The sequence below is a fragment of the Camellia sinensis genome, chromosome 1 (assembly GCF_055761805.1).
Source record: "Camellia sinensis isolate YWXY chromosome 1, ASM5576180v1, whole genome shotgun sequence".
Lineage (NCBI taxonomy): Eukaryota > Viridiplantae > Streptophyta > Magnoliopsida > Ericales > Theaceae > Camellia > Camellia sinensis.
In genome coordinates this window covers 187,991,873-188,136,051 of record NC_138961.1, presented here as the reverse complement: position 1 = coordinate 188,136,051, position 144,179 = coordinate 187,991,873, and the positions used below count along the sequence as shown (strand labels likewise).

Genomic DNA, 144,179 nt, shown 5'->3' with positions numbered 1-144,179 from the left:
ATTTTGGGAGAGAATGAGATTGTTGAATCTGGGGCTGAACAAAGTTTTGCTGGGGGAGCCTATGATCCAAGCGAGTACATCCTATCAACGAGCCGGATTGGGCTAGGTATAGAATTGCCAGAGACAGGAGAGCTGTGCATGATCCGGGGGGATGGATCTGGGCTAGGGGCAGATGATCTGACAGCCGTAGAGGAGGACTTCGCCAACCTGCAATTTTTCGATGACCAGGAACTGGGGGATTCGGCAATCAACTGGTTCGACTATGAGGAATCGGCGGAGGCCACTGGATGGCTCGAGGATCAACCAGATGATGTGGGGGAATCCCAACCGGAACAGAGCCCGATAGGGGCAGGAGTATCAGTTGTGGCCGGAATGGCCGGAAGTCAAGTTGTATCGCCGGAGAGCGCCGGTGCTAAGAATTCTGCTCGAGATTTGGGCATTATGGATACAGGAATTGTTAAACAACCAGCTGTACTGACGCAGCTGGAACGAGAAAAGTTTGAGGATGCTGAGAGAATTAGGAAAGCTAAAGGCCTTGAGGGGACTGAGAGTGCTGTGTGCACGAAGATAGAGAATGCTGCGAGCATGTGGACGGAGAGCACTGCGAGTGCAACTGAACCGGAGCCAGACAGGTGTTTGTTGGCCGCCGACGGAATGTGGTGGGAAGACGATGACTTATGTCTTGCCCACACGGATGAAGATTGGGAAAATAATCAACCGGATGACACTTGGTACCTCGATGAGGTTGACCATATGACGAGAAGTGGGCGGTACTTTAAACCCCCACACCTAGACCAACCCGAGGCATCCGGGAAGGATAGAGAAGCAGAAGGAGAAGCAGATTGAGGAGGAAGCTGTGCTGAGACAGTTAAAGAAGATACAAGCAGACATCTCCATCTGGGGACTGCTAATGGTGTCGCGGGTGCATAGAGAAGCTGTCCTGTCTGCTATGGACAAATCCAAACTCTCCATAGATACCACCCCTGAACAGCTGGTCGGGCTGGTTTTTCCGGGAGGAGGTTCCCCGGCATTAACCTTTTCGGACAAGGAGCTACCGCCTGATGGCACAAATCATAACAAACCTCTCTATATTTCCGTGGAATGTAGAGATAAGTGGATACCGGTGGTACTTGTTGATACCGGGTCTGCTATTAATGTCTGCCGGACCAGAACGGCGTATGCAATCGGGTTGAAGCCCGCGGACTTCGTCCCGACCACTCAAGTAATCAGAGCATACGACAATACCAGCAGAGAAGTGATGGGGACTGTTAAAGTTCAAACCAAGGTTGGTCCAGGACAACACAGCATTGAATTTCATATCCTGGACGTTCCCGCAACCTTTAACCTACTTTTGGGGCGACCGTGGTTGCACCAGGTCAAAGCAGTCTCTTCCACTCTACATCAGATGTTGAAATACCCTCACGGGAAGGGGGTAGCAATTGTTTTTGGGAATTCATCAATCCATCCGCCGCCGGAAGTGTCCACACCTGTCTTGGAGATCGAGCACGGCACGGAGGATGTGTTTTTATCGGGGTTCACTTTGGCCGAGGCTCAAGTAGTACAGAATGTCATGGCTGTGAATGAAGGTATGTACGTCAGTGCTCAATCTATCTACCTCATGAACAAGCTAAAACATACCCCCGGGATGGGATTAGGGAGAAGCGGCCGGAAGGGCGTCTCAACGTTGGCCGAAGTGCCACATAATCCTCACACCTTTGGACTGGGTTATCTGCCCACCAAAGAGGACTGGGTGAGGAAAGGAAAAGAAATGGCCGGAAGAGCCAGGGCAAAGAAGGCTGGGAAGCCATTTGAGTTAATGCATAGGCCCATCTGGGGTACCCTAAACGGACGCTTCGTCCGGGAGGGGGAAGATTTTCCATTTTGCGGCTTCCCGGAACCATGGCTGAATGCGGAAAGGAAACGCGTGCCTGGTTTTGAAATCTTCTTCGACATACAATTACCTGGGGATGACGTTGCCGAAGCGCAGACAGACCCACCAACTGAGGTTGAGCAATGTAAAGTAGTGGATTCTGATAGCATCGAGCTTGAAATGGGGGTAGCACTGGCATGTCTACTTTCAGATCCTCTGATCGACCAGGAGTGCTTGGGGGATAACTCTTCGGTTTCTATGGTTGGAGATGAAATAGCTGTGGGCTTTCCAGCGCCGATTTTGGATGCATCTATCGCACCTTCTCTCATCTGGCAATATGAAGAAGGCTTTTATCTAGCAGCACCGGGTAAGGTAGTGAGCCGGAATCTGATTCCACCGAATCTTCTGCGTCGAAATCAGATTCCAGCTCGACTGAGTCTGAGTCCGGTATTCCTGGGGGTGATAACCCGGATGCCACAGTCCTGTCTAGGTCGTCATTTTCATTTTCTTTTGAGTTTGTTGTAATAGAGGAATCTGATGGCTTGGAAGTATTTAATGAGGATGATGTGGATGTGGTTTTTGAGTATTTTTCTGTGCCTTTGATTTATTGCTTAAATCAGGATTTTCAAAATTTTGATGAAAACGACGAGGAAGAAATTCCTCCGGTTTTGCAACGATTAATTGATCAAGAGCAGGAAAGATTTGTTAAACCTTTAATGGATGAAATCACTACTGTGAATGTTGGTACTGAGAAGGACCCGCGGCTGGTCCAGATCGGGTCCACATTGTCTTCTGAGGAACGCGAGCGCTTAGTCGCTTTATTAAAAGATTTCAAAGATGTTTTCGCGTGGTCCTATGAAGACATGCCTGGAATCAATCCTGAGATTGTACAGCACCGGATCCCTCTTGACCCCGAGGCCCGACCTGTCAAACAGAAGCTCAGAAGGATCCGCCCGGACTGGGCCCTCAAGATCAAGGAAGAGGTCACCAAGCAAATTGACGCAGGCTTCCTGCTAGTATCAGAATACCCAACCTGGTTGGCCAACATTGTTCCGGTGCCAAAGAAGGATGGCAGAATTCGGGTCTGTATAGACTTCAGAGATTTGAACAGGGCCAGTCCGAAGGATGACTTTCCCTTGCCGCACATTGATGAATTGGTAGATTTCACGGCAGGACACGCCTTGCTTTCATTTATGGATGGCTTTTCAGGCTATAATCAGATAGTAATGGCCCCCGAAGACCGGGAGAAGACTGCATTCACTACCCCGTGGGGTACATATTGTTATAGAGTGATGCCATTCGGGTTGAAAAATGCCGGAGCTACTTATCAGCGGGCAGCAACTACAATATTGCATGATATGATCCATAAAGAGGTCGAGGTGTATGTGGACGACATGATTGTCAAGTCCAAAGAAAGAGAGGGCCACTACACCGCCTTACAAAAATTCTTTCAAAGGATCAGAGAGTTTCGGCTGCGGTTGAATCCCCAGAAGTGCACGTTTGGTGTTACAGCAGGGAAGATGCTAGGGTTTCTGATTACGCAAAGGGGCATCGAGGTCGACCCTTCGAAAATCAAGGCCATCTTAGAAATGCCACCACCAAGGACTGAAAAGGAGGTGCGAGGCTTTCTGGGTAAAGTGCAATTCATAAGACGGTTTATTTCTAAATTAACCTTGACTTGTGAACCACTTTTTGGTCTCCTGAAGAAAGGAAAGAAATTCCAATGGGATGGCCGATGTCAAGCAGCTTTTGAACAGATCAAAGAGTATCTACAGAACCCACCCGTGTTGTCACCACCAGAGCCGGGGAGGCCGTTGATATTGTACCTCTCGGTAACTGAGACTACCATGGGCTGCATGCTCGCGCAGGAGTCGGAAGACAAAGTGGAAAGGGCCATATACTATCTGAGCAAAAAGATGCTGGATTACGAGACCCGCTATACACCGCTGGAGAAGGCTTGTTTGGCCTTGGTATGGGCTACCAGGAAGCTGCGGCACTACCTGTTAGCTCACTCTGTAATGTTGGTTTCACGTTTGGATCCCATCAAATATCTTTTCGAGAAACCAGCACTTACGGGTAGGCTAGCTCATTGGCTGCTGTTGCTCTCCGAATTTGATTTGAAGTATGTAACGCGCAAGTCAATGAAAGGAAGAGCGGTAGCAGAGTTCCTTGCCGACCACCCGGTTGAGGGGGATGAAGCGGTTGAGTACCTATTCCCAGATGAAGCCATTCTGCACGTTGAAGATGAAACTTGGACGATGTACTTTGACGGAGCGTCAAACCAGTATGGGTATGGGATAGGGGTGCTGCTGATAGCGCCCGACGATTCCCGTATCCCTTTAGCATTCAAGCTCCGGTTCAAAGTCTCGAATAATGAAGCAGAGTATGAGGCATGTATTGCTGGCCTAGAAGCAGCCCTAGAACTAGGGGCAAGACGGTTGGACGTCATTGGGGACTCAAACCTTGTTGTATCTCAAGCAAAAGGAGACTGGAAAGTCAAGGAGGAAAGGATGATAATTTACCACCAAACCTTGGATTTGTTAATTCCTCGGTTTGAGAAGCTAAATTTCACCCACCTCATAAGAGAGAACAACAGGTTCGCAGATTCACTAGCAACTCTATCTTCCATGATAGACATCCCATCCGGAGTCCGGATGCGTCCAGTCATTATTGATCAGAAGTTCGCGCCAGCACACGAGTCAATTTCTGCCATAGATGAGGCTCAAGACGACAACCCCTGGTATTACGACATCTGGAACTTCTTGGAAAAGGAGACATATCCACTAGGGGCAAATGCCAAGGATAAGAGGGCCATCAGAAGAATGGCTGCTCAGTTTATCATCTGCGGGGGTAAGCTGTACAAAAGGGGTCATCTGGGAATGCATAAGTTCGGTGTAGAAGCTGAAGAGTCAAAGCGCCTGATGGAGGCCATCCATGGGGGGGAGTGCGGTGCACACATGAATGGGGTAATGCTGGCTAGAAAGATCCTCAGACAGGGCTACTACTGGTCAACCATGGAGGAGGATTGTATTAGTTTTGTTCGGCGATGCCACAAGTGTCAAATTCAAGCAAACCGCATGAACATTCCGCCGTCAAAGCTGTACAACATGACTTCGCCATGGCCTTTTTCAGTTTGGGGAATTGATGTGATCGGAGCTGTTACCCCGAAGGGGTCAAACGGGCATGAGTTTATCCTGGTAGCGATAGATTATTTCACAAAGTGGGTCGAGGCCCAATCTTACGCGGTGTTGAAGGCGTCGCACGTCGCAAAATTCATCAGAAACAACATCATCTGTCGCTACGGGGTGCCAAACGAGATAATTTCAGATAATGGTTCCCACTTCAAGAAGGAAGTGATAGACTTGTTGGAAAAATACAATGTGGCTTTCCATAAGTCATCTACATACCGGCCGCAAACCAACGGAGCGGTCGAGGCCGCCAACAAGAATATCAAACATATACTGCAGAAGATGGTGGGAACCTATCGGGATTGGCCAGACAAGCTGCCATTTGCTCTGTGGGGCTACAGGACTTCAATCACGACTTCTACTGGAGCAACTCCGTATTCATTGGTCTATGGAATGGAGGCTGTTCTACCCATCGAGATTGAGGTTCCGTCGTTACGAGTATTGGCTGAGTGCCAAATAGCCGAAGCAGACTGGCAGCAGAGCAGATTTGAGGAACTCATGCTCTTTGATGAAAGAAGACTGAAAGCACTGTACCACATTCAAGGCTATCAACGCAGAATTGCCCGGGCTTTCAACAAGAAGGTTAAGTCCAGGAATCTGAAAGAAGGAGATTTGGTGCTCAAAGACAACCGAGCTCCCATCCACGACCCAAGGGGCAAGTTCAAACCCAATTGGACTGGTCCTTACATCATCAAAGCTATCTGGTCAGGTGGAGCTGTGGTTCTGATGGATCTAGATGGCTTGGAGTTCTCACAACCGATCAACATGGACAAGTTGAAGAAATATTATCCTTGAGAGGCTCGCTAGGCCGAAAACCTGAAAGGGCGACCTAGGCAAAAGTTAGAGCACAAAAAATTGGAAATATAAAAACTGAGCTCGCAAGGTTGAAAACCCGCAAAGGGCGGCCTTGGCAAAAGTTAGAGCGCAAAAGGAGAGTGAAAATACTCGAGTGAACCTTAGCCTGAACTACGTAAGGCTTGATTCCCATCTTTGGGATACGTAGGCAACTTCACCTTGAAGTTCAGCCATAAACTCTTCCCCGATCAACTTTGTCCATTTTGATCATCTCAGTCATCTTTATCCATCAGCATTTACCGCGATCTCCGGTACAGTGCTGTTCAGACTAGGGGCAACTTTCCGTTGCCGCGACGGTGCAAAGTTACTCAGACTAGGGGCAACTTTCCGTTGCCATGCAGTGCCGCATTGTTCTTCAGACTAGGGGAAACTTTCCAGTTACAGGGATCCGGGGTTGTGCACCTCAGTGACAGATCTCAGGCGTGTCCAGTTCTGACCCACATCGAAAATGGTTTTGAAAAGTTTTAATAAAAGTTGACTTTGTTCAAATTAATCTTTTTACAACTAAGACCATTTTTGGACCGAAACGGAAAATTTTCAGTACCACAACTTTCAATTTCATTGATTTCAAAACAGAGTTCTCCTGCTCTTGCATACAATTGAGGTTGCTTTTTAGTACATTCATAAAGAAAACTTGAAAATGCTAAATAAGCAATAAATTTGGGGCATAGTTGAGTCAAGTATCTCCGCGCCCCCTCCCAGAGCTGGTCGAAGCATCTGATGCCAAGCTAGGCCCAACCTGTGCCTCCTCGTTGAGCCAATCCAAGCACTCATCAGACAAAGTGCAACTGAAAGTGGGAGCAGGGGCCAGGAGCTCTCTAGTCCTCCACGCTGTGGCATATCGTGCAAGCTGTGCACCCCGAACCGGGAAAGCGGCTGGGTACTCAATCCCCTCCGGTGGGCAAGTCTGATCATGACCAAACTGACGCAGGAACCGGAACGGAAAATAGAATACGCAGTGGGTTAGACCAATCAACTGTATCCCAGTCAGCCGGGACATACTATAGCTCATTGCCGGGAGGTTGAGCCAAGGACAACGCCAAGCAATGTGATCCGCGGACAAATTGCACATCCAATCAAACCACCACCTTTCGTCAAGAGCATTGACTAGGCGCTGCCGAAAGAAGTAGCCTCGAGCTGAATAGGCCGGGCAAGAGTCCACAACCTGCAACTTGTCCATTAACCATACCTAGGGGAGGGATAGAAAATGAGAGATTAAAGAATAGAGAGATGAACGATGAGAGAAAAGTAAGACAAGGGTTTTGTGAGAAAAATCGAGCCCGAGAGCCGAGTGACGTGAGCAAATATATATGTAAGGATGGGTGGGAAACATTACCTGCAGTAGCAGTGGACTCCCAGCGAACCTAGTCGTCTCCCGGCGATAGACAGAATCTAAGCCCATCAACGTCTCAGCCAAGGTCATGGCGACACAGCTCTTTCCTTCTCTCAAGCCTTGGGCAACTTCAATCAGACGGATGCTAGATCCGCCGAAGCCCGAGGAAAGCAGAAAGTGAGACAACAAACACAAGCAGAGAGCGTGTTGCCGGAAACCTTGCCAATAATGGTTGTTGCGGTCACCGGCGTCGGAAAAACGATGGATCAAGCCGAGGATGTCCAGTTCCCCACTGCAGATCAGAGATCGAGCATCATGCGCCGTGAGCCCACACATCCGCCCTAAGGCCTGGGCGTGGCCGAAGCGGAGCTGGGGCAAGATCACTTCAGAGCATTCAGACTCCATCAAAACCTGAAAATCTTCGAAAGTGGGACATACCTCTTGGCCGCCGAAGCTAAAAACGTGCGTCACTGGGTTCCAGAACCTTGCCGCGGCATGGAGGAAAGGGAGATGCAGCGGAGAACGGCTCAACGTGAATAGTGCATTCAAGCCAAAACCCTGGAAGTTCAGCTTTTCCGAGCCATCTAGAGAAGAGATCCAAGATGTGAGATTTTCTACAAGAAATGCCTCCATTTTTGTGCAAAACTAAAATGAAATGAATGTTCCCAAAGTTGAGGCTTTTATAGAGGGAAAAACACTATTCATGGGGACACATGTCAAAAAATTGCCGGCCATTCTCTTTTTCAAAAACTGGCCGGCCGGCTCCCACTCTCCATAAAATTGGCCGGCCGGCTCCCAAAGTGGCCGGCAATGCTTCAGTGTATTTCCTTGGCCCTGTTTTACCCTTCGAGGGAAAGTTTCAAGCATTTCCATGCAACGGGAGAGTCAAAGGCCTCCATTTCCCTCTGTTTCGGATGCGTTCCGGTGCCCAGATCGTCCGAAGTACACTCTGTTGTTGTTGTTTTGATTATCGAGTTGTTGTTTTATTTATCGAGTTGTTGTTTTGCTTATCGAATTGTTTGTCGAGCGGACGTGTTTTACGTTTTTGAGTCATTGCGCTCTGTTTAAGCAATCTTTGTTTAAGTCTTGTTTATTTGCGTTGTCAACGTTGTTGCATTTTGTTTATCGAGTTGTAAACTTGCTAAAAGTTCTATTATATCTTAGTAAGTTGAGTTGCTTAGTTTGTTGCGTCGGTTCACTACCTGACCTGGTGATTACACAAGGCACATTCCCATTCAATTTCATTTTTTGTGCAAAATAAAATGATGCGATACGATGCTAAAAGTTTAAAACATAAACACTTGTCAAAAGCTGTTTCATTCCATCATGTTTTGCAACGAACAAAGGTACAAGTTTTACAGAAAATAAAACTGCCTAACAATGTGCAAAGTGCTACAAACTACTAGCAAAAAGAAAAATAAAGCAGGAAACGGCAGCATCAATGCCCTCGGGAGCGGGAATGAGAAGCACTCCTCATCCTCTTCTGCGGGACAGCCTCTGCACCATCATCATCGTCTGGGTCAGAGCTATCATCCTCAGGATCCCCCTCAGCCTCGTCCCCACTCCCCGAACCAAGACCGGAGCCCCCCTCCTCAGCAGATGTCTCTGACTGACGATCTGTGGCCTCCTCCTCCTCCTCCTCATCAGGCTCCACCTCTACAACATGTGTCCTGTGCCTGCGGGAGGACCCTCCTCGAGCTCCTCGAAAAGGCCTAGATGGCCCAGCTCCTCGGAAAGGCCGGGATGGCCCAGCCCCCTGAAAAGGCCCGGATGACCCAACTTCGTGAAATGGCCCAGATGGCTCAGCTCCCCAAGGAGGCGCAGGTGGCCTGGCCTGCGGCTGACCGGACCATGAAGGCATCTGAAAATAAAGAGTTCAATTCAAATACATCAGTCCAAATATATACATCAGATGCAGATACAAGCAAAGACTACGTGAAGTGGGTGCATGTAAATACAGTGTACAAGTGGGGTGTGTGTCAGATGTGCTCTACACAAGTAGTCTATCGATGCAGTAGAAGTCAGCATGTCATCAGAAGTATGATAAATGCCAGAAAACTGAAGGGTACCTGAATGCCCGCGATAGACAACTGTGCCTCCCTCCGCAGGACCATGCCCTCGAGTGTGGCCACCAGTCCAACCACCTCCTCCATGTACCCTCGCGGTGGCTGCAAATATGAGCTCATAATCATCAGTGAATGAAAGAATGTCTAAAACGTCTGAATGATGAATGAAAAAAAATAGTGGAGCATACCAGCGGTGAGTCGGGATCAATGGCATATCGATCACTGGGCATCGGAGGCTCTAGCGGGATCGGAGTCGGAGAGATAGCCCCATACTGCCACGCCATCAACTCAGTTGGCATATCTGGCCATCCAGGATGAGGATAAGTCGGCGAAATCGAAGGAACCGGTCTACCCCCACCTCTAGATGTACCAGCCCCGCTGGTGGAAGGAACGTCTGCAGCCCGAGCCCGAGCCTGACCCGAGGATGACATACCAACAGGCCTCGTCATCGGGGTACGAGCTCCCGTCAATGGAGGCATCAAATATGTATGACGGTAAGTGCCGTAATCCTCCTCCTCGAGATGTAGTAAAGCATCGCTACCCAGCATAGCGCCGACTACCTCCGAGAAAGAGAGCCTGTCAGCAGTCCGCATACTGACTGGGGGTACTGCGGGAGGATCCTGAGAAAGATACCCCCATACCTGACGCAGAAAGTGTTCCCCCAGAAACCATGCCCTGCCAACCGGCCCTTCGAGCAGGACCCTATACTGGGAGGTGCCTGATCCTCCGGGATACTGGAATCGGAGACCATCACCCAGGGGCGCCCAGGGCTGCCATGTGATCTGCGGATGACAAATGCATAAACCAATCAGAAATCGGGAATATACAGAGCAAATCAAAGATGAAAATGAAAGGAACTGAAAGTTCTGAAGTACCTCCGACTGTCGCACAGTGTCAAAATACTGTCGCAAGTAAAGGAGAGACTCTCGGCGTCTCGGCCGGTGCGGGCCCTCGAATACCAATGAATATGGGGTCATGGGAGGGGCTGCCTCCTCCAACTCTGGGCCTAATGTCGGGAAGTATACGTATACCCATAACTGAGAAAAGCAGTGCAGAATATAAATACAAAATGCTGAGGGCAAAATACAGGCTGCAGAGCGCGCCGTGTGTGCAATGGACAAGTAATAAGGAGCAGAAATGTAAATCAAGGGGACAGAAAATACCTCCCAGGCTCTCCAGTAGCCGCCAAGTAAATCTCCCTGCCCGCGGGATGTCGCGCTCATATAGCAATAAAGGGTAGCCAGGCCGGCGCTACCCCAGTCATATCTACTGACCTGTGATAGGTCAACCAGAGCGCTCAGCAGATATAACCCGACTGTGTTCCCTCTATCGGCGAACAGGGTAGTCCCGAAGAGGAACATAAGGAAACCACGGGCGTACTGCTCCGTCTCCTCAGGAGTCTCGGGCACCATCTCCGCCCGCCGAAAGTGGGAAGAGAACCAAGTGTATCGGACTCTCCCAGAAACCCTGTCAACAGGCGGGCGAGCCCCCAATAGATACATCCAAGCGGCCTCCCACTCGTCCATGTCCTCATTGTAAGGGATGGACCAACCTCCTGTATCCAGGCCGGTCAGCACAGCAAAGTCCAGAGGCGTCATGGTCATGTCTCCAGTGGCAGAGAAATGAAAGGAGTTGGTGGTGTCCCACCATCTCTCTACCAAGGCTGCCATCAGTGCCCTCCTGGCAGGACAACGTGATAATCCAGCGCAGAAGGTCCCGAATCCTGCCAAGTCCACTAAATCCCGGACGGCCTCCGGAAGCTCAATGTACCAGTCCCTCGCGGCGGTGGAGCCATACCCCCGTACGCTGCGAGAACCGACCTGCATTCAGAATGAATACATGTGTCAGTATAAAATGAATGAGCTGTGTGCCAATGAAATGATTGAACTGTGTGTTCAAGAGTGAAGTGTATCAACTGTGTGTTCAGTATAAGCTACGTTTAAAATCTGGGCTATGTGTTCAGAAAATTTGAAGTGTGGGCTGCGTGTTCAGGAAATTAAAGTTTGGGCTGCGTGTTCAACTTTCAAAAGTTTGGGCTACGTGTTCAACTTTCAATCAGTGTGGGCTGCGTGTTCAGAAAATTCAAAAGTTTGGGCTGCGTGTTCAACTTTCAATCAGTGTGGGCTGCGTGTTCACTATTCTAATCTGGGCTGCGTGTTCAGAAAATTTAAAGTTTGGGCTGCGTGTTCAACTTTCAATTAGTTTGGGCTGCGTGTTCAACTTTCAATCAGTTTGGGCTGCGTGTTCAACTTTCAATCAGTGTGGGCTGCGTGTTCACTATCAATCTGGGCTGCGTGTTCAGGAAATTAAAGTTTGGGCTGCGTGTTCAACTTTCAATCAGTGTGGGCTGCGTGTTCACTATCAATCTGGGCTGCGTGTTCAGGAAATTAAAGTTTGGGCTGCGTGTTCAACTTTCAATCAGTGTGGGCTGCGTGTTCACTATCAATCTGGGCTGCGTGTTCAGGAAATTAAAGTTTGAGCTGCGTGTTCAACTTCCAATCAGTGTGGGCTGCGTGTTCACTATCAATCTGGGCTGCGTGTTCAGAAAATTCAAAAGTTTGGGCTGCGTGTTCAACTTTCAATCAGTTTGGGCTGCGTGTTCAACTTTCAATCAGTGTGGGCTGCGTGTTCACTATCAATCTGGGCTGCGTGTTCAGGAAATTAAAGTTTGGGCTGTGTGTTCAACTTTCAATCAGTTTGGGCTGCGTGTTCAACTTTCAATAAGTGTGGGCTGCATGTTCACTATTCTAATCTGGGCTGCGTGTTCACTATTCTAATCTGGGCTGTGCGTTCAGAAAATTTAAAGTATGGGCTGTGTGTTCACTTTCGAATTCGAACTGTGTGTTCGACAAATCAGTGTTTGAGCCGTGTGTTCACCTCTTAACTAATGTGTACTGTGCGCTCGCAATTAATTAATGAGCCGAGTGTTCAGAAATTCGAGTGTTTAAACTACAGGTTCAGGATGCAAGCAAAGTACTATGTCATAAGCTAAACTGCGTGTTCAAGCATGGCAAAGGTGCGAAATGTACGAAAAATACAGAAAATGAAGTAAATACCTCTCGGGCCTCATGAGAGAGGTGATGCTCTGGCTCTCGGAGAAGCAGATCCCCAGGTGCTCGCTCGTCAAAACCGGTGAAGTGACGAAAAATGGCACGAGGAAGGACATGTGTCGGCGGAGTGTACCTCCCGGGAATAAAAGGCCGGACCCTCAGGGGTAGAGTCATGGGATCAAAATCGTCTCCGGCACCTAGAGAACCTCCGCCGTGGGGAGAATTACCCGCCATTTTCAGAAGATCTGCAAAAGGAGCAAAAATGAGCGAAAATGAGCCAAAATTGGAAAAAGTCAACAAAAGTCAACTCTCGGGAAATGAAAAATTCAACAAAAGTCAACTCCCGAGAAAATCTTCCAAATGTTGAGACAAACTCACCTCAAGTGGCGAAAATGAGAAAAGAAGCTCTGAAACCAAAATTTAATCAGTTCAAAGTGCTTGAAACTGACTATTTTCGCGAAAACAACTTGCGAGGGGTGTTAGAAAACGCGTATGGAACTCAGATCTGAAGAAGAAAATGGTGTAGGAGGCAAGAAGGGAGCACTTCTCGGCTGCATTTATAGGCTTAAGGTCTTGGGATGAAGGAGCATGAAGAAAGGAAGTGAAAAGGACCAAAATGCCCCGGATTTGGGAAAATGGCCGGCCGGCCACCTTTTCCAGCCGGCCAGCCAATTCCTTTTTGCAAAAGTGACCGGTGGCCTCCCCTTGGGAAGATAAACGGCCGGTGGTGTCCCCCACATGCCCACCTAGCTCTCTGCAAATTTTGAGGAAGATTGGAATTCCCGGGACCTGAAAAAGTTCAAGAAAAGTGCACTTTCTGTCGCGAAATTACTCCGCCGGAACTTGAACTTCAAATTCTGACATGTGTCTCATCATCATTCATCAAAATCAAGATGTATCCTTTTGAATATGTTGTGGCCTTTCCAGGAAATCGAATCAAAGGCCGTCATCGAAGTCGCCTTCGCCGAAACACGTGTTTCCTTGCTCGTTATTTCATGACAAACGGGCACCCTGATTTATGCTCGTTTTGCACTATCATGCACATAACTTGCATTATCATGAGCATACTTGCATTTTTATGTACATTTCTTGACATTGCCATACCTCTATGCTTGAGCATGCATTGTCACGCATGTTCCACTCTTGCATTGCGATGCATTCACTCACCGGCACTGCGTGTGTCAAACTTTCGAAATCGCATTGAATATATGTTGGAAGCATATTGTACTTGTTGAATTTCTCTCTTTTGCAGGCACGATATTGTATGTACGGTTCATTTGAGGCTGGTGCAACCAGACGAATCGCACAGGTATCGTATCTTCTCCGGGTGAGACGTGGCGAGGATTGAATAATTCTCCGCATTCTTAACTGCATGAAATGTAGTTGTTGCTTTGCATTCTTGCTTAAAACTGTTGCATCTATTTGCGAATACTTGCTTCATTACAGCCTGCTGCATTTGCATGATCATTGAGTTACCTCCGGCTCTGTGCATACCATTTGCATTTTGCCCCCTGTGCCTGCGGGCATGCCTGCGGGCACATCTCTGTTTATTTTGTATGTTTGTCTAAGTCTTCGGCCTTGTCAAAAATGGGTCGTCTCTGGGCTTTGACATTCACTCCCGTCACTTATGACTTTCGAGTTCTGTCAAAGAGGGGCAACTGTAGACACCCCATTTTTGACCAACCTTAAGACTTAGACGTCACCAGTTGAGCGCTCGGTGATACTACATATTATGCTCGTTCAGAAGTTTTAGAGTCTTGGCCGTGAGCCCTGCCTCCGGACTTCCGAACCCTCTTCTGTGCCTTGCCTCGGTTTGCGAACCAGACTTGGTTTTCTCTGTTTCTTTTCCTGAGGGGAGGGAGAGGTCCCGTAGACCATCTCTCAATGTCCGTAGGCTACATTTTGTGGCTATAAGCCATTTTTCCCATTTCGAAGTCCGGTTTCCGGTTTTTCGGAATCGTTGGCCGTGTGCCTCGGTTCGGGACCGCCTAACCAACTCCGTTTGCCCCGGTTTTTGGCATGCCTCCTATTTACTCCCTTTTGAGGGACACTGGGATCTAAGAAACCCACTTCGTGGCCGAATGCCACTTTCGGTGCTCAACAGCCCATTTTCGGGACCCCGAACTACGCGTTTTGGCCCCCGAACATTCGTTTTGCGACGGTTTTCGTTCATTTTTGGCAGGTACCTCTGTTTTATCACCGAGAAGGTCACTGAAGGGTGGGAGGCCAGTAATTGTTGCAGCAACTAGTTATATATCCTCTGACGCCCTCCGACGCCCGTTTTTCACACTTCCGGGCTAATGTTGAACACCTTGGGGCCACTTTCTTGAACTTTGAACCACATATCTGTGATGTACACACTTGGGAGGATCCTAAAAGTTGGTGGCCGGCCAGTAATGTTTCCTGACCCTTTTGAACCCCTCCTTCCGGGCTAATGTTGAACAACCTGGACCCTCTTTCTTGAACTTTGAACCACATATCTGTGATGTACACACTTGGGAGGACCTTAAAAAGTGGTGGCCGGCCACTATTTCAATTTGACCGTTTTGACCCCTAGCCGGCCGGCTAGGTGAGGTGGCCGGCCGGCCACATGGAGCTCCAAAAAGGGGCCGGCCATATTCCTCTCAATGTCCACTTTACAGCTGTATAGCTGTTTCCCCCAGAAAATATCCCAATCCGGGGGATATTTTGTGGGGGAAAACTTGCCTAATTTTCCCCCACCTTTGCCCCTCCTTTACTCCCTCTTTTTTGTCCATATAACCAGCAGGTGATATCATGTTTAGGGGTTAGAAAAAATTACTTCAAGCCTTGATACACTTATCTCACTCCATCTCTCTCATTTTCCTTGAAAATTCCTAAGCTACACCTCATTTTCTTCACCACCACCAAGCTCTACCACCACCACTCCATTCCAGCAGCAAGGGGAGGAATTCCATTAGCTAAGAGGCAACAAATTTGGTCCAAGAAGCAACAAAAGAATTGGTCTTCAAGGGTGAGTTGCAATTTTCCCTTTTTGGCCCATTTCTTGTATCTTTTGTAAGCCATCTATGCTTTTTACTTTGAGCTCCGGCCATAACTGAAAGTGGCCTTATTTTGAGCTCATGTTCACTTTTACTTAAGGGCTCAACCCTGTTTGAGCCCTCCATATTGCACTTGCTTCAATACCCTTCTTAAATACCGTTTTCTTGCATGATATTTTTAGCTCGTGTGTAATCTGTTTTAGAGTATGATGTAAACTGTAAATAGGCTTATTTTGAGCCCCTCTTCAACATTTAAGAAGGGCTCAACACTGTTTGGGACCTCCATGTTATACTTGCCTTTATACTCCCTTTTTGGTCCCATTTTTGCATGCCATGGCAGCCTATCTTGGTTTCATTTTTGGCCATTTTACAGCACTGAAAATAGTCTCATTTTGGTCCATTCTTCATGTTTTGTTTAAGGCCTTTCATGGTTTGGGACCTCCATATGCCACTTCATGTTATATCTCTCTTTTGGTCCCCATTCTTGCATGTTTTGTTAGCCTACCATGCTTTTGTTTTTGGCCATTTTACAGTTCTGAAAATAGTCTTATTTTGGCCCATTCTTCATGTTTCATTAAGGGTATTTGGCCGTTTGTGGAATATTTTGCATACCTCATGTTATAGCCTCTTTTGAGCCTTATTTTGCATTGCATTTCTAGCATGTTTGTATACTGTTTTAGGTCTTTTACAGTTCTGTAAATATGCTTAATTTTGGTCCCTCTTCAATGTTGTAGAAGGAAATTTTTTAGTTTGGGCTTTGCATATACCACTTGCCTCTTTGGCCACCTTTTGGTCCATTTTCTTGCATAAGAACTTAGCCTTATCTATGTTTATTTTTGAGGTTTTTACAGTTCTGTGGAAGTGCTTATTTTTGGTCCCTCTTCAATGTTGTTGAAGGGTCCTAACCTGTTTGAGGACAGCAGCTATGAGTTGCTTCTTAATCCCATGTTTAGGGCCATTTTCGCATGCTAATTTTGCCCTATCTTTGCTTGCTGTTTGGCCTTGTTTTGTACTGGTAAAATGCTTTTTTTGGGGCTGCCTTGCTTCTGTCTTTTCATCCCCTGTGCCAATTTTGCATATTTGGTATAGCTATAGGCTATTTCGGGTGCCTAATTTTGCATTTCGGGAGAGATTCCATGCATCGGGTGTGTTTTCGCTTCATTTCGGGGCTGTTTTCCCCTTATTTCAGTTCCTAAACTCCATTAGCATGTTTGCATATCATTTTAGCCATATTGCATTGCGTATGCCATTGTCTCGATTTGCGTGCCCGTGTGCACGCATTTCGAGGCACTTTGTTTTCATCCATCGGCCTCTTATGTGAGTGTGGCTGAGGCTCTCTCATGTTAGTATAAGTCCATGTTGCATTCTATATGCCATTTCCATGTCATTTGCATTGCGTATGCCATTGCCTCGGTTTGCGTGCCCGTGTGCACGCATTTCGAGGCACTTCATTTTTCATCCATCGACCTCTTATGTGAGTGTGGCTGAGGCTCTCTCATGTTAGTATAAGTCCATGTTGCATTCTATATGCCATTCCATGTCATTTGCATTGCGTATGCCAATGCCTCGGTTTGCGTGCCCGTGTGCACGCATTTCGAGGCACTTCATTTTTCATCCATCGGCCTCTTATGTGAGTGTGGCTGAGGCTCTCTCATGTTAGTATAAGTCCATGTTGCATTCTATATGCCATTCCATGTCATTTGCATTGCGTATGCCAATGCCTCGGTTTGCGTGCCCGTGTGCACGCATTTTGGGGCACTTCATTTTTCATCCATCGGCCTCTTATGTGAGTGTGGCTGAGGCTCTCTCATGTTAGTATAAGTCCATGTTGCATTCTATATGCCTTTTTAGCCATATTGCATTGCGTACGCGTTTCCTCGGTTTGCGTGCCCGTGTGCACGCACTTCGAGGCATCTCATTTTCATGGCATTGTACATACTAGGTTGTATCTTAGATCGCATTCATGCATTTCCTCAGTTTGCATGCCCATGTGCACGCATTTCGAGGCATCTCATTTTCATAGCATTGTGCATACTAGGCTGTATCTCAGTTGCATTTCATGCATATCATGCATATTGCATCGTGCTCGGGATAGGAGTTAGCCCGGGCACGGGAAACGAGGTACGTTTCGTACTCCGAGTGACGGAACGTGTCTCAATTCCCCAGTCACCTACACTCCGGATTACCCATGATGGAGTTAGGGTTTGTTGTGTTTATACGTGCATTCATTCTATATTGAGTTGCACATTTTGACCCCTCTGCCATCATGCATCGATATGCGTGATTGGTGGCACGAGGATCGAGGCATGCATATATTTGTGAAATACATTGCTATGCCCCTTTCCTGCTCTCTGTTGCAGCAAAATGAAGAATCAGCAACTTTTTGGAGTTTGGCGCGCATTTCGAGAAAAAGTGTAAACAGAGGCTAATCGGGGCATCCCAGTGGATTTCCGCACAAGGCAGCCCAGATATGCATCATTCATCAGAAGCAAGGCAGTTCCTGGCTTGCACGCCAGGTTTACAGCTTTCTTAGTTAATTTGATTAATTAATTAGGAATTTGTATATTATTTGGACTGTATTATTTGGACTGTAATATTCTTTTATTCGGGACTGTATATTTATTCGGACCCTCCGTGCGAGGGCACAACTGTAATAAGTGTGCGTGTGTGTGTTGTATGTCTTCCAACCCCACGTCTTTCTCCCTTTTATTTATCCGCTTTTGATGGTTAGATTAAGGCATATTTCAATTAGCATACAGTATGATAGCATGTTTGCATTCATTCATCTGTTTTGCATGCACCGGGCTCGGCACATCATACTAACTGCATTGTACTTTCAATTCCAAATTGAATACATGTTAGTTGTAGCATTCCATATGCCATGTTTAGAATAGCCGAGCCTGCTATAGTTGCATTTTGCATGTGTTGCATTAGGCATTTTTGTATACTTAGGATTCATGCATGGATTTCTAATGAATGTCTGTTTTGGCTTGGAGTACTCGGTAAGTTTTATGCTTTAGCATCCTTGCATGCGTGTGAGTGACTGCCATGAATAGCATGCTTACCATGAGGCTAATTGCTTATGTGATATAACTGCCTGAATGCTTGTGGGTGAAGGTTGGGTTATTTGGATTGGAACAAATCATCAAATGTTTGTTTTAAGCCCACTAGATAGTGGCAAAACCATCTTTTCCTAAGACCACCTGCGGGTGGCAAAATCTGCATTTTAAGCCTACTTGCGAGTAGCAAACCATCTTTCAAATAAACGAACATGAAATGTTTTGTTCCAAATCAGGCGATCCAGTCTATACTTGTATGCTGTGCGCATCACATAGTAACCTAGGCTAATAACCGGAATAAGAACACACAATGTTTTCAAAAATAGATATCATGGTTAGTAGAGGCCAATCTTTGATCGGGCGAGCGGGGGTGCTCACGAAGTGACCTTCCCCAATCGTACCCAAGTTCCCGAGCCGAGGCAACTTTGGTGATGACGGACACGTGGCCTTTGGCACCGAGTCAGGGTTTCCTAAATTTTCCATTAAAAAAAACATTTAGGTGGCGACTCTATATCTGGCAAAGCAGTCCATGTTTGGCACTTCTTTCAAAAAAATCTGTTTTTCTCAAAACGATTTGCCGGATTTGGACTCTTTGGTTCAGACTTAGAACCGTGACAAATTTGAGAGTCCTGAGCTGTAGTGACCCCAAAATGAACGGAACGGGAGCTCGTTCCTCCCGGGGCGTTCGGGGACGTCTACACCTTGGTCTTCAAAAAAATAAAAGCTTACTTTTAAAGCGACATGCTGACAATTTCGCAGCATGGTTAAAGGAAAAGGTTACATGTTATTTCAAATTAGTTTGTTTAGAAGAATGTGATAACATAACATATGAATTTATTCCCTTATTTTTTAACAGATTCAGTTTCATACCCCATCAACTAATGAGTTGGACAATAATGAGGTGGACAAACTAAAATGGCTTGCATATGGTCCTAGAAAGCATGCAATGTCCTATAATGGATATATAATTAATGGGCAGCGATTCCACACAAAGGAAGCAGAGAAGTCAACTCGAAATAGTGGTGTTTCTATTGAAGCTAGCACTATGTGCAGAGCAAGTGCAAAGGACACTTCACAAGTTATTGATGTCATTGCATATTATGGTGTGATCAGAGATATAATTTTATTAGATTACCATACATTTCAACTTCCAATATTCAAGTGTGATTGGGCAAACATTGGGCATGTTGTTAGATTTGAAGATCGTTTTACACTTGTAAATCTACCCCAATGTGAGAACCAATATGAGAGGGAGCCTTTTATATTGGCCTCACAAGCAAAACAAGTGTTTTATTCATGGGAAACTGATTCATCTAATTGGTATGTTTTACTAAAGGCACCGCCAAGAGGTTCTTATGAGTTGGAAATGTATGATGAGAATGAGGATATGTCTTCCAGGCCACGACACGTTTCATCACTTGATTTGAACATTGATGATGATAATGACCAAGGCAGTTTTGTGAGAGAAGATTGTGAGGGCATATTGGTGTGATTTGTGTGCTACTCTTGAAAAGATTGTAGTTTTTATCTCAAGTCTTTTTGAGTTTATAATGTTATTTTGAAATTTCTTTTTGAAGCACTAGTTTACATTCTAAATTTGTTTCAGAATTATTTATGGTGGTTTGAAACAAGATAAAACAATTTTAACTTATGATGAATGTATAATATTACACTTTACAAGTTTTTATTTAAAGCTTTTTGGGAAATGATGGTATGTACAGGTTTTTTTTGCTTGGTCAGTTCTATCACTTTTGTGACCTTTATGTATTTATAAGGTATACAACTCAATTCTTGTTTCAAGATACTTTCTTTATTTCAATTCATTTCTCTAACTAAGTTTGGAATTTGATGCTATGTTATTATTTTGTTGAATAGGTTGGCTACCATGGTTGCTAGTTGTAAGAGGAGGTTACGTTCCAGGCAGACATCAAGTGAAGTCTCTCTTGAAGGACCATCAAACCTCTTGCCTCAAGATTCCCTAGAAACAGCTGCAGTTCTTATAGAGGGTTCACAAAGTCTTAAACAAAAAAGGGGCCCAACCAAATTGAAAACAATTGCAGTGGATAGTGGAAGTCGAATTGAAATAGTGTACAATGACTTGGGTCAACCAATTGGTGATGGATCGGTCAAATTATCCTCCTTCTTAGGAGCTCTTGTTCGAGAGATTGTACCTGTAACACTTACTGATTGGAGGAAACTTCCTTCAGGGATAGGAGAAGTCTTATGGAAATCTATTCAGGTATACTGTACCAAACTTAAATATCTTTGCTTTGAACATAAAATAATCATAACATTCATGCTAATACAACTTGCAGGTAAGATTTAAGGTAGATGAAGAGTGGCAAAAAGATCATATATTTATGTCAATGGATGATCTTTGGAGGGCCTCCAAATCAAGATTAGTTACCAAAATAAGGAAAGCATCAAACGAAGAAGAAAGGCTTAAACTACGACCTAATAACATCAAATCAATTCATGAGTGGAAGGATTTCTTGAAGGAAAAGACAAGTGAAGAGTTTAAGGTAAGAAACTTCTGAAGTTGTTAATACTATTTTATAAAGGCAACATATGATAAAGACAATTTCTATTGTTATCAACACTATTTTATAAAGGCAAATTGTATTCGTATCAATACTATTATGGAACTCCTATACTTGTGCATAATCAAAATGTAGACAATTGCATAGATGAAAAAGTAACAAAGTACCACTTTGTTAAATGGAGAAAATTTGAAAAACATATATTATAGTTGTTCTAATTATGCATCAGGCTGTTAGAAAATTCCATTATGGGTTTTGATTTTTCATTTTATTGTTTGGGTGCTTCCTATTTTGGGGATACCCTAGTAAGTAAGGATCTGTGTTTTTGTACATGCAAGGCTAAAGTTATTATTCAATTTCAGCGTATCATCCTTTTGGGTGCTATGTTTCTCCACCTTTTTGTCCAGTTTTGTTGCAAGGGAATCACTAATCATCATTGTTGATTGATCTTTGTTAGGGAGCATGCTGCTATTCCATTAAACATGATTGTCTATTTTACTATAATGTTGTATCAATTTCAATAAAATAGAATGTTTTCGTTGACCCAAAAAAAAAAAAAAAAAAAAAAAACTGAAATTGATTAATTGCTTTAGGCTAAAAGTGAGAAATTCAAAACAATTAGAAGGAAACAACTCCCACATACATGCAATCGCAAGGGATATGCACGGCTGACTGAGGACATGGTAACACCAAATTTTATTATAAATTTTATTTAGTTCTATTTCTATTTTTTTTATAGTATGAATCTTTTTTTTTTTTCCCTCCTAGAAAAACAAGGGTGCAACCTCCTCATCTCTATCTAGAGCTCCTATCTGGATTCAGGCACATACCAAAAAGAGTGGTGAACCCATAAACACAACTGTTGCTGAAACTATTGTAAGAACATTTCTCTATTCAATAATTTTTTTTTTTTTTTTATAATATATCTTGATATTCATATTGGTCATCCTTATCTACTCAGACATAATAATAATAATAATAATTTTTCAGGATAAATTGAAACAAGTTGAACTTGATAATCCAGTAGCATCATCTGTTCTTAAGGTAAAACAAGATGCTCTTTCAAAAATACTTGGTCGTGAGAATCGCGGGCGAATAAGAGGGCTTGGCAAAGGAGTTACTCTGACTAAATTATGTGTACTCTAGCAAAGGGATAGTTTTAAAACTCAGGAAAAAGAAGAAACTATTCAATTGAAAGAAAGAGTGGCACATTTGGAGGGCGTAGTTAGTCATCTAATGAGAAATGAGGCAAGTAGTTTTACGCATTTATTAAATTTACTTATATGGGTTTCAAACTTTTTAACATAATTACATTATTGTGTTTCATTTTTTGGTGTCAGAATCAAGCAAGCGAGGAAGGATCAACAAGACCTATAGTTTCTCCCTCGGTAAAAAATATTATTTACATTCCATTTTACATGAAAGTAGTGTGCGCACATGCACACACACATACATTTCCATTCTATGAGTATATTTATATGTAGAGATCAACTTTAGAATACCACTTAAGTATCCATCTAACACTAATAGTAATGAGTTAAAGGAAAACGCAAATGCAATGACATATACAAGGAATTGTAACTTTGAAAGTAGAAGAGATGCTTTTGAGACGAAGCTAAGTAAAATATATGTGCTACAACAATGCTTTCCTGATTGATTTGCTAGGAAAAAATTTTGAAGAATTCAAGAGGAAAAACATAAGAAAGTTTCAATAGTAATCACCAAATTGGAGGGTTTACATATTAACATAGTGTATATATATAGAGAAAAAGGGGAGCTAACAACCATATATGAGTGACAATTTCTCTTGTTTGTCATTGCCTTGTTACTAAAATGTCAGAACACTAACACCCCCAACAAGAAATGCAAGTTTCTGGATTGGATGGGGTCAGGGGAAGTAGTTGCTGAAGGGTGTTGGTCTTCAAGTGATCCGAAACAACTTGTCCATCACATTCGTATTGGACCTAATGCCATTAGAGTATGGGTAGATCTTGCAAGAGAAGCTGGAGCATATTTATGGAGGCCTACTGCTGACATGACTTACATCGAAGACGCTGTGGGTACTACAGTTGCATGGCCAGCTGACAAAGTTATTATGGGGCAGTGATCACTTCTACAAGTTGGTAATTTTTTAAAAGATTAAAAATATTACTCTTCATGAACAATTTAAATCTTATTATATTCATTTTTATTTATTCCACCTGGAGAAATGTATTTGTAAAGAATGTAGAAATGTTTTTTTTTTTTTTATGAATAGACGGGTCGGATCTAAACCGGAATCCTTATAATGAAATAAAAGTATACTTTATTAAGAGATATGACAATACAAAGAGAAAAGTAAGGAATGCTTGACATTACGAAAGAAATAACACTTTTTTAAGCGATAGGATATTACAAAAAGAAGAGTAAGCTAAAGCCCAAATACCTCAAGAAGTCAATCAACAGTGTGAATTAGTTAGCAAGACTCCACAAAAACTTCTAATGAAACAACATACTACCTATCATGAAAACACTAATATTGCCATTATAAGATCCAATCTAACTTGAATAGTTTTGTAGTTTTTGTGCCTCCTACTCCCACATTTCAAGACTAGCAATCATCAATGCTGAAAAATAATGCCTCTTGTGTTGCCTTCACCAAAAAGTTGCTCAAACTTTTACCATCTCCTTAAGTTCATAACAGTCACATCTATGTCTAATTGAAAATGGGATAATTCCTTGATAACCAAATAATTGACCAAACTGCATAAAATTAAGATTTTCAAATACTTTTTATTACATCATCATATCCATTACAAGCCACGATGTTGCCAACTCTTAAAAATTATTGGACGAATTTGTGACACCCCACCATTTTAGAATATTTAAGAAAATTTCCAACTTCTATCACAGAATAGCAATAACTGAGTACATGTTTGAACCTTTTGCAGAAAACTAAATATAAAAATATATAAACATGCACTCAAACATAAAGCTTGCGTTTACTATTAAATCTGCAGCAGGTGAGAAATTCTATTGGTTTAGGGAGAAGTTGAAGGCATCTGCGTTGGGTTTTGCTCAGGGTTGTAGGAGATGAATGATTTGTACCCAGCATTTGATTTGGTTGCTGCTGCTAGTGGATTAGGTGTTCTTTTTACCTAGCATCTGATTTGGTTGCTGCTAGTGGATTGCGTTGCATCGGATTTGGTTGCTATGGCTGCTTGCTTTTGTTCCTAGTTCCTTTTAATTTGCTGTTTGTTTTGTTGCTACTGGTGCTTCTTGATTTGGTTACTTGTTCAGTTAGTTGGTTTGCTTTTTTTGGGCCAAGTTCCCTTTCTTTCTTTTTTTCTTTTGTTTCTTTGTTTGTTGGTTCCTCACCAACTTTTTGGCTTGAGCTAGCACATGATTAGGTGTTCTTCTTAGTGCCAACCTAGTTGGGATTAAGAAGTAATGCTATGATGCTTTTTGCTCTCGCCTCCCTTTATTGATGTATTGTCATAGTTTCTATATTTTGATTTCATCAATAAAGTTCCTTTTTTTGCTGATCAAAAAATAAATAAATAAAAACATTCATTTTTTTATAAAAAAAAAAAAAAATTCTTAATGGCAATTCTCCTTTGCATTTATTGTGTCACTTTGTATTTCATTACATGCTTTTGAAAAGAAAAGAGAGTAGAGATATAAGCATTAGGTATAAATACTTTGTTTATTGATATAATTTTATTTTTAATTTTCCTTTTTAATGATATACACTATTGTTAAACTGATTATACTTACTGTGACATGTTGATTATTGTTTTACAGTTATTAGGTTTGGAAAGAAGATGGAACCAATAGAAGTTAGCTTGGACGTTTGTGGGTGCAGAAAAAGGAATTTGAATGTGTTATCGTCTTGTACATACCGACATTATGACTTTAAGTTTTTGTTTTTATTTTTCTGAATATAGTGAGAGATTGTGTTTTGGTACTTTATTAAGACAATGTTATGACGATTTTATTATTTCTTGAAATTTGTGGTGATAAGTTATTTTTCAATGATGATATTGTTTTGTATGTGATCGATGAAAATGTGTTTGTTGCATTTACAGGATTTAGGTTTCCAATATTGGTGTTGGAATGGATTTTTATTATATTTATAAATACTATATGATAGCATTTAAAATTGTAATCATAATGAGGTGTTTCTAGCATTTAAAAAATGTTATCATCCTTTATTATAATATTCTTAGTTAGTTATGATATGGTAAATTGTAACATTACTAGATTGTTATAAAAACAATTTCATAGCATTAACAAAATGTTATCCTTTGGTATTTTTAGTAACTTTTAACTATTTCATAGCATTCAAAAATTGTTATAATATATTTACGATAGCGTTCAATGATAACATTCGATAAATGTTATTAAAAATGATACACTTTTAATAACATGGGCAAACATAGCATTCCAACGAATGTTATTGCTTACTTTTGATAGCATTCATCGAATGCTATAAAATGTGTTTTTTGTTGTAGTGTCCCGGGTGGTAGCACATGAGTTTGAGGATGATATATCGTCGGATCAAAGGGTTGAATCTTGGGTGGTAGTAGCACTGGCTCAGGCTCAGCCTCCATCTCTGGAGATAATTGGGGTGAGATCTTTGGGGAAGCTCCGTCATGAGGTATGTCATTCGCCATCTGGAAAGAAGATAAGGAAATGGTTGAAAATGAGAAAAATAGATGGAAAATGCCAAAAGTCAACCCTAGGAGAGAGAAAAGGGAAGAAAAAGTCAAAGCCTGAAAAAAGGCACCAAACCCAAGAAGAACTCAAGGGGAACAAGCATCAAGTGGTGAAACTCCAAGAAAAAACACCGAAATCAAATTTTAATCGGTTCAAAACGGAGTAAACTAAGAGGGTTTAACGAAGAAAATGTGCATAGGGTGTTGGAAAATGCGTATAAAGCTCGGATCTTGAGAGGGAAAGTGTCTAGAGAGAGAGAGGGAGGATTTTCGGATTTGGAGGAGTAAGGAAATGAAGTATGGGTGAGTGTATATAAAGACCAAAACCCGATCTGCCATCGGTGGCCGACAATCTTCAATGGTGGCCGATAGGTGGCCAGCACCATCCTCTAGCGGCCGTCCACTGCCCAGTGCTCCTACATTGAATCTTGGTGTTGTTTTTGTCCCTGTTTCCCATGAGGTGCAAGGAAAGGTCACCGATGAGTTCAAATTCTCTCTGTGGAAGCTCGAAATCATGTTTTCGGTGATCGTCGTTCGTCACTTGTTGAACGAGGTGTATCCTTCTTGCATATCGTAACTTTTCTGAGAGGTAAATCGAAAAGTTGCTACTGAATTTTTTTCAAAGAATACGTTTTCATTCTTGCATAAACTATGCATACCTTCATTACATATGTAGAACGTGTATTTCACATATGCGTATTTTAATCGTGCATAGAATATGCATTTTGTACTTTGCATAGAACATGCTGTTAATCATGCATAGAATATGCATTTCGTACTTTGCATAGAACATGTTGTCAGTCGTGCATAGGACATGCATTTGGTACTTGGTGTTGAATATGCCTTCATGTAGCATTTTGCCTCGATTATTTTCTTTACATAGAACATGCATTCTTACTGTATCGCATTTGCTGAGTTTCATACAGGCACGACATTGTATGTACAGTTCATTCGAGAAAGCAGACGATATTGTATGTATGGTTCACTCAGAGAAGTTTCTGGTAAGATCATTTGTGCCCTTCGAAATGGATTTATTCACTTTCTCCTCTCGCGTGAGACACATTTGGACGTTTTCACTTTCCCTCTCGCGTGAGACGCGTTTGGATGTTTTTACCTTATCCCCTCGCGTGAGACGCACTTGGATTTATTCATTTTCTCCTCCCGCGTGAGACGCGTTTGGACGAATTCACTTTCTCCTCTTGTGTGAGACGCGTTTGGACGTATTCATTTCCTCTTCTCGCATGAGACACATTTGGACGTTTTCAACTTATCCCTTCGCATGAGACGCGTTTGCATGTGTTCACTTTCTCCTCTCGCGTGAGAGGCGTTTGGACGTATTCACTTTCTCTTCTCGCGTGAGACACGTTTGCACGTATTCACTTTCTCCTCTCGCGTGAGACGCGTTTGGACGTATTCACCTTCTCCTCTCATGTGAGACGCGTTTGGACGTTTTCACTTTCTCCTCTCGCGTGAGACGCGTTTGGACATATTCACTTTCTCTTCTCGCGTGAGATGCATTTGGACGTATTCATTTCCTTTTCTCGCATGAGATGCGTTTGGACGTTTTCACCTTTCCCCCGCGTGAGACGCATTTAGACGTTTTCACTTTGTTCTCTTACGTGAGACACGTTTGGACGTATTCGCCTTCTCTTCTCGGGTGAGACGCATTTTCACGTGTTCACTTTCTCCTCTCGCGTAAGACGCGTTTGGACGTATTCACTTTCTCCTCTTACGTGGGACGCGTTTGGACATTTTCAATTTCTTCTCCCGCATGAGACACGTTTGGACGTATTCACCTTTCTCCTCTTGCATAAGACGTATTTGGACGTATTCACTTTCTCCTCTCACGTGAGATGCGTTTGGACGTATTCACTTTCTCCTCTCGCGTGAGACGCGTTTGGACGTTTTCACTTTCTCCTCTCGCGTGAGACGTGTTTGGACGTTTTTACCTTCTCCTCTCGCGTGAGACATATTTGGATGTTTTCACTTTCTCCTCTCGTGTGAGACGTGTTTGGACGTATTCACTTTCTCCTCTCATGTGAGAAGTGTTTGGACGATTTCATTTTCTCTTCTCGCGTGAGATGCATTTGGACGTTTTCAGTTTCTTCTCTCACGTAAGACGCGCTTGGACATATTCACTTTCTCCTCTCGCGTGAGACATGTTTGGACGTTTTCACTTTGTTCTCTCGTGTGAGACGCGCTTGGACGTATTCACTTTCTCCTCTCGTATGAGATGCGTTTGGATGATTTTACCTTCTCCTCTCGCGTGAGACGCGTTTGGACGTATTCACTTTCTTTTCTAGCGTGAGACCTGTTTGGACGTATTCATTTTCTCTTCTCGCGTGAGACGCGTTTGGACGTTTTCACTTTCTCCTCTCGCGTGAGACGCACTTGGACGTATTCATTTTCTCCTCTCGCGTGAGACGCGTTTGGACGTATTCATTTTCTCCTCTCGCGTAAGACGTGTTTGGATGTTATCACCTTATCCTCTCGCATGAGATACGCTTGGACGTATTCACTTTTTCCTCTCGCGTGAGACACGTTTGGACAATTTCACTTTCTCCTCTCGCGTGAGATGCATTTGGACATATTCACTTTCTCCTCTCGCGTGAGACGTGTTTGGACATATCCACTTTCTCCTCTCGCGTGAGACGCGTTTGGACGTATTCACTTTATCCTCTCGCGTGAGATGTGTTTGGATTTGTCTATCTTTCTCCTATTGAACGAGACGTGCTAGGATCATTTGCTTTGGTTAAAAAATATTCAGGCGCACCCGGTGTTTACATAGCTTTCCCCCCTCGCGCGTGCAACGCGTTAGGATCTTTGTTGAAACCTTGGGTAAGCCCAACGATTGTGTTGCATTTCACCTTTCCTGCGCGTCACGTAGTTAAGCTTGCATAATTTTTTTACATCCTTTCTGCATGAAATGGGGTTTGGTTCATAATTCTCACGCGTGGCATGTTCATTTACTTATTTCTTTTCATGTTTGAGATGTTGTACCTTGTTTCGGTTTGTTCGAATGTGGCATTTTCATTGTATTGTATTTGCATTTAAATGTTTCATTACAGCCTTATTGCATGATCATAAGTTATGTTCTTGCATCGTACATATCACTTACATCTTGCCCCAGAATTACGCTGGTTTGATTCTTTGCAAAGGGATTCATAGGCAGCCTACGGGCGTAACCATTTTTTTTCTATCTTTGTTTGTTTGTTCAAGTCTTCAGCCTTGTCAAAAATACGTCGTCTCTGGGCTTTGACATTCACTCCCGTCATTTCATGACTTCCGAGTTCTGTCAAAGAGGGGCAACTGTAGACACCCTATTTTTTACCGACCTCAAGACTTACACGTCATCGCTTGTGCACTCGATCATTATGATTGCATTTGTTCGCTTTGAGTGCTCGAAGTCCTCGGTGGAACACCCTGTCTTTGAGCCTTTAAATCTTGCCCATTTTGTGCTTTGTTTTGGACCAGAACCCTGTTGTTTCAAGCTTGGAACTTGTGGTGACCTGTCGGCCACCACCATAGGTTGTTGGCCATAGCTCATGGTTGTCAGCCATTAGTTTGGCCGGTCGGCCACCAATGTCTTTTTCCAGATATTTGTTGACAGTTATGACAATTGTTTGCACATTGAGCTGCATCTCCCTACACATGTATGGTAGGATGTTCCTAAGCTCAAGGCTTGTTTTTCTATATATAGGGGGGTTCCTCCCCTATTTTTTAGGGTTAGCAATTTTGGAACAAAATTCTCTCTCTCTCTATATATATATATATATTTCTCTCTCTCTCTAGTAATTTTGTGCATAGTTGCTTGGATACACTCCACTTTTGTCTATCAATCCTTAACAAGAGTTGCTAGTCTTTGGGCTGAGGTAGCTTAGGACTTATTTTGAGCTCTAGGAGAAGGTTTTGGCTTGGATTGTTGGCCAAATTGTGTCTTCCCTTCAAGAGGTATAACACTCTCCTTTTATACTTGTTTTGCACACTTGCTTTGCCACCTTTTTCAACTATTTCGGGGCTGGTTTTGAGCTGTCAAAAACTCTATTTTTGTGGCCTAAAGGTGGTGGTTTAAGGTCATTTTCAATTAAAGGGTGGTTCACCCTTCTTACTTCCTAGTTTGTAAAGCTTTTATACCTTTGTTCACCACTTTCAAACCACCTTTTTTGGACCTTTTAACCACTGAATTTCAGAGATTTTTCAGTGGTAAAAAACTCATTTTGAAGTCCAAAATTGGAGGGGTTAGCCTCCCCTCCTTGTGTCTTGTTTGCATGCCTAATTAGCCTCATGTATTAGCTTAATGTTTTAGCTTTTTGTGGCTCAAGTCCAGCATGTTTTGAACTCTGTTTTGAGCTATTTTGCCATTGTTTTGGCTGTTTGGTACTTTTGAGTCTTGTATTGCATTGTTGTAACGTAAGTCCTTTCACTAGCTTGGTGTTTTAAGGCTTTAACCACCATTAGTTTGAGTTGATTGCATGTTTTAGTACTTTTTCTCACCTAATTTCAGCACTTATAATTTCTGCAATCTCCGTCATTTCTTCACTTTTTCATTTTCTTTGAGGGTTGTTTCAACCTGAGGGTTGTTTAAGCTTGAGATTAAGGCTCATGCTTAATGGTTTAATCCTCCTTTGAAGGTTCATTACCAACGGCATGAAGTTTCTCTCATGCCTTAAACTATCCCTTGGTTGACACTTCTTTCATCTTAGGAAACACTCACCAATGGACAAATTGATCCATGAATGGTTTGATAACTAAAATGTGTAAACAAAATTGGCAAGTAAAAGAGGCAAGATAAGCATTCTTTTGTGTTGTATTGTATGTGTTCAAATCGGATGTTAATTTGAACACAAGGAAAATGGGACATTTCATACTCAAAAGTGATGAAATGTGTCATTTTCTTAGGTCTCCATTGCCCTTGATCATGCATGATAGGGTGATGGTCATTGGAGTCTTGTTTTTGCATTTATTAAACTTGCACAATTGGTTTCACAAGCCATCATGCAATGAATTTGCTTGATTGATGGTTTATGAACCAAATTTTGTCCCTCCTTTGATTTCTCCATGAAAATGAGAGGCAAAGTGTGCAAACAACCCTTGAGAAATACACTGTTTTGCTCTGTTTGCTCTCTGATGCAACATGGAAGTCCAGGTTATCAATGGCCGACAGCCACCACCAGTAGCCGACCGGCCACCATTGGTAGCTGACCGGCCCCTTGTCGGCCATCAGTAAAATTTGCACAATGTGTTGGTAAGGTGGAGCAAAGGTATTCTGGAAGTGGGCAGCATTGTCAGTGTTCAAATGTGCAAACAGAGGCTTGCAGCAACAAAACAGTGGCTTTTCAGGTAGAAATTGAGCACGTGCATAAGCCTCCCTTGCATGCCAAGCTTATTTAACGTTTAAATATCTAGCTTAAATATGTGTTGTAATTAGTTAGTTGTAGCTAATTAAGTGTTATAAATAATTAATTAGTTTAACTAGTTGTTCGATTTCGGTTTGTAATAATTAGTTAGCTAGTATAGCTAGTTAATTAGTTTCAAGTTTTGTATTAGTTAGCTTAATTAGCGTAGCTAGTTGGTTAGCTTATTCATTCAGACCCTCATTCGCGAGGCGTAATGTTGTAATAAGTGTACATGCATGTGTGTATGTTTTTCTAACCCCACGTCTTTCTCCCTTTTATTTATCCGCTTTTGATGGTCAGATTATGAGCATCGTGTTTCAAATTAGCATACCTCATGCTTGCATCCATTCATTCGTATTGCATGCACCAAGGCTTGGCGCATCATTCAAACTGCATTGTCATTTCAATACTTCTTTAAATACGTGTTTAACCGCATGTTGTTCAAATTGCTTCATATGCCATATTAGTAGTCGAGCCTATTAATTGCATTCTTTGTATGTGTTGCATTAGACACTTAACATAGTTTGGAATCATGCATATTTTTTCTAACTCATGTTTTCTTAGTTTGGAGTACTAGGTGAGTTTTTACACTTTAGCATATTAGTATAAGTGTGAATGTTGCCATGATTAGCATGCTTGCCATGAGGCTATGTACTTAAATACTAAACTGCTTGAATGCCTATGGATGAAGGCTTGTTGTTTGAATTGGAACGATTCAACAAATGTACGTTTTAAGCCCACTTTGTTGAATGGCAAATCATGTTTTAAGCCCACTATGTTTGGTAGCAAATCCACAAACTTTATACCCATTTGAGGTGGCAAATTTAAACCATTTTTGTAAACAAACATGAGTTGAATTGTTCCAAGTCTTGCAAACTAGTCTATACTTGCTTGTGTGCATCATATAGTAAAGCTAGCCTAATAACTGGAATATGAACACATAATGTTTATAAGAGATCATATCATAATTAGTAGAGGCCGATCTTCAATCAGGCGAGCGTACTTCAATTCCCAAGCTAAGGAAACTTTTGTAATGACGGACACGTGACCTTTGGCATGAGTCATGAGTTTCTTAAATTTTTCCAAAATAAAACATTTAGGTGACGACTCTGTATTTGGAAAAGCAGTCTAATTTTGGCACTTTTGACTTAAAATCAATTTTTTAAAACGATTTGCTGGATTTGGACTCTTTAGTGATTATCGGTTTCACATTGCACTTGTGAGATTAGATTCAGAACCGCAGGAGTCCGAACTGTAGGGCTTTCTTTCAAACCTTTCAAAAGGGGGCGCGAAAAAGCTGAGCTACAATGTGTATGCAAAAGACTGATGTAACTAGGCAAGTGCGCACAAAATTGCAAGAAAAAGAGAGAGAGAGAGAGAGAAAGAGAGAGAGAGAGAGAGAGAGATTTTGAGTCTAAAAAACTCCAACCTCAAAACATAAGAGAGGGGGTCCTTATATATAGAAAACATGAAATATATACAAGGAGATCTAGCCCTCCACGTGTGGACAGATGCAAGCATCTGTGCAAACAGCTGGCACGACTGGTATAAAATATCTGCAGAAAACACTGGTGGCCGGCTAGCCATCAGTAATGGCCGACAGACAAGAAATGATAGCCAGCAACCTCCAAGGATGGCCGGCAGGCCACCAGAGATTGCAGGCTGGAAAGACCAAGGCATGGTCCAAAAAATAAGACAAAATGGATATAGGGTTTGAAAGGCTCAAAGTTGTGACGTTCCGCTGAGGATTTCGAGCGCTCAGCAAGCAAACAGACATGTCACTGGATGTACTTACAAGAACATCCAAGTCTTGAAGGGGCGACAAAAATAGGATGTCTACAATTAGTTACTGTCTTACGTAACCCACTTCTAAACAAAACAAAAAGGGACTTAGCCCTAAATTCATATTTTACAAAAATCTTGGTTAACAAAAGAAAGAAAAGATAAAGACAGACATCACGTGCACTTGGTTTGAACATTTGAAACACTTGGGAACCTCCTCGAGAGGCACAATGGCTGGCTTGGCAAAACAGAACTCCAAGTTGGCAACTTAGACCAGATCCCGTGCCTGATCACCTATGGAAGTGTATATAATGTTCTTAGGGTCAAGATTAGCCTTTTATAGGTTTGGTTTAATGTTGGTTAATTAAACTTGGTTATGACTAATCAATTGATATTATTTTATTCTGATTATTTAATTCTGAATCGAAATCTAATTAAACTTACCAGAAAATCCTAAAAATTCTAATTAACACATGAACGTAGTCGCTTTCGTGTTCAGATGCCGATAAGGCCCTCAATTCGTGTGCCGAAACAAAATTTCAGACAGATAGTCCTACCATATAAACACAAATAACACAATACACATGCAATTAACTCAGAATTTTCTCTTAATTACTCGTTAAGCATTCTTAATTAAGGATGATAGGCGAATCACAAGTCGGGGTTGTTACAGACACACTCAAAATATATAATTTTATTTATTTATTATGTCATAAAAAATTTTAAAAAATTGAGAAGTAATAAAAAATAAAAAAATAACATGAACAAATGTTTTTAATATATATGCACAACTATTCATCAATTTCAGCACTCGATTTCAAGAATTTTTTGTTTCTTCAAATAAAAATAATTTGCTCCATGCATGTTAGGGCCAAAGATGAATATTAAAAAATAGAGGGGTTATCAAATTTTTGTTCTTATCCAATAGCTGACCTCATAAAAAGGGTTCAGAAAATATATAATTAAAGAGAAAAGAGAGAAGAAGAAAAAAAGAGAGAGAAAGAAACGGAGGAGAGAGAGAGACTAAAACACAGAGTCTAAAGGAAAAAAGAAAAGAAAAGAAGAAGACAATGAAGCAGAAGGAGAAGAACGAAGATGATGAGACGAAAGGAGAGCAAGAAGAGAAGAGAGAGAGAGAAACCCACCTGCAAATTCGTGATTGCTTCAATAGGGACCTTCAAAAGCTTCGACAACTTCGTCTAGGGTTTACAGGTGAGCGATATATTCTCTTTTCTCTCTCTCTCTCTCTCTCTCTCTCTCTCTCTCTATCTCTCTTTTCGCAGTGTCCCTCGAGTATCTGTGAGCGTGTCCGCAAAGTGTCCTACTAGAAAAAAAATCAAAAAAAATTATGGACACGTTAGGGAGAGTGTCCAACACGTGTCCGCCGCATGTCCATATCCGATACGTGTCAGACACCCATACATTTCCGCCAAAGAAGTGTCAATACTTCATAGGACATAACTTGTTTATAAAAGGATTTGTCATACTTGAAATTCGACAATCTTTCTCATCAAACCTTTCATTGCCATCATCATTCCCATGTTTGCTTCCTCTGTGACTCTCCATGCAACTTACCCATATGCTCATTGTCCAAATGTCCTCCATACATTTAATTTTTTTTGTTTTGGGGTCAAATACACAACAAAAAAATTAAGGTTTTAAAAATCAAAATTTAGGGACAAAATTATTTTTTAAGGACCAAATATTTTTGCTACAAAAAGTGCCGTTATTATATTTTTAGCAACGAAAATTAGACATTAGTGATGAATTATTATCCTTTTGGAACCAAATTTTTTGTCTCAAAAAATAAACTATTTTGAGACCAAATTATTTTGTCCCTAAAAATTTATTATTATTGACATTTTCAAAATTTTGTCGCTAAACAGCTTGTTTTTGACTTTTCGGGACGAACTTTTAGTGACTATCCTCATGACGATAGAAATTAATTACTAAATGTCTTTTACAATAAAATTTTCACTTTTAGAGATCAAAAATATTTAATTTTTAAAATTCGTATATGTTATAGCGATAGATTAGACGTACAACTAATAAACTATTTAAACAGCAAGTCTACGTGCCTTTGGTAGAAGAAAAAAAAAAAGGGCCAGACTTGTGCAGAAATCCTGATGTAAAAGTCTCCAAAAGTTGCATGGTTTGAGCACTTGACATGGGATTACAAGAAAGCATATTGTGGATAATGGTGTCACAATATCATCAATCAATAATGTTGTGTTTGTATTATATATTTAAATAGGGATTTATTTTTATTTTTTTTAAAATTGAGAAAATTAGATAAAAATTTTAGCTTATATATGTCGTTCACATTTTTATTTTTCTTTTTCTTTTTTCCCCTCAGCATATAAGAGTTTTAAGAATCAATTATTTTTTATTCCTAAAAGTAAAAGTTTTTTTACAAAAAACATTTAAAACTAATTCTTGTTATCCGAAGGCAAGTCGCTAAAATATTGTTTGAACAGTAACAAAATCATATTTTTAGTGACAAAATTTTGAAAATATTCTTAATAAATGCATTTTTAGAGACAAAATAATTTGATTCCCAAAAAAATTCAGTGTGTTTGATTTCAGTGTTCTTAATTCAGTTTTTTAAAAACTGAGTTTTTTTGTTTTTGGTGTTTTTTTATTTTTAGTAAATATTTTTAAAATTTTAAGCATTTTTTTTTTTACTTTTTTAGACGCACCTTACTTAGATATATCTAAAAAAACAAAATATTTGTAAAAAAAAAATTCAAAAAATTAATAAATATACAAAAATAAGAAAAATATACTGAGTTTTTTTTTTTTTTTTTTTGGTATTTAGTGAATTTTTTAAATATTTTTTTAATGAAAATTTCACTTTTTAAATGTATTTATGTTAGGTGTGTCTAAAAATTTAAAAAATTGCTTAAAATATTAAAAAAATTTAGTAAAAACAAAAAAAAAATACGGAAAACATGAAATTAAAATTTTTTGAAAAATGTTTTTAGAAAAACCAAACTAGAGAAACATTTTGCACCCAAAAGATAATAATTCATCACTAATGTCCAATTTTTCGTTCGCTAAAAATATAATAATGTCACTTTAACAATAAAAAATATTGTCCCCAAATTTTTGTCTTTAAAATTGTAATTTGTTGTAGTTTGTTGTAGTGTGCTTTCCAAAACCCCAACCCAAATCCATTATTAAGCACAACCTAAAAAATTGAAACAACTATTAGGTATGCAAAACTTGCCTCCCAGTAATACAATAATATTCTGGTCTCTATATTACAAAGTGAAATTGTTCATTAAATGATAATATCATCACATGGTATCATCGTTACATCTAATATTTATTCGGATTATAAGGGTGGGCTACCCTGTGAGCATATATCCAATGGGTTACCCAAACTTTTTTTTTTATTTAAAAAAGACAATTTTCATTTTACGTATAATCTTGGATTATTTTTCCCTTCATCTTTAAAAATAGAGAGCGACTATTTGGTTTTGAACATAATGCATTTTGTTTTTAGATTTGAACATTATGTATTTTATTTGTTTATTATCATTAATTTGGTCTAAGATAATTTGTGGCATACACGCCTATTTGGGGAATTGATGTGAAAAAAATTATGTCAAAATCAAAATTCTAACCTTAATCATCTCCGTCTTCTGCAATCCTAACATTAATTCCTAATCTCCCTTTAGTCACCTCCTTGCCACCACCCATCACCCCTAATCACAGCTAGATAGGGATAAAGTTATGGGTGGCCATGACCTTTTCTAAACTTTTTAAAATTATCAATTAACCCTATACGTTATAAATAATTTTTAAATTTTTGAAAAATTCTTCTATTAGTTTCTTATATTGCATAAGTATTCTTGTAATGCATAGAGGAAGATTTCACATTAAATTAATAGTGTATAATCTTGGTAATTTCATTATTGACTAATGTTTGATTAGATTTGATTAATTTACTACAAAATTATAAATCATGAAATTAAAAGTAAAGCAATCAAACATAATAACATGTTTGCAGTTTTTACTTAAAAACCACAAATGAAAAAACTACACGATCGTAGTCAAGCCAACCACTCTTACCATAACCAAGACGAAAAATACAAGGGTTTTTTTTTTATATAATATTTATTTATTTGCTATATGCATAAAATAAAATTTGATAATTTACCCTGATAGTCTTTCTTATTTTAGTCACAACACTTTCAATTGGCACAATGTTAATCTTTAATTTTAAATTTTATATCAATTTGATTCAATTGATAATATTGTTAGGACTTTCAACAAAAAAAATATTATTCAATTGGTTGACGTTAACTCATTGAATTTACTAAGTTTTCAATTATGTCCTTAAAACATGACACATCATTCATGTGCACAGTTTTCATTAAAAACAATGATAGCAAATGCAATTAATTAGATTAAATTGAGACAAAGTCATAAATTTAAAACTAGAATCAAGCTAATTAAAATTATAATAACTAATATATAAGGATTATTAGTGTAATTTTACACGAGAAAGTTTTATTGATGCAGCTGAAAGTACACTTGAGAATGCATAGCGTCAAAGCAGAAAGGCACATTTCAACTAAGTTGTTAGATTCACTAACCAAACTAGTCAAAATGCAACTAAAGTACAAAGCTTCTGACTAAACATGTCAGCACAATTATTCCATGGTAGTTGCCAATAACATTTTGCCTCCGTTTGGGAAGTGGATTGACTTTTTGGCTTTTTGACTTTTTTGGCTATTTTAGCCTGGGCTAAAAAGTTTGGTTTGGGAAGGGCTTTTTGACTTTTTGACTTTTTTGACTTTTTTTGTGAGAGAAGAATATAATGATTATGGGTTGGATGTGATATTTTGTTTTTTGTGGCTAAAATAGCCTATTTTGTTTTTTGTGGCTAAAATAGTCAAAAAAGTCCCGTTTAGCTCTTGCCAAAGGCTCCGTTTGGCAAGAACTAAACGGGATTTTTTTGATTATTTTAGCCACAAAAAATAAAATAGGTTATTTTAGTCACAAAAAATAAAATATCACATCTAACCCATAATCATTACATTTTTCTCTCACAAAAAAAATCAAAAAAGTCAAAAAATCCTTCCCAAACTAAACTTTTTAGCCCAAGTTAAAATAACTAAAAAAGTCAAAAAATATTTCAGTTTAGAGTTTAGGCTTTAGATTTATCACCAAACCTCTTAGTTCATGTAAAGACACCAACAAAATTTACAAATCGACAACCTATATATAACCCTGAATTTTGTTCTTGAGCAACACTGATCGACAGGTTGCTATACAACGCGGTGAAATTCACTTGTTGCATCACCTTGCCAGAATTGTCGAACCTTATCCCCACCGGAGTTGTCAGTCGTGTCGGCTACTGATTCGTGATGTCCACGGCCACCCAAAATTCACCGAAAATGTTATTCTTGATTTTGCTTGGATTTCCAGGGAGGGCTAAGAAAATCTCAGCAGTGTTGGCTTTGTCACCTGTGAGCCAATACTTTTGGATTCTCTTGTTGACATACTCGCCGACCAAGACGAATGAACTGTCGACACTGACAGCTGGTCCACCGGCGCCGGAGAGTCCTCTTAGCAGCACCTTGACTTGGTTTGTCTTTGGGTCATATGTTAGCAGCCTTCCTGTTGAGTCTGGTTTAAAATTTGGTTGGGAAATGTTCCTGCACTTATTTTCGTACACTCAATTAGTTTGCTAAAGTAGTAAAAAAATTATTTAAAAAATGAAACCTACATTGTGAGGTGATGGAACCTACATTGTTCGTTCACCTGTGCCCCTCTGTCCGAGATCAAACTCGCCGTCCTCAAAGTTCCCTGGACTTTACTGTCCACTGGTGTCAAGACACTACAACAAAAAAAGTCTATGGTGACAAAAACGCGTGACGAAAAAATAGTTCGTCTCCAAATATACATGTTTTAGTGATAAAAATAAGATTTCGCCTCCAATTGTACTATTTTTAGAGACGAAAACCAAATTTTGTCACCAAATGCTTAAAATCAAATAAAACAATAGGTGACGAAAATTTTATTCGTCTCTAAATTTTATTTTTCGTCACAAAACAATTTCCCGCCCTTGGAAAATTTGGTGGAAGATTTGGCGCCATTTTGGAGATGAAATTTGTCGTCACCATTGTAAAAAAATTTAGAGAGGAAATAATTTCGTCTCCAAATGTATTATTTTTAGAGAGGAAAACCAAATTTCGTCACCAAATGCTTAAAATCAATAAAAAAATACAAGAAATCTAGGCTATTGTGACAAAATTTGGTGACGAATTTTTTTTTATCTTAAAATTTAAGCCAAAGATGACGAAATATTAATTTTTTCGTTTGTTTTAATTTTTCTCAAAAGTATAGGAGACGAAAACAAAATTTCATGTGCAAAAATGAGGCGCCAATTTCATTTGCATTGGCGCGAATTATTTTAGCTCATTGGAGACGAACATTTTTGTCACAAAATATAATTTTTTTTTGTGATGAACGTAATTCGTCGCCAATAAATTCCATACCTATTAAAAGATGTCGTTGCATATTTCCATTTATTAGGCGACAAATATATTTTTGTCTGGGAAGGATAAGTTATGGAAGACGAAAATATTTCGTCACCAATAAACACTCCATCATGCAGACAATATCATTTCATCTTTCTATTAAATAGGCGACAAATATATTTTTGTTTCAGAAGAATAAGTTGTGGGAGACGAAAATATTTCGTCACTAATAAATTCTAATTGATTGCGTGACAAATATATTTTTCATCTCATAAAGTTAAGTTGTGGAAGACAAAAATATTTCATCACCAATAATAAATTCTTTGTTCTGGTATTGAAGGATACACAAATATTTTATCACTAATCATTTCTCTTTATTAAAATGCCATGGTTTTGTGTTTCGAAGCATTGAAACGGTGACCCCAAGAGATACACTCTGGCGCTTATCACTCATTTTCATGTACACGGACCTTGAAGTCGTGACCCAAGAAGACAGTTTCTACAAACCCTCATTTCTCTCTCGCACTTGAGTCTACTCCTCTCTCACAAGTATTGAAGTTGTGACTCAAGAAGACACTCTATAAACCATTTCTTCTATTTCGCGCAAAAGCCCCTCTCTTCTGTCTCACACTTAAGCCCTTCGTGCATGCCAGCATTGAAGCTATTATCTAATAAGGCACCCTATGTACGCAAGCACTTTTTCTCATTGTCTGAACCAACTCTACCCTTTCGGTCTAGAACACCCATTTCAGAAAAATCAAAGGTCAAAACCTCTCTCCACAAAAAAAAAAAAAAAAAAAAGAAAGATAATTAATGTAGCTATTTTTTTTTGTGAGAAAAAATACAGAGAAACAAATAATAAAAAATTTGTAATTTTCAAAATTAATAGAAAACATTATCTTGTTTAGTATGGAGTTTTCAATAATTAATTTTTAAAATTTGGTGATAAAATTTATTTTTGTTTTAGAATGTAACCCAAACATGACCAAATATTACTTTTGTCGTTTCTTTTAATTCTTCTCAAAACTGTAGGAGACGAAAAAATAAATTCATCAGAAAAAAAAAGAGGCTCCAATTTTTTTTCTTGTTGGCGCCAATTATTTTAGCTCATTAGAGACAAACATTTTTGTCACAAATTTTAAAGTTTTTTGCGACAAAAGGAATTCGTCACCATTAAATTCGAAACTTATTAGACGATGTCGTTTCATTTTCTTATTTATTTGGTGACAAATATATTTTTTGGCTGGGAAGGATAAGTTATGGGAGACAAAAATATTTCGTCACCAATAAACTCTTCATGCTCATTTTATCTTTCTGTTAATTAGGCGACAAATATATTTTTGTCTCGGAAGGATATGTTTTGGGAGACGAAAATATTTCGTTGTTAATAAATTCTTCATGTGTCGTGTTGCATTTTGAGTGATTGTGCGACGAATATATTTTCGTCTCATAAGGCTAAGTTGAAGGAGACGAAAATATTTCATCACCAATAAATTCTTCATCCCCACACAACGTTGTTTTTGTATTTTTGTTGATTAGGCAACGAACATATGAGTTTGAGACGAAAATATTTTATCACTAATTATTTCTCTTTATTAAAATGTCGTTAGAAACTAAGAGATCACTCTCACCTTAATCACTTACTTTCACACACACACAAATACTAAAGTTGTGACCCGAAAAGACACCCTCTACAAACCCTCATTTCTATCTCGCACTTGAGTCTCCTCTCTCACAAGTATTGAAGCTGTGACTCAAGAAAACAATCTCTATAAACCATCTATTCTATTTCGCACTGAAGCTCCTCTATTCTCGCCGTTTGTGCATGCAAACATTATTATTCAAGAAGACATTTTGTGCAAAGCTATTATTCTTTCTCATAGTAAACCCCTCACCACAATATGAAAATAATAATAATAATAATAATTAAACAAGGAAACAAAATACAAGAAATCTAGGCTATTGTCACAAAATTTGGTGACGAAATTTTTTTTTGTCTTAAAATTTAACCCAAAGATGATAAAATATTAATTTTGTTGTTTGTTTTATTTTTTCTCAAACATATAGGAGACGAAAAAAAAATTCATCTACAAAATTTAGGCGCCAATTTCATTTGCTTTGGCGCGAATTATTTTAGCTGATTGGAGACGAACATTTTTGTCACAAAATATATATATTTTTTGCGACGAACGTAATTCGTCACCAATAAATTTCCAACCTATTAAATGATGTCGTTGCATATTTCCATTTATTAGGCGACAAATATATTTCTGTCTAGGAATGAGAAGTTATGGAAGACGAATATATTTCGTCACCAATAAACACTCCATCATGCAAACGATGTCGTTTCATCTTTCTATTAAATGGGCAACAAATATATTTTTGTCTTGGAAGAATAAGTTGTGGGAGATGAAAATATTTAGTCACTAATAAATTCTGATTGATTGCACAACGAATATATTTTTCGTCTCATAAGGTTATGTTGTGAAAGACAAAAATATTTCATCACCAATAATAAATTCTCTGTTCTTGTATTTAAGAAGACAAAAACATTTTTTCACTAATTATTTCTCTTTATTAATATGCTATGGTTTTGTGTTTCGGAGCACTAAAACCGTGACCCCAAGAGACACACTCTGACCCTTATCACTCATCTTCATGTGCACGGACACTCAAGTCGTGACCCAAGAAGACACTTCCTACAAACCCTCATTTCTCTCTCGCACTTGAGCCTACTCCTCTCTCACAAGTATTGAAGTCGTGAAGCAAGAAGACACTCTGTAAACCATTTCTTCTATTTTCGCACTAAAGCCCCTCTCATACGTCTCACACTTAAGCCCTTCATGCATACCAGTATTGAAGCTATTATACAAGAAGGCACCCTATGCAAAACCGACTATTCTTGCTCATAGTGAAGGCGCCTCTTGCATAAGCACTTTTTCTTATTGTCTGAACCAACTCTACCCTTTCCGTCTAGAACACCCATTTTAGAAAAATCGCAGGTCAAAACCCCTCTCCACAAAAAAAAAAAAAAAAAAAAAAAAAAAAAGAAGAAGAAGAAGAAGAAGAAGAAGATAATTAATGTAGCTATTTTTTTTGTGAGACAAAAAAAAACAGAGGAAAAATTAATAATAATTTTTTAGTTTTCAAATTAATAGAAAATATTACCTTGTTTAGTATGGAGTTTTCAATAATTAATTTTTAATTTTTAATCTATATTTTTTTAGTGAACATTTTTTAATATTATAATATTTTGTTCTTTTTTTTAACTTTTTAAATCCCTTTAATTTAGATGAGAGCAAATTGCAGCAGTTGTCCCCGTACTTTGGTCTTGTGTCATATAAATGGTATGTGCCATATCTATATCTACCTATCTATCTATCTATCTATCTATCGATCTATATCTATATCTATCTATCGATCTATATCTATATATATATATATATATATATTAAGGAAAAGGGGGTTTCTAACCCCCCAAGCCTTATGGAAGCTCCAATATCCCAATCTAAATTTCCTTTTTTATAAAAAAAAAAAAAAAAAAAAAACCTTAACATCTATTAACTTCTCCCAACCTCAAGCCTTACCCTCGTAATAATACTTTAATGAATTAAGAACAAGTATAAAAAAAAAAAAATCATTGAAAAGTCCAACACATGAATTCCTTAAAAAGTCCCAACACATATGATTATTATCCCTCATAATAACACTTTAATACATTAAGAACAAGCATAAAAAAAAATTCCTTGAAAAATCCAACACATATGATTATTATCAAAATATTAAACTTTAATATATAAAAAAAGAAGACATTTAATTCCTTGAAAAGTCCAGCACATATGATTATTATCAAAATATTAAACTTTAATATAATATAAAAAAGAAAAAAAAAATTTAAAAAAAAAGACATTTAAAAATCACAATTCACATATATAGATAATTGTAAACACAACCCGTGCGAATATTTACATTGGCGATATAAATATTTACATTGACGGTATTAACATTCACATCAATATATTACATTGGCAATTCACATATATAGATAATCACAATTTTTTATTATTATTATTATCATTATTATTATTATTATTATTATTATTATTATTATTATTATTATTATTATTTTTATTTTATTTTTATTATTATTTTTATTTTTATTTTTATCTATATCTATATATTATATAAAGAAAAGGGGGTTTCTAACCCACAAGTTTTGAGGGAGTTTCAATATCCCAATCCTAATTTTCTAATTTTTTGATTTAAAAAAATAAATAACCTTAGCATTTTTTGATAACTATATTTGGGTAACTATATCATTCATAAGACTTATTGAAATATAAGAAAATAATGTGACTAAATGGAACACAAGTAGCTGAAAAGAGATTTATAAAAAAGTGCCCTCACTTCACTTCATATTTAATAATAAATTGTATATTTGTCTTAATTTTTTGATTTAAAAAAAAAAAAAAAAAAAACTCAAAACATAGTAATTTCTTCCAAGTCTTTTTGACTTCTTCCATAGATATCATTTTCAACTTCTCTCATACCTTTTTAATTATTTTAAAAATAATAATTATCCCCCCTTTTCAACTTCTCTCATACCTATTTAATTATTCTGTAAATAATAATTATCCCTTAATAAATGGATTTCAAATAGAAAGATAACAAAAATATTTCATAATCTCTCCATTGTAATTTCTCTCATCGAATTCCAAAAGAAAATTAAAATTTGCTTTCCATTACAATTGTTTTTTTTTCCATTATTATATTCATATTGTATTTTTAGTTATGGAATTAAAACCAAAAGAAATGTAACTTAAATTATTGGATTAATAACAGAAATATCATATCAATTATTGTTAAATATCACTTTACTTCATATTTAATAATAAATTGTATATTTGCCTTAATTATAACTTTTAAATTGGTATATTTTCATGACAAGAAGAGGTATATCATAACTAATGTAACCTCATTTAATTAGGTTTATTTCCTTTTTTATTACAAATTATCAAAATTGCACTAAATAGATTTATATATATATTAAATTTTTTTAAACTAATAATTTAAAAAGTTATAAACATAAAAATTAATTTATAAATTTCATGTATATCACAAGATAAAATATTAAATTAGTTCAATATATTTATAATAATTTTTTTTAATTTATAAAATCTCGTACATAGCACGGGTTACCACTAGTATCTATATATTAAGGAAAATGGGGTTTCTAACCCCCAAGCTTTGTGGGAGCTCCAATATCTCAATCTAAATTTCCTGATTTTTTGATTTAAAACTCAACATTTATTAACTTCTCCCAACCCACTTTTTGACTTCTCCTATATCTACTCCTATGCCCTTTTTAACTTCTCCCATACACTATGGCTAGTGATGAGATTGTTAAATTATTTTTATAAAAAAATCTTAAAAAATTAAAAAAATACCTAAAACAGACATAAATTTTTATTAAATCTATCTATCTATATCTATCTATTTATCTATCTATCTATCTATACCTTCTATATATTAAGGAAAATGGGGTTTCTAACCCCAAGCCTTGTGAGACCTCCAATATTCCAATCTAAATTTCCTGATTATTTATTTAAAAAAAAAAAAGCTCAGCATTTATTGACTTCTCCCAACCCACTTTTTGACTTCTCCTATATCTACTCCTACGCCCTTTTCAACTTCTCTCATACACTATGGCTAATGACGAGATTGTTAAATTATTTTTATAAAAAAATCTTTAAAAAAATAATTTGTATATTAAAAAAATATCTAAAACAAATATAAATTCTTATTAAACAAATATAAAACAAATAATTATCCCCCTTTTCAACTTCTCTCATACCTATTTGTACCAGGAAAATAGAAAAAAAAAGAAAAAAAAATCCCTAATCTCCATTGTCTTTGTCTCGCTCTGTGTCTCAGTCCGCCCTCTCCCTCTCTATGTTGGTGCCCTCAATCAGTGCCCACTCTCTTTAGCTCACCGTAATCTCGTATCGTATGGTAAGGGTTTTGTGGGGAAATTCGATTGTGATGATGGGTTTTGTGAGAAATTTGATTTTTTATGTGGGTTATATATGGAGATGGAAATGATTGGATTACGCTGCTATGGCTGATCAAAGTAACTTTCAAGATGCTGGAACCGCTGGTGAATTGGAGGTTCAGGATAAGACTACACTTCTTGAATGGTTTGCTAATGAGTACAAAAAGTTTGGATGCACCTTGGAGTTTGTCACCAATAAATCGCAGGAGGGATCTCAGTTCTGCAGAGGTTTTGGAGGAATCGGAGGAATCCTCCGTTATCAGCTTGATATTCGATCATTCAATCAGCTTTCTGATGATGGAGAAGTTTATGAAGACTCTGATTAGCAATCAATAAACTATTACTCCGATCCGGTGCAAGAGCATGGGGCAAAATCCTTCACCGTGTGCGTGAGCTCTCGCCCTTCTTTCTGCTCCTCTGCTGTTGCTCGACGAGTTTCAAGTGTGTCTGATTAAGGTTAGTTTCATAATTTTTGAACTTAAAAGTTTGTAATGATATATTTAGGGCATAATTACCCTTGATGGGTTTTGTATGATGACCACCTTTAATTGGTTGTTTCTAATGTTCTTGATCTCTCTATCTTCATTTTTTAACTTAAAAGGAGATTACAGTGTCTTTGAGCTAAAACAAGCTTAATGTGGTGGATAAATCTTCTCATGAAAGAGTGCAACCCCTTCTATTGCTTGTAGGATGCCATTTGAAGATTGCTTTTGCTTTTGCTTTTACTTTTGCATCACCTTGGTGGTTGACTGGATCAAGATGCTGAAGATATAAATATCAATGTTTGGAACTGTGGTGAAAAACCTTTATGTGACCTTGCTCTGAAGAAGTTTATGTCCATTGAGTTTTATAATGTCTGTTTGTAACTGTTAGAAGTTTATATATTTTATGCAGAACTTTTCTATCAAACATGTTATTGTCGATAGTTCATGACATGATTTATGGGCTTGCTATTTAGACTCGCCATGGATATAAATTTATAATGATGGAGTTGAAGCAATATCTTAATACCTGGTTAAGGTAACGTACTATTTAAGCAAGTTTATGTTTGGTTTAGAAATTTTATAAATCGAGTCATTTGGTTAGAGGATTGTCGTCTAAATGGTGTCACAAATATAATTGCACCAAGCAGAACCATAGTTGCATGGATTGTGATTCACAGGCATATATATGTTCTCTGGGCAGTTGATGTTCATTACATGCATGTCTCTGTTGAGTCTTTTCCACCCCAGAAATGGAAGTTTTTGAGTTATTTCTCTTCCTTCTTTTTTAGTTTAGTGACAGTTCATCAAAACAATTGTCAAAAATTGCTAGATCGAGCACATGACGTGCATAATTTTAAGTCCAAGACTGGGTTGTATCTTCTGCAACATTTATACTACTAAACCTCCTCCTTTTAGTGATTTCGTGATTGAAAAGAGTTTTCATATTATGGGAAGTTTCCCTTCCAACATGTGACTACATCTGACTTACATACAGGTAAACATCAACTTATGGACTTTCATATGACAACATCTGATGTGAAGAACAGGTAAACACCGACTTAAAAGACTTCGACTGTGTTTTGTCTTCTCTTTCCTATGTGTTGCACAGATATTAGTTCCTTTTCCAGTAGCTAGGAAATGCCTCCAAGGCTGGTTTAGGAGTGAATGAGCTAAGCTATCTTATTCAGTTTCTGATAATTTTTGTAACATTTTGGCGGATGTTCATGATTTTGCACATCCACTGATCATTCTCATCATCCATGGTTTTACTATTGATATTATCAGTTTGCTAGAAGGGTGTAACGTGAATTTGGATGATATGAAAGTTGACTACAACAGAATCTATATGCCAACTGGAATGTAAATGTTCTTATCATTTGGTTAAAAATGCCAGATCCATGTTTGTTAAAAATATACCATGTTTGTATTTGGATAGAGCTTTGTATATGTTGAAAAGTGAAGAAGAAAAAAAAAAAGAGAAAAAGTTTTCATAGAGCTCTGTATTTGGATACCTAAACAGCATAAGATGTTGGGTTTTAGTTCTTTTTACAAAGTTTTGTTGCACTGTTAAAAGGTTTATTGCACTGTCAGTATCTTCTGTTGTTGTTTGGTTCTCTGTTGTTCTTTGACTAAAACCTCAGTGGTCAGTTTGGCCCTTATATGTTCGTTCTCTCGTATGAGGAGTCATCTCAATTTAGGAATCTCCAAACCAGAAGAGGTTTCAGATGATACAGTGAAAGCTGTGGCTGATACTTTAAAGAATTCTACTTTTCTTAAGGTTTCTGAAGATGGTGAGTTTTGAAAATTTTTATATTTCTGCCCTGTTTGGATGCTGAGAAGATGTGGAAAAGAAAATTAAGAATTGTAGCTTGTGTCTGGTTTTATTTCTTTTGATATTGAGCAGAATTACATATTGGTTGTGCGTTTTAGGTAAGAAGATTGGTAGGGCTACTGAGCTTTTGCCGCCAGATGAGGTCATAGAACAATCAGACAGTAGGACAATTGCCGCATCACCCCTAGAGTATGATGTCAATCTTGAACATGTGGAATCCTTCTTTGGTCAGTTTGCCAAGGTATTGGTTTCACCCCCTTTTCCCTTCCTTTTCTTTTCTTTTTCTCAATAATTTAAATACTTTTGAGCATGCCTATCCTTTTGTAGAATCTCCTAATACTTTTGGTTTTGAAACCAGTCTTGCTTTCAGTTTGTTTCCATTGGTGTATAATGATTGTGACTAAGTACAAGGAATCATCAAAATATATATTCATGTATATATGTGCCAGTGAGGATAACAGACAGTTAAATAGGGAGTATGCATGTATAAAGTCAGATGGTGTTGATTGTGTGAGAGCAAGTTTGGATTACACCAAATTATAGTTTGTCCCTGTGACGTTCTTGCTAGCTCTTTCCCATCCACAGATGATGCCCTGATTTGAGTTTACTCTGCTCGTAACAGGTTAATAATGTGAGGATGCCTCGCCATATTGCAGACAAAAGGTTATTTTGTGGCACTGCTTTGGTTGAGTTCTCGACTGACGAAGATGCGGCTAGCACATTTCTTGCTTGCACCATGCTTCTCTACTTCACCTTGCTTAAGCCCCTTTGAGGCACCATAGGCTTGCCTCACCTCTCGCATAGGTGATCACCTTAGTTTGCTTTACACAACATTGGGAAAGATTATATCTCTGATATAGGCCTAGTTGAACCATCATGCTTGTCTTGTCCAACAAAAGAGAGGCACACACACAAAAAAAAAAAAAAAAAAAAAAAAAAAAAAAAAGAAAGAAAAGGATAAGAAAAAGGAAAAGGAAAAGGAAAAGAAGCAGGAAAAATGTCCTTACACCCCCTCTCTGTGTGCTTTCATGGTCACCAATTTTCAAGCTTGGTTTATTATCTTTTTGGTTTGCATGAGGATCTCTTGCTGCTCTAATTGGCTGCCATATGTTGAGAATGAATTTGTTGGAGTTTGCAGAGTCAAAGATCTAAGCGCCAAAACTGGAAATTAAAGTGAGTGACAATCTATGAACTTATCTCCTAGGTAGCTTTTGTTGTGACTTCTTTCCTCATTTAAATGTTTTCCACTATTTTTTCCCTTTTCTGTCTTTGCTCTTTAATATTGTGCCTACTCATTGTTGTAGCGCTGGTGAGGAGGATGAAATAATTTTGAATGTAGAATGTCATTATACTCAAGCCAAAGTTGACAGCTGCATTTTTAATCTTGGAGATTGTGCACACATAAAGGTGAATGCGCCTTATTTTGGAGTATCTCTAAAACATAGCTCAACCTTTCCCAGATCACTTGTCTTGCTATTGCATTGTCTTGTAACATATTTTTTTGGTTTTGATTTCTCAATAGAGTTAATAAAGTTTGAGATCATGTGGTTTTTTTGCTTGTCCCATTATCTTTAAACAATTTAAGTAGCTTTCAAGAGTTCTGTATGAAATGTTTTTCATTATTATTTCAAGAGTTCTGTAGGTCTTGTTTCTTTTTTATGTAAGCTTTCATATGTCTGGATCTGCATAAAATTAAAGTATTGCCAAACAATACCTATTATCATCACTGAATTTTGGATGCATATACTTTCACTACTTATATAAAGTGGAAAATTGTGTAGCCATTTCCTTGATTATCCAGTGAGCAGGCTGAGATTATGTATTTAGAATCTAGCAGTTATTGTAGTCATTTCCAGAATTGTACATTTTGCTTGCATTCTAAAATTATGATGGCTTTTCTTGATTAGTGTCAACCTCAAAGTCATTGAGATGAACAGGACTGAAATTATCAGCTATTTTATTCATGAATTATGTAGTTTACTGTTTCCTGATTTATTATGTTCCTGAGTCCTGGGGATGGGGCTTCATGGGGTATGTAACTGTTCTGTTACTGTGATATGGCACTGTTGAGGACATATAACTACATCATGTTCTTATGTATGAGAGTTTCAGCAGGAGTAACTCAGATATGAGCACATGTTTTGATATGGATCATAAAGATGCTAAAAAATACTGTAGTTCATATTGATATATAATGGCAATTAGGAAGATAGAGAAGCTGAAGGGTTTCAGCATATGCCTCAGGGGATGGGGTTCTTATATTGGTCCTTTGATTTGGAGAGATGTGAATAATTGGAAGTTTTTATTGTTTGGGGTTGCCCCTGACTCTCCTTGCTTTGTATGGGGCAAAATGAGAATTGCTGGACACATGATAATAAAATCTAAATTTTACACTAAGATACCCAACATATGGTGCACCCATATTTCTTCAAAAGTTGCTTTCTTTCACTTGACAGTCATGTTAGAAATTTCCTATTGATCAGGTAAATAAGAAGGATGCTTTTGATATGTCCATGAGCGGAGTTACGAGAGGGCTGGTGGGACCATTTTCTCATTTGCCACTGGTTTGCTCAACTATGGTCCTAGGTTTGATCTTGGTTTGGTGTGGCTAATGTGTTTTTTATTTTTTACTTCAAATTCTTTTCTTGATTTTGTGCTCTGGACAATGATTCCCATGATCAATTCCTTTCGCTTTTTCTGGAGCACTTAACAGAGGAATGCAATATTTAGGAGGTTGTCATATATGAGTTTTGGGTTGAGGCTGATGATTGGTTGCATTCTTGAGCTGATTTTTTATTCTTGGCTTTTTAAAAAAGTTATGTATAAATCATTTTTTTATGATGATTAGATTTCAGTTATTTTTTCTTATGTATGGTTAGTCAGGGGTTTCTCATCACTGTACTACAAAGATAAGGGTGCTTCACAAAGTTATGTGGTGTGGGTGTGCGTGTATGTATATGTGGTGTGGGTGTGTTTGTGCATTGTGAGAGTAGGAAGCCATTTTTTGACTTTGTTGCATGAATGACTTACTGCATTTTTATAGGGATAGTGGATTATACACTTGTTGAACATCCAATTAATAAGGATAGTTGATTGTCCTCTTGCTAAACATTCAACCTTTCGTTTTCAACCCCTTAAGTAGTAATATGCATATTGTCCTTGCAGATGGTCGAGAAGACAATTATGTGCATGTCTCTGAGGCCTTTATGGTAGGAATTGCAGCTGGTGTCGTGGAATCAGTTGTAAGCTCTCCATTTGAACTTATTAAACTTCGTGCACAGGTGAATTCGGCTTCTCACATTCTGAGTTCTGACACTGTTACAGCAAGGATTGCTGTTTCACCTTTGCTTGCAAGACTATTACCTGGATATTCACCTGATATGAGGACATTGAACCACTCTGTTGGCCTTTTGTTCCCAGAAACATTTGAAGTGGCTAAAACAATATCGATGGGGCCATCATTGAAAAGTGGATCAAAAGTTCACGAACCATCTTATGATGAAATCTCAATAAGTCCTCTAATCTATTTTTCACAGAATTGAATGAAACTAGTGAATAATTTGAAATATCTTTTAAGTTGAAATGATATATAGGAAAATGATAGAGAGGAACAATGCAATTTCTTTATTATCAACCATTAAATTTGTTTTACTAGTGATACATTTCATTGTTATATTGGTTCATTATTCCTTACAGGAACAATCAAAAGCCAACATATTTGTCTTACTAATGATACATTTCATTGTTATATTGGTCATTCTTCCTTATAGGAACAATCAAAGGCCAACATCGCAAACAGAGAAAGAATGTATACAAAACATAGGTGTGGTTCTAGGTCAATCCCTGTTAGAGTAGAAAAACTTGTACGTATCCTTGCACTTTCAGAATTATATTAGATTCTTATCTTTATTTATTGAATATTTGGTCTATCGAATTAGGCACGAGAAAAGAAGATGCTACCTGATCTAGCAGAGTTGTACAAGGAAACTCACTATAATGAGAAAACACATGAGTGGATCTCATCTCAAGCTCGGTGTAATTATGTGAGTATATATTGCAATTTTTATTAACAAAATTTTAGAATACTATTTGTTGTAATCTTATTTAATTTTCTAATAATTATTTAATTTTTTTTATATTTGATAGGAAAATATGATACAGACACAGGCTAATCACCTCTCACAGTCGGGATCAACCCCTTTGACTGCAGAAGAGCTATCAATCAAAGTCCTAAAGCCAAGGTCTGGCTATGTGAAGGGACTTGGCATGAGACCTTCATCCTCTATTAAGAGAGCCACTACCATATATGTTGAAACAAATGATTACGTGAAGCGCCTTGAGATGCAAATAGAGACACAAAAGGAACAAATACAAATGCAGAACAATAAAATAGAAGATCTTGAAGAGGGTAAGAAGAAGCAAGGGGAGATAATGGCTGATGTTGTCAACTTTTTGAGGACCAAAGGATTCACTGGACACTTTGGAAGTGGAGGGAACTCATCCACAAGTGGACATACTTCTTGGTAAAGTATATTAACTTTAATATAACAAATTTTATAAAAGAATACATGTTTGAAAAATTAGGAAGTAATGGAAACATGCATATGACATCCAATTTGTACAGGTGCACATGATGTATAAATTGTGAATTAGTCTAAAAAATATTTTTTTTTCTCTATACTTAAAGCTTGAAAAAAGGCTGTCGAAATGCTAAATTATCACACAATTACAGATTTGTACAAGAACCAATAGAAACACCTTAGGAGGGACCAATATAAGTTGTATGAACTTACGGCACATTAATGGGATGCACCATTTGTGAATTAGCCTTAAAATTAATTTTTTGTTCTCATAATCTAAAAAAGAGTCTGTTACAGGGATAAATTGTATAATTGATCTAATTGTAAATTGATGAGTTACTAATGTTTTTAATCTTTTGTATAATTGATTTATTACTAAAACTTTTAATTTATTTTTTTGCAGATTGGATTGGGGTGGCATTTTTGACGTGCAACAATGATGTAATTTGTTTGAATGTTCATTTTTGTTTGATAAGGATACACATACAGTTACACTAGTTATTGTTGGATTTTTGGTGGAATTGAACAAGTTATAACTTTTGGATATTTTGTGGATATTTCACTATTTTATTATATCAGGATGAAATTATTTGTAATGATGAATGTATATTTTCATTTTGTTAATTCGTAAATGTGTTGATCACAGGTTAGGTTAAGTTGTGATGGAATTGTTATATTCAACAGGTTTTAACATGAACAGGGTCATATTTGTTGAACTAAAATTTAGATTTTGATAAAATAGGTATATAATGTGGAAAAAAATATTATGAAATTATTGACAAAATTTTTCATCCCTAAAGAAGGTTTTTTTGTCTCTTGTTTGGCTTAGGTGGATGATTAATTTTGTCATAAATTCTTTATTTCGTCGCTAAATGAATTTGTCATGACAAAAAATATTGTCACATTTTGTCACTATTACCCTCAATGTGTGACGAATTTTTTTTGACATTATTTCAACATTTTTAATGATGAATTTGTTTTTATCTCTATTGGTAGCTTCTTTGACAAAATTTTTTTGTCTTCGTTTATATTAAATGTGACAAAATTATTTTGTCTCCATTTCTTATATTTATGACAAAATACTTTTGTCTCTAATTTCTCCTTTAATGACAAAATATTTTGTCGCTAATTACTTATAAGTATGTTCCCAACAGAGTGTATTGGAGACAAAAAAAATTCGTCACAAATTTATCATTTTTAATGATGAATTTGTTTTTGTCTCTATTGGTAGCTTCTTTGACAAATTTTTTTTGTCTTATATTAAACGTGACAAAATTATTTTGTCTCTATTTCTTATATTTATGACAAAATACTTTTGTCTCTAATTTCTTCTTTAATGACAATATTTTGTCGCTAATTATTTGCAAGTATGTTCCCAACAGAGTGTATTGGAGACAAAAAAATTCGTCACAAATTTATCATTTTTAATGATGAATTTGTTTTTGTCTCTATTGGTAGCTTCTTTGACAAAAAAATTTCGTCTTCGTTTTTATTAAACGTGACAAAATTATTTCGTCTCTATTTCTTATATTTATGACGAAATACTTTTGTCTCTAATTTCTTCTTTAATGACAAAATATTTTGTCGCTAATTACTTACAAGTATGTTCCCAACAAAGTGTATTAGAGACAAAAAAATTCGTCACAAATTTATCATTTTCAATGACGAATTTTTTTTTTTCGTCTCTAAGACCCTTTAGCGACGACCCTTTGGAGACAAAATGGGTGACGAAAAATGTTCGTTGTAATTAGTTTGGGTGATGAAATATATACATTTTGAGACAAATTTGTTTCGTCTTTAAATATCAAATTTGTTGTAGTGAGAATCAAGTTTCATGCTTTCCAAGCTGCTTGAAATTGCACCTCCTAGCCGAGGTTCTGGTTCCATTAATTCGTAAACTCCAAGAGCTTTGCAACAGCTCCACTCACACTCTCTGGTGAGTTCCCGATTTCCAGTCATCTATTTGACTCTGGCGATTTTCATATCGGCGTTCATTTCACTTTGTAGGTTCATAAACTCTTTACTTACTATTAAGCTCAATCTTTCATAACTCTTCTGAATCTGTTTACTTGCCATCTGTTGCCTTCTATTTTCGTCTGTCTTCAAGTTTTGAATTGTTTGAATGCCAGGCACTGTTCTTGTCATATCCGCTTTCTGTTGCTAGCATCGTGTCTGGGTCATTACTTTTTTTGTTCTTCACATACTTACTTAGTGCCTGTGCACTTGACTTTATTCTTGAACTTTGTCGTCTTCTTGACTATTTTTCTCTTTTTTCATTTAATCCTCTGGCTTCTTCTCTTTCTAGCTCTTTTGCTTAAATCCGTCATTTGTTCCAAGCTTTCAAGCTTCTGCAACTGTCTTCGTTTCTCTCCTCCGTGAAGCTTTACGTCATTCTGTCATTGTCGTCAGACTTCGGCAATTCTCATTCCGGCTTCCCTCTTTCTTGTAAGCCACTGTTCCTCCTGGTTTTATTTCTTGTTGCTTTCCAAGAAGCTCTGCTTCATTGTTAATCACCATTGCTTGTTTTACCCGTTATTTCCAAATCATCTTCTTGAATACACACTGTTCACACATCTGTTGATTTCTACCATTGTTCTTGGCTTGACACACTTGTGCAATCTTTTTGTCTTGATTTCTTGATAGCTTCATCATCATTCTTGATTACGAATTACATTCTTGTTTCTGTTTTCTGTGTCTTTTTCCAGATTCTTGCTTTCAATCTTTGCCTTCAAACTCCGAGGTACCAATCGCCGAGAAGAGCCTTGATCAAACTCTTCAGGAGATCGAGGCTGAGCTCCAACTGTCTTCTATATCCTACCATTGATGCCGAGTAGTTTTGTTTTCAATTCTCTTTCTTCTTCTTCGGCTAAGCCTAAGCCGAGAAGAAAGAAGTGCTCTTCATCGCCCTCCTGGACGAGGATTTTCTTCAGTGCCTCTTCACTCTTTTCGGCTGGCTCCTTGCCGACATCGTCTAGGACCTCCATGTCCTCGTCTTCAATCTCTGCCTTCCCTGGTTCCCGAATGTTACAGGTAGTTTTCATTGCTGAAATGGAGCAATTCTTTGCCTGCAGTTGGTCTCCTCTGACTTCTTCAATCCCATGTTCTGTGGGGAACTGCAATAGTTGATGCAACGTTGAGGGAACTGCCCCCATTGCATGCAACCATGGCCTTCCCGAGATGATGTTGTAAGGTGAAGGCGTGTCAATCACGACGAATTCTGTTTTGATCTTTTTCTAACTGCTCTTGCATGATTCTATACATAGAATATTTTGTATGCCTTTCATACTTTGCCTCCTTTATGCAATCTTCTCGGGGTTACATACCTCGGGTATAATAGCTACAAAACTTTTACTTCAGCAAGATACTGACCTGCAAACTTTTCATAAATTCTAACAAGTGTGAAACATATACTACTCAATGTTAACTTTGCAAACTTTTTCTCAAGTTTCAACAAGTGTTTAAACGGTGATCTCGGTCTAGCCTACTTGTAAATTGCTACAAATTTCAACAAGGATTAACATATACTGTAACAGGGATCAATAAGGATTAACATAACAAGTGTTAAATAATAATCTATTTGTAAATTGCTACGAATTTCAACAAGTGTTTAAACAATATACTTATCTTTTACCTTAACCTGTAAATTGCTGCAAATTTCAACAGATGATCACATATCGGCTTAACATTATCTTGTAAATTGCTACAAATTTCAACAAGTGTTAAGCATCTTCTTTGGTTTAACCAACCTGTAGATTGCTACAAGTGTTTAGCAATAACCTCGGCTTTGCTTCAACTCGTAAATTGCTATGAATTTAAACAAGCGAAGAGAAACAGTAATCTCGGCTTAACTTCAACTTATAAATTGCTACAAATTTCAACAAGTGAAGATAAGGAATCAGCTTAACTCCAACTTGTAAATTGATACAAATTTCAACAAGTGAAGATAAGGAATCAGCTTAATTCCAACTTGTAAATTGCTACAAATTTCAACAAGTGAATTAAGGAATCATCTCGGCTTAACTTCGACTTGTAAATTGCTACAAATTTCAACAAGTGAAGATAAGGAATCAGCTTAATTCCAACTTGTAAATTGCTACAAATTTCAACAAGTGAATTAAGGAATCAGCTTAATTCCAACTTGTAAATTGCTACAAATTTCAACAAGTGAATTAAGAAATCAGCTTAATTTCAACTAAGCATCATCTCAGCTTAACTTCGGTTAAGCATCGTCTGGGCTTAACTTCGGTTAAGCATCGTCTCGGTTTAACTTCGGTTAAACATCATCTGGGCTTAACTTCGGTTAAGCATCATCTCGGCTTCACTTCGGTTAAACATCATCTGGGCTTAACTTCGGTTAAGCATCATCTCGGCTTAACTTTGGTTTAAGCATTATCTGGGTTTAACTTCGGTTAAGCATCGTCTTGGTTTAACTTCGGTTAAACATCATCTAGGCTTAACTTCGGTTAAGCATCATCTCGGCTTAACTTCGGTTAAGCATCGTCTCGGTTTAACTTCGGTTAAACATCATCTGGGCTTAACTTCGGTTAAGCATCATCTCGGCTTAACTTCGGTTAAGCATCGTCTCGGTTTAACTTCAGTTAAACATTATTTCGGCTTAACTTCGGTTAAGTATCATCTCGGCTTAACTTCGGTTAAGCATCATATTGGTTTAACCAACTTGTAAATTGCTACAAATTTCAACAAGTGGTAAACGCATTCTTCTTCTCTCTGCCCCCCAGTGTGAACTTAAAATCCACTTGGGTTCTCATCATACATGTAGCTTCGACCTTGTCGCCGAGGTTTAATTCAAGCCGAGGTTGTCGACCTTGGTTTCTCTATTGATCTTGTTTGGCTCCAACCTGAGTTTGATTTTCGGGCTCGCATCAGCGAGCCGTTTCTCTTTTCTTGTTCCGACGCCTTTGTTCCTGGCATGTCCTCCTCAACCCTAGCATACTTCTCAATTCTGGCCAGCTTTAGTCTGATCTTGTGTGTTTCCTTTTTATCTTCTGGGACCTGAGATCTGCTCATTGTGCTCTTCTCTTCTCGGACTCAGGTGCCGAGATCTTATCTTCTGGAATCTTGGATCTGCTCACTCAGGTTGAGCTCTTCTTTTCTCGGACCTACTCATCTAGGCCGAGATCATGTCTTCTGGGATCTGGGATCCGGGTTTTGCTCACTCAGGTTGAGCTCTTCTATACTTGAATGTTATCTCCTTGGGAGCGCTCATGCCCCCTGTCTTTGCATCCCTTCTGGAAGGGTCTTCGTTCCTCCGCAGGTATCTATCCTTCCATACCTGGAGGTCATCTTCGTTGTAGTATCCGCTTCGATCTGTTGTCTTTGGTGCGTCACCTTCCTGGCCGGCGTCTTTCACTCCGTGACTCTGGTCACGAGTTTCTGTGTTGCGATCGTCCCCTTCAATGTCGAGATCGATACGTTTCCTATTCCCAGTAGGAGCATTGTCTCTAATCTGATCCTTCTGTCCGTCATTGGCCATCTATTCTTCTTTCTTTCCCACAGACGGCGCCAAATTGTATGGGTGATTTTCCGACCACACTGCCCGCTTAGTAATCAGCTGGAGAGCACTAGCAGAATAGATGGTACTTGACTGACCTGCAACAGAATTATAAGAATCCCGCGGTGGTTTCGACCACCCGGGGGCACTCCGACGATCAAGTCAGTATATCTCTCAAAGATAAATCAAGTACTAAACTCACAAGCTTGAGTATCAAAAGCATACCTTAGACCCATGGGGGTGCCTCTCTTTTATAGCCAATACAATCCTAGTCCCAATAGGAGCCTGGCCCTAATGGACTTAGGATTACTGCTAATCTGGGACTCCCAGTGGGATTAGGATAAACTCTCTAAGAGTCTTATCTTTACCCAAACTGAAGTCTTCTTCTAATCTAGGACTCTTGTCCATACCCAAGTTGAGTTCTCTCTTCATTCTAGGACTCTTGTCCCTTATCCGCTTATCTCGGATTCCGATATCTTCGGAGGCAACCTCGGCCTAGCCGAGATGACCTCGGCACAACGACCAAGACACGTGGCACCTTGGCTGACACGTCGGCGTCACCTTGCCACGTGTTGGTACCCAGAAAATATATCCCCACAGTAAATTAGATTTATTTTCAAAAGCATCATTAACCAATTGTAAAGATTTGCTGTTAGTATCTCTGGTAATGTAGAAATGAAGGTAAGATTGTTTACATCTTGTCATTTTTAGATTTTACTTAACGGAAATTTTGTGCACAGTTGTCATTTTTTGACTTAGATTGATTTTACATATGGCCATCACCAAATTAAATCTATACTAAAAATTAAAAATCAAAGCACTTCTTTGAGTATTTTTGGTGTTTTTTTTTTAAATTTTTTTTAACAATATTTCTATTTGTTCTTGATGGAAAATTATTAAATACTAATAGAGTATTATGTCGCATTATTTACGTGGGACTCTCAACCAACCGAAAACAACAACACATAATAAGTAGGTCATCTTTTGTCTCCTAACTATTTAAAAAGTGTGAATCAACATATTCCATTCCTAAAATTTTTTACTATCTAATTAGTTTAAAGCATCATATACGCAATGCCACATAGTATTCCAAGACTTGTGATTAATTATTCATATTTCACTGGTTGAAGAGCATTTAAAAGCCAAACCAATTAGGTTAACTCAATTAGCCACTCTTGTATACTTTCAAATGAGAGCTCTAGCAGTCAACCATTGTCAAAGATAAGGATTGATTTATTTTTTATTTTTTTTTTCCCTATTATAGAATCTTTCTTTAAATTTTTAGTTGTTCTAATTATGGTCCCTTCATTGTTCAGTTTTATATGATTTTCTTCATATTTATAAACATTCTTCTACAAATTTATTTAAAATAATAATAATTTAGGAATATGATTGTACCTTAGCTCATATGTTTCACTAGCATCTGAGAAGTAAACAAGTCCAGTGAATTGGTGAACATCCACAACATCAAGGAATTTGAAAGGCACACCTTCCGCAGAAGTTGCTAGTTGGGTTGCAAGCCCACCATTAGGCCCAACAACTAAGAGCCCAAAATAAGCATCAACTATGTAGAGTTTGCCATTTGCAGAGTCGAAGCTAAAGCCCAGAGGCCTCCCATATATAGGTCCCATATCTGCGTCTGTTGTCCCATTACATAGTTGCTTTGTCCGGAAAAGCAAACAATTAAAAAATGGACTAAACATTCATTATAAAGAAAATATTATTTTTAATCTATTTTTTTCAAAAGAAAAATGCTTGGGACCTCTAATTAGAGGTACCACTAGTGATGTGGCAGTGGGTCCCACCCACTGCCACATCTGTGTCTTGATTTTTTTTTTTTTTTTGCCTTTTCCACCTCATTAGAGGTGTGTTAGAGCCTCTAAATTAGAGGTCTCTAGCATTGCCCATAAGGGTGTTTGTAACAATTTGAAAATTTAAGTTGTCCCTTAAATTTTATATTAGTATTATGTAATTATAAATAATAAAAACTTTAAATATTTAATTAAATATTCTGTAAAAGTAAAGTATGAGATAAAGTATAATGGATTATATATATATATATATATATTTTTTTATTTTATTTTTTAAAAAAAAAGATCATGATAAGCATGAATTAATGAATTAATGGCTAAGGACGAGACGCGTGGGCAGCCATGTGGCTTGGTACCAACGTTTACCTTTCTATATAAAGGGAGGGATTTGCTCAGGATGGGGGGAAGGAAGGCAAACAAAGAAATGGGAAGAAAATATTAGAAGTCAAGAAGGTCTTTGGTAGTGAAAAAAAAAAGTGAGGTATTAATTTAAAGGTAAGTTATACTTTGAGTTACCATAAGGTATTAATTTTAAGGTGAGTTATATTATAGTTTGAGTCATCATAATATATTTTACAAATTATATTACGCAATTTGTGTTTTATAAATTATATTGATATTCAATTTTGTTGATTATTTTTTAAACTCTATTTGCTTAAACTGAAACCCATAGATATATGTTTGTTTAAATTTAATTAATTATTTAACAATGATTTTATAAGCAATTATTTTCTATAAGTACCACAACGGGAGTCCCATGTCTTGGGAGACTTAAATAAACCATTAGCCCTCTGATTAGTCACTTTGTGACCCTCTATTTGTCATGGATCCACTGACACTCTGATTTCTGGTGTAGAGCAAAGTGCTGTACGGAGCTAAGTGTTACCCTATTGTGGGAGCCATCTCTAGAATTCGTATGAGCCACCTCTTGAATCCTATTCTGGTGTGGAGCAAAGTGTTGTACGGAAGCTAAGTGTTATCCTATTGTGGTAGCCACCTCTACAGTTCGTACGAGCCACTTCTTGAATTCTATTTTGGTGTGGAGCAAAGTGTTATGCGGGGCTAAGTGTTACTCTATTGTGGGATCCACCTCTATAGTTCGTATGAACCACCTCTTGAGTCCATACATCTGTTCTGTTCCATTCTATACCGTGGTTATAATTATTTTACTTATATGATTCTTGTATTATATGTCAAATGGTTTCCGTATTATATATTATGTATTTTAATATCAAGCACTGTTTGGCCAATAATTATCCATCGTAGTATAATATTTCTCATTCTACCATGTACTTATGGCTGTTTACCAATTTTCAGGAAAAACAATGCAATTCAGAAATAACTTTTGAAGAGTCTTAGACGCGAGGTTGTGGAATAGACACACATAGTACTTTTATAGTATTTATAATTTCTAATTTCATATATAAATATCGGTCTTTTTGGTCAATAAATTTTGTTATAAAAATAGAAGTTCCAGTGATTATTTTGATACCTTCACTTAAATATTTTTTTGCTCACGTTTAGTAATTTGTTTAAGAGTTGGCCGGAGGTAACTTCAGTTACTTGCCATCATGATACTTAACCCTTGGGTACGAGGAGCGGGTCGTGACAATGTTAGTCATTTATTTAATTATTTATATTTAGTGTGTACAGCTCCTCTCTTCTTTTATGGTTACTTCTCTTCCTATTCTACTATGACTTCATATGTTTTTAGAAAAAAATCATACGTAATTTAAAATTTTGAATCTTTTTATATAGGAAGTTAAAAAATAAATTTTGAAATTTAAAATATAACTATGCAAAATCATTTCCTTTTAAATAGAGCAATAGATATAATTAATTTTAGGAAAAATTACTCAAATTTCATTTTGGTAAATGTTGCTCTAGTTAGTCCTGAGTGTTTTTTCTTAAAGCATTTAGTCATTTTTATTTTTGGTATGATATATATTTTTGATATTATGTATGGAGTTTACATTTTTGCCCATATTGTGATTTCATTTTGATTTTGTCATGGTGTGTGTGTGTTTAAGGGATGTTGTAACATTAGTGTTTTGTAAGAGGGGATTTCGTGGACTCTTTTGGAAGTTGTTTTACCATTACCATTCCCAGTTTGGTATTTGATTTATAATGTTATATTTTGGGGTGTGTTGCTGATTGATTTTTGGGTTTGCTTGCACCCTAAACAGCAAATGGATGTCACAATTTCAGAGCGACAACTCTGTCCCCCGATGTAAAATTTCTTATCATTCGGATTGTAGATCTAAATTGTACGGCACACCGTTGCATCACACTTCTTATATGTGTTCGGATCCAATTTATGCACTCGGATAGCGTCAATCATGAGCCAAAACGAGGTCTTCTATAATTGCTTGATAATGACCATCACCAAACTCGAACTCCAACACGGTTTTGATCACTAGGCGATATTCGACCACTACATTAGTTTCATTGTGTCCACGATAATTTTTTTCGCAGGCCTTGGTTTTGTTCTTGGTTTTTTGAATGGCAATTGGTACTTGTCTCCTCATTGCCAATCGGGTCGAAGTCTGAACTAATGAACACAAGTGCGAAGTTCTACCATCAACTTTGCGTCCCCCACTCTACCAGCTTGAACTGCCTGTAACAATATTAATGTTACCAAATAAGCACATGGACAACCAACATAACAACAAGAACAATCAACACAACAAAACCGATGTCACCACAAGAACAAACACCAAAACTCTAACAGAATAACAATGAATAGTGACACTAATTGTGTGGCACAAACCTTTAATAAAATATTTTTGTTTAACCATTAATTGGGTAACCCACTGTGTGTGAACATTGCATTTTCACAACACACAAAATCTGCAAACATCATTGTCACCTACATAAAACAACTATTTCCTCACGCATATTACAACACATCAATAAAACCAAATTAATTGGTACCACCCTCACTGAAATTTAATATACTTACAAATTGAAATGAATATTGCAATGTTAACACCATCACAACAACAACTATTTACTTACAAACCTTCGACAAATAAGGGTCCACAATCTACATCGATGCGGCAAAATAAATAGGTCCACACAAAAAAACAACGAAAACCATTTCCAGTGTCCACCCCCCGACTTCTTAACAATCATTATCACATCACCCAACAAGCAGGAGTCCCCACACACATAAACAAACATAGTACTGTAACATCACTAAACAACATGACCACTACACTGCCTTAATCAAATTAAGACACCAATCAACATTATAACCCAACTATATCATAAAAACGGCCACAACATCAGCTACCATTAAACCCAACTCTATTTCCCTTCTACCATTGACCCACACCAATGTATTACATACTTTACAACATCATTACAATGTATTCTCATATACAAGAGCAACAATCGATGTGGGGAAATAACGTAACAACTCCATTTCACCAATACGTAACGGAATATCACAGGCAGACATCACGAAATAATACAAGTACATACCTGGTGCCATGTGTTCCTAGGACAACTGATGGCACCATGAATGTGTAGATGTCGTGTTCACATCATATGAATGGACCAAACGGTGATCACACCCAACTTCACGATTACACCAACGTATTCTACGAGTAAGGGTTTGGACAACCTAGGGTTTTCAGTGGTAAGCAAATGGTAATTTGGGAATTAACATCAACATTACCAAATCAAACCAAATCCCTCACGAATCATGCACACAGAATCGCTGTAGCATCGGAATGTTGGACCCACAACAAAGAAATTACCTTCCATAGTCATCCAAAAAGGAGGGACAACATCGACACACTATAATTTGATGTTGGACACTTTGGTAAATTTAACATGAAGGAAAACCCATATTTACCCTCAATTTATGACACCCCGCACATTAATACCATGGACTTTAAGGTCATTAATATTGGAACGGGACTTATCAATCTTTCAAAACACCCACAGGAGTAAATGGTTTAATATTCCTAAAATTAGGATTTAATGGTACTTTACCCTTAATTTTAATCTATCTTTACCTATCCTTATGTATATTACTATATAAATAAAAATATTTTATGATAATTGAAGTTGAAAGTCCTAATCTATTTTTTTTTTCAAAATTTAAAATTGTTAAAATGCATATGTTGCAATATCATTAATTTCTTTCTATTATAAAATTTATTTTAAATCTTACAAGATTTGTTCAATGACTAATAATCAATTTTTGTAAAAATTCCAATATATTCCTTCCAAAAGTTAATATAGCAAGTCTACAAAATCATATTTTAAAGCACAAAATTATTAATATTTTTATTTTTGTTTTAAATAAGCATGTTAAAATATAAATACATATCTAAATAAAATTATACTTATTAATAAATATGGCATTAGTTTTAATTGTAATCACATCTTTTTAAAGTCTTAATTTATTTTTTAATCTTTTTTTGATATTTTAAATTACATGTTATGATAATTCTTTCTTACTCATTAAGTTTTTAAAATTTATGTACTTATTTCCTTTTTAAAAATCAATATGAATTTTTTTTAAAATTCATATTTTTTAATTCTAAAGTATAGAAATGGCAACGAGGCGGGGCGAGGCCGGGGACTACACTCCCCGTCCCCGATCCCCGAAGCTACAAAATTTCCCGTCCTTGGCTCCGATCCCTGGCGGGAAACCCATCCACCCCCTGCGCCCGCGCCCCTAATGGGGATCGGGTTTCCTTGACCCCGAATAATCCCCATACAAAACAACAACAATCAACAAAGAAGATGAAGAGTAGAGATGAGAAACAAGAGAGAACCGCAGATCTGTTCAAAAAAATCATAGATCTGTTCAAAACAACCAGAGATCTGTCAAAACCCTAACAGAAAAAATTTAGATATGTTGAACAGATAAAACCCTAACAACAAATCAAATATAAATCCGTATATATATAAAAATTGATCAAGATTTTTCAAACAAAATCATCGATCTGTTCAAAAAAACCTCAACACAAAAGCGAATGAAAATGACGATCGATGGTGCTGCGATTGAAGGAGTGTTGTGCAACGAATGATGGCGATCAGTGGTGTGCGACGACGTTGGTGGCGGGATCAATGGTGCGCGACAATGGTGGTAGCAGGATCGGTGGTGTGCGACGACGGTGGTAGTGAGAGAGAGAGAGAGAGATGCTGAGAGAAAGAAGATTGCTGGCAGTGAGTGAAGAAGATTGGCGATGGAGGAAAGTGGCGAGTGAAGATCTGTGGTGGAGTAGAGAGAGAGAGAGAGAAAGAGAGAAATGAAGGATTCAATGAATAAGAGAGGTTGAAAATGAATGGCAGAGGCTAAAAATGAAATTTATAGATATATTATATATATGGGCCATGTTCGGAGATTATTCGGATGCGGGAACGGGCCGGGCCAGGGCCGGGGTTAGGGAACCTATCCCCGTCCCTGACCCGAAAATCATCAGGGATTTAATTTTTAATACCATCCCTGACCCTACAGGGAGTAATTTTCGGGGAAAACTCATTCTAATCGGGGTCGGGGAGTCAGGTCCCCGTCGGGCCAAGTTCAAATTGCCATCCCTACTAAAGTAGTAAAGTATTAGAATTACGTCATTTTTTTTATAACAAAGTATAATTTTAATTATTAATTGTCAATACAACAATTTTAATCTATCTATACTATATATTATAGTAAAAGAACATTTGAAACAAAACTATTAAACTTATATATAAATTTTATTTATGAGTGACAAAATACAAAAAATTAAACATAATTATCGTATTTTTAATAAATAATATATTATTTTATTCCGTGTGTAGCACGGGTGACATACTAGTATATATATATATATATATATGAAAGTGTCACATCATCATTTTATAATAATAAAAAATCAGTTTTATAACAAAAGAAAAAAAAATTAAATAGGGAGAGTATCAACCATCGTTGATTCACATCTGATAAGAAAAGCCAGAATGATGGTCGATTGAAAAAAAAAAAATTGCGGAGGAATAAGGGAAAGAGAGGACGACATATATTATTAGTAAATATTTGTGAAAAAATATTGGGGGTTTTTTTTAGGGTCCCTAGTATTAAGACTTTATAGTATAAAGGACATCTAATATTTTCATAATGTCTAAGGTCCCTCAATTTGATCCAGAGAAATTCTAGTCCAGAGAAATTCTAGTCCAGAGAAATTCTGCTCCAGAGAAATTCTGTCCAGAGAAATTTCAAACCAGAGAAATTTGAAATTTCTCTGGTTTGTTCAATTTTTTTGATTTTCTATGTTTTAAAAATGTCTCATCCAATTCCCAAAATGGTGCAAATCATAGTATTTTTCTGGTGATTTTAGGTACATCATACATGGAATCCACAAGCAATTGTTACACTAAAGTTGGTATACACCATAAGGCTACAACTGGATCAAATTCCTGAAGAAGTAAGTACCAAGAAAAAATTCTGTCCAGAGAAATTCTCTGAGTTCAAAATGTTGAGAATAGATTGATGACAATTCTGGGAAAGAAATGATCATGAAGGGCAAAGCTTGCGATTCAACATCAGGGGGTGGTTTGGAGATGCAACATGACATAGAGGTTGACGATGGAAATAAAATAAATGACAAACTCTATGCTGAAAAATCTTAACACCAGGGACCAATCCAGAGAAAATTTCAATCCAAATCAAAGAATTTCTCTGGACCAACCCAAAGAAATTTCAGTTCAAAGCAGAGGCCTGACTAGTTCCTGGAGATGAAATTTTATCTGCTCCACATAACCCATCTTATGAATTTGTTCTATTTTAAAAGTATTTAACTCTTCCATACCTTGCATCAACTGCATGTGTACATAAAAATAATAGAACATTTGTAAATGAAAAAAAATATAATAGAAATGCCCGTGACAAAAAATTAAGGAATGGGTGGAGAATTGACATCACCAAGTACCTGACCTATGACAGAAGGATAATCAAATGGGTCGATGAGACTTTGTTCATTCCTTTCTTCTAAATTTGTTTGTGCCTCTGATAAACCTTTGTGCTTTGAGTGCACACCATTTACAGTAATAATATCTTCAACACCCATTAAACGCGGGTCTGACCGTTGCCTTCAATTTTTAGGGAAATTTCAATTTTATCAAACATTACCTTCCGACGAGTCACTTTAGATGCCTTCCAGCAAAGCAAGCTTCTTGATTTAGGTTCTAGTTTCCTATAGAAACCAAGAAATATTAGAGCCATTTCAAAGTTCATGAACATCTCTGAGTTTAAGACTTTCAACATTCAAATTTCTCTGGAAAATTCAAAAATTTTTTGGACTCCCCAAACCCAGAAAAATTCCTAGGCAAACATTTCCAGAGATTCTCTCACCCAGAGAATTTCTCTGGACTCCACAACCCAGAGAAAATTCCCATACAAATATTTCCAGAGAAATTCTCTCAACCCAAAAGAATTTCTCTGGACTCCACAACCCGGAGAAACAACCGTGAAGTAAGATAAGCATTATAATTGAACGTTCTACAAATACAGAAACATCATACACCCAATACATCAAAACGTTCTCTAGCCTTCCCTCCTCTCCAGAGAAATTTCCCTTCTCTCTAGAGAAAATTGAAATTTCCCTGAACAAAGTTATTTGCTTTTGTAGAATCCTTTCTCTGTGAAACCAGAGAAAATTAAAATCCTTCACCAGAGAAAATTGAAATCAGAAAAAATTCCAGCTAGTTCAAGATCAAGAACAACTTCAAACAGGTTCTGCGTTTTTTTTTTTTGGTGGGGAGGAGGGGATTACAAATTTATAACTTTCAATTGCAAAATAAATTAACTGAAGCAAAGCTAATATTACCTTAGGATTACACATGCACAATTTAGTGCGGTGGTAATACGGTAGTGAACTCACTCCATGCCATGTTCTTTCGTTTGGTGTCCCCATAATACTTCAATAAAAAGAAAGTGAACATAAATAGGAATAGGATTGTAGTAGAAAAATAAAAAATAAAAAATGATACGTGCGCACACAAACAAATGCATTTGCAAGTCATATAGCACCTAAAAATTTGATGCAGGTGATGAAGCTCGGTTTCACCAGCAAACAGAGGCCGATGCATAACCATCTCAGCAAATATACAACCTATAGACCACACGTCAACAGGGGCGAAGTACACTGAGGAGCCAATGAGGATTTCGGGTGGTCTGTGCCATAGAGTTATTACCTGAAGAAAAATACCATTTATTTTACATTCATGCACAGAATTGAAACTTCAAGATCAAATTTACAGTCTCTAGGCAAAAGAAAACACATAGACAAGATTACTGAAATGGCGACCAGAAGTCCGATTCTGTCGCCGGAAATCAGAGTGATGGCTCTCGGAGCACCATCTCTCTGTCGGGGCACGTACGTTACTGATCTTGATCGCCAATGGAGTTCTCGATATATGTTTAGTTGTTCAGCTGACGGAGTTCTCGATTTACATCTAATATTTTCGTTGTTCGGCCGCTGCAGACGGCGTTGTCAGGGACACCAACTGGGCATTTTGCAGTCTACGTGGGGAAGGAGAGGTGGCGGTTCGTGGTGCCGACAGGGTTTCTCTCTCATCCTCTGTTCAAGATGCTGTTAGAGAAAGCTTATGATGAGTTTGGGTTCGAGCAGAGAGATGGGTTGGTGGTTCCTTGTAGCGTAGCGGCGTTTCAAGAGGTGGTGAGAGCTGTTCGGCGAAGATGAAGCACTAGTTTGATGTAGGAGAGAGAGAGATAGACGAAGCACTGTTTGATGTAGAGGAGAGAGAGAGAGAGAGAGAGAGAGAGAGAGTAGAGAGTGAGAAGAGTCAAATTTCTCTGATATATGTTTAGGGACCTTAGACATCACAAAATAATTTTGTGGATCTCATCTATTACGAAAAGTGGGGGAGGGACCCTGACTAATTTTCCTAAAAATATTTTAAAAAATTAATAAATACGTAAAAATATAAAAAAAAATATATTAAATTTTCGTATTTTTTTATATTTTTATTATTTAGTGAATTTTTTAAAGATTTTTTTCACAAATATTATGCTTTTTAAGTGTATTTATGTTAAATGTGTCTAAAAATTGTTTAGAAAGTTAAAAAATTCAGTAAAAATAAAAAAAAAATACGAAAAATAAAAATATAAAATTTTCTGAAAAATATTTTTGAAAAACCAAAATTAAGCAAAGTGATTACTATAAATATAGAAATTACAATGGATTGATTCTCTCTCTCAAAATGTTGTTCACTAGATTATTCTGCACCATATACTTCCAAAATAACCATTTAGGCTTTTATATATATATATATATATATAAGTAGCAAATCAAGTTAAAATATTTCCAAGTATAAATAGGAAGACTTACGTATAAGTCTTAATAGATAAATTTATTATTTAATAGGTCTTATGATAATTAATGATATTTTTAATCATATATTATTAAAAAAATGTCACAAATTGTTAATTTTCAGGATAGTTTAAAAATTGTTACAAAAAATGTCACTAATTATAAATTTAGAGACAATTTAAAAAAATATGACAAAAAAGTTATCAATTTTCAACTTTCAGCGATAATTTGAAAATTTTATCACAGAAAAGTTACTAATTATAAATTTTAGCAACAATTTATAAAAACATTAGCCAAAAAAAAGTTACTTATTGTCAATTTTACATATTCAAAAACCATCACAAAAAATTATTTTTACCGACGATTTTATTAGGATTTATTTTCAATAAGACTTAATAGAAATTAAATTTAACTATTAGAATCTATTGATAGTTTACCCAAAAAAATTTACACTTATTGCCCGAGGGTATAGTGTAGGTCACCTACTGATAATAAGCATAATCTAGGGCAAATTCGAGACATTCACAATAGGATGTTTTGGAAAGATAGTTAAAAGTTGATTTTTGATTTTTAACCAAACATTTTGGGCTTTCTTAGAAAGTGATTTGAGAAGTTGATAAAAAGTTAATTTGGGCTTTCTTGGTTAATATTTATTTATGATATTATATCACAATTAAATGACCAAAATATCCCCACTCAATTTAAAAAATTTATATTTTTACCCATATATAATCCTAAACAATATAAAAAATATAATTATAATCTCACAGCTTACTTTTTTTAGACTTCCCAAGTCACTTCTTGCTTAAAAAACCAAGCTAACTTTTTTTATCTCCAAGCTGCAAACGCAGCTTTTAACCTGTGTTCCCAAAAGAGTACAGTACAGTTATTGATTCACGAGCACCACTTAAGCATGTTGAATTAGTAATTCAAAATTACTTGTTCAAAAAAAAAAAAATAGTAATTCAAAATTATTGAATAATTACTTTTAAATTTGTATTAGATAACTGATATAGTAAAATGTACATATATAATTGGGAAAATTATACTTTGGGTGTCTTAAATAAGTGCACTTTTTATCTTTTTGCATCAAAAAATTGAGGGAAAAAATATGAATGTTTAGGTTAACTTTTTAACTTTTTATGGAAAAAATGTATATTAAAAAATTGTATAAATTAGTGTGTAGGAAAAAATTAGGATTGAGAATTATGCAACCGTAATTTTTGACTTTTGATGAATAGTGATAACTTTTTAATTTTTTGAGTAATTTTTTGACTTTTTGACTTTTTGATAACTTGCCAAACTTGGCCTTATTCCCTGGTCCCAATAATTTGTTTCTTATATCAATTTGATCCAAGTAATTCTAATTTTATCAATTTTGTCTCTTATTTTATTTTATTTTTTTAATCAATTAGTAGGAGAATATTTATAAATATCAAGGTATTTATAATAAATTAGGCAATCAATCAGATAAGAAAGTCTAATAAGATAAACTGCAAGCACAACACTAACCATTGTTAAAAGAAAGAGACAATAATAAGAAATAAATAAATAAATAAACAAAGATCCACCCATACAAATAAGGGAAAATTAGTCTAGGGTCCCTCTCCCACTTTTCATAATGGAAGAGATCCACAAAATTATTTTTTAATGTCTAAGGTCCCTAAACATATCACAAAGAAATTTGACCTTACCAAATCAAAACTCATCTCTCTCTCTCTCTCTAAACTTCTCCGTTCTCTCTCCAACGCTAAGCTTCTCTCTGCCTTCATCGTCGATAGAATCTCCGTTTCTGCAGATTCAAAATGTTGTACATATTCTTTTAACAATACCAGCAAAGAAAGAATTTTAGGAAGTCCATTTGGCCAATGTTACATGGATATGCAAACACATACACTGGACCATGAATATTTTGTGAAGAACAAAGGAAACCCAAGCTTGGAACCTATCTTGATTAAAAATGATCCTGTTTCATGTCCTCCAATTTCAAACAGCAATGTTACCAAAACATCCCTAGAACAACATTCAAAGAACACTGGTCAATCTAACAGTATCGAGCCTAATGGGTCATTGTCAGGGAAACTCTCAAGGGAAATGGAGGAAATAAGTTCCAAGCCATTTAATGACTGCTCCACTGGAGAATTACAACATTTTCACCAGTTCCATCTTCGTCAGAGGCTTCAAAGACGAGCATTTTCTCCAGCAAATACCAAAAACATAATTTCTCTGGGTTGTTGTTGTTGTTGTTTTTTTTTTTTTTTTTTTTTTTTTTGGTGATGCAGAAAATTTTTCTGGTTAGATGTGAATGAGAAGAAAAGTAGAGAAACTCATCCAGAGAAATTTGGTCCAGAGAAATTCGCCTGGTCACTGTTCATAGAATTTCTCTAACCAATTTTCTCTGGACTGAAATTTCTCTGGACCAAATTTCTCTGGGCCAGAATTTCTCTGGACTGAAATTTCTCTGGACCAAATTTCTCCGGGCCAGAATTTCTCTGGACCAATTTTCTTTGGACTGAAATTTCTCTGGACTGAAATTTCTCTGGACCAAATTTCTCTGGACGAATTTTCTCTGGACTGAAATTTCTCTGGACTGAAATTTCTCTGGATCAAGGTTGAGGGACCTTAGACATTATGAAAATATTGTTGATGGACCTTAGACATTATGAAAATATTGGGTGTCCTTTATGCTATAAAATCATAATACCAAGGACCTGAAAAAAAATACCCCTACAAATAATCAACCCTTGCCATAGGGAATAAACTGAACCCTTAATCTCTAAGTTTAGTTTACATAGTGCCTGTTTGGCAGAGCTTAATTACAGCTTATTTCAGCTTTCAGCTTAATTTAAGCTGTTTTGATGTGTTTAGTTTAGCTTATAACTTATAGCTTATAGCTTTTTGGAAGTCAGAAATCAGCTTATTCTTTGAGTGGGGCAGGAGATGCTTTAAGAATAAGCTGGAAATCAGCTTAAGCTGAAAGTTATAAGCTATAAGCTGTTGAGGCATAAGCTATAAGCACTGTCCCACAGTTCTACCAAACAGGGCCATACAATTTAGTGGACGGTTTTGCGTAAGGAAGGATCCTCGTCTGCCGTTTTAGTTGACGGTTAAAAATAAGATATAGCAATCTGGTAACTAAACTAGCTCAGTAGATTTTTGTCCTTGTTTATAATATATTAATTTAATTTAATTAATAATATCCATTCAAAAAATTAGTCAACATAATCAATTCAAAAGGAACGAACTGTCAATTTGGACGTCAATCCAAATGAATTCTTTTGCCTATTACTTTTAGAAAAAATTATTTATATGTCTTATTAGGGAGACTTATACTAAATATGGTCTTACTAAAAAATTTGTGTTTCTGTAAGTCCTGTCAATATTAATTGTTAATATCATAAATAATGACAAAATCATATATAGAAAATTGAATATTACCATAGATCATATCTATATGAATGTGAATTTAAATTTCAAAATACACATTTACCCTATTAGTTGTTAATATCATAAATAATAGCAAAGCGATATATAGGAAATTGAATGTTACCATAAATCATATTTATATGAATTTGAATTTGAATTTCAAAAAACACGAACAAGCAATATTTTTACATTCAATTTAAAAAATCAAAAACTTAATAAGTTTGTGAAACGTAACATGACGCGTACGTAAATATTGAATACAACAACGTCACAACACAAATTCAAAAAAAAAAAAATACAACTGAACATAACATACACAAAACATGACAACATTACACATGTAGGTTAACATTACAACCAAAATATAACGTCATTGGAGGCTAATGAAAGTGTGCCGATGTATGGATGTACTATTTTTCATAAACCAGTAATATTTTCACATTGAATTAAAAAAATTAAAAACCCATTAAGTTTGCAAAACGTAACGTGACATGTACATAAACACTTAATACAACAACGTTACAATACAAATTCAAAGACAAATATAACTGAACGTAGCACGCACAAAACATGACAACATTGCAGATTTGGGTTCATATTACAACCTAAATGTAACGTCATTAGAGGCTAATGAAAGTGTGCCAATGTATGGATGTGCCATTTTTCATAAACCAGCAACATTTTCATATTTAATTAAAAAAATTAAATACCTATTAACTTTGCGAAACGTAACGTGACACACCTACATAAACGTAACGTAATGTGACCATATCAAATGCGACATTCTGATGCAAAAAAATAAATTTCCATTGTAAAATGGTACATCCATACATTAGCACAGTTTCATTAGCCTCCAATGATGTCACATTTGGGTTGTAATGTTAACCCACATCTGTAATATTGTCATGTTTTGTGCGTATTACGTTCGGTTGTATTTTTTCTTTGAATTTGTATTGTGACGTTGTTGTATTCAGTGTTTACATACGTGTCACGTTACGTTTCGCAAACTTACTAAGTTTTTGATTTTTTAAATTGAATGTAAAAATGTTGCTTGTTCGTGTATTTTGAAATTCAAATTCACATTCATATAGATATAATATTTGGTAACATTCAATTTCCTATATATAGTTTTGCTATTATAGGGTATAATAGTATATTAATACCATTTATTCACAACTCATAGGACTTTGTGGAATATATTTCTATCTAACTAGGACTTGAAACTTTATAAGAAATTACATAGGACTTCACATTAAATAAGTTCTCCTAATAGGACTTATAAATATTTTTTCCTTAATTTTGGTAAAATTTCCAAAGAGGAATTGAATTTTTCCTGTATCTAATCAGCAGCGGCCCAAAATTTTTGAAGATTTCAAACCAAATATCGAAATGATATTTTATTTAATTAATAAGCTTTTGAAAAGTTAAAAGTTTAAACGATAAGAATTTTTTGATATTTTTGTTTGGATCTTAGGCGGCAGTTTAAGTGATAATGATTGAATCACTTCTAAACTTTATATAATCAAAAGAAAAATAAAATTATATGAACCAAATCAACACAAGAGACGAAATAAATAAATAAATAAAAGGAAAAAACCTACTGACAGAACTTGTTTATAAAGGATTTGTCATACTTGAAATTCAACAATCTTTCTCATCAAACCTTTCATCGCCATCATCATTCCCATGTTTGCTTCCTCCATATCTTTGACACTCCACGCAACTTACCCATATGCTCATTGTCCAAATCTCCTCCATACACTACAGGAAAAAGAGAATTCCGTGGCGTTTTTGTAACGACGTTTATTTAAACGTCACTGTTATGAGTATTTAACGGCGTTTTATAAAACGCCGCCTATTCTATTTCACAAAACGACACCGTTTTATAATGGGAGGCGTTTAAAAACGCCTCCGAATGTGGTGACCCACACGCGCCCCTTTCTGTGAAAACCTTATTTTGAATCAGAGCCTACATACGCACAGATCTCTCAACCCTTAATACATGCGCACAGGTCTCTCTCTCTCACCCCTCTCCATCGAAGCTTAAATCAAAAAAGATTCAGATCGAAGCCCCGATCTGAACAAAACCTGATTCAGATCTCTCTCTCTCTCAACCCTCTCCATCGAACCCGTGATTTCACTCTCTCTTGCTTCAACCCCTTTCGTTTCTCTCGATTCAAACCCCTTCATTTAGTAATCGATTAATCTATCTCTAGTTCATGTTCGAGTTTGCTAGGTTTTATCTAGATCAGATCGATCGATTGAAGATCTATTGATCGATTGAACGTGATTTCGAAGTTCAACCTTTTTCAGCTCGGTGATTCAATCTCAGATTCGTTCGGCGATTTCGAAGTTCTCTCTCGATTTCAAAGCTCGGTGATTCAATCTCAGATTCATTCAGCGAGGAAAGTGAGCACCATCATCTACCAAGGTGAGCACCATCGCTTCAGATTCGCTTGTTTTTTTCCCCTAAATTAGCATGTTGAATTTTCCTAGCATGTTGAATTTTAATCTCTGTTTTTTTATTACCCTAAATTAGCATCAGTTTGGATTGATCAATCAGTGTAGCTTAGATATTTAGGTAGAATATCTGTTTACGTTATGATTATTATTATTTTGAATTCTAAAATATAGAACAGTTCATTATATCTTGGAATGGATTGTGATTTTGTATTCATCATATTGTGAAAAAATCTAGCTTAATTCAATTTCTTGCATAATTTTTTTTACAGACAGTAATAGATATTGATATTTGAACAATTTGTGTATCCTCTGCTTTGCTTCTTTACGTGTCTGATAGAAGAATGTAAATTGTAGTCTCTTAATTAGCAGATTATATGACAACGACAGCCAATGCTTTCAATTCCGAATAATTACTATACAGGTTCTTCATATAAGGTTTCATATCATTATTTTTGCTTGATTTATAATAATAAAACCAAGGCCTAAAAAGCTCAATAAGTCATATGCTCAACCTTAATTAGCAGATTATTTTTGCTTGATTTATAATAATAAAACCAAGGCCTAGAAAACCATTAAACAACATATTTAAAGTGTTTTAGAAATTAAAATAAATAAATAAAGAATATCTAGCTTGCATACTTGTTCATCCATTGGAGACAGCTAATGGAACAAGAAACACTGTTACAACCATATAAGGAGGACAAAATAACAAATAGAGAATCATTAAAATAAAACGTTTATTTAAGTACTAGAATAAAATTTAAAGGGAAAACCCACTTTGACCCTTCCACAGATTTATTTAATTTTTGCTATCATGCACTAATCTTCGAACCACATGGGAGGGCAATAATGAATACCTGTCTATTTAGCAATAGGATTTTACGTTAGGTAGCATAGAGCATCAGTTGATTAATATGAATTGCTTGAGAGAAAACCCAAATCTGTGGAAGGTGGATTAATTTTACGTTAGGATTTGCATCTGTATCTATTTTCTCTCTATTTTCTATATTCTCTAATGTAATATTCTATTTTCTCTCTATTTCCTCTGTTGATCCAAATCTGCATCTATTTTCTATTTCCTCTGTTGATCCAAATCTGTGTATTTCCTCTGTGTATCTATTTCCTCTGTTGAACCAAATCTATTTTCTCTCTATTTCCTCTGTGTATCTATTTCCTCTGTTGATCCAAATCTGCATCTATTTTCTCTCTATTTCTATATTCTCTAATGTAATATTAGCATAAGTGCAGCTACTGCCCAAAAAGCTACAATCATCGTCAAACAAACAGAGAACATAAAGCCAAAAAAACTGTTCTTGAACACAAAGAACGTATAATCAGTTCTTGAAGGTTAGAAACTGCCACTTTCTTATCCACACAACTCATTGTACGCAAAGGAATTACTCTTCCAATTTCCCAGACTTTTCTAGCTGCTACAGAGATCATACACACCTGATATTATTGTAAGGAAAAAAACAGAATATGAAAACTGACCCAAAAAAAATGCTCCACATGACATCATCTTAACCCTGTCTAAAGCATTACACTATTCTCATCAAAATCATTATCAATTTTCTCATAGGTAAGCTAGCAAGGCACAAGACCAAAGGATGGCCTAATGGTACCTATGGTACAGCATAAAATATCATGGTCAATAAACAAAATTTCCATGAAATGAACTCAAGCATGGAAAATACAAGACACCCATCTAAGAGACCACATTGCATGTATTCACAATGCTATCACTCAGATGGTAATGGAATTTACACTAGCTTGTTTTGTGACCCCCGGGGGGGGGGAGCCTAAAACCGATTTTAATATATGATTTTTAAGCACTTTATTCATAGATAACAAAGCTCTAGTCACCCAGAACTCACCCCCTGGTACATTCCACCAGGCCGGAGATCATCCAAATTATCAAAGGTTCTATAGCCATTTATCTCCCTCAAACCTGTAAAGCCATTACGTGAGAGAAAATCCCGAAATTCATCTTCAGTATACAGTGTTTTGTCTTCAGTTCGAACAGCCATTCGGTCAGAATCATCATAGAGGCATACTTTTATTGAGATTCCTACCATACAGAAACGAGAGGGAAAAATAAATAAAAAATAAAAGCTCACTTAACCAAATCCTTGCTACCAAAGTTGCAGATATGTGTTAAAACTAAAAAGACGTCCATTTTTACCTTCATCAAGGTGAAGAGTGTAATTTCCCAAAGGCATGTTCCTGTCAAGACTCCGAATTACATTATCCTCATCTTCCAAGCAAAATGCCCGTTTAGTTCGTAAGCGAAAAGCAGACCTGATTGCCTCCTTGATTGCATCTGCAGTTCCATCAATACCAATCCTTCTAATGTGCTCACCCCACTTGACTGTTATGACCCTCCCACCATAGGCAGAGTGGCCCTCACCACCTGCCATGAAAATAAAAAAATAAAAAGAAACATCATGCTTCAAACTGAAATAAGTGAGAAGATGAATCAAGTCAAAGGCATAATGATCACTATGCATACAGGTAAAGGCTTAGAAGCTCCAGCAATGAAAGTATTATTTGCCTCCTGCATGTTTTGCTATGAACAATAGAGAGAAAAGTCTATTCTGCACACTTCTAAAGAATATCAAAGTTCCAGATGGTTACGCATCCAATATTTCTCGTCGGGTTAACCTCAAACAGCGGAGCATATCTGGACTGAAAAGTCATGATAACCATATACTCATGCAACAAATACTTCCAATAGCAGTGAGAAATTTGTTACCGAAGAAAGTGGTTGAACCATTAATTGAGTTAAGCAATTTCTTCAGGCATTTGTGTTTCAAAACCCTAGAGGTGGATGGTCTAAATCGTCTTCAGTCCCAAATCGCTCTTACACTTTGCCATCTTGAGAGAATTTTTCCTCCATCATTTTTCGATATAATGGAGCACTTACCCATTCACCTAGCAGAGGAAGCGAAGATTGCCGGTCCAGTGCAATATCGATGGATGTACTTTATAGAAAGGTGTGTAATCTACTCCAATGTCCATTTTGTATATATTTGATTGTTTATACTTGGAAGTCATGTATGCATCTTTTTGTTTATAGGTACCTTATGACGCTGAAATCATACATGCGTAATCGAAGTCATCCTGAAGGTTCAATTGCACAGGGATACTTGGTCGAAGAATGTATGACATTTTGCTCAAGGTACTTGCATGATGTTGAGTCGAAATTGCATCGACCATTAAGGAATTGCGATGTTAGTGACAATCCTGAGATATTAATGGGGCGGGCTTTAGGAAAAGGAAAAGGGTTTGTTCTTGATAACACAACATGGGTACAGGCTCATCGGTATATGTTATTTAACATTGCTGCGGTTGCCCCATATCGAGAGTAAGATAGATGCAACCTTTGTCTCATTGTGAATGTATTTATACCAACTATAATTATCGTGCATTTTACAAGTAGTTTAATTGTGTAGGGAACATCGTGAATTTATTAAGCGGTCGCATCGTCGTCTTAGAGATTATGATGTGGATCGTCGTCACAATGATGAGTTTCCCAAATGGTTCAATTCTCATGTAAGTGCATGTTAAGCACAAGTCTTCTATATTTTTGCAATCCATGTGCTTCTATATTTTTGAAGTTGTTAATTGATGTTTAATATTGATAACTTTTTTTGAAAAATAGGTTGCTGAGCTATTAGCTACTGAAAATGTAGCGTTGTCAGAAGAGATTAAAATTTTGGCTTTGGGACCCAGCCAAAAGGCCACCAGATTTAATGGGTATATAATTAATGGTACTAGGTATCATACTAAGAGTTGTGAGTTGAGAAGAAAAACTCAGAATAGTGGGGTTATGGTGAAGGCAAAGACTTCTAGCTATGCAAGTGCGAAAGACATTAATCCAGTGGAAGGTGATGTAGCGTACTATGGATATGTGACAGATATTATTGAATTGTATTACTCACACGACCATAGATACATGTTATTCATGTGCAACTGGATTGATAACAATAAGGGACTCAAGCAAGATGATTTTGGTTTTACACTTGTTAATTTCAATCACTTGTTATATGCGAAAAAACAAGACAGTGATGAGCCATTCATCCTAGCATCTCAAGCACAACAAGTCTTTTATGTTAATGATTCTGTTGATGAAGATTGGAACGTTGTACTCAAGATGAAACCTAGAGACTTGTATGAGGTGTGTGGAGAACAACCAACTATTGATGAAGGACTACATCACAACGAAGTAGAAAGATTTGGTGATCAAGAGTTAGATGTAGCTTCCTTCACTTGTGAGGAGGACATGGATTGGGTTAGGAAAGGTATTGATGGAACAACTGTTGATGAAACTATTGGACCTCTTGAAGCATCGACAGAGGCACAATTTGAAGATGACGAAGAATTGATCTGATATTGTAATTGGCCGCATATTCACTTTTACATGTGTGTTTTCTGTATGGATATTCATATTAATAAAATCTTTGCTTTTGTACCTTTGTACCTTTCTTTAAATAGCCATTTTTACCTTTCATGTACTCTTATTTTGTTTTGAATGCAGTAGATATTTATAGATTATCATGTCCTCACTCTTATTAGTTTTTTTATAGATATTATCTATGAGTTCTAGCTTCGACCATTCTTCTAGTGAAAGTGAGCAATCAAGCTCTAGTAGTTCTAGTTCAGATGAGACTCAGACCACACTCAAGATGAAAGTCATACCCGATCCACCGGCATCATGGCATCCACCAGGCAGTCTTCCTACCACATCACGTAGCGGTAGTACATCACATGGCTCTGTTTCAGCTGGTATGTATCAACTTTGCTTGATATTTTCTTATGGTGTTTTTGAGTTAGATTTGTAGTCCTATCTATCATACATAATGCATGGTTATTTTTAAAAAAATTGAGTTTGGATAATTAAAAGCATAATGTGTGGTATAGAAGCAAGGATAGCAGAATTTTAACACCCCATGGTATGATATGTTGAAATTTATTGAAATTAAAAGCATAATTCAGATATTCAATTGAAATTTGAAGCTTACTACTATTGTTTTGTAGGTCCTAGCTCAAGTCAAGCCACACAAAAGCAGACAAGGGGTCCCACATATGTGCATGGTCAATGGGGTACTAGTGAAGATGGCATTTTAAAAGTTGTTCCAAATGAGTTGAATCAAGTAGTTGAAGGACACACATCCCTTGCTTCACATTTGGGCGTTTTGGCACGAGATGGGAGTCTTGCACCACTCACTTTTATGACTTGGCATTATGTTCCAAAACAAAACAAAGATAACATATGGAGGGAGATAAAGGTATATATGGATATTTAATATGAAATAAGTTACAATTGTATTCCATATGAAATGCATATTACAAGTGTAGTTGACATTGCATATTACAAGTGTCTATAATTGTGATGCAGGCTCATACGGATGCAGATGAATCCATGAAGAGAACAATAATGGCTTCATTTGGAAAGAAATGGAGAGATTGGAAAAGTCGAGTGAAAACAATAGGATACAAACCCTTCAAGAATGATGCAGAAAGGTTGGCTCATCGACCAGATAGAGTACATGAGGATCAGTGGCGGGCTTTGGTCTACTATTGGGGCACTCAGAGTACATCGGTAAAATTTTATTTATGTGAAAAAATGCTTATATATGATAATTTTTTATAACATCTTAAATAAATTTCATATTTGACAGAAATCAAGCAAGAAGAATAGAAAAATCCGGAAGAAGAAGACATTGCATCATAGAACAGGCCGAAAGCCTTTCTCAGTAGTTCGACTGGAGGTATAATTATTCTCTCAAAGTTTGCTTACACTGTCTCAAAGTTTGTTAATTTTTTATAACATCTTAAATAAATTTCACTTGACTTGTCATCATCATCCCTATTGTTTCATTTTCCAAGCACCTGCATCATAAAATAATTATTTCCATTACATACTATTTCAGACTAGTCAATATGATTTGAAATTATTTTCACTCTTATGATCCATAGAATAAGAAATGTTCATTTTACAAAGTTCTTTTAAGAAAAAATTGCTTTCTTTGATAAAATAATAAACACAATATTCAAGTGTTGACCTTTCTATTTATTATCTTTTGTTATTTCTATTTGCTTTCTTTTGTTATTTCCACTAAGCCTTTGAGAAGATGTTTTCCCTCAGTTCTACAAGCAATTTCACCACTTCCTCCACATCTGTTTCGATAGTCACTTTGTTGAAGCCCTTTTAGAGGATAATGGTAAGGCCTTTGTACATAGCCCATAGCTCTGTCTCAAGGCTGGTACAGTTTTCTAGTCTGCCATAGAAGCCACAAATCCATGCTCCCTTTTCATCTCTAATCAGTCCTCCAAAGCCTCCAGGTTTGGCAATTCTGTAGCATCCATCAATGTTCATCTTGAGGGTACCTGAAGGAGGAAGCATCCACTTGATTAGCATAAGTGTTGATCTTGGGTTAGTAACAGACATTCTAAAAGCTCTCTCTGGTATCACCAATATGCCCAATATTTACTTCTCTCTATATTGTATGTATGTAAGATAAGCTAGAAAAATGGTGGCCTCAGGAGAAAGTTTGAAAAAGTTGTGATTTATTTTTAGGTACATGCACTACTAATAGACTATAATAAAATGGTCCCCAAATCCCAGACAGCACTGCTGTTTGCAGTTTGCACAGAAAAATGCTACTATCTCAGCAAAATGAAAATTGTTATACATGGACCAGGAACACTGCTTCTCTCCTATATACATGTAGGACTGTTTCTCTCCCTGCTCTATCTTCTGTTGATAAGGCATAAAAGTGTTTTTTGCATCAATGTTCTCCATCGTTATTAGTATTATACTATCATTATTTACAATTTTTGATTTATGTGGAGTTTGAATTCTAGGTCTGGTTGAATATAACAGATCATTATTACTACTAATTTAATATAGGTTCCCAGGTTAGTGATCTTAAATACATCTTACTTTGCAACATGCAAACTCATTCATAGTTTTTGTTGCATGAGAAAGAGTAGAGAGTAGAATATTTATTATTATAATGTATTTAAATGATGGTTTTCCCATTTGAGCTTTAACTTCTTCATTTGGTGAATTCTTAATATTTATTTTGGATTGAATCTCTTTCCTCCTGATGAGAGATGAATCTACATTACTTGAATGTTTGAAAATAATCAGACATGGCAAGACACTGCAATTTTGCTTGAGAAAGGAAGAGATAGTATTACTACAACATTGGAATGTTCATGGGTACTTCTTTAAATATGTTTTCCCCCACTTTAATTGAAGATTTGAAAATAACTGCACTAGCCACTAGATATGTGCCTTAAACATTGCTCTTGAAATACTAAGGTTTGCTAAAAAGAAAACTATAAATTCTTTGAGAATTGGGTTATGTTCTTATTTGTAAAGATTAGGTCTTACCATATATGACACCTGTAGACACATTCACATTGAATGTGTTTATTATCAGCCATGTAGCAAGGAAAGCGGAAAAGCATGTGCAAAAATATACTTCTCTTAAATTTCTAGATACCAACTTATTTCCTTTGTCAGCTAAGACTTGCTGCATCTCGAGAAGGAAAGATTCTTTTAAAAATCTTTGCTTTCTTTGCTATTTTAATTTCTACTTTAGAATCAGGAAATAGGTTTCTTTACTTAGCTGTGTAATTAGAAGAAGGCTGAGAACATGAATGTCAACTGCACCTTGATCCACGTGGAATGTGATACAACAAATAGAGGAAATCCAAGGTGAAATGGGTTGAGGTGGCAAAAAATGTGATTGCCTTAAATATGATAATTTACTTCAAATAGAACCATTGGAGGAAATGGATCCTTGTGGCTGACCCCAAGTAATTGGGACAAAGCTAGTTGGGTTGAGTCGACTTGGCTATGTAATTAGGTGTTGTGAACAATTTGCAATTGAGAGGTAACTGTGCTGAATATAGAATGTTGGTGCTTCATTTTTCATGTTCTCTTCTATAAGTTGCATGACATTAATGAACTACCCCTTGCGGTGTCTAGTTAATAATTGACTTTGTTTAATTCATGAATCCTTTTATTGTAAACATATGATATGATTATATCCTATCATTCATTCATTAGAAAGAATATTATGATGCACAGATTGTAGTTATATTCTACAATATCCTTCATAACAACTACCTGCATTCCTTTGAGGCCGACTTTTAAAAAAAAATGCAAGTTCTTCAGTCCGCTTGCGTGTTGTTATCCAAGTCTTATACCTAATATTGTTGGTAATGTATCTAATATGCATACTCCCAAGTATGTTCACCTAGTTGTTTGTCTGGTTTATTTTATCTTTTGACAAGAGCTGTTCCTACAAGTGGAATTTATTGTCCTCTTATATCAGCTATGTCTGCAGAATCTAGTAAGTTATGTTCTGTTTAGGCTTTTCTGGTTTCTTCCTGAATGGTGAAGCACCATCCTCTCTCTCTCTCTCTCTCTCTCTCTCCCATGCTTGTGTTTTGAGGTTCTTTCTGTTGAATTCTGTACCATACTTGCAGATGATTGAATCAATGATATTGTAAAGCTATTCCCCAACTCTTGAGATCTGAAAATTATAAATTAAGAAGAAGCATAATTTACAGATTGAGGATTCTTCTCTTGCTAGTTAATTTGTCGTCGAGGTGTCAAATAATTTCTTACTGTAGGAATTTTAAATATTTGATATTTGGTTTATTGAGGCTATGGACAAAAGGTGTAGGCTGTACTATGCAATCTTTTGATCTATGCTTTACAGATTTTTCTTTGTGTAGATTTCAAGCCACCTCCTGGTCAGAAAAATTTAAGCAACATGAGAAAAAAAAATTATAGGTTGTGGGATGAAACTTCCTTGATTTGTCTTCTTTATTTATTTATTTTTTGAGAAACACCGAATAAATAGAGATATAAGCTTGTTCAATGGTTTGAAATTATGTGCCTTAGATATGTTTTAATTAACCAATGTATTTTTTATTTGCTATTTTAGTTACTTTAGCATCTTGCCTTTCTCAATTCCTCTATGTTTTTACCAGATTTCCTGATGATAGAACATATTCTAGCATGAGCATACAGCAAATAGACAACAGTATTTCCTTGCTCATCAATAAGTTTAGACAAGTAAGAAATGAATGGAATAGTCACAGTAACAATGGTCAAATAGTAATTGACTACCCAAGTGTTTAGTGTTCAATGAGTTAATTTGCTTATTTGTTTATTTTATTTACTTCACTTGTTCACATATTTAATTGCTTAATTATTTAATTTTCTTATTTATCTTAAGATTTTGGTTGCCTTTCATTTATAGGAGACAAAAAAGAATAATGGGGTTCCTGCTAGTCGGTCACAAGTGTGGATGGCCGCATACATGAAAGATGGGATGTCAAATAGTGATTCAGTTAATGAGGTTATGGTATGTGATACTACATTATCTTTGGACTTTTAATATGATTTATATTTATATTGGAGGCTAATTATTGAATTCAAACTTGCAGACTCAAATGAATGAGTTAGCAGAGCACATGGAGGGATCTTCTACTGACCCTGCAGCATTACAGGAGCAAATCTTCACACAAGTTATGGGCCCAGAGCGGCCTGGCCGTGTTCGGACGTTTGGATTGGGACCGTCACCCACTGATGTTTTTGGAGGTGGATATAGGCGGTCACAAGAGCAGAATCGTCTCTTCCAAACTCAAGTTCAGGAACAAGTTCAAGAGCAACTTCATCGGTATCAAATGCAATTTGAGTCGAAGATGAATGAAGTAATGGAGAAACAAATTCAGGCTATACGCACAGATTTTCAGTCACGAATTCAGTTTTTGGAATCTCAATTGCAAGCTGCAGGCGTGCCCGTTGATCCAGTTGTTGCACCATCAAACCCATTACATAGGCAGCAGGTATTTTAATTATTCTTACTAGTTATTACTTTAAATTGCCTAGATTTAATATACAACTTAAGTCTCTTATTGAATGATAGGTTGTGGATTCACTTAGTAGTCATCCCACTGTTCGACCAATGTCACATCAACAACAATCTCATGCATTTTCATCCCAAGAGGTGAGCAATCATTTAATCAAAGCTTTTTTGACAAATAACATGTCTTATTAATTACAATACTTGCTCTTATTAAATATAGGTTCACCTTTCAAAGAAAGAGAAGACGAATAAGAAGAAGAAGAAGAACTAACAAGGTAAACGTACTAATATCACTAGTTCGTGGTTTGAAAGAACTAAACTATGCTTTGTTCATCTAATCATTCCCCATTATAACACAGGAATGTTGCAGTGATCTATCTGTCTCAAGTAGCTTTTATGTGTTCTTTTCATCTTTTTAAATGGATGTTCTTCGTTAAATTGTCGATGGTGGTATAATACTACTCAACGTTGCACTTTTCTTGATTGGAGTGATCTCAACTCAACAGCCTCATATACATTCTGTCCATCTTGAAAAGAATCAGCTTCTGCTGCTTATAACAAATTCTCATTTAAAGGAAAAAATTAGAAAAAAGAAAATAAAAAATAATCAGCTTTAGTTGCTATAGTTTAGATGTTCAATTGTGTACTGAGGGATGGTGAAATACAGCAAATCTCAATGTGCTTCAGAAAAATTTGGTTGCATGGACTCTCTAGTCTTTACTTCATGACCATTTACGAAAGATTTCGCACTGCTACTATTCATCAGAGTAAAACAAGCACTCATTCTAAAAGCCCCTAGAAAACATTGTTGTGCAAAAGGGAGCACAGTGTTCTTCATTTTTCAGTTGCTTGAAAAATGATTCTATGTTGAGTGGCCGTTAAACTTTTGAAGAATAGTTTTTTAGAAGGGCATGGAGTTGTTTGCTTGAAGTCTTTCCACACAGAAACCAAGGAATTATCAATCGAAATGAGTGCATGCATGTAATGTATGCTTTGAGCATATGTAACTCAGCATCAGGAATTTGATCTCGTTATAGAAGTTTGTTCAAAGTTGGGAAGGATAACACCTTAAGTTGCTACCGTATGTTTGGGTTAACTGCAGTGTATGTTGTGTCGTATCTGATTGTTCATTCACAACTGGTTTTTTAGTGATTTATTTGACTTAGTGTTGTACATGTGATGGGATGTCAATGTCTGCGCATAATTGAATGCATATCTCTAATCATCTTATTTATTATTATTATTTCATCTTTTGATGCTTTGCAGGAGTCTTCTATTTATATATGAAAACTATAGAAAGGGCTCATATGCCAAACAAATTGTGGGAAAGAGTTAAGCTGCCGAGAAATTATGAGAAAGCCCTTGAAATTATTGACAAGCATATGGTATTGTAGTTCTAGCACATTCTAGCAGTTTGACTGGGGTTTTGATTCATTTTTATATTAATCTGGAGCACATTCAATTGATTCACTTGACACTTTTATCAAACAGGCAATAGGGAAAAGCTACATGGACAGTATGTTTCATAGAGCTGGAATCACTCAAGGACAGGAGACAACCCAGTATGTTTCATAGAGCTGGAATCACTCCCAGTTTGTTTCCTTCTGGCAAAAGCTACATGGACAATGTTAAAACATGATTTTTGGATTTGGATATGTTATTTTGTGGGTAATGGTGATTGGATATTAATTGAATGAGAAACTGAATTAATGCTTTATTTGTTATTTGAATGGGAGTTATTATTTTATCTGTCAGTTTTATTACAGGTATTTGAATGGGAGTTAATATTTTGTATGTTAGTTTTATTACAAGTATTTTTTTATTAATTGAATGAGAAACCAAATTCAATATTTTCTTACAGGTATTCTTTTTAATTTAATCAAATAAAATTAGCACAATCTCACACAAAAAATATATATATATATATATATGACGGCGTTTATATAAACGCCTTCTAAACCTTCAATAGTAACGGGCATATTTTTTACACAGATACAACGGCGTTTCAAAAACGTCGCTAAATATCGTTTGTGACGTCAGCGTGTGTATGGTGGGATATTTTGCGGCGTTTTTTAAAACGCCTCCTATACTAATATCACGACGTTTTTAAAACGTCGCAAAGCTACAGCGACGGCCGTAGCTTCGACGTTTGGTACTAAACGCCACAAAATTAATTAACGGCGTTTTTGATAGATATAGCGGCGTTTTTAAAACGCCGCTAAAAGCCCGATTTCCAGCAGTGATACATTTAAATTTTTTGTTTTTGGGCTAGAAGATCTCTACCATACATTAGACATATAACTAATAAACTATTTAAACACTAACGTGTCTTTGTAGAAAAAAAGCCCTAGACTTGTGCAGAGATTTCGGTATAAAAATCTCCAAAAATTACATGGTTTGAGCACTTGATATAGGGTTATAAGAAAGAATATTATGAATAATGATATAGGGTTATAAGAAAGAATATTATGAATAATGGTGTCATGATATCACTAATCAATAATGTTGTATTTGTATCATATATTTGAATAGAGATTTAAATTTTTTTTAAAAAAAAAAATTGAGAAAACTAGATAAAATTTTTAGCTTACATATGTCGTTCATATTTTCCTTCTTTTTTTTTTCCCCATTACAACATATAAGAGTTTTAGGAATCAATTTTTTTTTTTATTCCTTAGAGTAAAATATTTTTTACAAAAAAAATTGAAAACTACTTCTTGTTGTCTGGAGGAAAGTCGCTAAAATATCATTAGAAAAGTAAATGCACTTTTAGTGACAAAATTTTGAAAATGTCCATAATAAATGCACTTTTAGGGACAAAATAATTTGATCCCAAAATTTTTTTTTTTGAGACAAACATTTTACACCCAAAAAGATAATAATTCATCACTAATGTCTAAAGTATCCGTCGTTAAAAATATAATAATGTCACTATAGCAATTGTCCCTAAATTTTATTTCCAAAATTTTAATTTGTTGTAGTTTGCTTTCCGAAACCCCTACCCAAATCCATTAGTAAGCACAACCTAAAAAATTGAAACCACAATATTGTGGTCTCTATATTACAAAGTGAAATTGTTCATTAGACAGCAATATCGTCACATAGTATCACCGTTATATTTAATATTTATTCAGATTATAAGAGTGGGCTACCCTGTGAGCATATCCGATAGGTTATGCTATAATTTTTTTTTCTTTTTTAAAAAAAGCATCAGATAATGCTACAATTTTTTTTTTTTATTTGTAAAAAGGACAAATTTCATTTTACTTCGTCTTTAAAAATAGAAAGCGATTATTTGGTTTTGAACATTATGTATTTTGTTTTTAGATTTGAACATTATGGTGCCGTTTGGTAACACTTACGTTTTCAGTTTTCTGTTTATATTTACAAAAATTTAAAAAACTCAAATAAAAACTTGTTTGGTAAAATTTTTGATTTATAAATTAGTGGTCTCAGTTTATAAATTTGGCCAAAAAATAAAGACACAAAAAATGTGTTTCCATTTTGAGTTTTCATTTTTTTTTTTTTTTTACCACCCAACACTAGCCACCACCCACCACCATTTTCCACCACCGTCTTCGGCCACCACCCACTCCCTATCACCACCTGCCGCCACCACCCACTCCCTACCACCACCTGCCACCACCACTCACCACCCACCTGCCGCCACCACCCACCACCCGCCACCACCACCCACCAGCCACCATCCACCTGCCACCCACTCGCCACCACCACCCACCCCTCGCCGCCAGCACCACCCACCTGCCATCCACCCGCTACCACCCACCACCTGGCACTACCATCCACCGCCCGCCACCACCACCCGTCACCTACTTGCCACCACCACTCACCAGCTACCTGCCACAAACCACCACCAGCCACCCACCTGCCACCACCACCTACCACCCGCCACCACCACCACCACTACCACCCACTCGCTACCACCCACCACCCGCCACCGTCACCCACCCACCCACCGTTACTACCCACCACCCACCCGCCACCACCCGCCATCCGCCACTCACCTGCCACCACCACCCACCACCCGCCACCATCACCCACTCGTTACCACCCAACGTCACCCACCCACCTACCACTAACACCCACTACCTACCCACCACCACCACCCATGTACGCATACAGGCTATGTTTAACATAGAACGGTCTACTGAACTATGCTTTGACACGAGAAGTATGGGCACATACAAGACCAAGCTCAACATGGAAAGGCGCAAGCCATAAATGGAAGTGATGCAATGAATGCATGCGATCTACAATGCAATGGATATGGCACGCAGGCCAAACCAAATCTTGCCTAGGAAAGGCATGTACGCATACGAGCCATGTGTAACACAGAAAAGGTGCCGCAACCCTCAAACCAACATACCAGCGTGGAATAGGCGCGTACACATGCAGAACTGTGTTTTAACATGAAAAGTAAGGGCACATACCAGACCAAGCTCAACCTGAAAAGGCGCAAGCCATAGGCGGAGGAGGTGATGCAGTGAATGCATGCAAACTACAATGTAATATCTACAAATATGCAATGGAATGGATATTTACAAAAATGCACAACAATGCAGTATGATGCGATCTACTGGGGAAAATGCAATGGATGCATGCAAGCTACAATGGAAATGCATGACAATGCACTATGATGCAATGGCTATGATTGCAGCTTTCCCTATCTTACCAACAGGGCGATATACCAGGTTGGTTCAGTATCCAGAACTGAGGTGCAGACATGCTGCCTCAATCTATGGGGCTTCCATACAGATTTCAAGCCGAGGAGACACCCCTAGGTATTTAAACCAGACTTTAGTCTTGGAACTCCCGAACCTTTGCGCTCTAGGCATAAGCCGTTCGAACTCTAGTTTTCACCGTCCTAGTTGGTCTTCTAGGAACTCACCGCAAACATAGGCAGGTGGCTTTACCAGACCACCGAAAGTCGTTCGGGCACGACAAACACCAAAGGAATTGCACCTTTAGAGGATTTAAGGTCTCCTAGACCAGGATGCAAGGTGTATGCATGACAATGCATGTTTTCGTTTGTTTTTTTTGTTTTTTTTTTGAAATGCAAATGATGCATGAAATGCATGTTGCATGGAATGCGCGACAACACGCGGCTTAAGATATGCATGACAATGCCAACGAAATGTGCACACCAATGCACTAAGGTCTTGCACCTTCCAAGGATTTAAGGTCTCCTGGACCGTGCGTGTTTAAGGTCTCACCAGACCATCCAAGGATTTAAGGTCTCCTAGACCGTACGTGTTTAAGGTCTCGCCAGACCACGCGGGTTTAAGGTCTCGCCAGACCGCGCATATTACAGGATGGTGTGATGCGCAAAATAGCGCGATCGAAATGCAATGCACAATGTAATAAGATGTACGAAACTGCGCGATGCGTTAAACAACGCGAGTGCACAAGACAGTGCGATGGAAATGTGATGTACAAAACAGTGCGATGCGCTAAACAGCGCGATTGATTTGCACTAGACAGTACGATACGCAAAACAGCGTGATTGAAATACAATGCACAAAACAGTGCGATGCGCTAAACAGCGCGATTGAGATGCAATGCACAAAACAGTGCGATGGATTTGAAATGCACAAGACAGTGCGATTGATTTGAAATGCACAAAACAGTGCGATGAGCAGAACAGCGCGAGTGATTTGCAATGCACAAAACAGTGCGATGCGCTAAACAGCGCGAGTGATTTTGAAATGCACAAGACAGTGCGATTGATTTGAAATGCACAAAACAGTGCGAGTGAATGCATGTTCTATGCAAATGAGGTGCGCATGTTAATGCAAATGGGGCACGCATGCCGATGTAAATGGGACAAATGAGGCACGCGTGCCGATGTAAATGAGGCACACGTGCCGATGGAAATGATACAAATGAAACAAATGAGACACGCGTGCCTCATAAGATGCAATATGAAGTAAATGAGACACGTATGCCTCATAGGATGCAAAATGAAGCAAATGAGACACGTATGCCTCATAGGATGCAAAATGAAACAAATGAGACACGCGTGCCTCATAGGATGCAAAATGAAGCAAATGAGACACGTATGCCTCATAAGACGCAAAATGATGCTCAGTGCGACACGTATGCCACACGGAATGTAAAATGAAGCAAATGAGACACGCGTGCCTCATAAGATGCAAAATGGAGCAAATGAGACACGTATGCCTCATAAAATGAAACAAATGAGACACGCATGCCTCATAAGATGCGAAATGAAACAAATGAGACACGCGTGCCTCATAAGATGCAAAATGATGCCCAGTGTGACACGTATGCCGTACGGGATGTAAAATGATGCCAAGTGTAACACGCATGCCACACGGAATGTGAAATGATACGAAGTGTGACACGCATGCCACACGAAATGTAAAATGATGCCAAGTGTGACACGCATGCCACACGGAATATAAATGGACTTAAATGCGTAACAACGCACGTGTTTCGGAATGCATGATAATGCATGGTAAGGGAATACACGACAACGCGAACGATGTGCGAGGTGACGTATGCATTGAAATGCATGACAATGCTGGTGATAAAAATGCAATGACAATGCAAAGGGGTGCGTGTTACAACGCATGTAGTGTATGCATAACAATGCAACTATGAGGCGCGTGATAGCGCGATGCAATGCACCGAGATAGTGCGATGAACGCGTGCAACGCACACGGGGTAACTTTTTGGATCTCGTAAGAGGCAAAAAGGATACAATCATTGCATGAGTTGGAGTGCTACTCACAGAAGACGTGGTCCGAGGTCAAAACGGAGGCCGGTTGAGCGTCGGAGATACACTTTCTTGCACTTTCTTGAGCTATGAAGACCAAAAACTGCTCATATGGCCTAAACAAGGTTGTGGGAACACCACCGGCCGGGAGGGGAGGCCACCGGCTGCAAAATAACTCCATCGGCACAAAATACTGCCGGCCGGCACAAAATATTGCCGACCGGCAAAAAGTTACTGAGTCGGGGCAGATTCGACATTTCACCTCGGGTGTTTTAAAATAGGGTTTCAAACCCTATTTTCTCACTTCCCTTTCCGCCGAAAACTCTCACTTTTTCTCTCTAGAGCGTTTTTCTCTCCTCTTTCGCCCGTTTCTTCACGTTCTACGCCCGTTCCATCGTCGGATTCGCGATTTCCTTCGCGTTTCAGACATTTTCAACCGAACAAAACTTTGTTTCGGTGCCTCATTTGGCGTTCCCACCTTTTCGGGGTTTGTTCCCCTCGCTTTCCTCTTGATTTCCGTGCCTTTTCACATTCCGGCCATTCCGGCCATTTTCGACCTTCTCGGGAGTTGACCTTTCGGTTGACTCTTCGTATTCTAGCCCGGTTTTCCTTCCTCCGGCTATTTTCTCATCATTCCTGACATGGCGGACGACATTCCACGCGGCGGGACTCCCCCGGATCACGAGATGGATCCCGGGGTCAAGCTCCTTCCTTTGAACGAGTGCCCGTTCGACCCGGCAACCTACCGGCCGGCGATTCATGTTCTGCCCCCCGACGGTCTCCGCCAGTTCCGGAGCTTCGAGAGGCACGTGCCACCCGAGCTATTGCTGCGCGAGCCTACCTCCCACCTGTCCTTCGGCGTTTCCGAGGTAACTTTCTTTCTTCTGCTTTACTTTCCGCAATGTAGGATACAAAACTGTCGTAGTTAGTTGTACTCTTTAACTGCTTGAATTTGATATGCTATACACCGTAGTTGATTGTAAACATACGTACAACTGATATCTGTTTGAGACTGGCACATGCACACACACTGCACTAGCCCCGAATCACTCAAACACACGGCGCACACTGTATTTCACTGCAAACACACCGATACCTGATAGCTGTTCAAACCTGTCAAACTTGCACGCATGCTATATCTGTTCTGAACCACCCAAACACGCTGACACATCACACGCTGTAGTTCACTGTAAGCACACCGGCACCCGGTATTTGTTTAAATCTGTTAAACTTGCACGCATGCCACATCTGCTCTGAACCACCTTAACACGCTGACGCATCACACGCTGTAGTTCACTGTAAGCACACCGGCACCCAGTATTTGCTTGAATCTGTCAGACTTGCACACATGCTACATCTGTATGCTTTTTAAAACTGCATTTTGAATGTTGTCTTGCCATTGTTATTCTCTGTTTACAGGAGGATTCCCATACCATCCGCGGGTATGGGAACACTGGCGCTCGGGAGTGGTACGACGAGCTCCCTGACGCGGTCCGTCGCATAGTGGACCGAGCGGGCTTCGGCGCCTTCTGCCGAGGACTCTCCAGGCTTTCTACATGCAGACCTCTCCTTGCCGCTCTGGCGGAGAGATGGTGGGACACCACCGATTCGTTTCATTTCTCCACAGCAGGGGACATGACGATGACCCCTTACGATTTCTCGATGCTCACAGGCATCGGGGTAGGGGGTGATTCGATCCCCTTTGATATCGACATGGATGAGTGGACCGCCGCTCAGGTCCATCTGCTGGGTGAGGCGCCACCTCTAGCTCGTCCAGGCTTTGTGCGGTACTCCTGGTTTGAGGTGCAGTTTAGGGTCCAGCCCACTCTCGTTGATGCAGATCCGATGACCCCGGAGGCCGTGGAGAGGTACGCTCGCGGCTTCCTCATGTTCTTATTCGGGACGACCATCTTCGCCGACCGGGCGAACACCGTGCCTCTTTGCCTTCTCAGCGCACTGGTGGACGTCCGGGACATTCTGCATTATTATTGGGGTGGCGCCGCTCTGGCCACTCTCTACGGGTACATGAGCTCGGCTTCCCGCGGCAGCGGACAGTTGCTCGGAGGCTACTGGCGGGCTTGGGAGGTACATTTCTTCTCCACTTTTTACATTTCTGCTTTCTGCTTTTCATATCTGTCCTGTATTTTCTGTACTCTGTACACTGCACACACTGTAGTCTGCTTTATACTTGCTGTATACTGTACACACGGCACACACATACATTCTGTTGTACACTGACTGTACACTGCTCACACTGTACACTGTACACAATACACTGCACAACACACAGCTCTGCCATTTCTGCTTTACTCTGTATTCTGCGTTATCTGATAAATGCACTGGTATTTATCTTGCAGTTATGGGTTTACGCCTACTTTCCTAGGCTCGCTCCCGTACCAATCACAGAGACTCCTTTGGTCGTCCTCTTTTCACGCTGCTTTGACGGGAGATGCACCCGGCGGCCACGAGAGACATTCGGCTTTTTCCACCGATACTTCGATACCATTACCCCTGCCGAGCTATGTTTTACTTGCAGTTCATTTAAGCTTCGCCTTTCCACTGCATATTTCAAAAATAGTAGATAACAAACTGTATGTCACTTTCAAATCACTTGGCGGCCGTGGGCTCCATTGCCGGCGGTGACGTGGGACCGATTTGCCGGTGCGGAGGAGACCTCGCGTTTCCGGATCTTACTGGAGGGCCCGGTCTGTCGGGCTTGGTACCTGGGTGAGCGTTTCCTACGCCAGACCCTGGGGTTACCTGAGCAGATAGTCCCGGTTCACCCTCCTGCGGACATGAGGGAGACCGAGAGGCTCACCACCGAGCAGATGGATGATTACACTATCGGCTGGGAGGAGGCCCGCTTCAGAGGCGTCGGCGACTATCGAGAGTACGTGCAGACGTACCTGATGCGACCTCTGAGCGGCGGCCGTCGAGCGGAGGGGGCCAGGCCCGTGGCGCCAGCGGCTGGGGTAGGAGCGGGAGCTTCGAGGAGGGCCCGAGTCCGTGGCAGAGGCGGAGCTCAGGGAGGACGGGGGGCTGGTTGGCCCGCCCTGCCTGCTGTACTGACTTTTCGGGGGCAGGGTGGGGCGACCTATCAGATCCCCTTCGCCCCTCTGCCGGCTGATCATGAGTTCGTCGGTGTCCCCGACTTGCCTCCGGTATGTATTACTGCATTTTGTACAGTCATTTCATTTCAGTTTATTTGATATTCCACAGAATATTGATGCATCTGATACTTTTGCAGGCTTCTTCTGAGTACACCCGTCAGTCATTGGCGATGAATGCCTCTATGATGGGGATGTTTCAGCGGACTTTTGACCTCCTAGCCCTCTACAGCATTCCGGTATGTTCTTCTGACACTGGCCTCAAACCATTCAAACACTGCTTCACATAATCTGATGTACGGTACGACGCCTGATACACTGATCTCACAGCATCTGATACACTGCATACACTGCATTCTGCACTGTACTCTATACTGATAAACTGCTCACGGCATTCACACACTGTACTCATACACTGCATTCTGCATTGATGAACTGTCCACTGTATTCACACACTGTACTCATGCATTCTGCACTGATAAACTGTACATTGTACTCATACGCTGCATTCTGCATTGATGAACTGTTCACAGTATACTGATGCATTTCCCTTTTATGTACTTTTTCAGCCTCCTTTCCAGATTCCTGCTGTAGGAGGCATTCTAGCTGGACCTTCCGTCCCGGCTCGAGGGAGAGATGAGGAGGGTAGAGCATTCCCCCGCACGAAGGCGGGGCGCACTCATGTCGGGAGTAGCTCGCGAGCTCTAGTCCCGGATGATGATGACGACGAGGAGTCAGAGGCAGAGGCAGAGGCAGAGGCAGAGGCGGAGTCAGAGTCATCAGAGGAGGAGACCGGAGGAGGCACTAGCTCGGGCTCTGACGACGATGCTGATGATGCTCCTGGACCCTCGTCCAGGAAGAGGACTAGGACAGACTGATGGCCCCCCGGAGTGCCCGTCAGATTTTTGTTATTTTTCTTCTTTCTTTTACTTTTCTCTTTTGTGGGTAGTTAGATTACCTTGTACTGCCGTGGGCAGATTTTTGTTTCCAAAACTTGTACATTTGAAAAGATGATGAAATGAAACAGGCTTTTTATCTGAAAAAGTGTTTACATCTGTATATCTTTACATTTCAAACTTTGCATCGCATCACACCACATTACACCTCAATGTAAATGAAATTGATTGGTTGTCTGAAAATTGAACACTTGCAATGTAATAATCAGATAACTAAACAGCCAACAGCATAATAACCCAAGCAACCCACTGCCCGATTCTGGACACACAGCCCTCACTCTGTTGGGGATTAATCTGCATACAGCCCATAACACAGCATTCGGTTCATTTTGCACACGGCAAACTTCAAACACAACAGCCCAATCTGACAAGACGGCCTTCAAAGGTGAAACCGGCTAGGGTTGAAACATGCTCGGATGCCCCCAACTTTTCTCTTCCTTCTTTTGGTTCACCCCAATGTAGAGAATGGCACAGCACTCTGAGCATAAACGATTTAACTTTCGGAGAAGGGGTTTTCTTAACCGGGGTATCGAGCCTACAACCGAACACAGCGGGGAGGACTCAAACAAAGAGGTATGCGACCTAAACACAACGAGACACGCTCGGGAGAAACCTAGGACAAAGGTTGAGGTAAACAAAACAAAAGACCCGACACGCAAGCGCGTTGAATGAATACGGGGGACCTCAGATCACGAGGAGCCGGTTTCTCTAGGTACTGTTTCCCACTCTTTCTGATCTGTGATTCTCACATCACTCGGCCCTCAGGCTCGGTTTTTCACTCAAAACCCTTTTTCTTACTTTTCTCTCAACTTACACCTCTCTATTCTTTATTCTCTCATTTTTCGTCCCTCCCCAGGGTGATTAATGAATGAATAGGAAGTTACGGGTTCACGCCCGATGCCGTTAGCTCACAGTTGTTTCTTCTGGTGGGTGGAGTGCCCTCCTGGCAAGTACGTCGATGACGGGGGAAAGACAGAACGCCTGACTCAACTGTGCCCCTAGTTCATCATTTTGACCATTTTTTGTTTTCTACTAAAACGGTTTTGATCAAAATGAGAGTCGGATTAACGACTTATTCGATTTTTTGATTTGAAGACCATGCAAGTCAGGCTGCAAGCACTGAAAATTTTCCTTCTTGGGTCCAAGAAAATGGTCCAGTTTTGGAAAACGAAATAGTTTTCGAGAAAATAGTCCACCTCAGTAAAAATTTTCAAAAACTATTTTTGCAAACGGCTGATGCTCAACGAGCATGGAACTTACCCTTTGAGATGCGCAACCACGGATCGGAGGCAATGGAAAATTGCCCCTAGTTTGAAGAGCGCCGCACGGCAATGGAAAGTTGCCCCTGGTTTGAATGGCGGCTCGCGACGACTGGTGGCAACGAAAAGTTGCCCCTTGTTTGGATGGTGCCGCAGCAATCCGCAGACAGTCTTCATTGGTGGTGGCCGAACTCTTGGACACAGAGATGACAAAGACGGTCACAACAAATATATGGACACAGTCGCCTTGGAGGGTGTTGGCGACTGGACTTTGGGATGAAATCGAAACCATTGCATGGACCGAGACGCTATGAAAGCGTTGGGGGCTGGACTTCATGATGAAGTTGCCTACGTATCCCAAACATGGGAATCAAGCCTTACGTAGTTCCGGTTAAGGTACACTCGGGTATTTTAACCTTCACTTTTCAGGCTCTAACTTTTACCAAGGTGCCCGATGCGGGTTTTCGACCTTGCGAGCTTCTTTTCATTTTCTTTTTTTTTGTATTTCTTTTTCTTTTCTTTTTCGCATTTTTTTTTGTATTTTTTTGCTTTTTTGTATTTTCTTTTTTTTGTATTTTTTTTTCTTACTCTAACTTTTGCCTGGGTCGCCCTTTCGGGTTTTCGGCCCAGCGAGCCTCTCAATGGGTAAAAGTGTAACAAGTCCATGCCAAATGGTTTCTGAAGTTGAAGCCTCTCTGTGTCTAGGAGAACGGCTGTTGCAATGATTTGCAGGAGAATCCATCATGGCTGCTCCACGAGTTTCTTCTGGTGAGATCTACTCTTTTGATTTGACTTTGGTGCCTCTTGCTCGAGGGCTGCTTCTGATCTGGCCATACAGGCCTTGCATGACGTTTGACCGTTGAATGTTCCGGATGAGTTCGTGGTTCAAAACAAACAGGTCGAATCTTGAGGCTGAGAGCGATCCTAGGCTGCACAATCTCAAGAACGATTCCACACAAGTCTTCACAGGGCCGTGTAAAACATTTGTTTTTGAAAGTTTTTAAGAAAGCGACAAATCGCTCGCGCCGAAGATAGTGTGGAACCAATCTGGATCAAGCCAGGGTCCTTCCCAGTACTCACGCTGACAAGCATGGTTTCATTCATTAAGGGCTTAGCATGCTTCTCTTTCTCTCAAACTGATCAAAGTTTTGCAAAACCCGAAGAATTCCTTCCTCTTTGTTTTTATCACCGCAGTGTTCAAAAGGTTTTTGAAAAACTTAGGCTAATGCAATGAGTTTGGCGCACAGGAGAGCAGGCGAGGTGTACTGTCAGCCCATTCAATTCCTCTGGCACAACTAACTTACACTGGAAGCAAGCATGAAAATGAGATAGCCACAGCTGTTTCATTCAGATTTGTTGGTATAATTGGCCCCTCGGCAGAAACAGACTCAAAAAAGAACAAAATGGGTAATTACAAGACAAAACGGTGTTCGAGGCAACAACCCCGGAATCACCTGGTATTCTATACAAAGGGGGACTGACTCGTTACAATAAGACAGACCCTTAAGCAAAAAGACTGACTCAAGACAAAGAGACAGACTGAAAACAAAAGACTAACTCGATACCCAAGCCAGAATTTACAAAGCTAGTATTCACAGATGCTCAAAAATGCGTGCCAGACGCCACATCCAAAATATACCGAATGCCGCCCACAGGTGGTTCACTTTCTGATTACATACTTGCAGTATCTGTGTCCTCAAAATCCAATAACTGGGTAGTAACGGACTTGGCTAAGGTGGGTGGGAGGATAACCTCGTTGTCGATCAAATCTTGCACCTCATGGCGGAGGCGGAAACAATTATCGGTTGCATGGCCTGTCTGCTGGTGGTACGCGCAGTACTGAGCAGCATCATGCGTAGCAGGGAGATTCTTCGGGAGAGGCCGAGGCTCCAAGGGTTTAAGGTGTCCCCTCTCGGCAAGGATCTGAAGTGCCTTAGTTAGAGGCATGTAGAGAGCATGAAAGGTCCTGCGCCCTCGGGGCAGGTACTTTGAAGTCTGAGCACTCTTACTAGACGCACAAGCGAAGGGGTCGGCAGGCGCCACCTTGGCTTTCTGATCTTTCCCGGGTGCAGGGCTGGGAATAGGAGGAACTGTTCTGGCATGACGAGGCCTATCCCGATTTTCTGACTGGCTTGAGCTACCCTCAGGTGGAGTGGGGAAAGCATCCTCCACAGTTTTTGCCACAACTACAGATATCTGTTGCTTGTTCATCCCCTCGGCTTTCAAAGCCTCGCCTGCCCGCAGCAGTTGTTCAATAGGATCGGCATCTGCCTTCACTTTGTCTTTTCCTCTGGCCTCAGGCTGATCGAGGGTTTGGGTTGATGTTGGTATGTCATTACCATAGCTGGAGGTCATCTCCGGTTGGCTAAGTTCAATCACAATTCGCCCCAACAGTGGGGGCTCCTGGGGTACAAAATTCCCGGCATATGGTGCGGCTGGAGTTGAAGCTGACATTCCGTAGGCGAGATCCGCCACAGACCTCTGGAGATCACCTATCATCCCCATTAATTCAAATGTAGTAGGCTCGCAAGCCTGATATAGCTGGGGGGCCCAGACCGGGTGCGCAACAGGCGACCTGGGCGGATGTGGTGCACCACCATCGGTCTCGCCCTGCAAACTGATTCCTTGACCTAACGCGGATGTCATAACCACAGTCTCTTCTGAATTCTGTGTCATCATAAGCCCTGCCTTGGCAAGGGGGAACTCTGGCTATTCTGTATCAACTCTCTGAACTTCTGAACTGAAAGGAAAAACAAACAGCATTTCAACCCCAAACGGATCAAACATAGGTGTAGCCGAACAACTGTATTCCGCTACTGATCACTGTTCCCCAGAAATCACTGTCCCCAAAACTGAACTGATACCCGCAGATAACTGGTTCTCAACAGTACTGATACTGGTGCCCTCGGGCCTGATACTCAAACTTGCAAACTGATATGTACGTCCCCTGTAGAGATACACTCTAAAAAGCACATAGCAAGTAAAGAGAGCCAAAACACCCCTATGTTGGGGTAGGGTTTCCCTGTCCTATTTTGTCAGGAGCTAGGGTTTCACTACGCACACAGCGGTTTCAAACAACCTAACATCGGGTGAGCAACCTGTCCTAGCTTGGAATGGTCACTATGGATCCGAATATGCACTAGGTCGAATGGTCAAAAAGGGTGCCTCGGTAAAACCGGGGTTTGTGTTCCCATACTGTCAGAGCCCATAACCGGTCAGCCTTATGGTCATGCCTTGACAAGACAAGCCTCCGGCAAACCGTTCAGGAATGGCAGATGGCAAACACTGTGTTCCTAGGCGCACCAATGCACATGCAATGCAAAGAAACACATAAGCGAAATCAAAACGGGATATCACGAGTTCGAGTCAAGCTCTCTAATACTCCCCAGCGGAGTCGCCAGAAACTGTAGACGCGTCCGCGTGGGCCTCGCTACAGTTCGGACTCGATTTGTGTCACGGTTCTTAATCTTGAACCAAAGAGTCCAAATCCGGCAAATCGTTTTGAGAAACAAATTTTTGAAAAGTAGTGCCAAACATGGACTGCTTTGCCAGATACAGAGTCGCCACCTAAATATTTTAAAATGGAGGAATTTAGGAAACCCTGACTTGGTGTAGAAGGCCACGTGTCCGTCGTCACCGGAGTTATCTCGGCTCGGGAGCTTGGGTACGATCGGGGAAGGTCAGCTATGAGCACCCCCTTTCGCCCGGTCCGAAGACCGACCTCTACTAACCGTGATATCTGATTTTGAAAACGTTATGTGTTCTTATTCCGGTTATTAGCCTAGAATTACTATGTTATGCGCACAGCAAACAAGTGTAGACTAGATTGCCTAATTTGGAAACAAGCATTGCGTATCCGTTTGTTTTGAAAAGTGCTTTGGAATTTGCTAATCGCAAGTAGGCTAAAACACGGATTTAGACGAGTTTTTCCAACCCAAACAATCCCACCTTCACCCACAGGCATCCAAGCAGTTTATAATACATAAGCATCTAGCCACATGTTAAGCATACTGTCATGGCAACACTCACACGCATGCGGGATGCTAAAGCATAAATACTTACATCGTACTCCGTGCCAAAACAATAAACTAGTTAGCAAACATGCATGTCCTAGTTCATGTTAAGAATGGCTAATGCAACGCATGCAAAAATGCAATCTAGACAGGCTCGGCTAACCTAAACATGGCATGTGAAATGCGATCAACTATCACATATTCAATTTTTGAATTGAAGTACAAATGCAGTTAGCGTGATGCACCGAGCCTAATGCACGCAACACAAAAGCATGAATGCACACATGCATAGCGTAAGATATGCTAATTTAAATATGCCCTAATCTACCATCATAAGCGAGTAAATAAAAGGGAAGAAAGACGTGGGGTTGGAAGACATGCACACACACACCCACACTTATTACAAATTTGCCCTCGTGCGGAGGGACCGAATAAATATTACAAATTAATTAACTACGCAAGCTAATTAAATATTACAGATTTCCTAATTAGCTAACAAACTAATTAAGCTAGGAAAAGCAGTAAATCGCCTGCCAGATGCAACGCATGCTCGGGTCCTACTCGGAAGTGCGCTGCCATGCATGGTTTGCCTCTGTTTTCCCTGTTCTGTTCCTCTGGAGACTGTCAAAGTCTCAGAATTGCTTCTCTGGGTACTGGGGAGTGCCACCGGCTGAGTAAAATGCCCACTGGCAATTGTATATAGTCACTGGCACAAGATGAAGCTATCGGCAGAAGAATAATTGCCGGTCGGCAATGTACACTGCCGGTCGGCAAAGAATGCCTGCAGAACCTACAACTCACAGCAGCAGAGGACAGAACTTACATGGCAATGCAATTCAAACTATGTATGCACCAATCATGCCCCCTATCATGTTTGTGACTCAAAGGGACATGTGTCTCGATTCTCGGACCACCAATCACGCATTTCCATGCATAATGGCCCAAAGAAGCAAGTGTGCAACTTTCATGTCAAATGAAATGCAAACCAAATAAACAAACCAAGGCCCAATTCGTATCACCAAGTCAAGGAATAAGGCACGCATACAAGATGCAATGCAACCTAGGCATGCAAGCTAAGGATGCAACATGGCATGGCAAGACACTTATGCAAGCATACAAGCATACATGAGGCAATGCAAATTGATGAAAAAAAGGTGGACTTACATATGATTTAGGCAGCTCTAATTAGGCCTAAAACAAGGGCCAAAGTGCTATAATGAGGGACCAAATACACATGCACATATACACATGTTGAAAGGCCAACACTTAGGCACAAATTGGACAACTCTCAAACACATTTGAAAGAAGGTAATCATGGACATATAGCATGCGACATAAGCATTGAAAATCATGTTAAAACATGGAGCCAAACCAAGCAACAAATCAAGCCAAACATGCAACAAATGGCCTAAGTGCTTGAAGCAAGTCAAAGGGGCTTGAACCATGGCCAAGCCAACCAAGCCTCACAAGGCTAAGAGGACTTAAAATAGGTTCAAGGCAGACCTAGACCATGCAAAGGGGACTCCCTAGATGGCATCTAAGTGGCTCAAATTTAAAGGCATACGCAATGGCCAAAACATGGAGCATGCTACACAAACTTCCAAAGCATTAAAGATGCGTCCAAGGTAAACATATAGGCATGCAAATGGGACTAAAATGACATGGTAGATGGTTCCAAATCACCAAATCAATGCAAAAATGTCATGCTATACATTCATACACTTAAAGCCAACAAGCCGGAATGCAAAGGGGCTATACTAAGCATGCCAAATCCGACCCAAACAACTATGGACAGACCTAAAACATGGCAAAATATGCACAAAACCTTCACAAGACTAAGCCTAAAACATACTTGAACAAAGGCTAACAACCTAAGGCATATTAAGGCAATAACAAGGCATTACATGGTAGGTATGCTAAGCATGCATGGTGTACCAAAACCAATACAAAACAGAGGTATGTTATGACATACTAAGCATGGAAAACAGCCAAGACATGATCAATACACACTCTAACATGGTGCTCCCTCAAGAGGCCAAAAATGGTCCGTTTCAAGGACAACAAGGGGAGGGGGTGGCCCTCTCCTTTTGGAGACTTCAAGGCACCATCTTCACCACTGAAATCCCTCAAGATTTCAGTGGTGAAGAGGCCCAAACACCAAAGTCTCGAAACTTGCACAAAATAGCACAAAATGGGGCCTTTCAAGGCCTAAGAGGGGTCAAACACCCTCAAACCACAAAACACTCTTAATAAACAACCAAGAGGGCTAAAAAACAGAACTTTTTTGTATTATACACCAAGCTCAAAAACGATTTTAAGATAAGCAAAAACAAGATGCAAAAATGGGGTAAAAAGGGGTAAGATTCTTACCCTTGAAGACCTCTTCAACAATGGTGCTCCAATGGCCCTCCTTTGCTTGAATCCAACACCAAAACACCAAAACCAACCTCTTAGAACCTCAGTAGCTAAGTGAAGGTGAAACACTATGTGTTTGTGTGCAATAGTATGACACAAACACACTTTAACACACACAAGAGGGTAAAAAGAGAGATAGAAAGTGTATGGTTTCTAACCCTAGAACTCAAAACCCTAAAAATGGATGTCTAAGCTCTCTCAAAATATCTCAAGTGTCTAACCCTAAGTCCAAGAGAGAAGACTCTCTCTTATAGAGCCTTTTGTCTTGTAAAGCTTACAAGACAAGCTTCATAAGAGGGAGATCCCTCCATACACGTGTATGGAGGGGAGCAAAAAGCAAGACAGCTGTCTTAAAATATCTGCAAAAGCAGATGCACAGTAGTCGGCCGGCCAAAAATGCCATTTTGGCAAAATTGAGTGCCGACCGGCAATAAAAAGTGCCGATAGTAGCAAAAACCAGCCGGTGGCCTCTAGCCACTGCCGGTGGTGTGTGGGGATGCCTCACAAGGCATTCCCTGCCCTTCCAAGGCAAAACACAAGTGTTTGGTGCAAAACCAGACACTAAACGGTCGAATTCGGAGATCCTGAGGCAAGGCGCGTAGCCGAGACCTCCGGGAACTCCAAATGAACACGAACATGGATGATCACCGAGTGTTCAAACAGTGACATCCAAGTCTTGAGGACGGTCAAAAATGGGGTGTCTACAATGGGCCTATCCAGACTGCAGAAGTTATCGCTTTTTGGTCAGACCATGTCAAGAATTGCGGCCATCTGGTACGCTAAACTTGAGGATTCTGTAAAAGGAATTAGGAAGAGATGGTCGAGGCCTTTATTGCTCAATACTCTTATAATACTCAAATCAAGGCCACAACTCGTGATCTCGAGGCAACTCGTCAAGCGCCAAAGGAGGGCTTCTCCAATTTCGTCACTCGGTGGAGGGCCAAGGCCTCCATGATGACCACCCGGCCAACAAAAAGGACCAGATAAGAATGGTCATTCGTAATCTGCAACAAAGACTGCTACAAAAGATGATAGTCCTACCTCTACCTACATTTGCTGATCTTCATGAGATAGGGGTGCAGATAGAGGATGCGATGAAACAGGGTCTGATAGACCATGAAAAAAAGCAGCGCAAGAGGGCTTTTACACGCAGTTCAAATGCGACTACGAGTAGTAATGCAGCAGCAAGGACTTCTGATGTTGGTATGGTCACCACCACACCGAAAATAGCCACCCCCTCTACCCATACATCCGGAACCACCTCACAACCTGCAAAGCACCAACCTCAGGGCCAGAGGGTTTTCACCCCACTCTACATGTCTCTATCTGCAGCCTTGAAGGTCCTGATCAGAAAGGGGCATCTAAAGCCCTTGGAGCCGCGCCCATTGCCTAATCCCCTCCCTTTTACACACAACTCGGCCAAGTACTGCCCCTTCCACCAACAGCATGGTCATGATACCGACCTACGCTTTAGATTACGTCATAAGATTCAGGATCTCATTGACAACAAAGTAATAGCGTCTCCTGAAAAGCCTAATGTCACTACAAATCCTCTCCCACCACATAACCAACCCCCGCCTCCCATGCAAGTAAACCTTATCCAAACACTGGCTGTCCCATACGACCCTAGTATATACATCACCCCCTCCCACCTACCTAAGCCGGTGTTGTTCATCCCGAAAAGCACAAACTTGTGCATGATGAGCACGTCTATATCCCAACCTGAACCTGTGGTGGTGGCTGTGGTAGAAGAAGGCATGCCTAAGGGATCCATGAGCTTAACTGAAAAAGAGTACAACCCATGCCGTTACATTGTGCCAACTAACCAGGCTAGACCAGGAGTGGAATTGCCGACGGGGTTGGAGGTTAATGTAGTCCGGGAGGATGGACCAAGCCAGAGACTCGATGACTTAGCTGAGCTTGAGGAGGACATCAGTAACCTGTAGTTCTTTGATGAATAGGATTTGGGGAATGTACAGATTGGTTGGTTTGATATGAACAGATCAACGGATAAGACGGGGTGGCTCAGTGATGAACCGAATATTGATGGAGGGTCTCAATTAAAGTAGGAACAGTTGGAAATGGGAACTTCTGCAATAGCTGGAATGGTCGACGATAAGGGAAAGTTGCCGGGGAGCACCGGTACTAAGAATTTTGCTCAAGAATTGGGTAGTATTTCTATAGCCGATACGGAACAGGAGGCTGCGCTGAAGCGGTTCAAACATGAATGAACTGAGAATGATCAGAAGGCTAGAAAAGCCAAAGGCCCTGTGGGGACTGACTGTGTTACGGATACAGGAGTGCTTACAACGGAACCAGACAGTTGCTTGTCGATTGCCAAAGGAATGTGGTGGGAAGATGATGATTTGCATCTTGCCCACATGGATGAAGATTGGGGACAGAATCTTCCAAACGATACATGGTATTCCGAGGAAGTCAATCACATGACTCAGAGCAGGCAGTACTTCAAGCCCCCACACTTGGACCAACCAGAAACATCAGGGAAAGATAAGGAAGCTGAGAAACAGAAAGATAAACTACTAGCAGAAGAAGCTGTACTGAAGCAGCTGAAGAAGATTCAAGTAGACATGTTCATTTGGGGATTATTCATGGCTTCACAGGGTGCATAGACAAGCCGTCCTATCAGTAATGGATAAGGCTAAGCTCTCTATTGACACAACCCCCGAGCAGTTAGTGGGACTGGTTTTCCCAGGTGGCGCTTCACCGACTTTGACTTTTACAAATAAAGAATTGTCGCCTGAGGGATCTGAGCATAATAAACCACTATACATCTCTGTTGAATGTAAGGAGAAGTGGACACTAGTTTTCTTGGTTGGTATCGGGTCTGTAATTAATGTGTATCCGTCGCGCACGGCCTATGCTATCGGCTTGAAGCCAGCAGACTTCGCACCAACGGCCTAGGTGATTCGAACTTATGATAATACAAGTCAGGAAGTGATGGGGACAGTTCGTATCAAAACTCAGGTTGGCCCGACACAACAGGACATTGAGTTCCACGTCTTGGATATTCCGGCCACCTTTAACTTACTCCTTAGACGACCGTGGTTGCACTAAGTGAAAGTTGTCTCTTTCACTCTACATCAGATGCTGAAGTACCCCCATGGGAAGGGGTAGCTATTGTTTTTGGGAACTCTTCCATACATCCTCCACTGAAAATCACTACACCGGTACTAGAAATTGTACACGGCGACGAGGATGTCTTTTTTTCTGGGTTCACCATGGCCGAGGCTCGGGTAGTTCAAGATATTCTGGCTATTGATGAGGGGTTATATGTCAGTGCTCAATCCGTCTACCTCATGAATAAGCTGCAACATGTACCCAGAATGGGATTGGAAAGGAGCGGCCGAAAGGGCGTTACTGTATTGGCTGAAGTGCCACATAACCCTCACACCTTTGGTCTAGGTTACACATGAGCTTGTACATGGCAGGAAAGGGGAAAGAAATGGCAGAAAGGGGAAGGAAATGGCAGGAAGGGCCAAAGCTAAGCAAACTGGGAGGCCCTACGAACTTGTACATAGATCCATTCAAGGAACCCTAAACGGTAGTTTTGTCCGGAAAGGGGAGGATTTCCCATTTTGTGGCTTTCCTGAGCCATGGCTGAATTCTGAAAAGTGGCATTTTCCCGGCTTTGAGATCTTTTTTGACCTACAGTTGCAAGGGGATGAAGTTACAGAATAGCAGACTGACCTACCAGCTGAGTCTGAATAATGTATAGAGGATGAGTCCGATGGCATAAAACTCGAGATAGGAGCAGCTCTGGCTTGTCTCCTTTCAGATTCTCAGATCACACCGGAGAGCTTGGGGAATTACTTCTCTATTTCCATGATTGGAGATCAAATGGTTGTGGACCCTTCTATTGGCATTTTTGATGCATCTATGGCACCCTCCCTCGTTTGGCACTTCGAGGAGGGCTTTTTGTCTAGTAGTTTTGAATCAGGTAGTGAACCAGAATCTGATTCCACAGAGTCTGTGGGGTCAGGATCAGATTCCAGTTCTTCTGAGTCGGAGTCCGGTATTCCTGGGGTTGATAACCCGGATGCTGTTGTTTTGTTCAGGTCATCTTTTTCCTTTTCTTTTCAGTCGGTTGTAACCGAGGAATTAGACGAACTAGAAGTTGTGAATAAGAATGGTACCACTGCTATTTCTGAGTACTTTTCTGTGCCACTTGTATATTGCATTGATCATGACTTTGAAAATTTTGATAAAAACGACGAGGAAGGAATTCCTTTGGTTTTAAAACATTTGATTGATCGAGAGGATGAGAGGTTTGTAAAACCCCTGGTTGATGAAATCATTTCAATTAATGTGGGTATTGAGAAGGATTCGCATCTGGTCCAGATGTCCACGTTGTCTTTGGAGGAACGCGAGCGCTTAGTCGCTTTATTAAAAGATTTCAAAGATGTTTTCGCATGGTCCTACGAAGACATGCTTGGAATCAATCCTAAGATTGTACAGCACTGGATCCCTCTAGACCCCGAGGCTCAATCCATCAAGCAGAAACTTCAGAGAAGACGCCCGGATTGGGCTTTGAAAATCGAGATAGAGGTCACCAAGCAGATAGATGTAGGGTTCTTGCTAGTATCTGAGTATCCTACTTGGTTGGCCAACGTTGTTCCGGTGCAAAAGAAAGATGGCAGAATTCAGGTGTGTGTGGATTTTAAAGATCTGAACAAAGCTAGTCCGATGGACGACTTTCCTCTACCGCACCTCAACAAATCGGTGGACTTCACCGCAGGCCATGCATTGCTCTGCTTTATGGATGGATTTTTCGAGTACAACCCGATCTTGATGGCACCCGAGGATAGGGAAAAGACTGCCTTCACCACGCCGTGGGGAACCTACTGCTACAGGGTGATGCCGTTCGGTCTGAAAAATGATGGGGCTACTGATCAACGGGCTGCAACCACGATCTTGCATGATATGATCCACAAAGAAATTGAGGTGTATGTGGACGACATGATTGTCAAATCCAAGGAAGGAGAGGGCAACTACACCGCCGTGAAGAAATTTTTCCAATGGATTAGAGAATATCGGTTGCAACTGAATCCTCAAAAATGCACTTTTTGTGTCATAGTAGGAAAAATACTGGGGTTCTTGATTACACAAAGAGGCATCGAAGTCGATCCTTCCAAAATTAAGGCCATCCTAGAAATGCCACCACCAAGGATTGAAAAGGAGGTACGAGGCTTTCTGGGTAAAGTGCAATTCATAAGATAGTTTATTACAAAATTAACCTTGACTTGTGAACCACTATTTGGTCTCCTGAAGAAAGGAAAGAAATTCCAATAGGATGACCGATGCCAGGTTGCTTTTGAGCAAATCAAGCAATATCTACAGAACCCACACGTGTTGTCGCCGCCAGAGCCAGGGAAGCTGTTGATTTTGTATCTGTCAGTAATCGATATGACAATGGGTTGCATGCTTGCACAGGAATCTGAAGATAAAGTGGAGAAGGCCATCTATTACCTGAGCAAGAAGATGTTGGAATATGAGACCCGTTATACTCCGCTGGAGAAGGCTTGTTTGGCCTTGGTATGGGCTACCAAGAAGTTGAGGCACTACCTGTTAGCTCACTTCGTAATTCTGGTTTCAAGATTAGATCCTATCAAATATCTCTTCGAGAAACCAGCGCTTACGGGTAGGCTAGCCAGTTGGTTGCTTCTTCTCTCCGAATTTGATTCGAAGTATACGACTCGCAAGTCTATGAAAGGGAGAGCAGTAACGGAGTTCCTAGCCGAACACCCAGTGGAGGGGGACAAAGTAGTAGAGTATTTATTCCTAGATAAGGCCATTCTGCAGGTCAAAGAAGAGATTTGGACTATGTACTTTGACGGAACGTCTAACCAGTACGGTTATGAGATAGGAGTGTTGTTGATAGCACCCCACAATTCCCATATACCTTTAGCTTTCAAACTCTGGTTTAAAGTATCAAACAACGAAGCAAAATATGAGGCATGTATTGCTGGGTTGGAAGTCGCCTTGGAATTAGGGGCAAAATGGTTGGACGTCATTGGGAACTTGAACCTAGTTGTGTCTCAAGCAAAATGAGACTGGAAGGTTAAAGAAGAAAGGATGAAAATCTATCACCAAACCCTGGACGTTCTAATTCCTAGGTTTGAGAAGCTAACCTTTACGCATCTATTAAGAGAGAACAACAAGTTCGCTGACGCTTTATCAACTCTATCTTCCATGATAGACATCCCATTGGGAGTACGGATGCGTCCGATCATTATTGAACAGAGATATGTGCCGGCTTATGAGTTAATTGCCGTAATAGATGAAGTACAAGATCAAAACCCCTGGTATCATGATATCTGAAACTTCTTGGAAAATGAGGTTTATCCACCAAGGGCAAATGCCAAAGATAAAAGGGCAATATGGTGAATGGTTGTTCAGTTTATCATCTGCGGGGGTAAATTATACAAACGGGGCCATATGGAATGCACAAACTGTGTGTTGATGAAGAAGAGTCGAAGCGCCTAATGGAGGCCATCCATGGAGGAGAATGCGGATCGCACATGAGCGGAGTGATGCTAGCTCGAAAAATTCTCAGACAAGGTTACTATTGGTCAACCATAGAGGAGGATTGTATTGGTTTTGTTTGGCGATGCCACAAATGTCAAGTTCATGCAAATCGCATGAACATCCTGTCTTCGAAGCTGTATAACATGACTTCACCATGGTCGTTTTCGGTCTGGGGAATTGATGTTATTGGGGCAGTTACTCCGAAGGGGTCAAACAGGCAAAAGTTTATCTTGGTGGCAATAGACTATTTTACAAAGTGGGTCGAGGGCCAATCCTACGCAGTGCTAAAAGCGTCACACGTAACCAAGTTCATCAGGAATAATATCATCTGTCATTATAGGGTCCCGAATGAGATCATCTCAGACAATGGTTCCCACTTCAAAAAAGAAGTGATCGACTTGTTGGAGAAATACAACGTGGCTTTTCATAAGTCATTCATATATTGGCCGCAAACCAATAGAGCTGTTGGGGTCGCCAACAAGAACATCAAACACATTCTACAAAAGATGGTGGAAACCTACAGGGACTAGCCAGATAAACTGCCATTTGTTCTTTGGGGCTACAGGACATCAATCTGAACTTCTACTGGGGCAACTCCGTATTCTCTGGTTTATGGGATGGAGGCTGTTCTGCCGATTGAAGTTGAAGTTCCGTCGTTGCGGGTTATAGTTGAATGCCAGATAGCAGAAGCGAATTCGCAACAGAGCAGGTTTGAGAAACTAATGTTGTTCGATGAGAGAAGGCTGAAAGCACTGTACCATGTCCAAGGTTATCAACGCGAGATTGCCAGGGCTTTTAACAAGAAAGTTAAGTCCAGGAATCTGAAAGAAGGGGATTTAGTTCTGAAAGACAATCGAGCTCCCATCCATGACTCTAGGGGCGAGTTCAGACCTAATTGGACTGGTCCTTACATCATCAAGTCAATCTGGTCGGGTGGGGCAGTCATTCTTATGGACCTAGGTGGCCTTGAATTCTCCCTACCAATCAACATGGACAAGTTGAAGAAATACTACTCTTGAGAGGCTCGCTAGGCCGAAAACTTGAAAGGGTGACCTAGGCAAAAGTTAGAGCACAAAAAATTAGAAAAAAGAAAAAATGAGCTCGCAAGGTTGATAACCCAGAAAAGGGGGCGTTAGCAAAAGTTAGACAGTAAAAGGAGAGTGTTAATACCCGAGTGAACCTGAACCGAACTACGTAAGGTTTGATTCCCATCTTTGGGATACGTAGGTGTAGACACCCTATTTTTGACCGTCCTCAAGACTTGGTCGTGTTTGCAGGTACATCCAGCCACAAGTTCGATTGCTCATCGAGTGCTCGACTTGCACGGTGGAACGTCACAGGTTTGAGCTTTCCAAACCTTGTACCCTTTCTGCCCCATTTTTGGACCATGTGCTGGTCCTTCCAGCATAATTCTCTTGGTGCACTGCTGGCCATCCTATGCTACTGCCGGCCATTGATGAGGCTTGCCGGCCATCAATGAGCCACTGCCGGCCACCACTGATGGGCGGCAGAACCCTTGTCTCAGCAGGTTTCACGCCAGATCTTTTAAGCCAGTTGGTTTTCACTTATCTCTCCTCCATACACGTGTATGGAGGGATGAGCCCCTTTCCAAGCTTGTTTAACAAGCTTTGCATTGTTTTTCTTCTATATAAGGAGAGGCTCTCCCTCCCTACCGGAGGTTAGCCATTTTTTAGAGAAGCTATATCTCTCTATATATATTTCTCATTCTCTCTCTCTATATTGCATAGAATAGTGCTCTAAAGTCCATTTTTCTTGCACTTTTGCACTACAACACATAGAGGTACACAACCATCTTTGAGCTGAGGTTCATGGGAGTGTTACTTGAGCTATGAAACTTGGTTTTTAGCCTCAGATCTTGCTGTTTTTGAAGATGAACTTCAAGGGTTTTTAGCATTTATTTGTACCTCACTTTGGCCATCCTTGCATATTGTTTTAGGCCATGCTTTCAGCTGAAAAAAGTTCTATTTTTGTATGTTTTAGACCTTTGTTTAAGGTCACTTTTTCGTTGGGGGTGGTTTACCCCCTCTTAGGCCTTGTTAGGCCTTGTTTTGAGCCATCCGTTTAGGCTTTTGTTGAAGCCTTTGCATGACCTTTCTACCACTGAAATCCAAAGGATTTTCAATGGTGGGAAGCTAGTTTTGGTGTCCCAAATAGGAGAGGGCCATCCCCTCTCCTTTATGTCTTGCTTACTTGCTTTGAATGCCTCATGTGTGAGCACCTTTGGTAAGTTTATGTTGGCCATATCTTAGCTTGTAGTTGGGCTTATTTTAGCATGGCATGCCACTGTTTTTACTTAGTTTTGTCACTCCATGCATGGTTAATACACTTGTAGTGTAAATCTCTTAAACTAACTTTGTATCCTTCATGAAGTAGCATGTCATTATAGCTGGGTTTGAGTCCATTTTAGCATGTTTTTTGTGATGTTTTACCATGTTATGACTTTGCTTTGGTTTGGTTTGGTTGGCCCTTGCATGCTCCATGCACTTATAGAGCATTTCCATGAATTACCCTAATGTGTCTCATGCTTTAAAATGTCACTTTAGCATGCTTTTGGCTTAACTTCAAGAAGACTTTGTTCATGTTTTAACATGTTTAAGGTCTGATTTGTGTTGATTTGGTCATGCATGACTTGCTTTGTATAGCCATAGTGCAAGCTAGCTTGTTAGCTTTATGCATTGAGCCCACTAGCATGTGCCACTCAGCTTATTTCAATGATTTGGCATCACTTGTTATGTTATTCCAGTCCATGTAATGTGGTCATACACTTGCATTTGACTTGCTTTCAATGCATTGGGGGGGTTGGTGTTTTAGGCCTTATGAATGGATCATTGTGCATGCCTCTATGCTTAGGTCTTTGGGATGCCATCTCAGTGGGTTTTTGGGCTTGCTTCATCATGCCATAACTCTGATTTTTGTTGGTTGAGTCATCCCATGCTTGGTCTTAATAGGTGTAGTGTAATCCACCTTATTTGCCTTGTATGCATCATGCCTTATGCCCTCCATGCTAGCATATTTTGGCTTCTTTCCATGCATGTTTTAGACTCATTTTAATATGTTCTAGGACTGTTTTGGGTTTCCTTAACCACATGCTCCATGTTTTGTATACTTGTAATATAAATGCTCTTGTTTGCCTCAAGCTTTGAGCACCATTGCATGCTTCATTTGTGTTGTGTATGTTATTTGGCATCACTTAACGTGACATTTCAGAGCCTATAGGATTGCCATATTCCCACTTCAACCATGCTTTAAGTGCCTTTGAGTATTGTGCTTTGTTGCCTAGTTTATGGCTTAGCTTGTATGCTTGCATGCCTAGGTCTTTGGGCCCCCATCTCGGCATGTTTAGGTCCTTATTTTGACCTATTTGAGCTCTGTCCATGCTTAGTTCATGCATTTGTGCCATGTATTGCATGCCTCCTTTGTAGTTCTCTATGATAGCTCGATGCATTAAGGACCTTTGCATGCTTTACTTGTGTTGTTTAAATGATTTGGCATCATTTCTCACCCCATTTCAGTGCACTTAGTGTTGTTATACTTCCACACTTTTCACTCTTTAGGTGTTCTTGAGAGTTGCACCTTTATACCTTAATTGGTGAGCCAATTGGCATGCATGCTTGTATGTGTTTTCGGTGCCTTCATCTTAGCATTTTGGCCACTGATTTGGGCATATCTGAGGTCTGTCCATTTGAGTTTAAGTCCATTGAGCATGGTTGATTACATGTTGTTTGCATGCTTGCATTACATCGCATTGCTTATGCCTTATACTTTGCATTGTGTATGCTTAGGTTACATTGCATTGAGCGTGCCATCATTTGCATTGTGTATACTTAGTTGTTGCATACATTAGCATTGTGCGTGCCATTAGCCTTGTTAGGTTGTTCATATTGCATTACATGTTTGAATGCTTGAGTCGCATTGTGTATGCCATGCTTGTATTGCATGGTTGTTTGGATGAAGTCTTAAATCTGAGCACGAGAAACGAGGGACGTTTCATACTTCAAGTGATGAAACGTGTCTCAATTCTCGGTCGCCGACGCTCTTGACAATGCATGATAGAGTTTTAGGTTTCATATGTTTATTTGTGCATTCATTTTACATTGAATTTGCAGAAGTTGGATCTTTGGCCATCATGCATCGGGATGCGTAATTGATGGTCTTGGATCCGATTATGCCTTTCCCTTGATGTTTTGAGGTGATATGGGGTGGCATAGTGCATACATACCCTTGGGAGACCCTTCATTTTCTCTATTTTGTGCTCTGCTACAGCTTGGTGTCACAGCACATCAGTGGTCGGCAGTCTTTCATTCTTGACCGGTAGTGCCCACTCTTGGTCGGCAAGGGGATCGACAGTGGCTCCCCATGGCCGGCAGGCCACTGGTGCATTCCCGAGACTGGTTTTGGTAAGGTTTAGCAGGAATTCCTTGAGGACATCCTGCAGACAGAGCCTCTAAAGAGCAACCAGACAGCTTTTAGGGGCGGCAACCGAGCATGCATCCTCTTCTCCCCCAACCAGAGCAGGAACTGCATTGTTTACTATTTTCCTTACTTGCTAATTAGCATTTGGTTTTGTAATTTAATTAGTTAATTTGTTAATTAATTAATTTTTTTAATAATTAGTTGTAGCTAGTTATTCATTCGGTTATGTAATAATTAATTAGCTTGTTAGTTAGTTAATTAGTTGGTCTGTATTATTCATTCGGACCCCCCGTCGAGAAGGCATATTGTTGTAATAGGTGTGCGATCGTGTGTGCATGTCTTCCAACCCCACGTCTTTCTTCCTTTCACTTACCTGCTTTTGATGGTTAGTTTAGGGTCATTTTCAGTTAGCATACTTATGCTCGCATGTTTGCATCCATTCATCTACATTGCATGCACCGGGCTCAGCGCATCATACTAACTGCATTGTATTTCAATTCCAAGTTGAATACATGTGTCAATTGTTGCACTTCATATGCCATCTTAGAATAGCCAAGCCTATTTAGTTGCACTGATTACTAACTAGTTCATTGTTTTGGCTCGGAGTACACTGTGAGTGTTTACGATTTAGCATACTGCATCTGTGTTATTGTTGCCATGAGGCTATTTGCTTATTTGATAAACTGCCTGAATGCCTGTGGGTGAAGGTTGGATTACTTGAATGGAAAAAATTCATCAAATTCTCGTTTTAGCCTACTTGTGAGTAGTAAACTTCAAACCATTTTTAAACAACCGTTTTTCAAAACTAACAAATATGCAATGTTTTATTCCAACCTAGGCGATCTAGTTTATACTTGTATACTGTGCGCGTCACATAGTAATTCTAGGTTTAATAACCGGGATAAGAACACGTGTTTTCAAAAACAAGATATCATGTTAGTAGTGGCCGATCTTTGATCGGGCGAGCGGGGGTGCTCATTGCATGACCTTCCCCTCTCGTACCCAAGTTCCCAAGCCGAGGCAACTTTGGTGATGACAGATACGTGGCCTTAGGCACGAGTCAGGGTTTCTTAAATTTTCCCAAAATAAAATATTTTGGTGGCGACTTTGTATCTGGCAAAGCAGTCCATGTTTGGCACTTCTTTACAAAAATCAGTTTTCCAAAACGATTTGCCGGATTTGGACTCTTTGGTGATTTATCGGTCTTGCATTGTACTTTGCGAGATTAGATTCAGAACCATGACATTGAGTCCGAGCTATAGCAGTAAGCTCAGAATGAAACAAGATTCGCGCCCCCTCGCGAGCGCGGATGTCGGAGAGTTCCCGGGAGCACGTCTACAGTTTCTGGTGACTCGGCTGGGGAGTTAGAGAACTTGACTTGAACTCATGATATCTTGTTTTGATTACACTTATGTGTCTCTTTGCATTGCATTTGCATTGGTGTGCCTAGGATACCGTGTTTGCCGTCTGCTATTCCTGAACGGTTTGCCGGAGGCTTGCTTTGAAAAATGTGCCATAAGGCTGACCGGTTGCGGGCTATGCCACGAAGGGAACACAAACCCCAATTTTTACCGGGGCACCCTTTTTGACTATTCGACCTAGTGCATATCAGAAACCGTAGTGACCATTCCAAGCTAAGACAGGTTGCTTACCTGATTGTAGGTTGTTTGAAACCGCTGCGTGCGTAGTAAAACCCTAGCTCTTGACAAAAGAGGACAGGGAAACCCTACACTAACATAAGGGTGTTTTTGACTCGCATTTACTTGCTATGAGCTTTTAGAGTATACCTCTATAGGAATGCGCATATCAGTTTGCAAGTTTGGGTATTAGGCCTGAGGCATCAGTATTCTGGGGATCAGTTTTACCAGAGGGTATCAGTTTACAGGCAGAATTTCGGGCAGAATTCAGTAGAGAGCACAGTCATGCAGCTATGCTTACATCTGTCTTGGTGAAATTGGGCTGAGATGCTGCCTATTTTCTCTTTTGCTAGGTAGTCTTGGGAACCGTAGCTTCAGAAGGCTCCAATATCCCCGAGATTCATTGGACTTTTGCTGATAGGCTTTGTTGGGTCAGAGATTCAGTTCAGAACAGCTAGTGTTTTCCTTCGCTAAGGCAAGGCAGAGAAAGGCCAGTCAAGGCTCACCGGTTCATCAGATCCATTGGTCACCAGTCACATCACCCCTGTTCAGTTCAGCAGACTCGTGATGATGAAAAATTCAGAAGAAATTGTGGTCATCGCAGCAACATTAAACCAGGGAATCGCCATGCAGGGTGAGATCGATGTTGAAATGCAACGCTTGCCCAGGTCACCTGCCACACATCCAATCTAGGAACCCCAATTATTTCAAACTCGTGAGCCCGCCACTTTTGAGCTAATGGAAATGATCGGCGATCTGTAGAGATCAATGGCTGATCTAGCCTTCGGAATGTCGGCTCCGCCATCGATCATATCACATGTCTGAAACTTTATGCCAGAAGAGCCCCCGCTACTGGGGCGAATTGTAATTGAACTCAGCCTGCCTGAAGCCATCCCAAACTTGGGCAATAACATGTCGAGAACATCAGGGCTTCACATTGATGTAGCAACCCAAACCTTCGACCAAGCTGAGGTGAGAGGTAAGAGCAAGGTGGGGGCAGACACTGATCCCCATGAACAACTTCTGCAAGCTGTTGAGGCTTTGAAAGTCGGGGGACTGAACAAATAACAAGTGCTCACAGTTGCTGTAAAAACTGTGGATGACACTTTCGTCACTCAAAACGAGGGCAGTTCACGCCAAGGGAAAAATCGGGATAAGGGCCATCGTACCAGAACCGTTCCTTTCAACTCTAATTCTACACCCGAGAAAGATCAACAGACCAAGCCAGCACCTGCTGACCCTTTTGCCAGTGCATCCAGCAAAAATCCACAAACCTCGAAGTATCTGCCCTGAGGTCGCAGGGTCTTCCACGCCCTCTACATGCCTTTGTCCGAGGCTCTTCAAATCCTTGCTGAAAAGGGGCATCTCAAACTCCTTGAGCCTCAACCTCTCCTTAGCCGTCTTCCACCTAGTCATGATGCCACCCAGTACTACGTGTACTATCAACAGACCGGCCATACCACCGACAATTGCTTCCGTCTTCGCCACGAAGTACAGGATTTGTTTGACAACGGGGTAGTCCTCCCACCAAGCTCAGCAAAATCAATTGTCATTGGGTCGGTGAACCTGGAGGATAATGTGATGTGATCAGAGGATGAACCACCTGCGGGCGGCGCTCAGTTTACTCCGGATGTGGCATATGGCATGCACTGTTTTGAGCATTTACGAATGCTAGTTTTTTTTGTATTATCTGACTTGGGTATTCAGTCAGTTTTGTTGTCTTGTATATAGTCAGTCTTTTTGAACTAAGTCAGTTGGGTCTGTCTTGTTGTATCGAGTCAGTCCTGTTTTGTTAGAGTCGAGTGATTTCGGGGGTGTTACCTCGGACATCACTTGCTTGTTTTTGTGTTTGCCTTTTCGCTTTCTTTTGAGTCTGTTTCTGCCATGGAACCAGTTACATCAGAAGATCTAAATGAAACAACAATAAATTTTCACTCTCTTGTGTTTGCTTCTACTTTAAGCCAGTTGTGCCAGAAGTTTGAATAAAACGACAATGCTTTTCACCTGCTTTCCTGCGCTTTTAAATCATTGCATTGACCTAAGCTTTTCAAAACTTTTTGAACACTGAGATGAAAACAAAGAGGAAGGAATTCCTCGGGATTTGCAAAAATTTGATCAACTAAGAGAAAGAAAGGCATGCTAAGCCCTTGATGAATGAGATCATGCTTGTTAATGTGAGTACTGAAAAGGATCCTGGCTTGATCCAGATAGGTTCCGCACTGTCTTCAGTGCGAGCGATTTGTCGCTTTCTTAAAAGATTTCAAAAAATATTTTACGCGATCCTGTGAAGACCTGTGTGGAATCGCTCTTGAGATTGTGCAACTTAGGATCGCTCTCAGCCTCGAGACTCGTCCCCTTTTGCTTTCAATCCTTGAACTAAGATTCAGAATGTTCAAAGGTCAACCACAATGTGAGGCCTGTGTGGCCAGATTTGAAGCAACCCACGAACTAGGGGCAAGAAAGTTAGATCAAGAAGGTCAGACGTCGTCAAAAGAAAGCTTGTAAAGCTAGATTAGAAGCATCCATTGAACTAGGGGCAAAAATGTCAAATGTGCTCGAAGAGTGAAAGAGGGGTCATTCTGTAAACTAATGAAGACTGGCAAGAAAGCCAAATCCCAAAAGGGAAGAAAAAAGAAAGTATTACTGTAGGACAATTGAGTTCCTATCCACAACACTAGGGGCAAATTAAGCCCCCATTGGATGGACTTCTACATCATCAACGAACAGCAACCACTCTCCTAGGTCCAGATGGCTTCGAGATCTCAAAACCATTTGACATGGACAAAGCTACACTTTTACCCTTGAGAGGCTCGCTGGGCCGAAAACCCGGAAGGACGACCCAAGCAGAAGTTAGAGCAAGAAAAAGAACAAAAAGAACAAAAAAGAAAAAATGCAAAGAATGAAAAAAGAAAAGATGAAAAAGAAAGAGAAAAAGAAATGAATAGAAAAGAAAAACAAAGCTCGCAAGGTTGAAAACCCAGAAGGGCGGCCTTGGCAAAAGTTAGAGCGTAAAAGGAGAGGTTAATACCCGAGTGTACCTTAACTCGAACTACGTAAGGCTTGATTCCCATGTTTGGGATACGTAGGCAACTTCATTCTGAAGTCCAGCCATAAACACTTCCAAATCGATTGTGTCCATGTAATGGTTTTGATCATCTTTTTCTTCTCTGTATCCGAGAGTTCGGTTGTGATCGTCACCATGAGAACCGATTACAATGTACTGCGGTGCTATTCAAACCAGGGGCAACTTTCCATTACCATTCAGTGCGCTGCGGTGCTATTCAAACAAGGGGCCACTTTTCATTGCCATACAGTACCGTTCAGACAAGGGGCAATTTTCTTTGTTATAGATCCGAGGTTGTGCATCTCAAGAGTAGGCTTCATGCTCGTTAAGCGGTGGCCGTTTGCAAAAACAATTTTTGAGAATTTTTACTGAGGTTGACTGATTTTCTGAAAAATTATTCTATTTTTCCAAAAACTGGACCATTTCTTGGACCCAAAAAAGGAAATTTTTCAGTGCTCATAACCTAACTTGCATGATTTTAAATCAGAAAATCGAACAAGCATGTTAATCTAACTCTCATGTTGGTCAAAATTGTTTTAGTAGAAAGCCAAAACAAAAAATGGTCAAAATGATGAACTAGGGGCACAGTCGAGTCAGATGTTCTGTCATTTCCCCATCGTCAACCAACTTGCTAGAAAAGGGCACGACTGAAGCCAACAAGGAAGAACTGAAAGCTCTCTTATCCTCCGAGCAACGAGGTATCAAGCCAAGTGCGAAGCACAAACTGGAATTGATCAAGATATTCCACTCCCTCATCTGGACGGGTTTGATCACGTCCAAACTCCCCAAAAGCGCATCGTCAACCAATGTTAGGTGCAGATTGGCTGCACACCCAGTTGTAGTGCAACCCCTCTGTGAGAAAGTTCACTGTTGTGAGCAGAAGAAAGAAAATCTAGCAGAATGCTAGGGGCAAGACCCCGCAACTTCCTGTTTATCCATCAACCACCCAGGGGAGGGATAAAAAAAGAAGAAAGATTGAAGAATAGAGAGATGTGCTCTGAGAGAAAAAGTGAGAAAAGGGCTTTTTCAGAAAACAAGAGATTGAGTGCCAGAGTGATGTGAGAATCACAAATGAGAAAGGGTGGGGAACAATACCCAAAGAAACAGGCTCCCTGTGCACGTCTGAGTGTCGTGTCTTTTGTTTTGTTTCAATTCTTGTTTTGAGTCGTTTCGAGTGTTTCTTGATGTGTTTAGGTTGTTTACCTTTTTGTTTTCTTTTGTTGAGTCGTAGTGCGCTGTGTTCAGTCGTAGACTCAATACCTCGGTCAAGAACTCATCTCTCAATTTAAAAAATAAATCGTTTTGTGCTCAGAGTGTTGTGCCATTCTCCACATTTGTGCAAAACAAAATTTGTTCTTTCTTAAAACTGCAGGGTTTGACCCAGTTTATATGAGAACAGTAGAACCAAGACCTATCTGAAGCTACATGGGTTTCGGGCTGCGAAGCAAAAGAAAAGAGGGAAAATTTGGAGCATCCGAATTTGTTTCAACTTCTGCATGTCCCGTTATTGCATTCCGTATGTTCAGATTGAACTGTTTGTTCAGAACGAGCCGTGTTCAGAATAAACTGAGTACTGTGTTGTGAGATGCGTGTTCAGAATGAGCAGTGTGCTGCATAAGCTGTGTGTTCGAAGTGAACAGAATATTGTGCCAGCTCCTTCAACGCCAGAATGGTAATCAGATGTGCTCTCCCTGAGTGCCATTCCCCGTTAGAGTTACCTTGGCTTTGCAGTGAGGGAAAGTTATGAGTATGATCCGGAAGAAAAGCGGCATCCGTAGTTTCCCCAGCAGACGTTGCTCCTTGTCAGCATTTCAGAACCTTTATACTGTAAGTTCAAGGTAAGTGTTCAAAGAACACACAAGGGGAGATCTCCATCAAAGTAGAGCGGTTCATCGCCACTCATCCCACGAGGTGCTTTCTAAAGCGCTGCTTTGTTTGTTTATTGCATTCCCTAGACATCATGCTCTACATTGCTTGTAACATGTATCATATCATCACACATATTGCATAAATGCATCTTGTACTATACTTATACTTGTTGTCGCATAGATATACACGTTACATTGGATGTACGTCGTTGATCTTTTTGCATAGAGTATGTACATTGCATGGAGCACGTTTTAACCTTGCTTGCATAGAATGTGCACTTCTCACCCTGGCATGAAATGCGTATCTTAAATGTTGCATGGAGCATACATTTCTTGTACTTGCCTCGCTATGCATGTCTCACGTGCATTGTTATGCACACTCCACCTGCATTGTTATGCACGCTCCAGTTGCATTGTTATGCACATTCTAGTTGCATTGTTATGCACCGTTTTATTTCCATTGTTTTGCATATCTATCTTGCGCTGTCACGCACGTTTTACTTACATTGTTTTGCATATCTATCTTGTGCTGTCATGCACTTTACTTGCATTGTTTGGCACATCTATCTTGCGCTGTCACGCACGTTTTACTTGCATTGTTTTGCATATCTATCTTGCACTGTCACGCACGTTACTTGCATTGTTTTGCCCATCTATCTTGTGCTGTCACGCACGTTACTGGCATTGTTTTGCACACTCTTTACTTGCGTTGTCACGCACGTTTACTTGCATTGTTATGCATCGTTCCACCTGCATTGTTATGCACGTTTCACTTGCATTGTTATGCGTTCTCCACTTGCATTGTTATGCACACTTCACTTGCGCTGTCACGCACGTTATTTGCATTATATTGCATTGTACCTATCAAGTTTCTTTCTCATTCATGCATGGTATTGTATGTACTGTTCATTTAGACCAGTTCCGGTTCAGTTCGACTAATTTCTTTCCTGTCGCCCGTGTGATACGCTGAGAGGTTTACCTTTCCTCTCTCATGTGTGATACGCTGAGAGGTTTACCTTTCCTCTCTCGCGTGTGATACGCTGAGAGGTTTACCTTTCTTCTCTTGCATGTGACACGCTGAGAAATTTTCTTTCTCTCTCTCGCGTATGATACGCTGAGAGGTGTGCCTTTTCTCTTGTTGCATTGTTATGCACACTCTTTCTTTTGGGAAACACGGGGATATGTCCCTATGTTTCTCTTTCTTTCAGGAAACACGGGGATATGTCCCTATGTTTCTCTACCTTTCGGGAAACGCGGGGATATGCCCCTATGTTTCTCTTTCTTTTGGGAAACAGTTTCTCATTCCTTCGGGAAACACGGGGATACGTCCCCATGTTTCTCTTTCCATCGGGAAACACGAGGACACGTCCCTACGTTTCTCTTTCCTTTCCGAAACACGAGGATACGTCCCTATGTTTCTCTTTCCTTTGGGAAACACGGGGACACGTCCTTATGTTTCTCTTTCCTTTCCGAAACACGGGGATACGTCCTTATGTTTCTCTTTCCTTCGGGAAACACGGGGACACGTCCCTATGTTTCTCTTTCCTTTCCGAAACACGGGGATATGTCCCTATGTTTCTCATTTTGTTCCTTCTTCACACGATTTCAGCCTGTTTGGAATTGTTTGCCTCTTTTCACGATTTCAGCGTGGTTAGAGTTTGTTCCTTCCTCACACTATTTCAGCGTGTTTGGAATTGTTTACCTCTTCTCACGATTTCAGCGTGGTTAGAGTTTGTTCCTCCCTCACACGATTTTAGCGTGTTTGGAATTGTTTACCTCTTCTCACGATTTCAGCGTGGTTAGAGTTTGTTCCTTCCTCACATGATTTTCGGCGTGTTTGGAATTTATCTCAGGTTGCGTTGTGTACGTGCCTGATTGTTTATTTTACCTCTTCTCACGATTTCAACATGGTTAAAGTTTGTTCCTTAGTCACGCGATTTTCAGCGTGTTTGGAATTCAACTCAGGTTGCGTTGTGTATGCGCCTCATTGTTTGTATTTCCTCTTCTCATGATTCCAGCACGGTTGGGGTACGTCGCCCCCTTTGTATCTACTGTAAGTGCATTGTTCGCGCTATTTTGCGCACCTCACCTGCACCTGTTAGTGCATTGTTCGCGCTATTTTGTGCATCTCACCTGCACTTGTTAGTGCATTGTTCGCACTATTTTGCGCACCTCACCTGCACAAGTAAGTGCATTGTTCGCGCAATTTTGCGCACCTCACCTGTACCTGTTAGTGCATTGTTCGCGCTGTTTTGCGCACCTTACTTGCACCTGTTAGTGCATTGTTCGAGCTATTTTGCGCATCGCGCCATCTTGCATATCGCACTTTTTTGTGCATTACATAGTATCATTCGCGCTATCTTACGCATTTCACCTGCACTTGCTAGTGCAGTGTATTGTTCGCATTATTTTGCGCACCCCACCTGAACCTGTTAGTGCATTGTTTGCGCTATTTTGCGCACCCCACCTACACCTGTTAGTGCATTGTTCGCGCTATTTTGTGCACCTCACCTGCACCTGTTAGTGCATTGTTCGCGCTATTTTGCGCATTATGCTATCTTGCTCACCACATCGCACTATCTTGTGCACTCGCGCTATTTAGCACATCGCACTGTTTTGTGCATTGCATAGCATCATTTGCGATATCCTGCGCACCTTATCTGCACTTGTTAGTGCACCGCATTGTTATGCATCACACACTTAGGTTGCATTGTCTTGCATCCCTTTCCGCATTGTTATGCGTCACACTTAGGTTACATTGTCTTGCACCCTTCCACCTGCGTTGTCTCGCACCCTCAGGATTGCATTGTCTTGCACCCCTCCACTTGCGTTGTCACGCTCTTTTCACTTGCATTGCTATGCATATTTCTAACGATATCGTACCTGTTGAGTTTCTTTCTTTTGCAGGCACGATATTGTATGTACGGTTCATTTGAAGCTGGTGCGACCAGACTAACCTGACGGTATTGCATTTACTCTGCGTGAGACGTGGTGAGAATGACATAATTCTCTTACATCCTTTCTGTTGAAATGTGCGAGATTTCTACAACTTGTCAGCTTGCTTAAATGTCGCATTTTACTTTGCATGTTATGCTTCATTACAGCTCCCTTTGCATAATCAGCAGTTATGCTATGGCATCGTGCATGTCATTTGCATTTTGCCCCAGCCTATGGGCGCATCTCTACATGTTTATTTTGAATTTTGAATGTTAGCCTAAGTCTTCGGCCTTGTCAAAAATGGGTTGTCTCTAGGCTTTGACGTTCACTCCCGTCACTTTGTGACTTTCGAGTTCTGTCAAAGAGGGGCAACTGTAGACACCCTATTTTTGACCGTCCTCAAGACTTGGTTGCGTTTGCAGGTACATCCAGCCACAAGTTTAATTGCTCGTCGAGTGCTCGACTTTCGCAGCGGAACATCACAGGTTTGAGCTTTCCAAACCCTGTATCCTTTCTGCCCCATTTTTGGACCATGTGTTGGTCCTTCCAGCATAATTCTCTTGGTGCACTACCGGCCATCCTATGCTACTGCCAGCCATGCCTTTGTTACTGCCGGCCATTGATGAGGCCTGCTGGCCACCACTGATGGCCGACAAAACCCTTGTCTCAGTAGGTTTCACGCCAGATCTTTTGAGCCAGCTGGTTTTCACTCATCTCTCCGCCATACACGTGTATGGAGGGATGAGCCCCTTTCTAAGCTCGTTTAACAAGCTTTGCATTGTTTTTCTTCTATATAAGGAGAGGCTCTCCCTCCCTACTGGAGGTCAGCCATTTTTTAGAGAAGTTGTATCACTCTCTCTCTCTCTCTATATTTCTCATTCTCTCTCTCTCTATTGCATAGAATAGTGCTCTAAAGTCCATTTTTCTTGCACTTTTGCACTACAACACATAGAGGTACACTACCATCTTTGAGCTAAGGTTCTTGGGAGTGTTACTTGAGCTCTGAAACTTGGTTTTTAGCCTCAAAGCTTGTTGTTTGCGAAGTTGAACTTCAAGGGTGAGTATATTCCTCTTTTTAACATTTATTTGTACCTCACTTTGGCCATCCTTGCATATTGTTTTAGGACTTGCTTTCAACTGAAAAAATTTCTATTTTTGCATTCTTTAGACCTTTGTTTAAGGTCACTTTTTCGTTGGGGGTGGTTTACCCCCTCTTAGGCCTTGTTAGGCCTTGTTTTGAGCCATCCCTTTAGGCTCTTGTTGAAGCCTTTGCATGACCATTCTACCACTAAAATCCAGAGGATTTTTAGTGGTGGGAAGGTGGTTTTGGTGTCCAAAATAGGAGAGGGTCATCCCCTCTCCTTTGGGCCTTGTTTACTTGCTTTGAATGCCTCATGTGTGAGCACCTTTGGTAAGTTTATGTTGGCCATATCTTAGCTTGTACTTGGGCTTATTTTAGCATGGCATGCTACTATTTTTACTTGGTTTTGTCACTCCATGCATGACTAATACACTTGTAGTGTAAATCTCTTAAACTAACTTTGTATGCTTCATGAAGTAGCATGTCAATGTAGCTGGGTTTAAGTCCATTTCAGCATGTTTTTTGGTGATGTTTTGCCATGTCATGACTCTACTTTGGTTTGGTTTGGTTGGCCCTTGCATGCTCCATGCACTTGTATAGCATTTCCATGAATTAGCCTAATGTGTCTCATGCTTTAAAATGTCACTTTAGCATGCTTTTGGCTTAACTTCAAGAAGACTTTGTTAATGTTTTAGCATGTTTAAGGTCTGATTTGTATTAATTTGGTCATGCATGACATGCTTTGTATAGCCACAGTGCAAGCTAGCTTGTCGGCTTTATGCATTGAGCCCACTAACATGTGTCACTTGGCCTATTTCAATGATTTGGCATCACTTGTTGTGTTATTCTAGTCCATGTAATGTGGTCATACACTTGCATTTGACATGCTTTCAATGCATTGGGGGGGTTGGTGTTTTATGCCTCATGAATGGATCATTGTGCATGCCTCTATGCTTAGGTCTTTGGGATGCCATCTCAGTGGGTTTTTGGGCTTGTTTTATCATGCCATAACTCTGACTTTTGTTGGTTGAGTCATCCCATACTTGGTCTTAATAGGTGTACTGTAATCCACCTTATTTGCCTTGTATGCATCATGCCTTATGCCCTCCATGCTAGCATATTTTGGCTTCTTTCCATGTATGTTTTAGACTCATTTTAATATGTTCTATGACTATTTTGGGTTTCCTTAACCACGTGCTCCATGTTTTGTACACTTGTAGTATAAATGCTCTTGCTTACCTCAAGCTTTGAGCACCATTGCATGCTTCATTTGTGTTGTGTATGTGATTTGGCATCACTTAACATGACGTTTCAGAGCCTATAGCATTGCTATATTCCCACTTCAATCATGCTTTAAGTGCCTTTGAGTATTGTGCTTTGTTGCCTAGTTTATGGCTTAGCTTGTATGCTTGCATGCCTAGGTCTTTGGGCCCTCATCTCAGCATGTTTAGGTCCTTATTTTGACCTATTTGAGCTTTGCCCATGCTTAGTACACGCATTTGTGCCATGTATTGCACACCTCCTTTGTAGTCCTCTTTGATAGCTCCATGCTTTAAGGACCTTCGCATGCTTTACTTCTATTGTTTAAATGATTTGGCATCATTTCTCACCCTATTTCAATGCACTTAGTGTTGCTACACTTCCACACTTTTCACTCTTTAGGTGTTCTTGAGAATTGCACCTTTATACCTTAATTGGTGAGCCAATTGGCATGAATGCTTGTATGTGTTTTTGATACCTTCATCTTAGCATTTTGGCCACTGATTTGGGCATATCTGAGGTCCGTCTGTTTCGGTTTAAGTCCAATGAGCGTGGTTGATTACATGTTGTTTGCATGCTTGCATTACATCGCATTGCCTATGCCTTATACTTTGCATTGTGTATGCTTAGGTTACATTGCATTAAGCATGCCATCATTTGCATTGTGTATACTTAGTTGTTGAATGCATTAGCATTGTGCATGCCATTAGCCTTGTTAGGTTGTTCATATTGCATTACATGTTTGCATGCTTGAGTCGCATTGTGTATGCCATGCTTGTATTGCATTGTTGTTTGGATTAAGTCTTAAATCTGAGCACGAGAAACGAAGGACGTTTCATATTTCAAGTGATGAAACGTGTCTTAATTCTCGGTCATCGATGCTCTTGACGATGCATGATAGAGTTTTAGGCTATATATGTTTATTTGTGCATTCATTTTACATTGAATTTGCACAAGTTGGATCTTTGGCCATCATGCATCGTGATGCGTAATTGATGGTCTTGGATTCGACTATGCCTCTCCCTTGATGTTTTGAGGTGATATGGGGTGGCATAGTGCGTACATACCCTTGGGAGACCCTTCATTTTCTCTATTTTGTGCTCTGCTGCAGCTTGGTGTCATAGCACATTAGTGGTCAGCAGTGCCTTGCAGATGGCCGGCAGTCTTTCATTCATTGCCGGCAGTGCCCACTCTTTGGTCGGCAGGGGGGTCGGCAGTGGCTCCCTATGGCTAGCAAGCCACTGGTGTATTCCCCAGACTGGTTTTGGTAAGGGTTAGCAGGAATTCCTTGAGGACACCCTGCAGACAGAGCCTCTAAAGAGCAACCAGACAGCTTTTCGGGGCGACAACCAAGCATGCATCCTCTTCTCCTCCAACCAGAGCTGGAACAACATTGTTTACTGTTTTCTTTACTTGCTAATTAGCATTTGGTTTTGTAATTTAATTAGTTAATTTGTTAATTAATTAAGTTTTGTAATAATTAGTTGTAGCTAGTTATTCATTCGGTTATGTAATAATTAATTAGCTTGTTAGTTAGTTAATTAGTTGGTATGTATTATTCATTCGGACCCTCCGTTGAGAGGGCATATTGTTGTAATAAGTGTGCGTGCGTGTGTGCATGTCTTTCAACCCCACGTCTTTTCTCCCTTTCACTTACCTGCTTTCGATGGTTAGTTTAGGGTCATTTTCAGTTAGCATACTTATGCTCGCATGTTTGCATCCATTCATTTGCATTGCATGCGCCGGGCTCAGCGCATCATAATAACTGCATTGTATTTCAATTCCAAGTTGAATACATGTATCAATTGTTGCACTTCATATGCCATCTTAGAATAGTCGAGCCTATCTAGTTGCATTTTTGCATGTGTTGCATTAGCCATCTTAACATGAACTAGGATCATGCATTGATTACTAAGTAGTTCTTTGTTTTGGCTCGGAGTACACTGTGAGTGTTTACGCTTTAGCATACTGCATATGTGTTATTGTTGCCATGAAAGAATGCTTCCCATGAGGCTATTTGCTTATTTGATAAACTCCCTGAATGCCTGTGGGTGAAGGTTGGATTATTTGAATTGGAACAATTCATCAAATCCTCATTTTAGCCTACTTGCGAGTAGCAAACTTCAAACCATTTTTAAACAACCGTTTTTCAAAACAAACAAATATGCAATGTTTTGTTCCAACTTAGGCGATCTAGTGTATACTCGTATGTTGTGCGTGTCACATAGTAATTCTAGGCTTAATAACCGGAATAAGTACACATGTTTTTTCAAAAATAAGATATCATGTTAGTAGTGGTCGATCTTTGATCGGGCAAGCGGGGGTGCTCATTGCATGACCTTCCCCTTTTGTACCCAAGTTCCTGAGCCGAGGCAACTTTGGTGATGACGGACACGTGGCCTTAGGCACGAACCAGGGTTTTCTAAATTCTCCCAAAATAAAATATTTAGGTGGCGACTCTGTATCTGGCAAAGCAGTCCATGTTTGACACTTCTTTACAAAAATCAGTTTTTCAAAACGATTTGTCGGATTTGGACTCTTTGGTGATTTATCAGTCTTGCATTGCATTTGGCGAGATTAGATTCAGAACCGTGACATTGAGTCTAAACTGTAGCAATAAGCTCGGAACAAAACGAGATTCGCACCCCCTCGCGAGCGCGGATGTTGGAGAGTTCCCGGGAGCGCGTCTACAGTAGGCAACTTCATTATGAAGTCTAGCCATAAACACTTCCAAATCAACTGTGTCCATGAGATTGTTCTGGTCATCTTTGTCTTTTCTGCATCCAAAAGCTCAGTTGTGATCCTTACCCTGAGAGAAGAGCTCATTATAGTATAGTGCAGTTCAGTGCTATTCAGACAAGGGGCAACTTTTCATTCGTTGGATTCGAGGTTGTACATTTTAAGGATAGATTCCGGGTGTGTCCAGTTGTGATCCTTATCGAAAATGGTTTTGAAAAGTTTTAATAAAAGTTGATTTTGTCCAAATTAATCTTTTTACAACTTAGACCATTTTTGGACCAAACGAAAAATTTTCAGTGCCCACAATCTTTAATTTCATTGATTTCAATGCAAAGTTCTCCAATTTGTGATACAAATCAAAGTTTCTTTTTATTACATTCAAAAGGAAAACTTGAAAGTATAGATTAAAGCAATAAACTTGGGGAATTGATGAGTCAGATGTTCCCGCGTCCCCTCCCAGAGCTTGTGGAAGCTTCAGATGTTAAAGTAGGCCCAATTTGCACCTCATCTTCAAGCCAAGCCACGCATTCGCCAGAAAGGGCATAACTAAAATTAGGAGCGGGAGCCGGGAGTTCTCTTGTCCTCCATGTAGTGGGATATCAAGCTAGTTGTGAACCTCAATTAGAAATGGAGCTGGGTACTCTACCCCATCTTCTGGGCAAGTCTGGTCATGTCTGAACTGACGCCTTAGTCATAATGGAAAGTAGAAGACACAGTGTGTTAAACCAACCAACTGAATGCCAAGCTGTCGAGACATGCTGTAGCTCATCTCGGGCAGATCAACCAGCAATGTCAACAACAGATCTGTTGTACATCCAGTGGCACCACCATCCTTCGTTCAGGAAATCAACTAGTTGTTGGCGAAAGAAATAGCCTCGTGCTGAGTATGCAGGGCAAGAGTCCACTACTTTCAACCTGTCCATGAGCCATACCTGGGAAGGGATGAAAAATAAGAGAGATTAAAGAATATTGAGGTGTATGTGGAGAGAAAAAGTGAGAAAGGGTTTTTGAGAGAAATACAGAGCTTGAGGGCCGAGTGATGTGAGAAACACATATGAGAAGGGTAGGGAAGCATTACCTGCAAGAATAGAGGGCTTCCTGCGAACTTGGTTGTCTCCAGGCGATGGAAAGTATCCAAGCCCATCAAAGTCTCCGCTAGTGTCAAGCCAATGTAGCTCTTGCCCTCTTTCAAGCCTTAGGCAACTTCAATCAAGCGAATGCTAGACCCTCCGAAAGTAGGGGCAAGAAGAAAATGAGCCAACATGCACAAGCAAAGGGCATGATGCCGAAAACCTTGCCAGAGACGGTCGCTGCGGTTGTCTGTGTCAGAAAATCGATGAATGAGGTTGGGAATATCCAACTCTCCGTTCTGAACCAAAAGCATCGTGTAAAGTGAGCCCACACATCCGTACTAATGCTTGGATGTGGCCAAAACGGGACTGGGCCAAGAGTTGCTTGTCACACCAGGATTCCATCAAAGCTTGAAATTCTTCGATTGTAGGGCATATCTCTTGGCCTCCAAAGCTAAAAACATGTGTAACCGGGTTGCAACATCTACCTGCGGCGTGAAGGAACAGAAAACACAGTGGAGTACGACTTAGCAGGAATAGTGTATTTATCCCGAAACCCCGAAAATTTAGCTTTTCCGAGCCATCTAAATTTGCAATCCAATCGGAGAGTTTTTCGGTGAAGAATGGCTCCATTTGAAACAAAAATAGAGCTGGAATGAAGAAACTACAAAGTCCCAACTTTTGTAGAGGATAAGGCACTTAATGGAAGACAGGTAGTAGCAATCTGGAGACTCCCTACATTACTGGCCGACCGGCCACCTTTTGTAGCCGACAGGCCACTTTAGTGGCCCACAGTCACCACTAAGTGGCCGACAGCCCTTGTTTGTGCCCAGCAGAATTACTTTGGTCTTTCTGTGTGTTATGAGTGCTAAGAACTTGTGTTTTGCTCTGTTCTACATGCATTCTACTGTCTTGCTTTAGTAATTTTGTTCAGTTGCTCGCAAATTGCTTCTGTTTGTCTATCGAGTTGTTGTATTGTTTATCGAGTTGTATTTGTTTTGCTTATCGAGTTATAGTTGTTTTGTTTATCGAGTTGTTGCATTATCCGTTGAATTGTCTTATTTTGTTTGTTATGTTTTGGTCGGTTCACTACCTGACTAAGCAATTGTCAAGACAATGTACAATATTCAATTTCCATCAATCCCATTTTTGTGTAAAATGATGCAATGCGATGCTCAGAATATAAAATGCAATACATTTTTATCAAAAAGTTGTTTTCATTCCAATCATGGTTTCTTTTTACAAAGAGTACAAGTTTTTAAGAAAATAAAACTGCCTAAGGTTGTACAATGTGCTAACACTACTAGCCAAAAAAAAGAGAAACAAAGCAAAAACACATGTATCAGCGCTGGCTAGCTCAAGCTCAAGAGGCCCTCTTCGTCCTCTTCCTCGGCAGAGCGAACTCTGCAGAGCTATCCCCATCCACTCCACTGTCTGAACCTAATGCAGAACCGGAACCAGAGTCGTCATCATCCTCTGCATCAGAACCTAGCTCAGCCTTGTCTCCACTAGCAGAACCCGAGCCAGTATCATCATCTCCGCTCTCGGATCACTCGGTGTGCTGATCCCCGGCCTCCTTGGTCTCGGCCTCGCTAGTCTCGTCATCGTCATCGCACATAATAGGCTCCTGACGTCTCCCTCGGCCGTGTGCCGGAACCCCTCTCTCTCTCCCTGCTATTGGAGAGGGCACTGATGGTCCTACTTCTATCGCCGCCGGTCCTGTCGGTAGAGGTGTGACCTGAAAAGGCAGTTTTAATATATCAGCCATAGTATGTGTATTAGATGCAAGTATGGTGTACATAATGAGTACATACAGAAGTCAGATATGGTATGTGAATGCAATGTGTCAGATATGATCTATACATGTAGTGTATCACTGCAGTGTGGGGAAATGTTTAGTCGAGATGTCAGTTTCAATATATCAGTAAAAATATGATAACCGAAACACAAGAAAATTGAAAAATTACCTGAATACCGTGGGAGTCGATATCGACTCCCTCCTCAAGATCATGCCCTCAAATGAGGCCAACATCTCGAGTAACCCCTCGACGTACCCTGTGGAGGGCTGCAAATGCAAGTTGAAATGATTAGTGAATGAATGAATGTCTGAGTATATGAGAGAGAATGAAAAGATGAAAGTTGTAGTGCGTACCGGAGGTGAATTGGGTGTCCTGACATATCGGTGACCAGGCAACGGGGGCTCAATCAGAATCTTATAAGGCTCTCCAGAGTACTGCCAACTTGTCAGCTCGGTCAGAAGATCTGGCCATCCAACACTCTGCCTAGCAGGGTGTATTCCCCTAACCCTACCCCTTCATACTCGGGCCCTACTCGTCGAAGGGGCATCTGCTGCTCGGGGCCTACTCGATGAAGGGACATCAGCTTCCCTTCCTATATAAGCACGAATACCTGTCAAAGGAGGCATGAGGTACGTTTGAATGCAAGTTGTATTGTCCCCTTCCTCAAGGAAAAAGTCTACATCTCCATCTCGCATAAAGTCAATGATCTCCTGAAAGGAGAGACTCTCTATGGCTCATATGGAAGGCGGAGGTGGTAAGGGAGCCGACTGTAATGGCAAACCCAACGTCTGGCGCATGAAGCACTCACCTAGAAACTAGGCTCGGCCTATTGGTCCCTCAAGCATAAGCCGATAGCGAGAGGCACCCCAAGCACCGATGAACTGAAATCTGACACCCTCTAGCATCATCGCCCAGGGCTGCCACGTGATCTGTAGACAACAAGTGCATAGATTGATTAGTTGCCATTAGAATTGTAAAATGAATTGGAGCTGAAAGCAGAAAGAACTGTGAGTTTTGAGTTACCTCTACCGCCCTCACTATATTGAAATACTGGTGAAGGAATGAAAGGGTCTCCCGGGTCCTCGGCTGACACCTCCCGTTGTATCGATGAGAATATGGCACCCCAAGAGGCATCTCGACCTCCGACTTTGGGGCAAGCATCGAGAAATAGGCGTACACCCATAGTTGTAAAAAGCAAGAGGGCGACAGTGAGAATATAGATAAACACAGATAAGGCGGAAAGTAGAGTATGTGTGCAATGTCCAGAAAATGGAGAATGTAGAGAATACATAACACAGAGAAAATGCGGAAAGCAAAGTATGTAGTAGAATTTATAGAAAGTACAAATGTAGAGATTAGACTATGTGTGTGCAGTGTACAAAAAGTACAAAGTAGAAAGCATGGCAGAGAATGTAAAGCAGAAAAGTAAAGCATACCTCCCAGGCTCTCCAATAACCGCCGACTCTATTCCCTCCTGCGGGAGGTCAAGCTCATATAGCAGTACAGGGTAGCGAGGCCGGGGCCACCCCATTCATAATGCCGAACCTGAGATAAGTCCACCAAGGCGCTCAAAAGATATAGACCGACTGTGTTCACCCTGTCGACGAACAAGGTAGTACCAAAGAGGAACATCAAGAGACCTCGAAAATACTGCTGGTCTCCTCTACAGTCGCTGGGGCTATCCCTCTATAATGGTCTGTAAACCAGGTGTATCGGAACATCCCTGATCAGAAGATAGGTGGGTGTACTCCTAGCAAATAGGTCCAGGTGGTCTCCCACTCACCCATATCGGTATCATATGGGATTGGCTGGCCTCCTACCTCAATGCCCGTCAGCATGGAAAAATCGTACGGGATCATCGTCATATCCCCGACGGTAGAGAAATAGAAAGAGTTGGTGGTATCCCACCATCTCTCTACCAGCGCACTTAAAAGGGTCCTGCTTGCCATGAGGTGCGATAGCCCCATACAGAACAATCCAAACCCCACCTCATCAATGATCTGGCGGACACCGTCGGGAAGGTCCATGTACCACTCCCTCACTGAGGTGGACCCATATCCTTGAGTAAAATGGGAGTCTACCTGTGTTCAGAATGAGCAGAAGAAATACAGTGTGTTGATGTGTTCAGAATGAGCAGAAGAAATACAGTGTGTGGATGTGTTCAGTATGAGCAGAAGAAATACAGTGTGTACATGTGGTCAGAATGAGGAGATGAAATACAGTGTGTACATGTGGTCAGAATGAGGAGATGAAATACAGTGTGTACATGTGTTCAGAATGAGCAGATGAAATACAGTGGAAAGATGCAAACTATGCAGGAAATGTAATGTACCTCATGAAAAATGTAAGAATACAGTGCATACCTCAGAGGCACCATGAGACAAGTGAGACTCTGGCTCTCGCAGCAAGAGATCTACTGGTGCACCTCGTGCAAATCCGCTACAATGACGGACTGTACTGGGCGGTAGTGCATACGCCTCGGGCCGGTATCTCTCCGGGTCGAAAGGTCAGACTCTAGGCAGAAATGGTATGTACTTGGGATCTCCTTCAATCCATGGTGAGCCCGCATTGTGAGGAACGTCGTCTGCTATCTAGAAAGAAAGAGAGAAAGTAGGCGAAAATAAGCAAAATAGGCGGAAAATGCCAAAAGTCAACAAAAGTCAACTCTCGGAGAGAGAAAATGGAAGAAAAAGTCAAAGCCTAGGAAAAGGCGTCAAACTCAAGACAAACTTGAGGAAAACAAACCTTAAGTGGCAAAAATGGAGAAAAAAGCTCCGAAAACAAATTTCAATTGGTTCAAAGTGGAGGAAATCAAGGGGTTTTAGCGAATCAACATTGCGTGGGGCATTGGAAAACGCGTGTAAAGCACAGATCTAGGAGGAAAAAGTGTCTAGGGATGAAAAGGAAACAATTTCAGCACTGTAGGTGTGAGGAAATGTGACTTGGAAAGGTGTATTTAAAGATCTCCATGCAAAAAGACCAAAATGGCCCAGATTTACCACAACTGGACGACTGGCCAGTTTTGGTGGCCGACCGGCCACTTAAGTGGCCAACAACATCTTCAAGCGGCCGACAGGCTTCCAGTGTGCTCCTCGAGTGCTTTTATGCCGTTTTGTGTCCTTAGCTTTCGAGAAAGTGCAACAAAAGTTCACTTTTCAGCTCAAAGTGTCTCTGTAGAAGTTTCGAACCATGTCCTCGATGCATGACTCATCGTAAGTAGGCATGAACGAGGTGTATCCTTTTGGAATATATTGTAACTCGTCCGAGAGGTAAATCGGAGGTTGCAACTGAATTGGTTCTATTAAGGCAGGTTCTGTTTATCATTACATAGAATGCGCGTTTCTTTATTCGGTGTTTTGCATCGAACGTGCTATTGATGTTGCATTGAATATGCATTATTATTAGTGTGCACAGAATGTGTATGTTGCATTGCATTACACATGTTCTCATGTTTGCAAAGAATATGCATGTCGCGTTGTATTGCATTGTACATGCCCTTACATATGCATAGAAAATGTTCGTACCTGTTGCATTGAACATGCATTTGGTGTTGTATAAAGCATGCTCCATTTTTCGTTGCATAGAATGTGCTTCTATTTTGTTCCTTGCATGATGTGCATGAAGCATGCCTCTAAGCATTGTGTCATGGTTATTTGTCTTGCATAGAACATGCATTCTCATTGTATTGTACCTGTCAAGTTTCTTTCTTTTGCAGGCACGATATTGTATGTACGGTACATTCAAAGCTGGTGCAACCAGACGATATTGTATGTACGATTCATTCAAAGGAACTCCAAGTAAGATCATTCCTGTCCTTTGAACCCCTTGTTGGTTAGAAACACTCGGGTACAGCCGATGTTTAAACCACTCCCTTTTTGGTTAGAAACACTCGGGTACTCCTGGTGTTTACACCACTACCTTTCTTTGGTTAGAAACATCGGGACGTGTGCCTGATGTTTATACCACCCCCCGGTTAGAAGCGTTTGAAACGTGTTCCGATGCTTATACCTTGCTTTGGTTAGAAACATCGGGATATGTGCCTGATGTTTATACCACCCTCCTGGTTAGAAGCGTTTGGAACGTGTTCCTATGCTTATACCTTGTTTTTTTTAGAAACATCGGGACGTGTGCCTGATGTTTGTACCACCCCCTTGGTTCGAAGCGTTTGGAATGTGTTCTGACGCGTATACCTTGCTTTAGTTAGAAACATTGGGACGTGTGCCTGATGTTTATACCACCATCTCGGTTAGAAGCGTTTGGAACGTGTTCCGATGCTTATACCTTGCTTTGGTTAGAAACATTGGGACGTGTGCCTAATGTTTTTACCACCCACCTGGTTAGAAGCGTTTGGAATGTGTTCTAACGCTTGTACCTTGCTCTGGTTAGAAACATTGGGACGTGTGCCGGATGTTTGTACCACCCCCCTGGTTAGAAGCGTTTGGAATGTGTTCCGATGCTTATACCTTGCTTTGATTAGAAACATTGGGACGTGTGCCTAATGTTTGTACCATCCTTCCGGTTAGAAGCATTTGGAACGTGCTTCGACGCTTATACCACTCTATTTTGGCTTGAAACATTGGGACGTGCTCTGATGTTTATACCACCCTTTGGTGTTTGCACCACTCTCTTTTCCCTCTCACACGTGACGTATTAGGATACTTTGGTTAAATGCATCCGGATGGATTCCAATGCTTATACCGCTCTTTGTTTTGGCTACATAATATTTGGATTTGTTTCAATTGTTATCACCCTTCTCTGTGGTTCGTAACCGTAGGGTGTGTCCCTAGGTCCACACCAATTCTCTCCTCGCGTGTGCCAAGCGTCGGGATCTTGTTTAACGCCTCGAGTCCGCCCGGGGGTTGTGTTGTTCTTTACCTTTCCTGCGTGAGGTGCAGTTAAGCTTGCATAATTTTCTTACATCTTTTCTGCATGAAATGTGGTTCGGTTCATGTTTACTTGCTTATGTATGAGCTTGCTGTAGCGTTTCTTTACATAACATTTGCATCTAGATGTTTCATTACAGTCCTTATTGCCTGATCATAAGTTATGTTCTACATTGTGCATGTCATTTGCATCTTGCCCCAAAACTGCGCTGGTTTAATTCCTCGTAAAAGGGTACGTAGGCAGCCTGCGGGCGCAACTGTTCTTTGTTTTGTTTGGTTGTTTGTCTGAGTCTTTGGCCTTATCAAAAATGGGTCCTCTCTAGGCTTTGACATTCACTCCCATCATTTCATGACTTCCGAGTTCTGTCAAAGAGGGGCAACTGTAGACACCCCATTTTTGACCGACCTCAAGACTTTGACGTCATCGTTTGTGCACTCGATGATTGTACTTGTTTGTGAGCCCGAAGTTCTCGATGGAACGCCTTATCTTTGGGCCTCTAAACCCTTTTTGTTTTGTGCTTGTTTTTATCCAAACCTTGGTGCCTCTTGCTTGGAAGGGAGAGGGGCCTTGTCGGCCAATTTTTGTTCCTGTCGACCAGTTAAAGGGGCCGGTCGGCTACCTAAAGTGGCCGACGGCCATTTGTTCCCTTTTTCAGATATTTGTTTGCCAGTTGTGCCAACTGTTGTTCACTGAAGGCCATCTCTATGCACGTGTATGGAGGGATGAATACAAGTCTTTAGCTTGAATTTCTATACATAGGGGATGCTTTCCCTCATTTGGAGGGGTTAGAAACTTTGAATCAAAATTCACCCTCTCTCTCTAGAATTCTCTCTCTCTCTCTTCTTGTTTTGTGCTTGATAGTTGATTTTCTCTACACCTTTGCAACCTAGCCCTTAACCAAATTAGACCACCTTGGAGCTGAGGTCCCTTGGAGCCTATTTTGAGTTGTTGAAAGGTTGTTTGAGCCTAAAAGAGGGCCTGATTTGTGTTGTGCTTCAAGAGGTATATTGCTTACCTTGTAAGCTTTATTTTTAATCACTTGCTTAGCCACCCTTTTATACTGTTTGGGCCTAGTTTCCAACTACAAAAAGCTCTAATTTTTGGGCCTTAACATGTTGGTTTGAAGCCATTTTGTGCTAAGGGGTTGTCTACCCTTCTTGTTGCTTATTTGTGCGAGCCTTTACACCATCTTTTAGCATATTAAAGTCAAACTTTTTGGGCCTTTAAACCACTAAAATTCAGAGTTATTTCAGTGGTAAAAAGCATGTTTTGAAGTCCAAAAATAGAGGGGGTAGCCTCCCCTCGTGTCTCACTTTCATTTGGCATGATTTCACAGGGTAGCATGTTTTTGTGGCTTAACTTAGCTTATTTCTAGCATGTGTTTGCCTTTGATTTGGCATGATTTCGCTCTGTTTTGGGCTACTTTGGTCATGTGGGCCTTGTTTTGCATAGTTGTAGAGCAAATGGCTTCACTAACTTGGCATTTTAGGCCTCTAAACATGTTTCGCTTGGAATGATTGCATGTTGTAGTGTCTTTTAACATATAATTTCAATGTATATAGCTCTGTCACATGCTCATTTGTTTCACTCTTTCATGGCTATTGAGGGTTGTGTCTTGAGTCTTGTTTGCAAGCTAACATGTGAGCATGTTTTTGTAGCATTTTGTACCTCAATCTCAGCATGATTTAGTCACTGTTTTGACTGGTTTTAACTCTGTTTGGAGTTGGTTTGGCCCTTCGAGGCTTGTATTGTATGGTTGTAGTGCAATCTCTTTCACTAGCTTAGTGAGTTAGGCCTTTTAGCATGTATTGCATGAGTTGCTTGCATGTTTTAGTGTCTTTTTGCACTCCATTTCAACATTGAAATCTTTGCAATCTCTCTCTATTCTTCACTCTTTCATTTGTTTCAAAAGTGACTTTGAACCCCTTGTTGGTTTGAGTGTGGAATTGAGACCCTCGTGCCTAAAGGTTTAATTCCTTCGTGAGTTCATTACCAACAGCTTGAGGCCTCTTTCATGCTCAAGGTACTTTTGGTTTAAGCCCTCTTTCCATTAGAGGACACTCAATTTTGGGACTAATCGATTAAAGAATGGATTGGTAATTTAAAATGTGTAAATAAAATGAACAAAGTAAAAGAGGCAAGATTAAGCATCTTTAAGTTGCATTGCATGTGTTCGAATCGGATGTTAATCTAAACACGAGAAAAATGGGACGTTCCATACTCAAAGTGATGAAACGTGCCACTTTTCATGGTCATCGTCACCTTTGATCATGCATGATAGGGTGGTGGTTATTTTGGTCTTGTTTGTGCACTCATTAAGCTTGTACAAGCTTGGTTCTCTAGCCATCATGCATTGAAAATGCTTGGTTGATGGCTTAAGAGCCAAGAGCTACACTCCTTTGAGCTTGAAAGATGATAAGGAGGGTAGCAGTACATACATTTCTTGAAAATGCATTGCTTTGCCTCTGTTGCTCTCTATTGCAGCAAAAGTAGAAGTCCAGTAAATGGGATGGCTGACCGGCCACTTGAAGTAGCCGACCAGCCAGTTGAGGTGGCCGATAGCCACTTTTTGTAGCCGACCAGCCACCAGTGAATTTTTGCACAAATGTGTTCTTGTGTTGGAGCAGAGGCAATATGGAAGTTGGTAGAATTTTCGGTGATCAAATGAGTGCAAACAGAGGCTTCCGATGGCAAGGCAAGGGCATTTTCGGGTGAAGCAACCGAGCATGCATACGTCCCTTGCCCTTGAGGCCATTTAATCACTTTTGTTAGCTTAGAATAAGTTATCTAATTCCTTCATACATGTGTTATAATTAATTAGCTTAATTCATTTTGTAATATTTTAATCAGCTTAGCATTGCTAGTTATTCAATTGTGTTATAATAATTAATTAGCTAGAATAGTTAATTAGTTTCATTTTGTAATAATTAGCTTAGCTTAGTGTAGGTAGCTAGCTTATTCATTCGGACCCTCCTTCGCAAGGGCACAATGTTGTAATAAGTGTGCGTGCGTATGTGCATGTCTTCCAACCCCACGTCTTTCTCCCTTTTATTTAACTGCTTTCGATGGTTAGTTTAGGGTCATGTTTCGATTAGCATACCTTATGCTCGCATTTTTGCATCCATCCATTTGTCTTGCATGCGCCGAGGCTCGGCGCATCATTTAAACTGCGTTTTCAATACTTATTTGAATACGTGTTTCAAAACATGTTATCAAATTATATCATATGCCATATTAGTAGCTAAGTCTATTAATTGCATTATTGCATGTGTTGCATTAGACACTTAACATAGTTACGATCATGCATTGTTTCTAACTAGTTTTTATTTTGGCTTGGAGTACTCGATAAGCTTTTGCACTTTAGCATATCGCATAAGTGTGATTGCCGTATTTCCATGTTTCGCATGCTTGCCATGAGGCTATGTGTTTAAATGCTAAACTGCATGAAAGCCTGTGGATAAAGGCTTTGTTGCTTGAATTGGAATGATTCAATGAGTGTAAGTTTTAAGCCCACTTTGCGAAGTGGCAAATCATGTTTTAAGCCCATCATGTTTGATGGCAAATCTGCGTTGTAGTGCCCTTGAGGGTGGCAAATTCAAACCATTTTCAAAAGCAAACATGAGTTGAATTCATTCCAAGTCTTGCGACTTAGTCGATACTTATGTGCGCATCACATAGTAATGTTAGCTAATAATCAGAACAAGAACACACGAGGTTTATCAAACAACATATCATGATAGTAGAGGCCGATCTTTGATCGGGCGAATGTGGGTGCTCATTTCAGGACCTTCCCCTCTCATACCCACATTCCCGAGCCGAGGCAACTTTGGTAATGACAGACACGTGGCCTTTGGCACAAGTCAGGGTTTCCTAAATTTCCCAAAAACAAAATATTTAGGTGGCGATTCTGTAATCTGGCAAAGCATTCCAGTTTTGGCATTATTTGATCTAAAATCAATTTTCCAAAATGATTTGCCGGATTGGACTCTTTGGTATTTATCAGTTTCACATTGCACTTTGTGAGATTAGATTCAGAATCGTGACAAGAGTCCGAACTGTAGGACCAATTTGAGCTCTCCTAAAGGGGGCGCGAAAAAGTCGAGCCTACAGTTCTTGGTGACTCTGCTGGGGATCTTCCTCTTCTGCATCTTGCGTTTCCAAACCATATGTACTACTTTTCTTCCTGGCTATGTTCGCTTTCCCTATTCTCCAACAAGATGATAGACTAGGTTGGTTCAGTATCCAGAATTGAGGCACATACACGTTACCTCAACCTATGGGGCTGCCATATACATTTCAAGCCGAGGATACACCCCGGGGTATTTAAACCAAATTTTAGTCTCAGAAATTTCGAACCTTTGCGTTCTAAGCATCGACCATTCGAACTCTAGTTTCCACCATCTCAGTTGATCTCCAAAGAACTCATCGCAAACACAGGCAGGTGGCTATACTAGACCACCGGAAGTTGTTCGGGCACGACAAACACCAAAGGAATTGCACCTTGAGAGGATTCAAGGTCTCCTAGACCAGGAGAGTGCAGAAGATAGTGCGATGTAAGTGCACAAGACAGTGCAATATGGGTTACATGCACAAAACAATGCCATACAAAATGCATTGCACAAAATAGTGCGATGCAAGCGAATGCACGAGATAGTGCAATATGCAAGGTGCACAAAACAGTAAGAATACAAAGATACAAGGTGCATAAGACAGTGTGATGCAGAGTGAATGCACAAAACAGTGCTATACTGGTGCACAAGACAGTGCAATGCAAGTGCACAAGATAGTGCAATATGGGTTAAATGTACAAAACAGTGCGATACGGGTGCACAAGACAGTGCGATGCACAAGAAAGTGCGAGTGTAATGCACAAAAAAGTGTGAATATGTCCAAACGCGCCTCACGCGAGTGGAGAAAGAGTGAATAAATGCGCAAGAAAGCACGAGTGTAAATTTCACAAGAAAATGTGAATGTGTCCACACGCACCTCATGAAAGTGAAGAAAGAGGGAATAAGTGCGCAAGAAAGCGCGAATGTAAATTCCAATGCACAAGAAAGTGCGATGTGCAAGAAAGCGTGAGTGTAAACTGCACAAAAAAGTGCGATGCGCAAGAAAGGGCGAGTGTAAATACAGAATTTTAAGGTCTCCTAGACCAAAGAATGCACAAGACAGTGTGAGTAAGACACAAAATGTAAATGCACAAGACAGGGCGAGTGAGACACAACCACAAGGTGCACAAGAGAATGCGAGTGATATACAATCACAAAGTGCACAAGACAGTGCGAGTGATACACAACCACAAAGTGCACAAGATAGTGCGAGTGATACACAATCGCTCAAGAATAGCAAATGGCAAACACTGTGACTTAAGCAAACTGTGGAGAAGTGGTTTGGAAATACTCTTTGGATCTTGTAGGATGCTCATGATCCTCAGCTAGTCACCTGAAAAAGGAATGAACACTCCGGTCGGCGGTGTCGGAATTAACACTCTGACGGATAAGTCAGTGTATACTCTCTTTGTTGCTTATATCTTAAGTTAAACTTGTTCTCACATGCCTTTGTTTAGCTGATGCTCTTCTTATTTATAGTCGTCCTTGATGTTGATGGTTAGGCCCACATTTCGTCCAACGAACAATCGCTCATTCGGCTACCTGTTCATATTCGGCCTGGTTTACACCTGATTCTTCGGTCGATCTGGTTATTCGGCCTCTGTCTCTCCAGGATAGCACCGTTTAGTACATGACTTGATTTCCTTCTTTAAGTTATTTGGCTTCCCTACGTAATAATATATTCGGCCCCCACAATTTCCCCTCAAACATCCTGCTAGTGTCAGTTAGCCGGCATGTTTGGTTTTGGACTTAGAGGGTCAAAAAATATGGTGGTTTCGTTTATTCCAATGCAAGCGTCAGAACGCCTACTCTTTTTAGGCATGATTACAATTTCCCACCCCTCCGTATGCTTCATTCATTTAATATGATTTGAAACCGTGTTGTCTCTTCGTTCATATGCTTTTTCGAATGCACAAGGTTTCTCGTTGCCTATCAGTTCACCTCTCTCGCTTTATGCCCTCTGCAACTATTTCCATTCTTCATTGTCCTCCTCATTTCTTGTAAGTTTTTCTCTCTTCCATTTCGACTCCTTTTCCTTGTTTGTTTACTGGTTAGAGTGTCCACTTTACCTGCTATAATGGTGAAACATTTGAGAGCCCTTCTTTCTGCGGATCGAGTCTCTGGTTTCCGTCACCATTTTTCTATTCCTGACGACGTCCATCTATCACTCTTAGTAGAGAACATGATTGACATGGAGAGGACTGATGATAGTACACTCGCCTTTCCTCTTTTGTCAATCGCTGAGGGCAGAGTCTGTTTCCCCCGTCATCCACTTTTAAGGTCTGGCCTTCGCCATTGGGGTTTAATCCTTTCTCAGCCGAACATAAATTTTCACTGAATAATAATGGGGATTGTAGAACTAAACCGACGCCTTAGGCTTAACCTTGGAATCCATGCCATTTGGCATTGTTATGCCTTGGCCAAGTCCTCTGGTCGGCAGGGGCGCTATTTCCTCAGGGCCAAGGACATCGACCATCATCTGGTGACAATGTTTGCCAGCTCTAGCAAGTGTGTTGATGATGTCATGGTCATTGTCCGTGGCAACTGGGAATTCGGCGAGGGTGAAGATCGTCAAGATCCAGTGCCTAGGCGAAGGGCAAACCAGGTGGCCGTTTAATCCCCCATGAATTTTTATTAAATATTTACTTGGTTCACATTCTATGTATTTACCGTTTTATTTGTGTAGGAAACGATTTAAAAAAAGTTTTCGTTTCGGCAAATGATGCTATACTTGCGCATATCAGAGCCGTACTCCAATTCTTCGGCCGTCTGAATCTCTAAAAACAAGGGCGGCCCACATTCTTTTGAGATATGAGCTAACGTACAATACTTTTTCAGGGCCGCCAAATATATTAGTGAATATGCCCTTGCCCTAGCAAGTTGATGAACAGGACCGCCAAACAATGGCAGTTCAGGGATTTGCTGGGGCACAGGAACGTCTTAACACATAGCTCTGATATCTAGGCCAAATAGATTGATGAATTTGCCCTTGCCTAAGCAAAATTGAACAGGACCGCCTAAAAACAGCAGTTCAAGAATTTGCTGGGGCACAATGACAATTCGACTAGGAGCTCTGATATTTAAGTGAATAGATTGATGAATCTGCCCTTGCCTCAACAAAATTGAACAGGACTGCCTAAAGACGACAGTTCAGGAATTTGCTGGGACACAATGAAAATTCAGCTAGGAGCTTCGATATTTAGGCCAAATAGATTGATGAATCTACCCTTGCCTCAACAAAATTGAACAGGACCGCCTAAAAACGGCAGTTCAGAAATTTGCTGGGGCACAATGACAATTTGGCTAGGAGCTTTGATATTTAGGCCGAATAGATTAATGAATCTGCCCTTGCCCCAGTAAGCTGATGAACATGGCTGCCGAATTAATGAACAATACCGTTGATCCAAGTCCGTTCGTGGCGCAAAGCATTGAAGGGAACGCTTTGGGAACGTTGCACCTGCGATTAATAAGAAAGACGGGGGCTGCGTTCGTTTAGGGTCCATATTGGT

At 39.8% G+C, this 144,179-nt stretch overlaps 5 protein-coding genes, 1 long non-coding RNA gene and 2 pseudogenes across 9 annotated transcripts; 5 read left to right on the top strand and 3 right to left on the bottom strand.

The window, feature by feature from the left end:
• Nucleotides 1-8,562: 8,562 nt before the first annotated feature.
• Nucleotides 8,563-9,409, bottom strand: LOC145790438 (uncharacterized). Its single transcript, XM_082868269.1, has 2 exons — nt 9,316-9,409; nt 8,563-9,107 (listed from the first exon to the last, which is right to left on the bottom strand). Exons 1-2 carry the CDS (start codon nt 9,397-9,399, stop codon nt 8,685-8,687), a joined length of 507 nt encoding a protein of 168 aa, XP_082724395.1. The 5' UTR covers nt 9,400-9,409; the 3' UTR covers nt 8,563-8,684.
• Nucleotides 9,410-38,047: 28,638 nt separating this feature from the next.
• LOC145821654 (strictosidine synthase pseudogene) lies at nt 38,048-59,441 on the bottom strand (annotated as a pseudogene).
• On the top strand, nt 51,582-52,894 carry LOC145800778 (uncharacterized). Its single transcript, XR_014341506.1, has 3 exons — nt 51,582-51,761; nt 51,865-52,241; nt 52,702-52,894. It is a non-coding gene; the product is annotated as an uncharacterized LOC145800778 (long non-coding RNA).
• Nucleotides 59,442-67,913: 8,472 nt separating the features above from the next.
• LOC145821649 (protein SMALL AUXIN UP-REGULATED RNA 12 pseudogene) lies at nt 67,914-68,317 on the top strand (annotated as a pseudogene).
• A 6,067-nt stretch (nt 68,318-74,384) lies between these two features.
• Nucleotides 74,385-80,546, top strand: LOC145800771 (uncharacterized). 2 transcript variants are annotated; one of them, XM_082890509.1, is made up of 4 exons: nt 74,385-74,804; nt 79,423-79,621; nt 79,874-80,124; nt 80,235-80,546. In XM_082890509.1, the coding sequence occupies exons 2-4, from the start codon at nt 79,432-79,434 to the stop codon at nt 80,487-80,489; spliced, it is 696 nt and encodes a 231-aa protein (XP_082746635.1). In that variant the 5' UTR covers nt 74,385-74,804; nt 79,423-79,431; the 3' UTR covers nt 80,490-80,546. The 2 variants fall into 2 exon arrangements, with proteins under 2 accessions (XP_082746635.1, XP_082746636.1); XM_082890510.1 differs by having other exon boundaries at nt 79,412-79,621.
• On the bottom strand, nt 76,011-77,285 carry LOC114259349 (trihelix transcription factor GT-4). 3 transcript variants are annotated; one of them, XM_082890502.1, is made up of 4 exons: nt 77,135-77,285; nt 77,019-77,059; nt 76,711-76,904; nt 76,011-76,285 (listed from the first exon to the last, which is right to left on the bottom strand). In XM_082890502.1, the coding sequence occupies exons 1-4, from the start codon at nt 77,251-77,253 to the stop codon at nt 76,112-76,114; spliced, it is 528 nt and encodes a 175-aa protein (XP_082746628.1). In that variant the 5' UTR covers nt 77,254-77,285; the 3' UTR covers nt 76,011-76,111. The 3 variants fall into 3 exon arrangements, with proteins under 3 accessions (XP_082746628.1, XP_082746627.1, XP_082746631.1); XM_082890501.1 differs by having other exon boundaries at nt 77,019-77,283; XM_082890505.1 differs by lacking the exon at nt 76,011-76,285 and having other exon boundaries at nt 76,352-76,904; nt 77,135-77,268.
• On the top strand, nt 78,203-79,317 carry LOC145800774 (uncharacterized). The gene is made up of 2 exons (XM_082890512.1): nt 78,203-78,388; nt 78,498-79,317. The coding sequence occupies exon 2, from the start codon at nt 78,666-78,668 to the stop codon at nt 79,224-79,226; it is 561 nt and encodes a 186-aa protein (XP_082746638.1). The 5' UTR covers nt 78,203-78,388; nt 78,498-78,665; the 3' UTR covers nt 79,227-79,317.
• Nucleotides 80,547-80,906: 360 nt separating the features above from the next.
• Nucleotides 80,907-85,003, top strand: LOC145821642 (uncharacterized). Its single transcript, XM_082918187.1, has 5 exons — nt 80,907-81,272; nt 84,124-84,228; nt 84,311-84,712; nt 84,793-84,873; nt 84,953-85,003. Exons 2-5 carry the CDS (start codon nt 84,172-84,174, stop codon nt 85,001-85,003), a joined length of 591 nt encoding a protein of 196 aa, XP_082774313.1. The 5' UTR covers nt 80,907-81,272; nt 84,124-84,171.
• The last annotated feature ends 59,176 nt before the right edge of the window (nt 85,004-144,179 follow it).

Excerpts from the sequence above, each read along its gene's own strand:
- LOC145800771 (XM_082890509.1), top strand. The coding sequence starts at position 79,432 with ATGAGTTCTAGCTTCGACCATTCTTCTAGTGAAAGTGAGCAATCAAGC. Across the intron at positions 79,622-79,873 it reads ACATGGCTCTGTTTCAGCTG|GTCCTAGCTCAAGTCAAGCC; the intron begins GTATGTATCAAC and ends ATTGTTTTGTAG. Across the intron at positions 80,125-80,234 it reads ACATATGGAGGGAGATAAAG|GCTCATACGGATGCAGATGA; the intron begins GTATATATGGAT and ends ATTGTGATGCAG.
- LOC145790438 (XM_082868269.1), bottom strand. The coding sequence starts at position 9,399 with ATGGAGGAGGTGGTTGGACTGGTGGCCACACTCGAGGGCATGGTCCTG. Across the intron at positions 9,108-9,315 it reads TGTCTATCGCGGGCATTCAG|ATGCCTTCATGGTCCGGTCA; the intron begins GTACCCTTCAGT and ends CTTTATTTTCAG.
- LOC145821642 (XM_082918187.1), top strand. The coding sequence starts at position 84,172 with ATGGCCGCATACATGAAAGATGGGATGTCAAATAGTGATTCAGTTAAT. Across the intron at positions 84,229-84,310 it reads ATTCAGTTAATGAGGTTATG|ACTCAAATGAATGAGTTAGC; the intron begins GTATGTGATACT and ends TCAAACTTGCAG. Across the intron at positions 84,874-84,952 it reads ATGCATTTTCATCCCAAGAG|GTTCACCTTTCAAAGAAAGA; the intron begins GTGAGCAATCAT and ends TATTAAATATAG.
- LOC114259349 (XM_082890501.1), bottom strand. The coding sequence starts at position 77,253 with ATGGCAGGTGGTGAGGGCCACTCTGCCTATGGTGGGAGGGTCATAACA. Across the intron at positions 76,905-77,018 it reads CACTCTTCACCTTGATGAAG|GAATCTCAATAAAAGTATGC; the intron begins GTAAAAATGGAC and ends TCTGTATGGTAG. Across the intron at positions 76,286-76,710 it reads CTGGTGGAATGTACCAGGGG|GTGTGTATGATCTCTGTAGC; the intron begins GTGAGTTCTGGG and ends CAATAATATCAG.
- LOC145800774 (XM_082890512.1), top strand. The coding sequence starts at position 78,666 with ATGGTGAAGGCAAAGACTTCTAGCTATGCAAGTGCGAAAGACATTAAT.